At 31.1% G+C, this 144,179-nt stretch overlaps 2 protein-coding genes across 6 annotated transcripts in view; one reads left to right on the top strand and one right to left on the bottom strand.

Moving 5' to 3' along the window:
* The window catches only part of LOC136979901 (protein starmaker-like), a 58,867-nt gene extending 7,518 nt beyond the window's left edge, over window positions 1-51,349 (bottom strand). Inside the window, exons 1-6 of the mRNA XM_067275931.1 lie at window positions 51,216-51,349; window positions 41,686-41,788; window positions 20,928-23,351; window positions 18,829-18,999; window positions 6,960-7,145; window positions 6,470-6,550 (exon numbers count right to left, since the gene is read on the bottom strand). Of these exons, the coding sequence (XP_067132032.1) occupies window positions 6,470-6,550; window positions 6,960-7,145; window positions 18,829-18,999; window positions 20,928-23,351; window positions 41,686-41,739 (2,916 nt within the window). The 5' untranslated portion in view covers window positions 41,740-41,788; window positions 51,216-51,349. The remainder of the gene's footprint in view (window positions 1-6,469; window positions 6,551-6,959; window positions 7,146-18,828; window positions 19,000-20,927; window positions 23,352-41,685; window positions 41,789-51,215) is intronic.
* Window positions 51,350-65,889: 14,540 nt separating this feature from the next.
* On the top strand, window positions 65,890-143,913 carry LOC136979909 (sentrin-specific protease 6-like). 5 transcript variants are annotated; one of them, XM_067275946.1, is made up of 20 exons: window positions 65,890-66,099; window positions 85,941-86,092; window positions 87,712-87,793; window positions 91,243-91,312; window positions 97,939-98,082; window positions 98,721-98,808; window positions 99,970-100,342; window positions 108,033-108,175; window positions 111,715-111,925; window positions 116,175-116,351; window positions 118,078-118,226; window positions 124,353-124,406; window positions 128,325-128,359; window positions 132,252-132,368; window positions 133,011-133,139; window positions 135,060-135,397; window positions 135,472-135,628; window positions 137,549-137,617; window positions 142,353-142,503; window positions 142,714-143,913. In XM_067275946.1, the coding sequence occupies exons 2-20, from the start codon at window positions 86,039-86,041 to the stop codon at window positions 142,930-142,932; spliced, it is 2,760 nt and encodes a 919-aa protein (XP_067132047.1). In that variant the 5' UTR covers window positions 65,890-66,099; window positions 85,941-86,038; the 3' UTR covers window positions 142,933-143,913. The 5 variants fall into 5 exon arrangements, with proteins under 5 accessions (XP_067132047.1, XP_067132044.1, XP_067132045.1 ...); XM_067275943.1 differs by having other exon boundaries at window positions 124,347-124,406; XM_067275944.1 differs by having other exon boundaries at window positions 65,890-66,162; window positions 124,347-124,406.
* The last annotated feature ends 266 nt before the right edge of the window (window positions 143,914-144,179 follow it).

The raw sequence follows: 144,179 nt of genomic DNA, 5'->3' as shown, positions 1-144,179 counted from the left end.
TCTTATTTTAACTTTACTGTATTTTTTTAATATTTAACATTTTATATTAATATTTAATATTTTCTTAAGTATAATAAGAAAAATTAATAATTAATAATAAAACAATTTTATTATTTTTTCTCATAATACAATTTCTTTACATTCTGCAACTGTCATTGGACAATTGGAGTATTTAACAATTTGTTAATAGAAATCTGTTAAATACTCCTTCATAGATGCAGGAAAATCAGATTTAATGAACTAAAGTCCAGAAAACAAATGCTCAACACTAACTTGTGTTGTTGGTAATGCCTTGATGACCCAAGTTACATTCTGAATTATCTCTGAATACAGGGTTATAGCTTCTTTATAAAAATTCATTGAACATATATCTTAGATGTTCAATGAATTTTTCAACATTCATTAAGGTCTTACCCTAATCAAGATGACACATGGCCCGCTCTTTATTTCCTCTTTGACCTTTAAACATCAAAATTTACTAGCATTTTTGCACCTAAAATTTTGAAACTTGGCAGGGTCATTTCTATTAAATAACCCTACCAAGTTTCAAAAGTTTAAGTTCATCCAGTCCTGAGGTATAATGCAAAATAGATGCAAGCATGCACATGCACACACACACACAAATTTGTAAGGGTTTTTTAAAACATTTTTGGGCTCACAAAGTGTCGAGTGAAAAATGCAGGAAAAAAACCAGGAGGGTCAAAATTTGACTGATCACCATACTTCCCCTATGTTTTATTCTATAGCAGCTGGGAAAGTAAAAATAATTATAACAGAAACTTTCATGAAATTAATTCGTAAAGTTGTAATTATTTTAATCTTTTTTGAATAAAGTAAAAATTCGTAGCTACAATCTAATCATCATTAGACTACCAGCAGTGGTGGCCTTAGGAAGTAGCAAGCAGGGCAATTGCCCGGGGCCTCACTCTTGCAGGGGCCTCATGCAACAACCCAAGTAGAAAAAAGTTGATATTTAAAACTTTTATTTTATCCTTAGCTATTAGTTAGAACAATAAAATAATTTTGATTAATTCATAGTACAGTATATATTAATATTAATAAGTGCCTAAATAAAATTTCTCATTTAGGTTTATTCAATCTCACATTCGTATAAAAAGTAAGATTAGCGATATCAAAATTAATTAACTTATCAGTGAATAATAATATTTTTTGTAATTTGACTGTAAAACACATTTGAAAAATTCATTACTATTTGGATCCTACGCCTCGAGCATTAGAAAACCACTTAAATGTGCAATTTTGTTACTTTTGTGATTCATCATGTTTACAATTTACACTCGGGAAATCCCAGTGTTTCATTTCGTTTGTCAACTCTTGTCACCTGATGCTTATTTTGCTAGCAGCTGTATGCATTACATAATCGTTTATTTATCTACTGAAAGATATATACAAACATTAAATGATATTAAGTTTTAGTGAAACTTACATTATTAACCTGTCAGCTGCGCACTCGATAATCCGAAACAACACCGCTGTTGCGTACAGGTTTTATGGTTTTTAAAGTGGTTTTTCAATTTACGATATCTCGCTTAAAAATTGTAGTAGATATAATCTGTTTTCAGTTTTCTATAACGTACGTATTACACTTTACGATTGTTAACTTCAAAATATTATGTACGTTTAAAAAAATTAATAAAATTTAAGATTTTAAAATATTTAAAAAAATCGTTTTTTTTTTTTAAATTTTCCATTAATTTGTTACATACATTACTTAGACATGTATATTTTCTGTCAAATAAAAAAAACTGCAGCTTTCTAAATCAACGTAGAGAAATAATACGGCCTATAAATTATAACGCCGATCGGCGTGGGGGGGTGGTGGCCTTTCTAAATCTAGGTTAATACACTTTTATTACTGATGATGTGTATTTGATTCTATTTATACGTTATTTAATTTATTGTACTAATTGTAGACTATAATAAGCGATTATTACTTTATTATATTAACGACTATACATGTATATCTTATGTATTACGGAAGTACCACCATAACCGGAAGTACTTTGTTTTTTGAAAGATTTATGGCTGAATGGCTTTAAAAACAAGCTTATTTGTTAAATAGGATAAACATACATAAAAATTTATTAAATTTATGCTAAAAATAGATAAGAATAACGATTTATAATTGTTTGTTTACGTTTGTAGCTGACAATGTAGCTCGAAGTTGGTATAACTTTTTCCAAGAAAGTTCCCACCCCACAAACCCAAGTCAATGCTTATTGGTCAAAGGATAGTCATTTAGCTATAATATACCAATTAGAACTTGACGGGCATGCTAAGTAGGATTTTATTGTCAAATAGACAAAAGAAAGGTCTCCCATAAACTTAACATGAAATGGAGGAGTTTTGTGCCTAAATTTAAAAATACGGGGTGGTAACAAATATCTTATTCGTTGAAACAGACTTAGTCTATGTAAATAAAAGCCAATCAGTGCTTAAATCGCCACCAACTAGTTAATTACGAAAGAAAATTGACAGTTACTCCAACTGGAGTACTCCGCAACAGTTTAACGAAAACTGGTTACTCCAATAGCAGTACTCCGCAAACAACTGGTTAACAGTACTTATAGTAAACAGTGAATTGTTAAAAAACTGTGTAAAACTGCTTGTAAATTATTTCTGAATTAGTTTTATGTGCGAAACAAGATTTATGAAATGAGTTCGTGTGATCATGATGCTGGTAGAAAATTTGAGTCAGGTAGTTCAAAAAGAGAACTATCAAAAGAAAGCAGGTAAAAGAAAATCTATGTAGGTCTTTATATAAATATATAAAAAGTGATGGTCAAGTCACTTCTAAAAACCCTTCATTGACTAAAATTTGACACATTATTACACTGTAATCCTAACCCAGCTGAAATTATTCCTTCAACATCATTATGGGTGCCACTGCCACCTAGTAACAATAGCAAGGATAACGAGTCAACAACATTATTGTCTCTTACACCATTGCTGCTGTCAACACTATCCAGCCAAGAGTACGTTTCTGAGTCTACGTCTACATCCATGACTGGCAGAATTGAAAATCTGAATCCTCAAAATGACCCAGGTTTGTGGCCATTAACAATTACTGATGTAGACCGAGCTGAGATTGTATTAAAAAGTCCAATCCAGGTTAAAGTTGATTTTTTTCCCCATAAATGATAATGGATGGCGATTCAGCAAATATCATTTTAGTAAAATATTAGCTAATGGTGAAAAACTTGACAGGCGCTGGATGATTTATTCACAAACAAAGGATGCCATTTACTGTTTTCTATGTTGAATGTTCGAACTAGAAAATACAATTGGATCCAGTGAAGGAGTGTCTGATTGGAAACACGTGGGTGATTACTTAAAGTCTCATGAATCTAGCCGACAGCACAAAGATTGTATGTTGAAATGGTTAAATTAGAGAACAGGTTAAAAAGCTGTACCACTATTGACTCTTTAGACCAGACTCAAACTGAACAAGAAAGGCAGTGTTGAAGAGATATTTCAGAAAGACTACTTGCAATTGTAAATTTTTTAGCATCTCACAATTTGGCCTTTAGAGGTCATAAAGAGAAATTAATATCCGACTCAGATTCAAGTGAGACTAGTGGCAACTTTATAGATTTAGTAAAGTTAATAGCCCAATTTGATCCAATGTTGCAACTTTACCTAAAACAAGTAACAGACAAGACAACTAATGACCACTATCTAGAAAAAATATTCAAAATGAGCTTATACAATTAATGGCAAGTCACCTGAAGGTTCAAATTGTTGACAAAATAATAAAGAATAAAGATTACTCAATTATTCTTGATTGTACTCGTGACGTTTCTTGTGTTGAACAACTGTCAATTATTATAAGATTTTTTAATACAAATACAACTGACATTGAAGAACATTTTATTGGATTCTTAGCCGTTGAAAAAACCACAGCTGAGAGTTTGACTAATTATATAATCACAGCTAGATTGGGTATATCAACTGCAAAACTGCAGAGGCCAAGGATACAATAATGGAGCCAATATGTGTGGAGAAAAAAGTGGTGTCCAGAAACGTATACTTAAAATTAAGCCACTTGCTTATTTTTTACCTTGTGGGAGTCACAGCTGGAATCTCATCCTAGAAGACACAGCATCATCTTGTGTTCAAGCAAAATCTTTTTTTGGTTAGCTACAAAGGCTATACACTCTGCTGGCTCAAGTCAGAGGTGGGCTATTTTAAAAACATATGTAAAATCCTTATCGCTAAAACCATTTTCTGAAACTAGATGGGAACACAGGGTAGAATCAGTGAAGGCCATTAAATACCAACTAAGCGATATATGTGATGCTTTGAAGGATTTAGCAGAAAATACAACAGATTGTCAGTTGGTTAGTGAATGCCATTCTATAGAAAAGGAAATAACTACCTACAAATTTGTAGTTGCTCTCATCGTATGGTATGACATTCTTACAAAGATAAATGTTATAAGTAAAATGTGGCAGAGCAAAAAAATGCACCTAGATGCGGCTATACAACACCTAGATGCATTTACACATTGGCTTGATAATTATTGGGAAAATGGTTTTCAATCATCCTTGGTAACAGCGAGAGAAATGACTGAACTTTCTGTCAATATCATTTTCCTCAAAGTCATGAGGAGGAGACTTAAAAGAACAAATTTTGATTATGACAAGGGAAGATGAAGCTCTTGAATTGCCTGCGGAAGAGATTTTCAAAATAAAACTATTTTTATGTCTGTTGACAATGTGTGTGCAAGCTGCCAACCTAGATTTGAGGCACTTAAACATCATGAGAGCATATTTGGTTTCGTGTATAACATAAAAAGATTAAAGGAAATGAATGATTTTGAACATTTGAAGCAATGCAGCAACTTGCAAATATCTCTAACAGTAGGAGAAACATCTACCATATTTATAATTTAACTTTGTGACTCATTAATTAAATTAATTTGGCATAATTCTAAAATACAGAGTTTTTGCATAATTATATAAACAATAAACTGCTATTTTATAACCACTCATTTTATGTACGACTACTTTTACAACTAATATAAATTTTTTGGTTTGGTTTATAAAATATTAGGATTAATTTTTTTTAAAGAAATGTTGTATTTCTAGAAATACCTATTCCAAGTGTTTTATTTCTGAAATAGAACCTCAAGTTATGAGACAATATATAGGAGACCAGAATTTATTTTACAATGGTTCACTTAATAATGGTTTCCAAGAACCCAATCAAGTCGTAAATGTTAGGGACTATTCATATACTTGTAATCTAGAGAATAAAGTGTATGTGTATTGCTTTATTTTTTCTTACTGAATTATATAATTAACATTATTACAATCATATCAAACATAAAATTAAATTGAAAATTTTGATTTTGAATATTTATTTGAAAGCACTATATTTTCAAATAAATTTTATATCATCTTATAATAAAAACTGACTTTGAATGCATGCAAAATTTTGTATTTTAAATTGACTCCAAGTTCATGTTATAAAAAATTTTTAAAAGTAAACACACACATACTAAAACTGAGAAATTTGACAACTGTAAAACAGTGTGTGCAATAATTTTAATAAATCCTTTTTAATATGATATAAATAAGCAAAATATAACATGATTTTTATCTAACAAAATAGATCTGCACAGATTATAACCTAACAGGTGGCACCACAGAATATAATGAACTAGCTGTTACCCGCAACTTTGCTGTGCAGATTTTGCAAGCAAACACCATTTATATTCAGTATTTCAACAATGATAGTAATTGTTATATATCACCTACCACTGAGAATGATGAGAATTGCTGAAAATCAAAAGTTTTCAATTTCATCAATTTTCTGGAAAATTGATCTAATTGAAAACAATTCGTTTGATTTTCAGCAATTCAAACAAAAATCGCATCTAAAATAGTAGAGTAGAAGCCGTTCTTCCAGTTAAGCCTTAATGCTCTCCCCCATGGGGGAATTTCAAAAAATTTCTTCTTAGTGTGTTTCCATGACATAACCTAACTGTGTACCAAATTTCATCACTTTAGGTTCAGTGATTTGCTCTGGGCGATGATGAATCAATCAGTCAGGACAAGTAATTTTATATATATAGATAGACTCTGATATGCACAATAATCAACTATAATAAAAAATTTCTTAAATTCAAATCATATAACCAGCATCTCACACTAATGTATAAAAAAGATTTCCATCTCTAAAAACTTATGATTTATCTAAACAGTAATTTATTCTTAGCAAACGTGCCAGACTGACAAAAAAAAAAAAAAAAAAAAAAAAAATACAATTATCTAAATTAATTACTATAAAATAGCATATTATCAATTATTAAACAATAATATTAGTATCTATTTTCACAATTTCATGATATTCTTCATTATTCTAAAAAAATGATAAAATAATTTAGATAAAAAAATACTTTAAGTTTAAAGAAGTAATGATGAATAATATGAAAAATACTTACTAAAACTGTAGCATAACAACTGCGCAAGTTTGAGGACGGGTGTTGAAAAGCTTTCCAAAGTAAATTCACTAGTGTGTCATTCTGAAATTTAATGTATGTTTGAAAATGTATGTTTTCATGCATACTACTTCACAAAAAGATAATTTAAATATTAAATAAATCTAAAAAATGATAAATTAATAATGTCAATATCAAAATTGAAGGCCAGTAATTTCAATGATTTAAAACAATCAAATTACTAGCAATAATAATCTTGAATGTTACAATAAAGCATATTACAAAACTTTAACATTACTATTGTTAATAAAATATAAGAAAAAATTTCACTCATCAAGTTATTAAAAATCATCAGATTTATCAGATCATTAATTTATATCTACTCATAAGAATTTAAATTTCTTATTAAAAAATGAAATTAAAAATTCAATACAATTAAGCCATATTAAGCTTCTAGCAAATGTTTTAAGTAAATATGTTGAACTTAACTTACATCTTTTCCAGGTAAAGCAACATCTTTTCTCTTTTGCAACTCTTCAATCATTTCATTATTCAAGTAGCCTTCACGTAATAGCTGATAGGCCACACCACCTTCTTTCATATTAAATGAACCACACAGAATATGAGGTCTAGCAATGTCAGCAGCAAAATTCACTACTTCTCTTACTAAACTAGACATCTGAAATATTAAAGGAAATTTGAATAAATACACACATTAAAATTTTAGTAACTTTGTAGATAATACACACATTAAAAGTTTAGTAACTTTGTAAATAAATTAGAATCCATTTACTGTAATCATGCATATTGTTATCAATCATTAACATTATCAGAATTAGCATGTCACAAAACAAGTTAAAATATATTTATAAAACATCATTTAATGTGATCAGCATTTGTTATAATCATCATTATCTGCAGATAAATAGGCATGTTAAAATAATCTTTTCAAGCTATCAATTTCAATATTTGGCTGATAATGTGCAATTTTGATCAGTCTTAATCAGTGGTTTAAAAGTTTATAATTTAATTTCTACTAATTGTATGGGGCCATCAACATGGATGTTGTGTATACAATCTAGTATACACAAATATGAAATATTGCCTGATTAGGAAATCACCAGCATTTATTGGTTTATATTAACTGGGGAATGCATTTTGGATTTTATTGTCCCTCATCAGCTCCTATACAAGTTATACATTGCAAGTAACTGTGCATTTTTTTAGATACAATTTCTTATCTATGTATGTATATATTAGGGGTAGTCAAATGAAAACGAGACAGATGGGAAAAAAGTAAGTAAACTGTTTATTATTTCAAAAGTAATCACCATAACTGTTAATACATTTATCCCACTGTGAAAAAAGATGGTCAATGCCTTCATGAAATAATGTTTGCGGCTGCCTACAGAACCATGATTGTACCCAGACGTGCATCTCTTTGTCCGAACCAAATTGACAGACAGCCACAAATGTCTTCAGGGCTCTAAAAATATGGAAATCGATGGGGAGGATCAGGACTGTATGGAGGATATATAAGGGCTTCCCAGCAAAACTTCTGCAGCGTAGTCAAAACAACCTTGGCAACATGTGGGCGGGAATTATCCTGTAATGGAATGATGCTGTCCATTAACATTCCTGGGCTTTTGGACTTGATGGCATGATTCAAGTTTCACTGGAAAGCCTTTACACATCTTTCATACAGTCCCGATCTCTCCTCCATCGATTTCCATATTTTTGGAGCCCTGAAGAAAGACATTCGTGGCTGTCCATTGATTTGCTTCGGACGAAGAGATGCACGCCTGGGTACAATCATGGTTCCGTAGGCAACCGCAAACATTACTTCATGAAGGCATTGACCATCTTTTCTCACAGTGGGATAAATGTATTAACAGTTATGGTGATTACTTTTGAAATAATAAACAGTTTACTTACTTTTTTCCCATCTGTCTCATTTTCATTTGACTGCCCCTAATACATAGATAAGAAATTTTACACATTTTGATGATTTTCTATTTTGTGCATAATAAGTCTAGTATTTACAACAAATGTTGATGGCCATTAATAAAACTAAGAAACAACAACCAGACATGAAGCAAATTCAAGAAATAGCAATTGTATGGGGTTCCAATAAGGAGGGGCATGATGGTCAAGATGGATGAGGGGTCAAGAGTGCCATATGGGTGCAACTGGTACTGAGACAGATACAATGATTACAAGAAACTGTTTATTTGATTTATTTGACATGAAAGAAACTTATAAAGTTTCTGCAATCTTGGATATTCAAAATCAGCAATGGTCTCCAAGTTTTCCTCTCCTTTCCAAAATGGTCCCAGATGAAGGAGTGTCTCTGGTTCACGAGTGAGTGTTCCTTCAATGTCTCAACAGCTCTAAGATGATGTGGTTGACTTCTGGTGATGGGAAGATGTTGATCCAAGAAAAGGAAAGAAACAGAGATTGGCATGAGACACTCACAAAACAAATGGTCCAACACTTGGAATTTTCAGGCAAAATCATTGCATCCTTAAAATTAAGGATTAGAGAGGATTAGGAGGAGAAAAATTATTTTCTATCCTTGATCATCTATCCTGATTCATTGCTTTCCTCATTCTTGCTTTTTAAGTGGTTCACTCATTGCTAAATGTAACGAGATCTCAAGTTATGTCATGGGAGAAGTCAAAATCAATATTTTATTCGATCCCAACAAGGGATGATTGCTCTTAGTACAGTAGAATCTCATTTCTATGGATTGCGGAACAATGGATTTCTCAGAATAATGTATTTTTTCTCCGGGTTCCACCAAATCAATGTAATTTTATCTCCTTTTAGTAGATCCATAATGTGAAATAACAGATTTTTTTTCTGGCTCCATCTATTGCAAACTTTGTTTTTTCAACGTTTAGTTAACATTTGGGTCTTTCCAGAAATTTGTAGAGATCAATGATGCACTTTTTACATTTGGAATATGTATAGTACAATTGTAGAATTGTACAAAGGGAATCAACAAACTGATACATTTAAGAAGGAACTACCTGGATTCTGACACTGGTCCAAGTGTAGTGCTGAAATTTAGCAAGGCCATGGAGTCTTTCCAAGTTGTGAAGACCACCTGACGAGTAAGTTCTGGATTTTTCAGATTAATAAAAATGGAGTTTCAGATCTGAAATCTGATTGAAACGATCATGTTTTCTGATTTATTCTCGGAACAAAAACAATAATAAAATTAAAACAAAATTATCAAATTTTCTTCAGTTATCTGTTTATTAATTAATACAGTATACAATGTTATAAACTGTTAGAATATGATCATGCACGTATAAGAAATCTACTAACATTTTCTTCTGTCAGACTGTCGACAGTCAGTGAGAATGTTTTTATACAATGAAAAACTTCTCTCGGCCTTGAATGTAGTCACAGGATAGTATTTCTGCAAAGGTACATGACAAGCCCTACAACTTCAGGGATCTCCAACTAGACGGCTATTAACTTGGCAAAGCACAGAAAAACCACTGTTCTCCAAAAGTGCCACCACCAGCTTCATGCAAAATTTGTCTCCACATAACCAGGAAGGTTTTGTATTGTATCCTCTATGGTTTGAAAATTTTTTAAAGATTCTTCAAGTAAAAACCCTCTTGCTTCTAATGCTTCAATGATATCTGGAAAATTTAACAAATTGGTGCAGATGTAAACTAGAGAAGCAATTAAATGTGGACTCTCCAAAGCTTCCTTAACATCCATAATGAAAGCTTTCTGATTCATCCAGTTCATTGATAAAATTTTGAAAAGTCAAGTTAATGGTCTGCATAGAATACTGCCGCCTATATCCACATCATGACCATGGGAGAGGGTGGCAAAGGAGTAACTGGAAGAAGCTAACAATGCATAGCAGTTTGCATTGGTGTCTTTGCAAGTACTTTCTTGCCGGAACAAATGAAGATTTTTACATCTTTAAAATCAAAACAAACTTGTTCGGCTAGAAGATGTAAAGTGTGATTCAAGCAGGTTACATGAATAAGATTATATAAAAAGTTCTTGTCATGCTTACAGATGCACAGCCTTCAGTAAGCATGACATAACTTTAATTATACAACAGCATTAAACCTTCCTGAACAATTCTTGCTATCACCTCTGCATTCATCCTCTCCAGAAATTTACATAAAAGATAATAAATTTTAGTGCAATCTTTTCCATCAAGTTTTTGTACTACCATTAAATATTTATCTACAGCAAACCATATAGCATTGTCACTAATTTCTTTGCAATTTCTTCAAGCACTTCCTGATGAACACATGGAAGATGATTCTTCTGCAGTGTTGATTAATCAGGAAGATTCTGCTTCATGTATTTTTCTAAGTATTTCGGGCAAGGGATACTTCAGTTTATGCAATTCTATATTGCATCCTATAAAGGTCTTTGTTGTATTGAAGAAAAATATTTCTTTGATCTTGAGATTCCATTTCTGTGAGCAGTATCTGGGATATTCGATCCTGTCAATGTGCAAGCAGCATGTGTCTTGCAGAACGCACATGATCCTCAAAATGTGATTTCTTCATGCACACAAATGCATTTTGACATACCTTGCAGAACACTTTTGAGCCATCCACTGTGAAGTCTCTCTTGGCTAACTTCGCTTCCCTCACCCACTTCAGCAGAAGTTGAGAGACAGAACTTTTATGCTTACCCATTAAATTTCCTAGTCTGTAGTTGAATATAAAACTTCGAGGCTCACCACACTTCTGCACTTTACACTGTCACCAATAATTTATTAAAAAGTAACCAAAAAGATACCAAATAAAATTAAATTAGCTCAAAAGATAGCCAGGACATAAATAATTTTTATTTTCATCAATTAAAAAAAACCCTGAACCCTTAGGCCGCGACTCCACTAGCCGTAAAACAGCTGTAAAACCCTCACCGTAAAAGCTTTTAATCACGTGACCATGATATTTTACACCTGAGCAGGCGTAAAATATCATGGTCACGTGATTAAAAGCTTTTACGGTGAGGGGTTTTACGGCCCTTTTACGGCTAGTGGAGTCGCGGCCTTAAAGTAATTCAACCTGGTAACATTGTTTACAAAACAACGTCCAAAAGTCCATGCTTTTGCTCTGAAATCCGAAATGGCTTTTTTGGTACCTACAATAGCATCAACAGCTATATACATGACAGTATTTATACCAAAAGTTATGAATGTATTTTAAAAAATTGCAAGAAAATCCAATAAATCGAGCATTTTTGCTGATTTCAGTTTAAAAAATGTAAGAAGTTCATTTTCATCAATTAGAAGCAAAATGTGTTATTTTCAGAACTCTGCTTGGATTCTCGGATAAATCCAGAAAATCTGGGGACTGCTGATGAGTTTCAGCATAAACAAATAGGCTGCACTGTACACAACATAGCTAATATCAAGCAGTTGTTGAATTCAGTAGGCAGAAAAGTGGCATCAAAACAAACCAAGATGGATGAGTTTTTTAACAAATTGATGTCAAGTGAAATGCTAATAAGCATACCTTTTTTTATGCTCTAGGTATATACAGTTTCCATCAGCTTTGTCTTTTACATGTACAGCTTCATATATGATCTTGTAATATACCTGTTTTTATAGAACAGCAATCTCAAGAAACTGAATAATTTCAAATAAGGTATTTCTTATATGTAGGGGTTAAATAATAGATATTTTTCTGGGTTGGTGGGAAATCCATTGTTCATGATATAACAGATTCTCAAAACAACAGATGATTTTCAGCAGCCAGAGTGATCTATTAAAATGAGATTCTACTGTGCTTATATTCTTCTGTTGTTTACATTCACATTGTGCTTTTCATACAAAAAAAATTATTTCTGAATTTTTTTCTTTCAAAAAAATATTTTAATGAAAATTTTACTGAAGGTTTGAACCTGTCTATAGCCTCACAACTGAATCTTATTTATTTATTCAGTAGCAGTAACTTGCAATAAACATTGCAAACCTGTAGCATTCTCAAAGAAAAATAAAATCAAAATATCTCTATTTTTACTACTTAGTAATTAAATAAATTATTATATAGGATTAAAATTAATATTTGTATCAAAATCAGTGCTGATTAAAACAGTACACAAAATAAAAACGATTTTACTGGGGTGGTTGCGTACTGTGTGGCCTCCTGTGACAGCAATGTTAAACAGTGAGGTGCCACCTCCTACACCTCCCAGTCAGAGAACAGTCCTGCTTGTTCAGCCATTGCATCTCACGATTTGATGAAATGAAGTACAGTGCATGAGACACTCATTTTTGTAACTAACTTTTTTGTTTCAAATAAAATTCCATCACCATAGAAGTCACCATGTAAAATATGACATCATTCTGTTGATTAGTTCCAAAGTTATATATTTTTAAAATGTAAACTTCAGTTATGAACACACTGCATATATAAAATATTAAGTCGTATATCATTGGAAAAGCTTCATATCTAGATGATAATTTGTGTACATTTGACAGATGTAATGATCATTTTTGTAGACAGAAAAAAAAAATTGTGCGTAATCATAGATTTTTCAATATCGTCATTTATGTATGTAACTTATTAATTTCTTACATCATTGAAATAAAAGAAACAAAATGATCAATCAAAACACATTTTTAAAACATTAAATTTAGCATTTCTGACATATTAAAATATACATTACATTAATTGTACAATTTGGTCTTAAATAAAAACAAGCTATACAAAATATGGATTAAACAAAAAAAAAAAAAATTTGAATGAAACTGCAGATAACTGCTATCTGAAAGCTATGAATTTTTATTTAAATACTTTTTAATATATAAAATACATATTTGTATTTTATATATTAAAAACAAATGTGTTTGCAATATTGAAATCATCTAATCAGCATGTTGTAACAGCACTGAATTATTTAGTTTTTCCCCTTTCATTCTTTTTGTTTATATGAGTTTATTAACAATGTGATTTGGGAGAAATTGCACAGCAGATTTACAAAATATGCTAATAATAGTATCTCTCAATAAAGCTTGATTTTTAGATATGCTAAAAGCAATATCTTATAATTTACAAGATGAAATATAATTCTTAAAAGTTTTATTTTGTTATACTATTATCAAAATACTATCATCACAGAAAACTTCAAACTGATTGTGCTTGATCTTGGCCAGTATCTTTCATGAATTAGTTGTTACTTCTAGGAGTTCTAGCCATTACTGACCTGTGACATCATTTCCTACATATTACTTTCGTCCTGCTCTCTTTTCACTTGTGATATCATTTCCTATAATTCATTTCTCGATCCCCTGTAGAAAAACGTTTCCTTCTTCTGCTGTTTGACATTATATCCAGCAAGATGGCACTAAATGTATAAGTTGAATGTCAATTAGCAAATTTTAGTTCTGGCTAAAAGTTACTATTTATTGTTATATGAAATAAAAATCAATTTTATTCAACTATAAATAATGTAAAAACATTATTGAATATCAGATATGTATTATGCTTAATTATTAACTGTATTGTATTATTATTCAGAACAATTGTGCAAAAGATATCAATAAATTAATATCTAAATCCAGTTATATTTGCATTTTCAACATTATTATGTATTAATTTATCAAAAACAGGAGAAAATACTATGTTAAACAATCTAATGCTCTAACAAGAAGATCAAATAATTTCAACACTGCAAACACAATTATTTACACACTCCAAGTATTCCAAATTTAAGATTCATAGCTTTTACAAACAGTTTACACTATATCTCTGCAATCAATTTATATTTGAGTAACTTTTCTTTTCTGACTTAATATCAATCTGCTTAGTTCAACTGACTCATTTTCTTCAATATAACAATAAAAAAGCTATAAATAATGCTTTATCTCATACATTCATTTTAATTTTCATAAATAAATAATAATGGTGAGGACATCAATGTTAGCAAAGAAGATATTTTTGTCTCCATATTGATCATCTTATTTTTCAAACTATGAATTTGCAAAAAATAATACTCTTCCAGATTTCTTCTTACAATTTGATAAAACAATTATACAAATGTCTGATTCATCAATTAAAAAACATAGTGGTATTATGGAAGAGTGCATTCCTATGATAAACATAACATTCATATCAATTTCCAATATTACAGTAATATTTATTTATACTACTTTGCTTTCTGTCTTGTTTTCTTGTTCATTTTGATTTTTATCATAATTTGTTCTTTTTGTCCCAAAAAAACTCATATTAATCAATCAATCAGTCAATTATAACTTGTAATTTCATTTTATACATTTTGTTTTTTAATAACAATTTTATTTGAACTGCTTACACTTTACTTAATATTTAAAACAAGAAAAACAAAATTCAATTTGATATTTAAAGCATCCTGTCAAATGAAGTATGATACATCTGTCAATTAAATGCAAAATTATCATCAAAAAAGGTCATTTTCAAACTTTTCTGCTAGTCACTCAGTGTAGGAATGATAAATAAAAACATAAAAATATCTAAATTCAAATATACAAGATTTTTGAGGAAATGACAAAAGCACATTTGTTTTGATACTCCAAATCTACAACCTATTATTCATTAACCTTCTTATCAATTAAAAGACAACCAGATTCTGGCAGTCAAATTTCTATTCTCTTCAATCATCTCCAACCCTTCATCACATTTATCTCAGTTTCTAAAACTTCAAGAATTCATGAGAGATCACATCATCTTTTTTCTTCAGAAAATTTTAGTTATTATGCTTTATATATGATAGATACTCAAATTTAGTCATGATAAACTGATACAAAAACAGTTTGTTAACATTGAAATGTGACTTCAGGAATAATAATAAAATTAATTTTCTTATCAAATCTTATTTTTAATTTTGCTTGGGTCTGTCTTTGTTTTTATTATATTCTTTCAGTTAATCCTTACATTTAATTTTCCATATATTTATGTACAAAAAATAATTGTTATTTTGCCTGTTTCAATATTTTCTAAGTCTAGTTCTGACATACTTCTTGTTTTCTATATCAAAAAGTGTACTAGGCAGATCCCAGTAACATTTCTCTTATGATTTCTTTGGTGCCATCTTACCCTCATCTTTTAATTGAATGAAAAATTAGTAATAAAACAGGCCTAAATGTGCCAACATAGAGAAAAATAAAATAATGTATACATTTTTATTTGTTTAATCACTGATTTATGTTTATTGTTTGATCTTTGCTTTCATCAATAGCAAAATATTAAATAGAAAATTAAGCATTCATTATATGCATGAAGAAAAGAAGGATGCATTTAGTCTTTTTACATTAATGAGAAATATAATGTAAGAATATCATCAATATAATTTTCATATTAAAGTTAGTATTTTTCTTCTTTTCATATTGTCTATTGCAATGAATATTATGCATAAATATATATAAATACAACATTATTTATATCTAGTAAAACAGAAAATAGCATACATTTGAATTTAATTGTACTGTACATTTATCTATAGAATTCATTAATAATTTAATATCAATGAATTGTATGTACAGTCCCAATAAACTGTTTTATCCATTTAAGAATGATTTCTATTACATCATATTGTCATAAAATTAACCACTGCTACACAAAATAAATCATATTTGAATTCTCACTACCAATAAGATGTTCCATGCCTTGTCAATTCTCACAAGTCTTCGCAGCCATATGTTTGCAACAAGAATCTGATACCAATTATATTCTTCAATAAATTTAAGTACTGTTTTAATTTCATTAATTTAAGAGGTAATTCTCCAATAAATTTTTGATTATTAAATGACTAGGAAAAAAGTATATAGATAATGAATTTTATGTTTCAATGCTATTTAGGCTATGACTATAGTCCTGCTATTCTTTCAATATCTTTCAAATTAGAGGTATTGATCTAATTTTTTGTTTCAACAAGTATTTCATTATTTTATTACAAAGAACTTTTCTGTCAGTTGCATAGAGTAAACATCATATTTACATTTTAAGTTTTCTTTAGATAGAAATATTTTTGCATAATATAAACAAAAATATTTATTCTCTACCATAAGTAATACATTGCAAAATCACTTACTGGATATTAAAAATGAGAAAATTAAATCTCATATATTTTGTAGCATGTAAAAATTTCAGTAAAACTAAATTTTATAATAAATGCACAAAATGAAAGAATGTAATTAATGCACTGTAACTGTATAATTTAGTTACAATATCTTTATTAGTTGAAAAAAATTTCATGAAACAAATATTATGCTTTAAACCTATATTTGGATAATATCTGTTCAGCATCTTTAATCTGTACTGTTTATTTTCATGCATTAAGTACTCCAATTCATAATCCAAAAAATCCACAGGTTGCTTTATTTTCAAAAGAAGATTGCTTGTTTGTATAATTCTTGAAAACAGATAAATATTCCAAAAAATATATATTGTTACTCAAATGATAATGTATGAACAAAAACATAGCTTTTTTGTCAAACTGTTCAATCTATATTGACAAATTTGATATTGTTATGAAGTTTTTGTCCTCTTTTTTTTATTTTTCTCCTACCAAGAGATTTGCTGTTTTACAGTAATGTATCATGTTATGATAATGTTTATATGAAATTACACATGTTTTGATTCATCTATAATGTCATGTATGACAATCAATTATGACTTCTAATAATTACAGCATGTGATATTTTTATGCAAAATGATAAATCAATATTACATATAAAGTAAAAAGCCATTAATCCAAATATAAAAGAAAGAGGTCATCTACATTATAAGATAATTTAGATTTGCAAATTAAAATTGTCAATATTAAGTTCAAAATATTCTCCATGAAGAAATCACATAGCCTCAGTTGAGTATAAGCATTAAATTTGCACTGTTCAGATCTGATCTAAAATCCAAAATGAAATAAAGAAAATGTGTGAATGAAAACCAAATGAAATATTTAACAAATTTGTGTCAAATACTAATTACTACATGAATTGACTATAGAAACTAGAAATGATCTGAGTATTTGAATTATTATCAAACTATTTTTCAATTAATTTGATATTTTTTGATAAAACTGTTACTTAACATTCTAAATTTTTTTTACATATCCTAAATGTTTATATTTATAGGGGACAGCATGATAAAGTGGCCAGTGCGGGTAAAGTTGCCATCTGCTGTTATTTTCTGAAATATATGTTGCTGTCTAGCAGCAAGCATTTGCTTTGGCATGAAGCTGGAAGTGTTATAAAATCATCTGAGATAATTTTTTTTGTGTCAGTAAAGTTTTTGTGGTTTTCATCTTGTCTGATGTAAGGCAAGTGATAATACTTTTTATTTTATCTAAGATAGTAATAAGTTTATAATTATTTACTTTAAACTCATTGAAAGAGTATGCTTTTGGCTTTAAAACCTTATGCAGTAGAATGAAGTAGCTTGCTCAGTTTTTAGTCTAGACACGATTTTGTATAATGGCATACAAGAGGACAAAGTGGCCACCTTCCTGGCCAGTTTGCCAGAAAAACTATATTACATTATTTTATCAATAAAACTGTAATAAATCAATGTCATGTAGTAATTTAAAATATAATAAAGATTAAATCTAATTTAATCTAAAGCCTAAGAACTTAAGATTACTAATTACTACCTACAATAAATTAATTACATTTTACAGGTAGATGACACAATGCCATCCAATTACAGACGAAAAACAAACCAGCAGGGCTGGGATTCTCAGGTCATGCAAAGGCCATTAATGCTGTATGAAATGATGGAATTCCATATGCTACAGCAGTTCCTGGCCACTTTATCCAACTAGGTTGGGTAAAGTGGCCATTTTCATATGAAAATTTGTAAAAATTAAAAAAATATCCATGTTATGCTAATAAAAAATAAAACTTTTTCTTGCTTTTACACTATATGTAGTTTATATAGAATTATTTTAATCATTTTTCCAAATTAGAAAATATGAGTAAAAAATCATTTTAGCTTAGAGTGACCACTTTATCCTGCTCTCCCCTATTCAAAAACTTATTTCCTTGATCACCAAAAATTACTCAATTTACATTTTACATGTTGCTACATGTTCCACATAGAATAGCTATATATATCTGCAAATAATGGAAATATACAAAACTTATTCTACAAAATAATGCACTAATATGAGCCACAATTAGTTGTAGATGTGTTTTTTGTTCTTTTAAATTTATCCAGTTTTAATTCTAATAAAGCATTTTGTGGATATTTCCATTTTTTTAATATGGCAAGATATTTAAACATTTTACCATAATTATGTATGTATTGTGTCTGTGTGTGTTTGTTGTGTGTGTATTTATGTATATTATAATTTAAATAAATTAGTAATAAACATTTAAAAATATTTCTTACCTGTAGAGCATGTGTACTGATATCAGATGGTGGAAAGAATACATTGGCAATAGTTAATGTGTGATCATTTCCAACAGTACAGAACTGCATCATTAATACATAACCACATTTCTGAAGAAAAGTACGTATAGCTGTTTTATCTGCATTTTCTAACGATGAAGTTTCAAGATCCTTTATGAAAAAAAATATATATATATATATTCAAATAATTTATTATTATATTTACAATAATATTAAATTACATTATTGTATTGGATTATATAAGAAATCCTCATTAGTTTGAAATTTAAGAGACAAAATAATCACAACTTTGAATTATCTGAGATTTATAGTACATATTTCTAAACAATATGCCAAATGCTATTATGTAACTGATGTAATTTATTAAACAAACAGAATACAGTTACTTAAACAAAACACTAAATTAATTAATTAATAATTATTATTAATAATAATAAAAAAACTACATGTAAATAGCACATGTCCAATAAGAAGCTTACAGCTTGCCAGATACGTTTTATAAAAAGTAAAGCAGAATTCTCAAAATGTAGTCCAAATTATTTTTAGGTAGCCCAAAAAGTAGTAAGTTGTCCAAATCTAGTAAGCAGCATAACGCACTATAGATATCTCAATGTGCTACATATAGCCCAATCTTGCTCAAAGAGAAAAAGGATAGTCAATGGGTAAGATGACACCTAAAAATGCATTGCTGTAAAAGCAAAGCCATATAGACCAGATTAGAGTTTTTGTTGGGCTATTATTCTCTTATAGTATGAAAGAATGTGAACTTCAATCTAAACATATGAATTAACATATGCATAGCACAGTTTGGACAGAATTTTTACTTTGAATTTCAAAGTAACCAAATTCCATAACATATAAACTTCTATATCCCCAGACAGCACAAATAGTACAGTTACAAACTAATGGGATTTTAACTATCCAAGTTCAAATTATCAAAGATTTCCTGTAGCTACAAGAGTTTGGTTCTGATTGTCGAAAGTTAAGTCTACACAGCAACATTGAGTTGGCATTATGTCTAGAGTAATGTCTCTACTGTCTGTACATTGCAACTAACTAAAGAAACTTAAAAGAGTACGGATAATAAAATATAACAGACAATTATTGAAAGAACTGCATTTGTAGTTTCTCTTAGAGATAAAAGAATTAAGCTAAATTACATGTATAATCTATTCCAAGATTAACAGAATAAATATGATATTAATACTAAAAAATCTAAAGCATAATCATATTTATATAAATATAGAAAAGATTTTTTTGTTTTATTTACTTATTTTTATTAAAATCTTTAAAGTTTCTAACAACTAAAAGAATTAACAATTATTTAATTCTTTAATTATACAAATGAAAGTTAAAAATGAATTAGATAAAATTAACATTATGGTTATTATTAAAACAGTATTAATAAAATTTTTAAACAAAAAGATAAAAGTTCATGCTGATGCAAAAATCTCATTAATGTAGACATTTTGATAACTAAACATATTTAAAAAAAAATAATTTCATACATTATTAATAACAACAGAAACATATCATCATCCAGACTAACTTAAAGCATTCTCTTAAATCACATTTTATATTACACTAAAAATTATACTCAATTTTATGTTTAAAGTACCCTTCTATTCTCAAATTTTAAACTAATAAATTATTTTATAATATATATACAGGGTGTCCAAATTATAATCGGCCCAACTATGATGATGATGAAACATTAGTGATGTAAATTTTATAGGGACTATTTAAAAGAGAAAGTGTATGAAACCAAAACCAGAGTTACATACAAATTAAAGAAAAGCATTCTCGGAAACAGTGAAGCTATCAACATCAGAATTTTATAAGGTTAGTTTGAACATGATTACTTGTACATGAAGGTGGATAGATACACAAAGACACCACTTTCATCATCATCATTAAGTTTTTGTACATTTAAATAATGTTTTTTACAAGTGATCTTTGCTTAAATTCTCATTTCCAATGAGTGGACCAATTTTATGTGGGACACCATGTATATATATTATAAAATTATTATATAGATCTATGTATATACTTAGAAAAGAAGTAAATTAATATCTTACCTGATCAATAATTTTTTGTAAGGATACACCTGCTTGTCTTTTTAAATTAAATGAACTTGTTTTATAAAAAGTCCCTAGTCCCCTTGTTTTATTTTCTGGAATTGAAACTAACCCTTTATATCCAAGACTATTAAGGTCAGATTCAAGGATGTCATAGTATTTTTTTGGAATTTCCTGCAAACAAATGAAATCTGAATTTGTTCTTTTAAGTTCTGTAAGTAATTTTTCATTTTGAGGAAAAGATTCATTTGGTATGGCACTCAAGTTATATGAAATAAGGCTAAATGTTTTATCTTGAAGACCGGTTTTTGAATCTTCACTCAGACTAGAATTATAAACGTATTTGCGATTGGGCAAATCAAAACTATCACTGGATTGCATCAAATTGTTGGGAGCACCATTAGGTTTTATTAAACATTCAGTATTTGATGGTGCTTGAGAAAATGATTCTACTGCTACATTTTCAGTTTCTGAGGCACTATTATCACTTGTTTTTGACATATCAAGTATATCATCACTTTCATTATTATTTCTAGATTTTTCTGTAGAAATATTTGCACCATTAACAGGTAACATTTCTGTTAAACTATTTGTGGCATTTTTTTCTGGAAAAGAAATTTTACTCGGCTGCACAATACTGCAAGATGAACTATATTCTTTCTGATTTGATGTAGCATTGTTTTCAGTGTCTTTTAAATTGATTTCCAAAGGTTTAGATGGCCCTTCAATTTCTTTTGAAGAATCTTGGGTATCAGATTTTTCTAAAGGCAATGTATCTGATTTTGTAGTACATTCTGCTACAACAGAAAGTTTGTCTTGTAATTTCTCATTTTCAGGCTGTATCTTTTTAGTGTCATCAATACTAGTACTGACTAAATTTGTGCATTCTGTAGAAATTTTTGAATTTGACTGCAAATTATTTTCACATTCTTTGCTAACTTGAGTAATATTATTATGAGAATTACCTGTATCATGTGTTACTGAATTAGTTTCTTTTTCACTTGTTAATTTGGTTGTACAATAATCTCTCTCTTTTGAATCAATAGTTTTTTCTTTAATTACATCATCATTTTCAGAATTCTTACTTTCTTTGTAGGAAGTTTTAGTATCTATTGAAAGGTTTTCTGAACTTTTTTCTTCAATAGTTTGATTATCATTATCTACATCTACTTCCATTAAGTCATTAGTTTGTGAATCATCTTTACAAATCTTTTGTGATAAATCAATGGATGAATTTCCTTTTGATGCAGAAGAATTGGAAATTTCACTTTTCATACTTTCTGTATTATTTGTTTTATTGGGCAGTTCATCAGAACTTGTTTTATCAACTGATATTAAATTGTTTACTTGAGTTTTGCATGTTTCTGATAAAACTTCTTCAGGCTTTTCTCCCAATTCCATATCACTCTGTTGTGATTTTGCACTTTCTTGAAGAGATTCTGATTTTTCATGTTTTTCCTGATTTTCATCTTTTTCATTTTCTAAATTTGAATCATCTGTTTTAATACGTTTCTTAGCTTCTTTCTTAACATCCAATTTACGCTTTTTTTTATCTTCTGTACATGCTGTATCTTCTACATTGTCACTAGTTTTATTTTCCTTTTTCATATCTACATCTTCAAGTGGCACATTTGCAGTTTCAGAAGATATTTTTCTATGTCGAGTTTGTCTAGTTGATGAAGATAAATGTATTTTATCAGTTTCTGTAGATTCTTTTGGGGTCTTTCCACTTCTTGTTGATCTCACTGGTAATGAATCTGACTGAATTTTTCTTTTAGTTCCCCTTGTTTTCCGTGTACCCTCTGAATCATTTTCTGATTTATTTCTTCTTGTTGTAATTACCTCATCAATTGTATCAGATTCTTCCATAGCTTTTTCATCACTTTCTTCTTCTTCCTCTTCTTCATCATCATCGTCATCATCAAAATTATCTTCAGCTGAAGTAAATCTTGATTTTCCTTTAACTGCTTTGGGAGGTCGACCTCTTCCTCTACCTCTGACTTTAGGTGGCGACTTAGTAGTAGTTCTGCTCCTAGTTCTGCTTTTGTTTGATTCTTCAGAATCAGATTCTTCTAAATCATCTTCTACATGATATTCTTCTTCTTCATTTTTCTCTGTAGTTGAAGTCATATCTTCTTCTCCTTCACTCTCCTGGTAATTAACACGCCCAGTACTTCTTCGTGTTGTTTTTACACGTGATGCAGGAGATTCAAGAGTTACCTCTCGAGTTTGCCTTGTGCGAGTACTTTCAGGTGGAGAGGAACTTCTATTTCTATTACTAACATTTCTACTTCTTGTAACTCTTGACTCTGCTAGAGATGCTGCTGTCTGAGCTGTAGTTGAACTGCGTCGAGTGCGGCTAGTGATTGATCCTGAGGAATCATGACGTGAACTAGATCTTGTAGATCGACGTGATGTGTTTTCCTGTAAAAAAAAAAAACTTAACCATTCAAATCAAATCCTTGGTATCAGATTAAATTTTTTATTAACAAATATATTAACTGAAATTTTCAAAATTCAACATGACTACCTAAAGGAATCAAATGGTTTTTAATGTTGAATGTTTCTGTCGTCAATCAACAGTTAGAAAATAGCAATTTCCATTAGATTAGCTGTAAATAAAAAATAACACTATTGTGTTTTTTGTATTTATAATAATGTGAAAGTAAGGCTATAATTATAAAATGTATTCCTAAAGAAGAATATTTGTCTTGGAAGATTGTTCTATTCATGGAAAGCTAATAAAATAGGTTTATATTCAGAAAACTGGAGTAAAATTATTAAAGAAAATAAAATTTAAAAGTGTATATTGACAATAGCAGAAGCAAAAAATAATCTCTCTCCTCTAACATAAACTTCTGGACTGGCCATCAAAATAAAATATAACCACTCATTTCAAATCAAATTATAAAAATATAATAGTACTTGCCAAATAACTATTTGCCACAAACCAGATCATAAAAGTTTACTTGAGAAATATGGTCTTTTTCTCTTAAAAAGATTTTTAAAATAATAATAAAACAAAAACTTATCATTTTACAGTAAAACCCCACTTAACGCAGGGGATATGTTCCTAGACAACACAGCGCTAAACTAAACAGTGTTAAACGAGGTCATTTAACATAGAGTAAATAGGAATAGGGGAACATGCGACCAAAAGTAAACAAATTTTACTTTAATTTTAAGTTATTTTTATATTAATTTGTATAATAATATATGTTAAATAACACACAAACATGTGCACACAGAAATGTAAAGTTCATTTTTTTGTGATGAAGGTCCTGACTTTTCTGAAGTTCTTGTTTTTTGCAATAAAGTTGTGAAGTTTCATTTGTCGCTTTTTTCTTTCCTTAAGCAAATGTTGATAGCAGATTGCATCCAAAATGCTTTTGCACTCCTTTCAAAATCTGGATCATTTGCTACAATTTGATCAACAATTTCAGTTATCATTACCAAACTTTTACTAAGGAAATCTGTAGAGAAATTTTTTGAGTTCTTTGTTTTCAGAACCTCTATTTTCCAGTTCTACATGAATTCCTTATTCTGCCAGTTCTCGAAGGTCATCGTTGGTAAGATTCTCATCAGAAACCTGCGGTAACTCCTCAATATCCTGCTTGTCTACATCTCCTAGTCCTGCTGTATTGATTAGGTTGACTTTGGTCAACCTAATTGATTACTTGGTCAATACAGGTGGATTGCTGGTTGGCATCGTTTATGGTTAGAACTAGGTTGGTATCAGATCGCCTTTGAACCTCTAACTTTCGTTCTTGATTAATGAAAACATTCTTGGCAAATGCTTTCACAGTAGTTCATTTTGCGACGGTCCAAGAATTTCACCTCTAGCATCACAATATGAATGCCCCATCTGTCCCTCTTAATCATTTACTCGTTTTCTGAAAACCAACAAAATAGAGATGAGATCTTATTCCATTATTTCATGCACCATTATTCAGGCGGTATGCCTGCTTTGAGCACTCTAATTTTTTCAAAGTAAATGTGCCGGACACCCAAGACAATCGGCAAAGAGCATCAAAGGAATCTGGCCAAATGTCCAGTTCCTATAGTAACCACCAGGCGGTGGATCGCAACCTCATAAAGCGAACGCTTGCCCTGCTCCGCCAGATGGCACTACAGGGTTAGAAGAGACTATGCCTTAATCAAGGGTCTTGGTCTCTCACCTGAAGGTAGTCATTGACATCTTTTCTTTTTAGTTGGGCCACCGAGAACGTCTCCTGGGCTGCCATCTGTCCTCTTAGGCCCAACTCACTAACTTTGGCATAACTTTTGTTTGTTGTGCAGCCTGTTCTGCACTTTAGAATAGCTTTGTCCCTTTTAGCTCACATAAACTTTAACTTTTATCAGTAAGATAAACGGTCAGTGGGGTCCCCTCCCTTACAAGGAGGAGGACCCATTTAGTGCATCCACCAAGTCTGGGTCTAAAGATCAAAAAGATCTATGACCCTTCCCATCAATTCCTTTAGTTTCTTTAAGTTTCCTTCACTTGCTGCTAGCGTTTGAAGTACTTGTTCAGGCGGCTTGGTCCCGTCGACTTGGCCAGCCCCTCAAGTATGTAGTGTCTCACATCACTGTGAGAACACCCACAGGAGCAACAACCATCTCCTTGTCCAAACTTGGATTTGAAATGGGGAACCTCCCATGTCCGGTCAGTATTTGCATTGTAATCCTATAATAACTCACCGGGGTAAGGCCAACTTCAGGCACGAAGGCATAGGTTGACCTACCTACTGTACTATGAGTCCAGCACTCTTGCCAGTTTGTCATAGATCATTACAGTAGAGTACCTTTTATGTATGTAGCCGAGGGTTCTATTGTCCTCGTTACAAATGGGGCCCCTGGCCCCCACCTTGGCCAGTTGGTCGGCACATTCGTTGCCTGGGATCCCAATGTGGCCTTAGACCTCAAAGCAACATGCCATTCATGCCACACCCTCAGTACCTACCTCTGATCTCCTGTACCAGTTCATCTCTATGGTACCCATCACTCATGGCCTGAAGCAATGACTGGCTGTCAGAGTTAACCGTGACTGGCTCTGGACCCAGATGTAATAGGATCCACTGGGATGCCTCCTCCAAGGCCACCAGTTCTGCCTGGAACACGAACACCTCGTCATTCAAGCTGATTGACTGACAGTACACTTGTACTCTGTCAGAAAAGAGACAGTACGCGACACCTACTAAGCTACCATCTTTAGAGCCATCAGTGTATATTTCAACACTGATACCAGTTGGTTCACCAACATCCCACTCAAGTCCGATCCTATGGACTGGTTGGACCTTTAGAACGTCTGTCTGACATCCAACTACAAGCTTTTTAACCACAACAACTTTAATATATGCTATTGGAGCTGGAATTACCATGGCTGCTGGCACTAGACTTGCCCTCCAATGGATACTTGTTAAAGGGTTTAGATTGTACCCATTCCAATTACAGGGCATCAACAGAGTCCCGTATTGTTATTTTTTGTCACTACCTCCCCATGCCGGGAATGAGTAATTTGCGCACCTGCTGCCTTCCTTGGATGTGGTAGCTGTTTCTCAGGCTCCCTCTCTGGAATCAAACCCTGATTCCCCGTTACCCATAATGACCATGGTAAGCACATAACCTACCATCGAAAGTTGATAAGACACTTGAAAGATACATCGCTGGTGCTAGACCATGCGATCAGCTGAAAGTTATCCAGAGTCACCACCATTTGCGGGCCTAAGCCTGATTGGTCTTGGTCTAATAAATGCACTCGTCCCTGAAGGTCGGAGCTCTGATGCATGTATTAGCTCTAGAATTATCACAGTTATCCAAGTAGGAAAAATACAATAGGCTCTTCTCATTGAGAATTCTTGGATACCTTCAGCCATAACTTCTTCCAAACTTTGTTCATGCATTTATTAGTTAATTCTTGGCAAAGCTGATATTGCCTATTGCATCCATGATGTTATATATATTTTTCCAAAACTGTACCAAACAAACATAGATTTAAAGAAAGTGCACCTTTTTGCCACCTTTTTCCAATTAGTTCGTGTTTGTAAATAATCATATTATATGCGAATCAATGAAATGCCACAATAATTTAAATCAGCATAAATTTTGAGCTTTTTTTAAGGCTTCAGACCATGTTATATCAAATCAGCATTAAGCGAGGCAGCGTTAAGCGGGGTCTTACTGTATTTCCAAACATGTATTTGGGAAATAGTTTTGAATATTAGAAGTTTGTTAATCTAACATCTATGTGAATAGAGTGATGTCAATTACACTACTCTTGCTAATCTGGCCATTCCTTGAATAGAGGAATGCCGGAATGTGTATGAGGTCTACAGATTACCTCAAAGCAATAAATGATATTGTCGTGGCTATAATTTGGCTATAGGAGGGCGGCAGGCACATCTCTGCGCTGAGAGGGCGCTTTTGTACCTTTGAACCACGAGGTGTGCTTGTTACCTTTCATGTAGAGCTGGTGAAACCTTTATAGTTGACAATAAAGTTTTTATGTTGTTAAAGGATTTAATTAATTGAGAATATAGATATCCAAGCATGCGACATTAACGTAACAGATATGACTTTTCACTCTATGGTACTGATTCTTTTTGGAGTAATGCTGTCTATTATTGTGAAATTATGTACAATAATACAGTAATTGTAAGTTTAATTCTTTATTAAATTTAATATTACAAGTTTATTATGTGTAAGTTTATTTGCTTTTTATGCATATTTTAAAAAATATGCATAAGAAGCAAACATATTATAATGGAGGTATATTGGATAATTGAGTGGCTGGATAATTAAAGACCATTAGCAAGAGTGCATGGTATTGAAATTACTGGATTTTTTTTTCACAAAGTTTAAGAAGTTAAATGCAATTTAAGCATTGTAGACATTAATATAAATTTTATACCAGTATGCAGTGCCATAACTAAGCAGATGCAACAAGTGCAAGGAACATGGCATAGGACAATGGGGGCCTCAAAACTGAAAGAAAATATCAAATATTCTATAATATTTTTATTTATAAATATATGTGAATGATCTTGTACATTTCTTACAGAAGAATTATTTGTAAACAATTGTTATGAACATATTTATTTTATTATTGTTTCATCCTCCCCCAAAATTAAACCTTGCACAGAACAGATGTATAACTAGTTATAAAACTGCCTTCATGCACCACTGTATGCTTCCAAATTGTTTACATATGCTCTTTAATCAGTCTGAAGATGACAAAGTGCATGGCTGTTCTATGTTAAGATTAATTGAAAGACTTGCAAAAATGTTAATGAACATATTGCACAAAATTAACATTTCCATATGCATATAAAAATAAAAGAAATTGAACACATGTCCATTCACACTGAGTAAAGTGATGGAGTGAAGTCTTGTCTCATAGTGACAGGTTAGAATGTGCTCTATAACCATCTCTTTCTCTCTCCCCTCCAATTTTCAGTTCCCAAGCTATAGGGTCAGTCTCAGTTTTTTTTTTTTTTTTTTTTTTTGTTGAACTTTGTATATTCTACCATCATCCAGTAATAAACAGCTTTTACTGTCAAAGATCTTGGCTGACAAAAAATTAAATAGGTGGTATGATGAGGATTATTTACTATTAATAATTAGATATTAAGTAATTTGGTATTAAAAGGTAGCCATTAGGTGCCATCTCTTATTGAAATTAATAATTATAACCATCCACAGTTACTCACAGATATATCAAAAATTAAAATATGTCTGAAAGCAAAGAATCAAGAGATCTGGGTGGTATAACTGGCAACAAAACAATATGGTAAGCCAGAGTTTCAGGTTCAAATCTCACTCCTGGCCAATTCTTTTCTTCCAAACTATTCTATAATCGTCAATTTCGATAAGAGATGGTGCTTAACGTCTATCCTTATACCAGATTATTGAGTCAAAATGCATTTATCACAATAAAGACACTACAGAGAAGTAAATTAGTTTTGATTTGGTTATTCTTTTATATCTTTTTTAAAACAGTTTTATTTCAGATAAACAATCAGTAAATAAGTTTTGTAAAACATATTTTGGATTTAATAACTGACTACCTTTTGGATATTCACATTCTAATATATTTCACATTCACTATGTAGTAATATAATACAGTGGAACCTCGCTTAACAAGCATAATTTGTTCCAGAGTCTTACTCGTAATGCGAAACACTCATTAAGCAAAACAATTTTTCCCATAGAAATTAATGTAAAATACGATAACGCATTCCATGCCAAAAAAATGTTCAAATGTATTCAAAAAAAATTGTACAATATACACTGTTAAGGAGTGTGAATCATCATTATCTTTTCTTCTAGCGTGAAATGAACCATCCTGAAATGAGAATTCGATTTGCAGAAACAAAATAAATCACAGCTAATATGTTTGATAAACACTCCAAATGATATGCCAAATTCTTGGGTTATGTAAAGGCTATAATTAAATATTAGAAATTAATTAATTTGACTAGAGGTAGGCAGTTATGTTTCCATCTCGTATTAAATTTAATAATTATAAATAGTTCATTTTTAATTCGGACATTTCTAAAATTTAATGACCCAAGAATTTGTCATATCGTTTGGTGTGTTTATTATATAATGGGCTATGTGGTTGTTGATGTTTATAAGTAATATGTGTGAACACAAGTTTGGAAAAATACATGATCACAAGTGACAGTAAGATGTTAGCAGAACAAGTGCTAAACACAGACTGATGGAGCATGCCGTATGGGCATAATTCGGGACTTCCCCTCTCCTCATCACTCGTTATGTGAAACATCACTCGTTAAGCAAGGCAAACTTTTACAATTTGTTTTGCTCGTTATACAAAATACTCGTTGTGCGAGATGCTCGTTAAGCGAGGTTCCACCGTATTCAATTACAATAAAAATCTTATTGACAAAATATGCATTTCTATGACAACCATGTTCAAACTGAAACTTTCTTTAGAACAATCCATTAAATTTTAATAAATAATTAACAATTAAATTTATAATGAAGTATTTTTTCAATTCACTTACATTCAATAAATTACTTCTGATGCCATGATTGAGCCTAAAATTGATTATTGATTAATTTCATTTCTTCATCTCATTATTCAATGTAAAAACTTGTTAAGAAATTGTTTTTTACTTAAATGATTTTGAAATTAGTTTATTTTGTAGCTATTATCTGAGATAATAGCTTCAAAAAAAAAACTAATTAATTTGAGGCTCTACACAAACTCTTAAAATTTAACAAATTGTTCTAAGAAGAAATTGAATACAGTTGCAATAGAAATGCATGTTCCACCAATTTTAGTTTTTGTCATTGTTATTTAGCAAAATCAATAATTATTTTACAAAATCTTAATAGTGAGAAAAAATAATCATCATCATTTTGATAAATCCTAATAATGTATTGCATTTTGTAGTGCAGTTTAGCTAAATTTAATCCAAGCCTATTTCTGATAAGGCTCATCAGAAATAATTGATTTTCTTGAATGTAAATGAACCAAAACTCAAAAATTATTACAAAAATTTTATCTTAAATATGGCATTGACAAACTTCACTTGATAATGTTATCTCTGGCAGATGGTTTTTTTTCACATGTTAAATATACTAATTTTACTGTGCAGTGCATTCCCAAATTCAAAGAGAGAAAAATTGCACAAGTCAGAATGATATTTGGCAACAATGAAGACCAAAAGGTTTATACTTTGGGTTCAAGACAAGGACAAATTAAAAGATAGTAGCCTTTCTGAAAAGTATGGTGTAATAAAAGAAATATTTTTTTATTTCATAAAGCTTGCATAATTTTAACAAAAACTCAAACTTTTATTTTCTTATTTCATCATATTTTGATGGGATACAGCTAGTATTTTAATAATTTTTCTTTCTTTTAAGATAATTTCACTTAATAATGATTCATGTTATTTTTGTAATAAGAAACAGTTCTCAATGCACAATATATTTACAGAATATAGAATGTTAATGTTAAGTTAAACTAATAAATAAATGTCAAACAGATTTCTGTAACAATAAAAAATTTTATTTATTGTTCAATAATCATTTAAAATTGTCAATAATAAAAATAATCAATTTTATTAACTTTTAAAACTTGTATTTATATAACTATTAGTTGTAAACCTTTTGTTACTTTAATTTTTTTTTATATAAATCCCTAGTTATGGAAATCTACTTACGGACAGTTATCGATCCCTTCGATCAATTAAATGAAAAATTATTATTATTTAATTTTTGTGCAATCTTAATTGATATAATAATAATAATAACTCCCTTGCCAGTCACCACCTTACTGTGATGAAAGAGATCAATAATTCTGAGAGAGAAATAAAGCCAAGAGTGACAGAACCCACATCTGTGGAGATGTAACCATGATCCAAGTGTAATACTGGCTCAGGCTCAGACATCATCCAGATTAACAAGGTCACACTCATGAGTTAGATAGAGGCTCACATTCAAAAAATTGGCCACCAGTGGTAAAAGCAGCAGTTGTCCAAATATGGCTACTGCAATGCCCACACCAGTTGTGAAAAATCAGCCTACTTTTGATGTTTCTGAGGCAATCCAGCCACAGACCAATGGATGAAATGGACATCAGAAATGAACGAGTTTTTCATTCGTGCTTACTTCACTATCAGAAAACTCAAAACAGACATGACAGCATACAAACAACAGTTAATCACTTGTTTTCACAACATTATCCTTATCTCACAGTCACTGTACAAAGAGTTGTAGATCAAAAACAAACATTGTACATAACAATGTTATACCACAAACAAGATAAAACAACACTGGATCATGGAAACAGTGTTTCAAACCAGCACAAATCACTTCAAATGACTTCATCCAAACAAGATCATGCTCCAGACTGAAAAGGTGTTGTATTCCATGAGCTTCTTCTGAAGAACAAAACAATCAACTATGATTAGTTGGATAAATCAAAATACGGTTATCCAAAAGAAGTGTCCAGAACTAATAAACCATAAGGGTGTCGTCATCTATCATAACAATGGTCAGACGTCATTTATCCTTGCAAACATGACAAATTATTGGTCTGGGCTGAGATTAGGATTTCTCATTTCCCGGTCCTTTGCTTGTCCCAGGATTTTGAGAAAAAAGTGATCTGTTTCCCAGGATCCCAGGATATAATTAATTATTTTTAAGATATAATATAAATCTCAAAATAGAATTATATAATTATTTTTCATTTTTTAAGTAATTTAATATGTCCTGCAATCTCCAAAATAACAATAATAATAATGCTGTGTAAAATATGTATTAAAAATTATCTTTGAATTACATAGAAATTTTCACAAATAGAAAAAATTTATTAAAGTTTGTTGGAAACTGCTTACAACAAAACAGCCTTTAAATTGAGTTAAAAATTAACATAAAAAAATGAACTTAGATCAAACTTCTAACTTAAAAGATAATTTTCGTTTTTTAAATAGAATATAATACAAAATATTGTAAATTTTTATAATAAGATTTTAAAAAGCAAAGATGGTCAATACTCCGATCACTCTATCTGGTTCTTATTTTATTAATGAAAAGTCCTGCTACCAAGAATGCCCTTTCAGTTTCAATTGATGTGGGTGGAATCATCTTTAATGCCTTTAAGAGAAGACAGATGATGTTTTTTTCATCTGTAATGTCATTTTCAAGATGCATTGCTGTACTAATTTTGCTGTCTAGTATTCTTAATTTGTTACCTTGGCTACTTTAAAAGTGGAATCAAGTGTATAGCCCAATAATTTGGCAGTTTGTTTGACTTTAATAATCAGGTTTATGATACTTGCATACTTCGTACTCATTTGTATCCTTGCCCAATTTGCACAACATGGTGTAATGAGGTTATTGAAGCTACTGGGCGTGGTTAAAAATTAAGACAGCATCAGCACAATTATTCAAGATATTACAGGTTCTGACAAATAAACAATTTTCAGTGTCCTGCCACAAATAGGCTACATATTGATTATTAATAATCTGTGACATGTCATAACAAGAAAAAATTTAAAAAAACTAATAAGCAGGCTTAAAATTAATAAATACAAATGTATTCTGACAATTTATGAGTTAATTATACTTTCCATTTGCAAAATTTTGTCAACCTTAATACAAAATAAAAAAAGAAGTGAACTTTAAAAAAATTTGTGGGATTTCCTGGGATGAAAAGAATTTTCTAGGTTAAAAGCCAGGATCCTGTTAGAGAAACTCCAGCTTAAATCCTCCACACTCACCAAATATTGTCCCTTCTGATTACGACCTGTTTCATTCTCTTCAGAATTCCTTAAATGAACAGTGCTTTGTTTCCTCAAGAAAGGCATCAAACAACAGTTTTTTTTGCCATGAAAGACAAGTTCTTTAAGCAAGGAATTATGAAACTGCCCAACAGGTGGCAAAAGGTTGTAGATCAAAATAACCTATACATATTACCTATATATATATTTTTAAATAAAGTTATTGCATTCTCTAAAAAAATTGTCTTTCATTTATGCATTAAAAAAAACCACATGGACTTATTGGTCAGCCCTATACAATCTCCCATTTTATTAAAAATTGTTTTAATTGTTTCTATGTCAACAAAATGCCATATATTTTCCACTTATTAGAACTTTTCCACTAATTTTTGACAATATTTCTTTATATTGACAATAAACCAAATTGTTGAAACATTCAACATTGAGCAGTCTTTATGAATCAGTTTTGTCTGAGATTGAAGTTTAAAGCAACCACACAACCATAAACAAGTTTTTGCAGATACAGTAGACTCTGCATAAGTCGACACCCCAAGAGGAAGTGGAAATGTGTTGAGTTATCCAATGTGACAACTAAAGCAAAGTTGGAAATAAAACCACAAAACTACAATTAGGAAAATACAGTAGTTGCGTTATACAGTAGTTTAGGCTTACAATACATTGTGTCCTCCATTTACAATTATTCTGTAGATGAAAAACTGAAAAATTCATTTAGTGTTGTTTGTTTTGAGCACTTAACTGTCTCAACTTTCTTTTTCAACGATCACGAATGCCTTGAAAACATCATCTTCGCAATTGTCGGCAAGTAATGTCTAAGGATTCTTAATGCCTCTAGCGTGAGAAAATGCGAAATTGGATTCCGGTGTGACATTGATGTAGATTGTACATTTTCTTTTTGTTTATCTGTTATTATTTTATACATAAAAATACATAAAATGTTAAGGCATTTTTATTAATATGTATATATATTAATAATAGTAATGTATTATTATATTATTAAATATATTAATTATATATTAATAAATAAATCGACTCTTCCTCCTGAAAAAAAAAAATATGAGTTTGCACCACACATGCAGAGTGAATTCATTTTTTCAGGAGGGGTGATGACTTATCAGTGTGTGGGACAGCAAAAGTATGTCGACTTATCCAGTGGTGACAAGTTAAACAGTGTTGAGTAAATCGGAGTTTTTTAACATTAATGCCTATGTAAGTCAGCCGGGACCACAGAAACTGACTACTTATCCAATGGTGTCGAGTTATCTGGGTGACGACTTATGCGGACTCAACTCACTACAGGTCACTAATTATGATACATGACATTGAATCTAAGACCCATTCTATTTTCAAAGATAATAAAACCTGAAATAAGTGCATTCTACACTTGAGTAAATATCTAAATATGATATTTCTTCTATAAGTATTAGACGTTAATGGTGCGGTTTTTTGTATATATTGCTTAAGTATCAATTTCCCTTGAAAATTTTCTTTTTTTCAATAGATTAATTGATTTAACTTCACAGTTAGTTTAACCGTAGTTATTTCGTCTGTACCACATTTCATCAGCGACAAAGACTATTGGGTTTTATTCACATTATTCTTTATTTCACTATGCATTTCGGGTGCAATCTTTTCCGTTTATTTTGCACCCCTCATCAGGTGTTACATTTCTACAATTGGTAGAGAATACATTTGTTACATTAATTAATGTAGATGGGTTTCTTAATATATATAAGTTATAAAAGATTATTACAGTTTTTTTGGACTAGTCATAAAGAGTTATTACAATTATTATATTGATACATATACAATGATATTTCTTCCTTAATGTGTCTCACCTCCATCACTTTACACATATCTTCATATCTCATTTTTTATGATTTATGTTCTATGGCTATTCTTGGAAATTTGTATCCTTACATAACCACACCATATTAACTGGAGGGCAGTTAATTAGTTTTTTTATTTCATCAATAATCAATTTCTTAATGTTCATTACTTATTAAATTTTTCAGTTTTTTACTTTGTGTATGAATAATAATCTATATAATCTTGCCAGTGAATCCATTTCAACTGCACTAGCCAGCTTTTGTCATAAGTCAAATATTGGGTTGTTCGGAAAGTTCGTAGCGATTTTTAAGAGAAATAAAAGAAATTGTTTTAATACTAAAAATATACTTTTATTCCATTATGTATGTGCCATTGTTTTTAATGACGTGTTGCCATCTATGGGGCAGCTTCATGATACCCTCTTCGTAGAACTTTCCAGTTTTTTCCGCGAAAAACTGATCCACGTGGTTTTTGCAAGCTTCCAAAGTATCAAAGTTTTTATCATGAAGGGAATTTTGTAGAGAACGGAACAAATGGTAGTCTGATGGGGCAAGGTCGGGTGAGTAAGGAGGGTGGGGTAAAACATCCCAGCCTAGTTCCAATAATTTTTGGCGTGTTTGTAAAGACGTGTGATGTCTGGCATTATCTTGGTGAAACACAATGCCTTTTCTATTGGCCAGTTCTGGACGTTTTTCTTTAATTGCCATGTTCAGCTTATCCAATTGGGAACAATACTTATCAGAATCAATTGTTTGATTCTGTGGAAGCAGCTCATAGTACAGGATTCCTTTCCAATCCCACCAGACAGTGAGCATGACCTTCTTTGGATGAAGATCGGCCTTTGGAGTTTTTAATGGTAATTCATTTTTCTTACCCACGATCGTTTTCGGCTGACGTTGTTATAAATGATCCACTTTTCATCACCTGTCACTAAATGCTTCAGAAAAAAGTCATTTTTATTTCGTCTTTCAAGAGAATCACAAATGGAGATGCGATCCAGTAAGTTTTTTTCCGTTAAGTCGTGAGGTATCCAAATGTCATAACGATTCACGTATCCGAGCTTCTTTAGATGTTGAAATACAGTACTGTTTGATGACTTCACTATGTCTGCAATCTCTCGAGTTGTGTAATGAGGGTTTTCATCCAATAATGCTTTGATTTGGTCCTCTTCAATAACAGGAGGTCTTCCTGAGCGAGGAGCATCTTCAAGGCTGAAATTACCCGTTTTAAATTTTGCAAACCACTTTCGAACAGTTGATTCTGATACAGCACTCCCACCATAAACATCACATATCTTTTTTGCTGTTTGTACAGCATTTTTGCCTTTACGAAAAAAGAAAAGAAACAAGTGTCGATAATGCACGTTGTTCGCATCCATTTTTGCAATGAGCCAAATTAAACGCTATTTGAATAATCTTAACGGTTTTTTTGTAACGAACGCGTCTCAAGGTCAGTTATCGTAATATTCATTGGTTTGTACAATTCTGATCATTTTTGCGTCAATCGGTGTCTCAACTGTCGGCTATCAAAAATCGCTACGAACTTTCCGAACAACCCAATATAATAGTAGTACTGTTAATTGGTTCAAGTTCCATATGTTGTGCATAAGCTTTTATACTATAGTCAGTTTTTGTACAACATGCTTAATATAATACAACATTGGTGTTTAGATACATTGAACTTCAAACAAATGTTTAATGTTTTAATTAATTAGTATTTTTATTAACAAAGATTCATGGAAAAGCAGGTAGCCAACATCTTCTAACAAACCAAAAATAATACTGAAGCAATATTATAATCTTTGTATGAAGTTAATTTTATTTTTATTCTTAATTTCTATTTAGTTACTATAAATCTCCTTTAACCTTATTATAAAATTAGTTAATTATCCAGATTAAGTAGCACTGCACAAAGTTAGTTCCAGTTTCAGTTTTTCAAAGTGATGAGAATCTGAGCAATAGGAAAACATGAATGTACTAGTTATTTTTGTTATATACGTTTGTGCGTGCACGCACATGCGTGTATTTATTGTTCATTACAGTATTGCATTTAACATTTAATAATAGTATCAGGCAATTAGTAAATGCAATACATTGTTTGGACTCAAAAACTAATTTTTTTTACATTTATCTCTAAATGTAGAAACATTAATCCAATCAAATGCTTAATGTTCCTACATATAAAGATAAATGTTATTAACATAACATGTTTAATAACATGTTATGTTAATAACATGTTATTAACATAATGTTATGTTAATAACATGTTATTAAACATGTTATTAACATAACATGTTTAATAACATGTTATTAAAAAAAACAGTAAATTGAAGACACAGTCTGTAGAAAATGGAATCACTATTTATTCAGTTTCAATATTCTGAAATACAACAGATCTTTCATTTTAGGCTAGCAAAACTATTAAAAACTTTCCTTAAAAATAATGAAAAAATATCCAATTAAAAACCAAAAGGTTTAAAATTAGAACCAGTAATGCCACAGACCTCTTTCATTTTCCATTCTTACCACTTGGAGATGGTACAGCTTTAAATCCACTAGAAGCAAGTACTGGTAAATGTAGGTTTTCAAGTGCCCCCTAGTGCAAATCTTTGTAGAATAATTTCAATTCAATTTTTAAACTTAATTACATCCATCAATATTTTACAATTTCATCTTATACTTTATGCATGATGATTTATGATTCCAAACCATTTGTGCATCTTTTTGAAAGTTAAATACCAATGGATATCAAAAAGCTTTCTGTAGAAGCATGTTCCCATTTTCTTGTAAGCAATCAACATTTCGTTTTATTTTGTCTGCCATACTGATCTACAGACTCAAAACTGTCCTCATTTTCTATTGGATATTGACTCCCCTTTATTACAACAGAATTAAATTTGATTTTCTGTGCTTTTTTTTAGGATACAGAGATGGAAAGTATTACTGTTTTTGTTTCCACATTATTTTTTTTATTACAGGTAGGAATGGAATTATACAATCTATAAGAATCACTATTTTGGCATGCCAGTTCACCAGATTAGCCAAGAGGTTAGCCCTTCTACGATGACATGACAATATACTGTCAGTTAGGCTTCAGCTGAAACATTCAAAATGACAATACCCTGTATTTTGTCATCTTGAAAAATGTTTAATTTTAATCAAAAATTCTCTACATCATTTTACTTGCATTTGGTGATATTTTATTGCTGCTCATTGCCTGTAAGTTATATATATAACTATTTATTATTTTCCTTATTTTTGTTCTAGTTTTATTTTATTTACTTATTTTCTCAAACAAATAAAATGCATTCACTAATAGTTTTTTTTTGTCTGTAGTGTGCTGTATTGTTCTATAGTTTTGGTATTTTCTGCCTTCTGCCTAAAATGAAATATCCTACTAACCTAAAAGAGTTTATCAAGGAGAGACAGAAAACTAATATATATGGATTGTTTCATATAAAGTGATATTGCTCATGAAAAAATAGATAAATAAATATAAATATAATAAATATACATAAATTTTATATCATCATGTACAATACAATATTCTCTTTTGTGCTGGCTTCGTTCCAAAAGCAAATAATGAAATTGAATAATTTTATTTTCTATCAAAGTAAAGTAATTTATAACATCAAAAATTTAGGTCATAATTTAACATTTTTTTTTGTAAGTACAGTAGAGCATCAATTATCCGACCCCCGATTAACCGACCGCGTTCTAGTCGGCAAATTCAAATGTCTGCTAGTGATGTGGCGCTACAATATTTGGTTATGTCTTGGCTATTTTAATGTTATTTTTGTTAAATTTTTGCATGTTTTAGCTGGCAGCACTGGCTTGACCATGAAAGGGAGGCTAATATTTAAACCAGGCCTAATACACTATACTAATAATGTATTTTTTCATACTTTTCGGTTATCCGACTTTTCAGTTATCCGACCAACCCCAGTTCCCAATTGAGTCGGATAATCGATGCTCTACTGCAATTTTTACTCTGAATGATTATACACTATTGTGCCAAAAACTACATAAAGTAATAAATATATGTGATCTTTTTTTTGGTATCTCTACGATAAAAATCCAATTTTTGGTGAATTTTTAAAATAAAATATGTAGAAACTAAAATAACTGCAATTTGGATCAGTGTTTTAGAGGTAAAGTACAACTGACCACATCAGAGTAAAAGGCTATCTCTCTACAAGAACATTAAAGTAAAATAAAGAAGTTGCTCTCTCTCTCTTCCAGATTGGAATGCATACCAGCTCCCATTGCCCATGCAATTGTCTTTTTACAGTTAAATTTTACTGATGAAGTCACCATGGTCAATTTATCTCTCCTTTCCCTGAAGTGGAGAAGTCCATATGAAAAATCTTAAAATGGCTCATTACTTTTATTTCTTTTTATTCAAGATTTATGCAAGATTTATTCAAGATTTTATTCAAGACTTATTTAGATTCAATCATTTTCTTTCAGTAAATTAAATGAATATAGTCCAATAAAAAATCTGGCAGATCATTTGGTAAATTTTGTAATTTTAATACATTGGTATACATGTTATTATATATATATTTATCTTAGCATTTAAAAACATCTAGCAACGAGTTGTGTAACTTTCCTGGCTTTTATAAGATATTATTTTTAAAGTGACATTTATATTATTAATCAAAATAAATATCTAAAATTATATGTGGCACCATCTATTACAAGATTTTGTTATAAAAACTTTATATATTTTTAATTATTATAAAATAGCAGAAGACTTAATTTTGAGGGGAGAGATGAGTTTTATAAAAACACTAAATGCTAACAAGTAAAATCTTCATTAAGTCTGACCCCTCATAAGATATATCATGTGACCATCCTCAATCTTTCCATCCTCTTGCCTTTCATGACCAAAATTTAATAGCATCAATGCCTCTTATATACAAGCTATCGTGCCAAATTTGGTTTCTTTATCTTCACCCCCTCCTGAAATATTAAGCAAAATAGACACCAACATACACACACACATATAATTATAATTTTTTGCCATTTTTTTTTGACTTTTTTGGGTTCATGGGGTCTCACAAAACATGATTTGCAAAAACTCAGATGGTCAAATTTGACACAATTCCATTACTTTCCCTTGTTATATATACATAACAGCCAGGAAATTAAAAAAAAATGAATTTGTAAATGCCAAACATTTACAAAATTCATTTTTTTGCTTGTTTTATGATTTGGTTGGCTGTCTACCAATCTTTTTTTGTATACGAATCTTTTTTAATTCTATAAAATTTAGCTATCATTTGTGCAATAAATAAATGTGCAAATATTTATAAATGATTTCTATAAAGATGATATTATATTTATTAAAAAGTATTATAATTATTACATAATAAAAATAATACTATAAATATTTAAAACAAATTTAGTCATCCTGTTAAAATTTGCTATATATTTAACTAAAGATTAGAAAATAATTTCCAATCAGAGAATAAAATATTTAGATCCAAAACTAATCTTCAATTTATTGGTTTGATAGTTAACTATTTTAAAGTATCACTGCATATAACACATGCAAATATTGTAAAGTTTTTTAACTTAAAATACTGTAATTTTGTGCAGATAGCTCACAAAGGCATATATCTTGCAGAAAATCACAAGAGCAAAAATAAAACCTTTGTACAAGCTGTCCCACTATATACCCCATGTCCGATTGAAAACAAGATAATTATTAGTTTGTAATTTAGTGAACTCAAGCATCGAAATATTGCTTTTTCTGTTTAATTTCTAATAACAAATCATTGTAAATATACATAAACAACCAAGTCCAAATATTCTATAATCATCGTATTAATTTCTGGATTATTCACACTATAGTTTGGCTAGCTATTACTAATTAACATAAAATATTTTCTTCAAAAGGTAGGCAGTTAGACTATCATCATATATTAACATTAAATAATAATTAAAATAATTTTTAAATTAAATTTAATTTAAAATAATAACTAACAAAATTGAACCTAATAATGACATTACCTTTTTGTTTAATTTTTAAACTATGTTTTGTAGAAATCTGTTTTACATTAATAACATTTGTATAAAGTTCAAAATATTAAATAATTCTCAATATGACCACTCCAATGGCCACCCGCATAATTCAATTGCAGGTGTTTATGAACTGTCTTAATTATGTAAATTACATGTAAAAATAAATATGATTTATCATTTTTACTTTATGATTAATTTTCTTTATCCAGTAGTAGTAATAAAATTAACTAAGAAAAAATTAAATATTAAAATTATTTTCTGTTTAATTTTGTTCAAAACATTGTAACCTTTAAACATGATTTTATCATGAGTTTCACTTGTTTAAATACTGTAATTTTGTAATGCACCTTCAATTATTTTTAGAATTTTGTAGCAAGTCAATGATTTCAATACTTGTTCAAGCCATTAATGTTTTTTTGACTCATGTTTGGAATTTAAAATCAGCTTATAACATCATATAAGTGGCACTTCCTTTCAAATTATTTTTCAAGCACAGCTAGCCTACAGTTTATCTGCACAAAATTATGGTAATAATCAACTTGTATATGAAGATTCTTAGAAAATTCTAATAGTATTATAATTAACAAAACAAAATTTATAAATTGAAGAAATTAATTTATTCAAACTTACAATATCAGTCGTTCCCCCTCTCTGAACTGCTGAACTTGCAGATTTTCGGGGCATTGCTAAAAGTTTGTAATGAAGATTCCTGGAGATGTCATAAAAAGTTTATCTAGAGGAAAAAATTAAACATTATTAACAGATTACATCTATCAAATCAAATGATAAAAATTTTTCAATACCACAAATTAAATTTTAAAATATTTATAAATATATATCTTAAATTTTTATTGACCATATTAATATCATTGCATTAATAAAATAAATATAGATGACATCAGTAACATTTTCTTTGTTTGTTAAGCAATTTTTAGAAATTTTAAATTTATGATTCACATGTAAAGAGGAAAACAATTTTGCACAAGCTATATGCACCATTGCTTGTGCAATATTTTGTATAAATGTAATATACATTTATGCAAAATATTAGCATTGTAGAAAATTTAACCATCAAAAATCTGATACTCAAGATTTATAAATTTCCGTTATGAATAGGTAAGAATGACAGGCAATTTATGTATATAAAGCTTATATGCAATGTGTGTGTATGTGTGTGTATACAGTATAACCTCTAAATAGTAGATGCAATCAGAATGAAGAAGTTTGTCCACTATTTAGAGGCATATGTCAGCAGCCATATTGTATTTAAACCTAGTAACTATAAAGTGAAGAATATGATAGATTATGAAAACTTGATTAGTAATTTTGAAACCATGTCATTATTTGTTCCATCTTCTAAAACTATGTAGTGTAACTACTTGACCACTTGGCATTTTTCATCTTTAATTTTTTTATTCAGTTTAGTTGAACTGAATAAAAAATTAAAGATGAAAAATGCCAAGTGGCCAAAAATGTCAAGTAGTTACACTACATAATATTAGAAGACAATTATGAAAACATCAAATTTCTGTTAGGAATGTGACAATACCAAAAAGTATACATAGCATGTATAATTAAAATATATATACAGCATATTATTTATGTCTTCAGCTGTAAAAATCACATTTTAATTGAAATCTAAATAGCAAACTGATTATACGGGATACTTTAATTAAATAGAATATAAAAATTACAACAAAATATAAACATTGATTAATTATTAATTCATCAAAAATGACCTGAGCGGAAGTAACAAAAAACAAAAATGAAACTGTTATCATGAACAAAAGAATGGATGAAGGTCGGTTTAGGTGATGAGAGTGTGAATGTCAAGTTATGAAGGTGATTTGCTAGCCACTTCAAGGGATAAGAAATGTATTCAGTATTCTTGCATTTAGAACATTGTTTACGATCTAAGCACATAATAAAAATTAACATAGCAATTTGTCTACTTTGTAGTTATTGAGACAAAATTTTATAATTTTTCACACATTTTTGCTTTTTACAATAAATCATTTATTAAAAATTATACTTAAGCCACCACAAAACTGTTAAGATAAAAAATGGCATCATAAACGCAAGAACATCGAATATCTTCTTACACTTAAAAGTGAGGAAGACATTCGATTTTGCACAATAAATCTGGATAAAACAAAGTTGTCAATTGAGTAGTATTTTTGGACTCTGTGGATGTGATAATTCCTGGAAAATAACAGTGTTTAATTAAACCGATTACATATTGAGATTTAAAAAATATGAAATAGAAGCAAAACAGATAAATCATAATATTTTTTTATGAAGTTAATAAATTTATGAACTTATAACTTTACATATATTAGGATGACCGGAAAGTAATGTAGTTTTTTTTTAGATTAAAATCAAACAAATAAATTTTTAATTTGTTTTTATTTTTAATCAATGATGTAATCACCCTTGTTATCAACAACCATTTGCCAATTAGTGCACAAATTTTCAATGCCAGATTGATAAAAATCAATTGGTTTTTGAGGAAAATATCTGGAGATGGCATTTCGAATATCATTCAAATTTTCAATTTTTTTCACATAGAAAATGTTGTAGCAATCAGAATAAATAGAAATCCAATGGTGCAATGTCAGGTGAGTATGGTGAGTGAGGCAATAGCTCCCACTCCAATTCATTAATTTTTTCCAAGTTTATCTTGCACAGTGTGGTCTTGCATTATCACGTTGCAGAATAACGCCTTTTCTGTTGACAATCGCTGGACATTTTTCAATTAAACATTGATATACTCGATCCAATTGTTCACAGTAAAGGTCTGCACTCACAGTTTTTCCAGGTTTCAGCACTTCAAAATGAACAATTCCGCAAATACTCCACCAAACACACAAAAGCACCTTTTTGGGATGTAAACCTGACTTAGCAGTACTTTGTGGCAATTCATTCGGAGAGAGCCAATGTCTTTTGCGTTTTGGATTATCATAGAGGACCCATTTTTCATCTCCAGTGATCAAAAAACACTTCTGTATTGTGCCATTGAAGCAATAAGTTGCATATGGTGGATCGGTTAGCTTTGTTTTCTTTGGACAGATTATGCAGGACCCAAACACCTGCTCTGCATACTTTACCAATGTGCTGCAAATGTTCTTGGATGGTCGAGCAAAGTTTGTTAAGAGTTTTTGACAGTTCTTTGATTGTCTGATACGAATTTGCTTCCACTTCCGCCCTTAACATGTCATTGTCTAAAATTGTTGGCCTTCCTGATCGAAATGAGTTGGAAAGATTAAAATTACCGGATCTGAACTTAGAAAACCACCTTTGGCATTTACGAACGTCTAATGCACTTGGATAAACGTGTTACTACCATTGTGAAACTCAAAAAGCATACAATGCCATATATGTACCTCTTCTGGTATTTGGCTGGCCATTTCACCCAAAATTGCAAAAAAAATTTAAGATTTAATTATTTACAAGTAAACAAGTCACTTTAACCTTAAAATGTCTTTCGCACGGCCTTGAATACACAATGAGCTGATAAATGATAAACAAGGTAATGTCGTTTCTGCACAGTATTGACATGTGCAGAAACAACATTACTTTCTGGTTTACCTAATACTACAAAGTTATCAACTTTAGTATATTATATATTGTATAACTATGAGATCACTTTCCTAAGGCACTGCTCCATAATTCTTACCTTAAGTTCCTACAGTTCTCTAAAACATAACCCTAGCAAATCAAGTTTGAATATACTTATTTTCCAAACATTCCTCCAAATATTCTCTTGCTTATTGCTCTAATAATAATCATCATCATCCTGATCATCCTAAACTTACTAAATAGCACTGCCATTCTTTATTAAACATATAATGCCCATGTCACATTATTCACTTAAAAAATCCAGCAATGAGTTGCTTAACTTTTCCGGTAACATTTGGTGGTGCCATCTGTCATATTTTATTTAAAAACTTTTTATATTTTTAACTATTATAAAATGGCAAAAAAACTTAATTTTGAGGGTAGAGATGATTTTTATAAAAAATTGTGAATGCTAACAACAGGTAAAATCACCATTAAGTCTGACCCCACTGGAGATACATACACACAACCTCCTTTATCTCCTTACCTCCTTGACCTTTAATCTCCAAAATTTAATAGCATTGAAAAGTTTAAAAAATAAACCAGGTTATAAGAATTTAACAAGATCTATAAAAAGTGTGTGTAGAAAGGCTAAAGAAGAATGGCTTAACAAAAAATGTGAAGAAATTGAAGTTTGGACAAAGAAAATAAAATAAAAGAACTCCATGAAAAAATCAGAGAAGTAACTTTTAAAAAACGGAATTTTCAAACACAAGGTATAAGAAATTTAAATGGGAGAATAGTCCTGGAAACAGAGGAAATAATGAAAGGGTGGTATGAATATGGAAAGGAATTATTCCAAGGTGACAGGGAGGAGATCGAGCCTCCCAGGGAGTTAGAAGGCCCACCAATACTCAAATGGAAAGTTGTGAAAGCCATTGATAAACTCAAACCCAGTAAGGCTGCTGGCCCAGACAATATAGAGCCAGAATGGATTAAAGCTCTAGATGATGGAGGCATCAAAGCCCTGGGTAAGTTATGTAACGAATCTATGAACTGGGATACCTTCCTGAAGACTTCAAACAATCTATATTTGTTCCAATTCCCAAATAACCAAAAGTAAATAAATGTGAGGATTTTAGAACCATAAGCCTAATTAGTCATGTGGCCAAGGTTCTAACTTATATCTTCTTAAATAGAAACAAAGGAAGATGGACTGAAGGCATTAGTGAAACACAAAGTGGTTTCCAAGAGAATAAAGGAACAAGAGAAGGTTTTTTTTTCAATCTGAAAACTATTATTGAAAGATATAAAGAAAAACAGAAGAATATTTTTCTTTGTTTTATAGACTATGCAAAGGCATTTGATAATGTGAAACATGATTACCTTATTAAATGTCTATTAGAAAACGGTATGGATGGAAAGGATGTCAGATTACTTACCAATTTATACTGGGGACAGAGAGCTGTAATAAGGATTGGCAAAGAATTTTCACAAAGCTTCCCAATTCAAAAAGGAGTAAGGCAGGGTTGTGTGCTGTCTCCAATTTTGTTCAATCTTTATGCAGAAAGAATTTTCAGTCAGGTGAAAGATCTAAAAGGAGTAAACATAGGGGGCAGAAATTTCAATAATCTTAGGTATGCTGATGACACTGTGCTATTAGCAGAAAATGAAGGGGATCTAAGGATGCTGATAGAGGAAATTTCAAAATTGAGCAATCAATTTGGGCTAACACTGAACTGCAAAAAGACCAAAACTAGGACCATTTCCAATGAGAAAGAAACTCCGAAAGTTAATATTAAAATTGGAGACAGTGAACTGGAGCAGATCAAAAGTTATGTCTATCTGGGACATATCATTACAGATGATGGAAGGAATGATAAGGAAATTGGAAGAAGGAGTGGAATTGCAAGAACTGCATATACAAATATGAAACAAGTGTTGACTTCAAAGGAGATTAGTATACAAACAAGAGTTAAGTTGGTAAAATGTTATGTTTGGTCAACCCTGCTTTATGGAGCAGAGAGTTGGACAATGAATGCAAATAATGAAAAGAAATTAAGGGCATTTGAAATGTGGATGATTTGAAGAATGCTGAGGGTTTCTTGGAAGGAAAGAAGAACAAATGAAGATATCCTAGCAATTGCAAATCAGAAAAGAACCTTACTAGAAGTAGTAAGGAAAAGAAAAGTGAGGTATCTGGAGCATGTACTGCGACACCAAAGCCTGCAAAAACTATTACTAGAGGAAATGATTGAAGGGCAAAGAGGTAGGGGTAGGCCAAGAATGAACTGGTTCAACATCATCAGGAAGTGGACATACTTAACGTATGAAGAGTGTCAAGAGAAGCACAAGATAGATCATGGTGGTATGAAATGGTTGTCAACCCCCTCACATGAGAAGACACTTAAAGAAGAAGATCCCTCTAATAAACAAACCTCTTTGCAAACGTTCAGAAATTTTCTACAAAAAGCACAGGAGTTATTTAGCTTCAAAGAGGGTAAACAAAATTGTGCCAACTACACACATCCATACATACAGGAAAAAAACCTCCCAAATTTTTTTGCATTTCTCAACATTTCAGTCCCCTACATCCAAAAATGTAAAAATCAGGGGGAGTCAATTTTTGACTGATTGCCATACTTTCCCTCTGTTATATGTAACAGCTGAGAAAGTAAAACCTGCTTCTTCAGAGTTTACACCTTATTATCCTAGTGCTTTCAAGTTCTTCAGGGATAGACAATATAAATATATAAAAACAGTCCATTTGCCAAATTTTGCAGGCAATGTATAGCATTATTATTGCTATAGCTTTTGATTTAATAGGATTTGAGAGGTAAACAAATTTATTATAACATTATATCAAATGGAAATATAAAATGAAACTCTCTTTTTATACCTGTACATTTTACATATAATACCACAATCCAATGTTAACAGAATGATCTGTTACCAATGATTCATTGTTTTGGCACTCATCCAAACATCCTCAATACAATTAATGCTGAGATAAAGAATCACATTAACTACATATCACAATATGACCCATATTTTAGATATAGATACAAAAACTTGCATAATGGTCATTTGGATTTAATTTTCTCTCTATGAAATATGTGATATACAGTCAAACCTGTTTTTATGCGGTCTTTTTTTGTGCGATTTTTTATTTGTGCGTTTTTTTTGTGCGATTTTTTATTTGCGCGGTATAGTTGGCGACTAGTCTCGTGCGATTTGTCATGTCTCACGTTGACTTATTATAGCTAAATAAACTTATTACAGCATAAATGAACTTATTATAGTAATATTATTGCATGAATATGCAAAAAATGAAATAATTTATTTTTTAAGTCAACAAAACACCACCTAGACAACTAGAAACTACAAGAAAGTAAACGTTTTCATCTGTGTTTAACAGACATCATCAGGCTCTCTTTCATCATCATTCTAAATCATTTTTTCTGTAGGGCCACCCAGAGGGTGGCGTGAATGGTGGCTCAACTCTTGCAAAATTTAAAAATTGATCATTTCATTATTCACTACTTAAACTATTTTTTGCTAATCTATTTAACAGATGATATGTTTTCCATTAAAATATTATTTTGTTAAAAAATAGCTTTTTTTATTATTAAAGCCCCCATATGACAACTTTGCAGCAGACCCTGTTCATCTGTGTTTAATAGGCATCGCCAGGCTAACTCTAGTTTGATAATGTCCATTACACACAGGTGAAAACATTTGCTTTCTTGTAGTTTCTCCTTGTTGAATATTGATTATAAGCACAGAGCTTAATAATATACTGTAATACAGTAGAGAGTCATTTATCCGAATCAATTGGAAACTGGGTTGTTCGGATAACTGATTTTTCGGATAACCGATTATGTACGAAAAAATATATTAACCTCACCGATGTTGAATTTTTCTTTGTTGCATCATTTCGTGTTGAATTTTCGTCGATTTTAAGCCTAACGAAAATTTTTATAATAATAATTGAGGCTATTGTATCGTTAAAAATTATTTCTTTATTTTGTACAAACAAAATAAATATATTGAAAAATATAAAAACATAAAAATTATACTTTAGAAGTAAATCTAGTATCAAAAAAGTTTGATTCAGCACGACACAGTCCGACTGGAAAGCATTTGGATAACCAGTGTTTGGATAAACGACTCTCTACCGTACTATTATATGAATTTTTATATATATTTGCACAGTATAAGTAGTCTAAATATATGCATTACATGCACATTCTACAAAACTTCATTCTAACCGAAATAATTGAGATCATGAGATCATAAAAAAAGTGAAATATAAATTAAAAGATTTCTACCTCAATCATCAAAACTCTGAATGAATAAATATCCAAAATATTTATCATCATCATTTTATTAAAAACCTGCTAAATATTGCAGTCAAATTTATTATAAATAATGTGTAGCGTATATAAATATATTTACGTATAAATACAATTTATGTTTTTTTTATAAAACTGTTTATATATAAATTATTTGTTTACAATACATTTTTAAATTATAAACAATTTAAAAATATACAATCAGACCTCGTTTTCAAACATAATTCATTCCTAAAAGTTGTTCTAAAACCAAAACAAATTTTCCCATAAGAAACAATACAAAGTGGATTAATCTGTTCCTGACCATCAAAATAAAGCCTTATTTTACTTTTTTAGCTGTATTTCATGCTAAAAATGACAACAAATGCAATGTAATATTGTATGTAATATATCAATGATGCCCAAACTGTGGCTTGTGAGCCACCTGCGGCTCTTCAAGATCTTAATTATGGCTCAACTAATAAATAAAAAATATTTGTTATTTTTTAAAATTTCATTACAAACATTACAAATTCATAAACCTTCTGCTTTTGCTAGTTGTCTCAAAGAGTAAATAAAAAAATGCAATAAATACATAAAAATTGTCAAAATAAATATATTATGATTCTGAATTTTTTTTATTTATTTTTATACCAAGAACATTAGGTGCGGCTCCTAATATTTTTAGGTAGGTAACTAGCTCTTACCTCAAAAAGTCTGGACCCCCCTGTAATATATACTGCACTATATATAATAAATTTTTATTAACTTATTTGACTTAAGCACCTTTAAACACAAACTTTTGGATGCCATTTATATTATGTGAATGTCGATTAATGCAAATTTTTATTAATTAATTTGACTTGAAGTCAACTGCAGAAATACCTAAAAACAGAAGTAGCATCTTTCCCACATGCACATAGATATCTATTTTAAATAGCAACATCATCGATGACGTGTGTCATGACATCTGATTACACAAGATGGTCTTTGGTGGCACTAACTTCTGAATTGGTAGTCTTGTCACTAATTGGTCAGGCCATATACTTTCTTTAACATAGGAAGTATAGGAAGCTGACCATCTGTCTTTTTCTAATCTGTATTTGGATCTTGCCAAGTAGCTTGTTAGGCAATTGGGGCAAATATAAGTTTGAAATTCTGTTCACAAACCAATTTGTTCAAAAACTGAAGTTTGACTGTATAGTATATTTTTAAATCATCATACATTTTAAAATTATGATTAAAATTAATTTAAAATTATTAAAATCATATTTATAATAAAATATCACAAAGAATCTAAGAAAATAAATAAATGAAATATATTAGAGATAGGAATTACAAAAATAATCTAATATTAAATTTTAAATTTTTAACACCACTTATATAATTCCTGCTTTAAAAAGCTGGAACTGTAGCCTATACAAAAATTATTATAAATATAGTACATTTCATCTACTATATTTAAATTATATTGCAAAGGGCGCATTTTTTTTATGCAGCGAAAGTGTAGCGAAATGACGTCATGAGCAGCGTTGGCCATTTAGAAATGGGTTTCAGAGGATTAGCTGTAAAGCGCTTCTCGAGCGCTGCATAAAAAAACGCGCCCAAATACAACACGGTGATCAAAAAGCCACTGTGCACCCGTATCACAAACATGGAAACTCTTTGAATATCTTGTATTAATCTCTCTCAATTTTATTTCTAAAAAAAATTAGTCATTTCACATTTGCCCTAAATAAAAAAGAACGTTAAAAAATATTAAGGAATTATAATCAACTTTCATATTTAGTTTAATAAAGTCAAATTTCAATCTGTTTATTTTAAAACATTCTTTTTAATTGTTTTGTTGAAAGATCATTTATATATAATTGATTTATTTTTGTAAGTCCTAAATTTAAATAAAAAATATATTTTCATGTAATTATTTTATTTTTCTCATTTAATATGAACTACTTTCTTTTCACAGTAATGAAAATTTATATTACTTTCTCCATAAAATTTTAAGATAATTTTAGAAAACTGTATTTTACTTCAATCATAAACAATTGGCATTTTACTGACAAGATACAATCATTATTGCTTTTTTTGTTTTTTGTTGTATCTAATTATTAAATTACATAATTATGGAGAAATGATGGATTTAACATAATGTAAATCAGCTGTTGTTGCTATAGTAACCATTAAGCCTAATGTTAGGCTTAATATGCCTAGAAGAAAAACTTATAAATTATTAATTGTCAACACGTGTATTATTTATATACTACTCACATATGTCGTAAAGAAGATTATCTAGATTTGTTTGTAAATTATAAATCACTATTTTGTAAAAATTAACCAATGAATATGATAATTTGAACACTTTTGTCTAACATTCACAACTTTTTGAATCCAACGCCATTCGACGATTAATACGCCAGTTGTGGTCAATTTTATTAATAAATTATTTTAAAACATAAAAGTCTTTATATTTCAGATATTTTTTTAAATTATTAATTTCAATAATTATATAAATTTTTTAAATGTTTTAATTAAAAATTTTAACAACACGGTTAATGCGGTTGGTTAATGCATTATTAACCAATGTCACAATATTAGCAAGCCGGATGGCCGAGCGGTTAAGGTGGCAGCCTACAGCTCTGGAGAGCCCGGAATCGACTCCGGACGGGTCGAAAAATCCCCAGGAATTTTTCGGGATGGACCTTCCGGATATATTGGACTCCGTCCTTCCGGCTTTTCCCATTTTGAGACTGGCTAAATCTATGACAGGCGTAAAAATGATACTCCTAATGTCCAAAGGACGGAAAGAGCCAAAAATGAAATATATATATAATGTATATACAGTATTAATATGACATGAAATAGCATAATTATATTTTTCCGAATTGTTTATTGCTTCGATTCTTTAACATATAAGTTAAAAATATACATCAAACGAAACCCGATATTATAAGCAAATACACCAGCAACTGCCGTAAATGATCGGGCTGAATTTTGGATATATGATTATACAGTACATTACAAATAAATTTGGCCTAGAGCTAGGCGTTATCTCTTATTAAAATCAATAATTATAATATTTAATTAATTTAGATTAAACTGAAAGGAAAGAATCGGCCCGAAGGGGGACTCGAACCCGCAACTGCAGTTTACCGTGCGGAAGCGTTGCCAATTACGCTACTTGGACCTATCGGTCCGATCTCCTCTTCCAGAATATATAAGCCTAAGACATAACCATCCACGGTTATTACGGTGCCGACTGGGGACACATTCGCGCCCACGGCCAGAAACATCCACTCAAGCCACTCAGTCGGTCATTGCAACTCTGGCAAGGTATATACACACCTTGCCCTTGCCGGGGATGCGCTGGCGGACTGAGTGGCGTAGCTAGAGGGAGGCGGCGGGGGCGGCCCGCACAGGGTGTCACCCGTTTAGGGGCGACATCGACACCCGACCGTGAAAAAATAAAAACTTAAACAAACTATCCCAATGTTTTTCAACGATAAATCACTTAGGCTTATATATACTGGAAGAGCAGATCGGACCGATAGGTCCGGGTAGAATAACTGGCAACGCGTCCGCACGGTAAACGAGAGTCGCGGGTTCGAGTTCCGTTTCGGGCCGATTATTTCCTTCCAGTTTAATCTAGATTAATTAATTTTAATAAGAGATGGCGCCTAACGCCTAACTCTAGTGCCAAATTTATTTCTAATGTATAATCATATATCCAAAATTTAGCCCGATCATTTACGGCAGTTGTCGGTGTATTATATAAGTTAAAATTATAAATATATTAATTTATTCAAAAGAAGTTTCAACTGGTTTCGAAGAAGTTCGAATGATTGGGGAAACAAACATGTTCCGGCTGATGGGAAAGTTCGGATAAGAATCCCAACCCTTTCACCGGTTTCTCAAGAATTACGCTTCGGCTACACATACTGCTACGATATGAAAGCTACGCTGACTGCATGTACTAGGGATGTTAGAGCCGCCGCAAACTACAGGAAGCAAGAGCTAGCGTACTCTCGGTCGCGCTCCTAAGCCCCGCCTTTTTTCCCATGATGCTATGGGCCATTTTTGCTAGGTAAGCTACTCGAGCACGAAGCAGCCGCAAACTACACAACGTTTGCTCGCGTAACTAGTCCACGTGACATGGAATCCAGATGTGGATTGGCTATAGAACAAAGATTTTATTATAACCTATACTTGTCAGTTTTCGTTCCGTCAGTTATTATAACGGAATCTATCTGTCAGTTTTCGTTCCGAACTTTGAAATAGAATGGGAAAAATATGCCTATTAGTTAAGCCTAACTAGGCTTAAGCCTATTTATAAATAACTATTTTAATATACAACGTTTATACCATTTTCTTTTCAATACTGAATGTATTAATCATGTAATTTACGTACATCGATAAAATTCTATTATTTCTTTTTCGACGTGTGGCATGTTTATGTAGTCATCCATTTTCCGCTGCTCTCTCTTGCTAGCGTAATGCTCTCGTTGTTGAATTCTGTGAACAGCGAGAGTACTCTAGTATCGCTGCTCTAGCAAAGGAAAAATCACGTGAGCAAGAAGAGAGGGGCAGAGCCTTTGACGTCATCGGTTGTGCTAGGGCACGTTTGCTAGCATTTTGCTCTCGCAAAGTGCTAGTTTGCGGCGGCTCTTACAATGGGTAGCCACATAGATGACACTTTTACTAAGGTACTGGTCGCTTATCAGATTCTTTCCTTTGTTTCGAACCTTTAAATTAAACCAAAATTGAATTATTTTAGTCTTAAAACAGATAATATATTCTTTAATAAGAAGACAGAGCAGTGGCGTAGCGTGGGTGTCAGCCGCCCGGGGCGGAGGAAAATTTCGCCGCTCCCTTACTTAGGTATTATTATTATTTATTGTGAAATTTTGCGGCCCCCTTAAAGTGCCGCCTGGGGCGGGCCGCCCCTGCCGCCCCCACCACGCTACGCCACTGAGACAAAGTTAGACAGCCAATGAATAGGGATGGCCGGATGGCCGAGTGAATAAGATGGCAACCTACTACTCTGGGAATCTGGGATCAATCCGGACGGGTTTTTCAACCCGTCCAGATTTTGGAACCCTAGGAATTTGTCGGGAGTGATCCGTCCAGATATGTTGAGCCCCCATCCCTCACCATCCGGTCGCACCCATTGCGTATCACGATGGGTATGGAACAAAGTTTATCTAATTGCCCACAGTGTGAAGAGTCGATTTTAAAAAGTAACCTGTAGGTACTATTTCGTTAACTGTACACCAGTTGACGGCCGGATGGCCGAGCGGTCAAAGTGGCAGCCTACCGCTCTGTGGTACCCGGGATCGACTCCGGAAGGGTCGAAAAATCCCCAGGAATTTTTCGGGTCCGTCCGCATATGTCGGGCTTCGTCCCTCACCATCCGGCCGCTCCATTGTGGGTCTGGCTGAACCCATAATGGGCTTGCTTAAAGAGGCCCTCCTAGCAGGGGCGAATCCTGATTAAAATTTTTGGGCATGCTGTAAGTTATAATAAGAATAGTCGGCCTATCTCTAGCACTAAACAATAGGCAGAAACGTTATTTGGTGTGAATAAAAAGGTATGGACTATTATAAAGCCCATTATATCTACACATGAGATATATGAAATAAATTTTTAATAGTTTTTCATTATATGATAATAATTCAAATTTTGTGGGCCCTTGACACTAGGGACCCAGAGCCTAATAAGCCCTATTAATTTCTTTCTATGTAGATCCGTTCCTGTACACAATACATGTATGCTGACTGGGTACCGCAAACTTTCGATACAATCTAACCGTGTTAAATGCTTTCAATGTCGTCATGCACGCGCACTTGTTTGCCGCGGCAAACCTCCACACCCGCAAGCGATCGAGTTCCCACAAGCATCGCACTGACTTAAAACGGCTAACCGTTAGCTGTAAATGTAAAAGCAAACACAAATGTTAAAAGAGTTTACACGTTAGAATAAATTATTATTGGCATATTTGTTTTCATATAAAAAAAAAATATGTTGACAGTCGAAACTTTCTCTTAAGCATGCGGCGCATGCTAAGCAAGCTCAGATAATTCGCCCCTGCCTCTTAGTGACCACAGGACAAAGAATTAAAAAAAAACACACACACACTGGACGCCAGTCATTTTTACTACTATTTTTAGCGAAATCGTTGATTCAAACATGTTTAAATTTAGAATGAAACTAAGAACAATTAAAAATAATTGTAAATTTATTCCTTTGTTCCTATGTTTTGAGTATGACATCAAGTTTCAGGGTCTACAAAGTTTATATTTGTAGTTTACTCGCAAACGTTCGTATCCGTCTTCTAACTCGACAGTTTTTACAATTTCTAACAGTTTGAAAATATTATACCACCTTCATTCACGATATTTCGTATTGCATCAATCGATGTTTTAGCTGAACAGTCTAGCATGTTGACTGAAAAATACTCGACTCACGGCAAATTCCACCGAATTCTCACTGCTGCGGAAGAACACGTCGGACATTGTTTTCTACGTGTAAATCGACGTCCCAGAGCCTAAGCCCTATTAATGCGGGAACGAAGACTGCTCGGCCAATTACAGAATCGATGATGTACTGTACATTACTTTTATCAAGAAACGTAATTTACATAACCGCATGATATTGAATGACTCAACTATGAGATCACGGAACTCAAAAATTTTCATAATTCCTCTTACCTCAACGACTCTTGTTTGCACCACCTAATTTTACAATGATTAGAGATATTAAAGTATTGGTACAAACATAACGCATACAATTATTTCTATCAACAAACGTGCTTGGATTATTTCCATCAACAAACGTGCTTGGATTATTTCCGTATTCACCATGTAAGATTACAATTTCTAAAAAAAAACGAAACGCAATCTCTTCATCAGTTGACAAATGCCATATTCTAAAATCTATTTTGTATCGAAGAATAACGAACTAATCAAAAGGAATAATTGGGCGCATTTTTTTTATGCAGCGCTCGAGAAGCGCTTTACAGCTAATCCTCTGAAACCCGTTTCTAAATGGCCAACGCCGCTTGAGACGTCATTTCGCTACATAAAAAAACGCGCCCATTACGACAAACTTTGAAAAAAACATTTCAGAATCTTTCTTTCTTGGTTGTGGTTCATATGGAGTTTTGTAGCTATTCGCTTTTTACTCCGAGAGACTTGAGAGTGATCGCTAGGCGACCGAAGAGCCGGTCTTATAGAATGGCCTAATCGGAGAAATAATGCCTCCCAGGAGAACTTTTTACCAGAAACTGGCCCCTATTCAGGCGTCATCAACACGGAGAAAACCCGGAAAACTCCATGCTGCCAGTCCGTCCGAGCGAGGCGCGAACCCCCGACCGCACTTTCGGTGTTCAGGGTCTAGTCCACTGAAGTGCGGGGACGAAGACTGCTCGGCCAATTACAGAATCGATGATGTACTGTACATTACTTTTATCAAGAAACGTAATTTACATAACCGCATGATATTAAATGACGCAACTATGAGATCACGGAACTCAAAAATTTTCATAATTCCTCTTACTTTTCGAAGGAGGAATTTGATCAGCGCTACCTACATCGGATTTCTATGCGCGCCGGCCTCGAGATTCCGGAAGTGCGGCCATTGGGACTACCTATGTAAACTTTAACCGAAAGGATTATTTCATTTTTTGGTCTGTGTGAATAAATTCCCAACTCGAAATTTATTCGTTTAGATTTACTGTTTTTATATAAATTTTTGTTGAATTCAGTTAATTTGATTGATTTATAAATAGCTTTTATTTCGTTCAAACTACATAATCGGTTAATGTTACCTATGGTTCCAAAATGGCGGCTCGTCTCTGATTCCAGCAAATAGAAGAAAGGAAACAGTGGGGACGCACGTTCTATCCTAACCTAACCTATTCTTATAAATAACCATAATTATTACCAACAAAATTATTAGAATAGGTTAGGTTAGGTTAGAACGTGCGTCCCCACTGTTTCCTTTCTTGTATTTGCTGGAATCAGAGACGAGCCGCCATTTTGGAACCATAGGTAACATTAACCCGTAATCTTTGTGTACTGTACCTTCAAATTATTAAACCGCTCTGGGGGACCCGGGATCGAATCCGAACGGGTCGAAAATCCCCAGGAATTTTTCGGGGGGTGGTCCGTTCGGATATGTCGGGCCCCGTCCCTCACCACCCGGTCGCCCCATTGTGGGCCTGGCCGAACCCATAATGGGCCTTCTAAAAGAGACCCTCTTAGTGCCCACAGGGCGGAAAGAGTTAAAAAAAAAAAAAAAAAAAAAAAAAATTGTTAGTAATTAATTTAAAAAATCAGAAATAATTTTCTAATATTTTACGCTAAAATATTTAAGGTATTAGCAGAAGGCAATTTAATTGAAAAATCAGAGGTCGTCGAAAGATTCAAAGTATGATCAAGGGACCACTTAAGTATTACATCAATAGTTTATGGAGAGGAGAATCCGTTTGTATCTGACGATGGGAAGGGAGGGTGAGTCTTTAATGACGTAACATTACTCCAGTAGTTTATTTTTCACCCCAGTCATCACAAAAGTTGTTGAGGATGACTACAATAATATTAGCATTCTTTTTATATTAAACTAGTAGCCCGGGAGGCTGCTGCTAGAACGCCCACTAAAAGCGTTCTAGCAGCAGCGGTGTCATAATGTGGCAGTGGCGTGCCGTCATTGGAAGCGGTGAAAGCGCCGCTTCCTTTGTATTTTCTAAAATATAAATTTTCATATTTTAACGTAGTTTGAATTAATTAAAATTAATATTTTATTATAATTGCATTAGGTATCTTATTACAAATTTCTACACTATATATGTAATAAACGATAAGATTGCTATTGTATATTCGAATATCAGTGGCGGAATGGAAGCGCTGTATTGTCGAAACCGGGTCAGCTTCCAAGCAGCCAGATTATAGGCATTGGCGCATGCGCATTACAGAGCACCAACCTCACACGGTTTAGCTGGTGGAAGCTACACACGTATAACGCTTCCAATGATTCTATCCCGGACGGTTCTGGGCTGTTAGCCGCCCTCGCCCGATTATGTGAATCATAAGTACATTTATAACTTAACTCAATCGATAGGAATTTACTGGTATGTTTTTATGATAGTTCTGTATAGTTGACAAAAGTTTTAAAAAAATCCATTAAAATATTTGATGTTTTTATTCTGCTCTCCTATCTTATATTACTTAGGGATTGTAAGGTATGGAATCGCCAAGACGCGCGATTCCCACCTGTTTGTTATAACGAACTGTCATAACGGAAAAGTCGTTAGGATCGGCCGTTGGAAACGACCGTTAGGAACTTCCGTGGGAAGAACCGTTAAGTTTCGAATCGTCAACCATCGGACGATTGGCCGGCGGGAAGTGACCGTTGGCGGCCGTTGCGGGAACATTCAAATTTGATTGGAGCAGGGTTCGAACGCCGTCGACTATTTAAGTTCGTATCGCGATCGGTGGTGATCGTATCGGAGGTGATCGGATCGGATCGGATCAAGGGAGATCGTCGTTATCGAGGTGCTAACTAACTCTCTCGTGGGAAGTTACGTGTTTGTGTACGAACTTGTTCCTGACTCGGAGGTTTTGTTAATTACAAGTCTGTTTGTTCGTAAGGAGTTCTTTCGACGAATTTGTACGGGAATAGTCGGTTGTTGTTGGAATTAGTGGTTGTGCATATTTAATTGTAACTCTAAAGTGGATTATTTTGTACATTACTGTAAATATAAAATTTGTGTTTTCGTCAAACCGACTGAGTGGTTATTTTGAACATTACTGGCGCAGTCTCGACAGGATATTTTGGATACTTTGGATTACGTTGGATTATCCTGGATTATACTCCAAAGAATCGGAAGAACTGAGCTACGACAGAGAAGCAGACGTACAGAGCATCACCAGCAATTAGACCCAGGTAAATTTTTTGTTTCTCGCTAGCACACAGAGATGCCTAGACGCGCGAAATCGCGGCAGCTAGATGCTAGGGACTGGGAGGATGACGAGCCGAGTTCATCGCGCAGGACAAGCGGGTCGGGAGACGACCTCGAAGCGCTTAAGATACAGCTCGAGATCGAGAGAATCAGGTCCGAGGCAGAGACAAAAAGAGCGGAAATCGAGGCGGCAAGCAAAGAGAGAATCGCGGAAACCGAGGCAGAGACAAAAAGAGCGGAAATCGAGGCAACAAGCAAAGAGAGAATCGCAGAAATACAGTTAGAACGGGATAGGTTAGCACACGGGTCCCGGAATAGTGAGGACGGTCTCGGCAAAGCGAGTTTTGACGATTACGCCCGTAGAGTAAGGGGGGCTCTACCGAAGATGCCGGAGGAAGAAGAGGCAGTGCCTTCGTGGTTCCGCTTGGTAGAGGTAATCTTAGAGACCTACGAGGTTCCGGCAGAAGTACAGGGGCAGATAGTGTTGGGCGCATTGTCTGAGAAATGTAGAGCGTCGCTGGCTAGATTAGCAGCGGAGAAAATTAAACATTACCCTTCCCTGAAGGAGTTCGTCCTTGAGGAGCTGAGGCTCTCCCCCGCGGAATACTTAAAGGGGTTTAGGCGGGCAGCGCGCTTCCCAGAAGAAACGTGGCCGCAGTTTGCGTCGCGCCTGAAGGATTTATACGGTTACTACGTAGACAGTAGGGAGGTGCGGACGGTAGAGGACCTGGTAGAATTGACTGTGGCGGACCACCTAAAGACGCTATTGCCCCCCGAGGCGAGGAAATACGTCATACTGCAAGAAGGGAACGGGTGGAGCAAACCCGCGGTTCTAGCTAAGCATATAGAGAAATTTGCAGAAGCGACGGGCGGCGAACTAACGTTAGACAGGGAATCTGGACGGCAGCGGGAACAACAGGGGAAACCGTCAAGGGAATCGAAGCCCGTGACACGGGGCGCGCCCGAGCAACACACGAGGAATAGTTGTCACGTTTGCGGTAAAATGGGGCACTGGAGGAGGGACTGCCCCAAGCGGAAGCGGTCCAGCGAGCCGGACCGGGCGAGGTTAGCACCTGCAAACGAGCCATCCCGACCGAACGAACGTTTAGTGGCAAGAGTGACAACGTACGACCAACCGGAAGCCGACGATTCGCTACGCAGAGTTAAGTTGGCCTGTGGCGGAAGTTGTTTGTCAGCTATAGTCGACTCGGGAGCCGAAATTTCAGTTTTGAGGAAGTCAAGGGTACCAGCGGTGACAGAAACGAGGGGGAAGACACGGTTAGTGGGAGCCTTCGGTCACCAGGTAGAGGCAGGTTTAGCGTCAGTACCGCTTGGATTGTGGGAGGAAGGACGCGAAGAAACGCCAGGATCGGCACGGGTGACGTGTGCGATCACCAATAGGTTAGGGAAAGCGACAGACGCTCTCTTAACGGAAAGGGACTTCCGAGCGCTGGTAGAAGCGAGAGAGAAAGCGGATTCCGAGGCAAGAAAAAGGGAATTAGCTGAGGAGCAGAGTATATTAAGTGCGGTAGCGGGGATGTTCGTGGAAGCGAGCGAGGCGGTTAAACGAGAGCCGCCCGACGACAAAAACCGGGGGATGGTCATAGGACCGCTTGACCAGACACAAGAGCGGCAGCGCACGGCCCAGTGTGAGCGGAGGGCGCAGTCTGAGCAAAATAAAGCAGGGGACGCGATTCCTATTGCGAGGAGATATTCCGGTAGCGAATCGGATAGCCGAAGCGAACGACCCGCCGCGAACAGGAAACTGGAGGGCGAGGACGCTGATGAAGGGAGGCCGGGAGTCAGAGCAGTAAAGAATGGGGTAGCTGGGACGCCTCAGGGTCAAAATTGTGGCGTCGGGGAAATAATCGACTTGGGAGATATCGGCCGGGAACCCGCGACGCAGTTGGCACAACACGCCGATGACCAAAGACGAGCGATCGGGGAAACTAGCGAACCGCTGCTAGGGTTACCGAATACGACACGGGATGAGCCTCTGGATGCTACGAAGGAGTGTCATTCCGTGGACGACTTGGCCGGATTGATTGGGCAACAGGCGAACGTGATCTTGGCGACCGTCACTCGGGTTCAAAGAAAACACAGCGGTGAAGAGACCCGGAGGTCTCGGGCCACGGCGGGTGCGGCCAGTGGCCAATCGGAACCACCCACACACGTGCTAAGTCCGGAGGGAGGCATATCGCCGGTCCGGAAAACGACGGACAACGGTCACAACCGAGCTCGCGGTAAGAAACCCAAATTCCGTGAGAAGGGCCGAGCGACATCTGGTGACCAACAAAACCGGATGACGCGCCGAAGGCGACGGGGACGACCTCCTCGTAGGGGGACCCGCGCGGATAGGTCTCGGGGATCCAAGGGGTCCTACACTATCGCGAGGCATCTCTGTGCGCGGGTTATAGCGAGTTTGCCCGGTTGTACCGGAGGTAAGGGTCAGTCCGCACGAACGGACATTTGTAAAATTGCTGAGTGTTGTTGGATCAAACAGGCTTGGGCTAAGCTCAGTTTGATCCTTGGCCGCGGAGGTGTAAGGTATGGAATCGCCAAGACGCGCGATTCCCACCTGTTTGTTATAACGAACTGTCATAACGGAAAAGTCGTTAGGATCGGCCGTTGGAAACGACCGTTAGGAACTTCCGTGGGAAGAACCGTTAAGTTTCGAATCGTCAACCATCGGACGATTGGCCGGCGGGAAGTGACCGTTGGCGGCCGTTGCGGGAACATTCAAATTTGATTGGAGCAGGGTTCGAACGCCGTCGACTATTTAAGTTCGTATCGCGATCGGCTGGATGGTGTGATCGTATCGGAGGTGATCGGATCGGATCGGATCAAGGGAGATCGTCGTTATCGAGGTGCTAACTAACTCTCTCGTGGGAAGTTACGTGTTTGTGTACGAACTTGTTCCTGACTCGGAGGTTTTGTTAATTACAAGTCTGTTTGTTCGTAAGGAGTTCTTTCGACGAATTTGTACGGGAATAGTCGGTTGTTGTTGGAATTAGTGGTTGTGCATATTTAATTGTAACTCTAAAGTGGATTATTTTGTACATTACTGTAAATATAAAATTTGTGTTTTCGTCAAACCGACTGAGTGGTTATTTTGAACATTACTGGGATTTTAATGTTAAACCAATGATATTACGATTTCGTATGTCCCATCTTTAAAGAGCATGTAGAAAAAAACGTATACAATTCTTGTACAATGTTAAAAATTTACCTGTTACTTTGGCAGCATCATTTACAACCAAATTTAATGAATGAGACGCACAAGGTACAAAAAAGCTCCAGAATTTATTTTCCTTAAATTTACGATTTATATATCCGTTGTCATAAATATTTGTCTTTCCACTTTTTTCCAAGATTACAAATATTTGGGTACAAAGTAACTGGTTTCAACTTATTTCTACTTAAGAAGTAATTAAATAATTAAGAGATTAGGGAATTGGGGACATAAAACCCTGCTGAAAGAGCCGGAATTTTACTTAAAAGCTTAACCTAACCAATCTCTAGCCGAGTACAGTGCGGACTGATTTCTTCGTAATATTAGATAATAAAGACAGAAATTTTTCCAGTTCAATGAGAGTGACTAAAATGTTGTAAATTTTGGAAATTTTCGTGGACACTGGTCCTAAAACGAATTAGTTAGAAAACAAATCACGGACAATCTACTTAGTATTAAGTTTAACATATTTAGATTTTTACAGCTATGGTGAGAAACGTTTAAAATTTACAACAACCTGTCGCGTTCTTTGAGGTACACTAGTGTTGCGACAAGAGGCATTTGACATTGACCGGTACCGGCACCCTCGGGATCTGTCATGCACGCACTCCACACCTACCTGGACCGTGTCTGGTTTCATTAGCCACTCGTATCGAGCTATTTGACTAAGTGGATTGTTTTAAAATTTAAAAAGTAAAGAATATTTTATGTTAATTTTATGTACGTTTCTTTACAAAGCTACATTTAATTAGAATTTTCTTTAAAAGTATATTAATACATTTGAACAATATATTGTACCAAGTATGTACTGTACATCCACTGCACATTTTATTTCACCAAGTAAGTTTTTATAATTTATTTTTAATTTTAGCCCTTATATCGTGGCTAGCGATTCAGAATGTAATTGTGATATTAAAAATGCATTTAGAGAAGTCTACAGTTTTTACTGGCTTATAGAACAAATGAATACGAATGGACCCTAGACCAGGGATGGGCAACCTTTTTCTATGTAAGGGCCGCATTTTAAGACTTTTGAACTGTAATCAGGAATATTTATTCATATATAATTATAAATTAGCATAGGTATACTTAATTTAGCTTCTGAAACCGATGTAAACGTAATATATTGGAAATATTTGGTTAAATATTCGTCCCTGCTAGTTTTAAATTAGTTTCGATGTGTCTGTTAGCCCGTTTCTTGTTTTAATTTTTACTAAATTCATTGCGGAAAAAACTATTCACATACATAAGTTGTAAAAATAACGTTTGAATTTTTGCTGCATACTTCCTTAAGCTGGGAAATTGATATATTTATTCACATTTTATGCGTCGCGGGCAGCAGGTTGCCCATCCCTGCCCTAGACCATCATGACGCGCAATTAACTGATTGCCCCTGGAAATCGGCTTCTTACTGAAACACAGCTTCCTTGTCATCAAATGTCACGCCACGCCACTGTAATGTGGTATAAATAGCGAGGTTGAGGCCGAAGTTTTAAACATGAAAACGTGTACGTCGGACGTTGAGCGCCGCTTTCCCGTAAGCCTAGGAGTTTGACAATGGTGTTTGGAAAGTCAGTGGAATCATGCTTGACATTTTATCATTTTTCGCACATTTCAACAGTACTACACCATTCTGTACCTATTGAAAAAATTATACACAACTGCTTTTACAATTAACGCTTATAAGCAATTTTGCTTTGATGACTTCAACAAAATGCAATGGCGGATACGGCACTTTTCGCCATGGCCAAAAATGGAAGTTTGTAGTAAAATGAAACTTTTCATTGTAGGAGGAAAATATTGTCAATGAAGATTTTTATTTTGTTCAAAAAACACTATGTGAGTTCAGAAATTAATTGAATGTTCTTTGCGTTTCTTTTTAATTTTTTAAAATGACTTAATTTTAAACATAAAGATTTTTTTTTTTTTTTTGTTTTTACAAATGTAAAGTAAGACAATTAAGCTTTCATGTAGGGAGTAGGTCATCTATTGTAATTATAGGACTGTTTTACTTTCGGTAAAACAGTCCTATAATTACAACAGTAGTGTGGCAACTCTAATTTTACTACATTATAAAATGTATCGAAATGTGATGTCATGGCTAGAGCCTTATAGGTAGGTTGCCATAATTGCAAAGCATTGATACGGGACATTTAAGTGCTAAATAAATAAAACATGAAAAAGGTGGGTAGGTTTACTCTGATAAAAAATCAATAAAGTTTAAGCACTCTAATAAAATGAACACGTAGAATAATAAAAAAGACGCAAGGCTAATCGTTTTTAGCCCAGTCACATTTTAAAGCTGATTTTACTTTCTTAATTATAACATTTTCTTCTTTCACATAATTGTAAAATTGGGCGCAACTCATTTTAAAATTATAATGACAAATAAAAATTGCTTCAATTGTCTCCACTGACAACCTGTTTCTTTTGTCCGACGATTGAGTTGACATTAGGGAAAATATTCTCTCACATTTGCATTGTGGGCTGGAATAGCAAATACGTATTCCATAGCTATATTATTCAGTGGCGTAGCGAATTTAACTGGCGCCCGGGGCATGACACTTTACTGGCGCCCTCTCCCCCTCCAGAAACACATAGTTTGTCTTGGAGACCATTTGGGCGCCCCTCTGCGAGTGGCGCCCGGTGCCCTTGCACCCCGTCGCTACGCCACTGGCTTTATTAGACATGACTTCTGATCAAATGTTTTGTATCTGCAAAAAACATTAGCCATTTCTCTTCCATACTCAATTTCATAGTTGCTTCACAGTTTTGGTTGGTATTATTTTTCTCTAAATAATCTTTCAGATATACAAACTACTTGAATAGAATTTCAGTGTTGCCCATGGGCGTAGCCAGGAAGGGGCATGGGTGGGCACGCCCCCCAGTTAACCTGGTGCCCCTCCCCAGAAAATTACAGCCCGGCCCCCACGCAGTTAACCTGGTGCCCCTCCCAGGAAATTACAGCCTCTATTAGGTCCCTCCCATAACAAAATCCTGGCTACGCCAATGATGTTGCCAATATCCATGTTTTTTACTTGTAAATGTGCAATAGTACATTCTATTTCTTCTCATTCAGGAACTTGGTTGAGAAAACGATACAAATAGTAAATTCTGTACAGCACTAAATAGTGAAATACGGTGGCAGTCTCGTATATACGGGACGTATGGCAACTCTACCTACAGCGCTCTAGTTATGGTTCGCAGCGCCAATTGGTAATAGTGGTGTGTGCAGCAATTAAAAACTTTATGATTATAGATGCGCTTGAATTGAATAGGAGGCCAGATCCCCATAAAAGTCCTCCCGGAAGGCACGGTTTCCCGCGCGTACGTTTAGGACGTTTAGGCCGTGAGATAAACGGCCGGTTCTTCGGTCGCGAAGCGATCAATAACTGCTCTTCGGAGGAAAGGCGTATTAAGGCTATAACCTCCGTATGAACCTGAGAGGAGAAGAATGAGAATGCGCTTGAATTTTATATTGATGTTATTTCGTATTAAAATATATAAATTTATAATAAATCATTACGAGAAATATGTATAATTCCTATGTTATTCATTTCAATCATTTCATATTACGTTGATCCATTCTCATTAGCAAAAAGGAAGAATTACAGAATTTATATATGTATAAGATATATTGTAAATATTTTAGATAAATTTATAGCAAGTAAATAAAAATCGTACACTAATAACAACAATAATTAATAGTTACGAAATTGGATCTCAAAATGACTAAGTATAGGTTCTATTAGAGTACAAAGATGGCGATATGGCGTTAATCTCAATTTCAAGGTGTTTCTTGGTTACTTTGAGTGTTCTGTGTAAGAATAAAAAAATTTAACATCGTTTTACTTTTTATCATTAAACAAAGTTGAAAAATAAAATAGTTTTAAGCTTAAAAGTGATAATGATATGTAAAATCGAAAGATTGGTGTCGAGATTGCGACGAATATAGATGAAAAGTTGTAAGTTGACGAAGATGGTTGTTTTTCATTTGTTTTAGTGAATTTATATTCATTTATTTTATGGTAACTGATTTTTTTATATACATTACCCTTGTATGTAATGAAGGGATATCATTCATCCAATCAAATTATCATATAACGTTATAAACCTTAAACGTGGAAGTACAATTACTTGTAATAATGGACAAAGCTGATTTGATTAGTTTTCAGTTTCTCATATAATACAAATGTTTTCAAATATAATAACCCAATTTAAATATCTTCGTCACTTATTTTAATTTCATAAATCAAGGTTTATTGTAAAAATGAGATCTTAATTATCATTATTTTTCTTTTAATATTTCAAATCCACTTTTCATCTGTAACTTCACACTTATTGGTAGAGATGGGCGAATATAAGTAATAAATAAATTGGAATACTAAGAATACCTCCAATACCGCGTCTCTCCTATACCATACGTACCTCTTCGGCACACTGTGTTTAATTTGCCATGAGGAAAGACTCAGACTACATCCTGAATGTGTTTAATTCTTGTTTTCTTAAATAAAAATCAGCATTAGGTGAAAATGAAAATAATTATTGGTTAAACTATTGTAGTTGAGGTAAGAGTACCTAAAAAAGGTCTACTTGTAAAAATCAAAATAAATAGTTTCATTTCTTTGAATAATACCTGAAGTAATTTGATTTTGTTTTTCTGTTTATTTAATATTTTGAAAGAAATAAATACAAAATGAAATTATTAATTAAATAAATTATACAAGATTATCGAAGTGTTTGAATATTCGAGATGGTCGATATTCGAATTTGGGAGAAGTTTTATTCGCCCGTCTTTACTTATTGGTAAGAAGTTTAAAATTGAAATTCCTATATGAGAAATAATGTTTTTAGCAGTGATGTTTGTTGCTTGATATGTTAAGAGTTTTTAGTGAAACAAAAGGTGTTTTTATCTTGTTGCTAAGTTGTAAGAAAGCTTTGGTCTTATTTCGATGTCAGTTATATAAATTTCTTGTAGACATAATTTTGCATACAGAGTATTTATATTAAAAATTTCATCCAAATTTTACTAATTGAAATAATAATATACACATGATAATTTGAAGACTAATAGAGTAATCTTAAAAATTTGTTGTCATTCTTAAACATGAGTGATTATTTCTGTGTAGAAATATTTCAAATAATATATGAGAATATATTATTTGAAATATTTGTTTCAAATCATATGAGAATATATTTGTTTTAAATATTAAATATCTTATTTTTAGGTGAAAAATTTAAATTGAATGTATTTTTTTGTGATTATTTAAATTAAATAATTGCAGAAAAACACATAAATGGATTTATTATTATTATTATTATTATTATTAAATTTAGAGATGGTGAACAAGTTATGATTGATTGTGTGTATTATAAAAAACATATTACTTCCTTATTGTGTATAATGTAAGACAATTCTTAATTTTATGTAAATGCTTTTATTTAACTCATTTTGCATCATATCCATCTTGTGACTCAAATTTCATCCACTTCTAAGTAAGATAGAAGGATGAAACATTTAGAGCATACCTGAGTCTGATGACAATGCATTTTAATTATGTGTTAAATGGCATCATTCCCACCATTCTTCCCATCCCAAAACTGATAAACATAATCAAATGTATAGTGTGTATAAAAGCCTCACACTCAAAAAACATGATCAATAAAAGCATTTGTTTTTTCTAAGAATATTAAAATTATTCTATAGCAAATTTGTAATAGTTACTGTTCTATTTAAGATTTTCTCATACAATAGGATTTTTTTTAACTACTTTAGTCAGGCATATTTATTTTAACTATTTATTAAAAAGTGAATTATTTTTAATCAAGTAAACTGCAATCAAATTTTTCATTTTGAATTAATACATTGGAGAAATTTTACATTTGTGAAATTTTGCCAGTGGATGTTAGATCTTATGCAGAAGCTTTTTCCATTATTTGCTTTTTTTTTTTTTTTGTTTTTTATTTTGGTTCTCTCTGTCTCTGTCCACTAAGAAGACCTTTTACTCATATCCATCATGGGTTTGGGACCATCTTCACAATGAATGGTGAACGTAGAGCCAAATATATTCAGAATAGACTACTCCCATAAAATTCCTGGAATTTTTCAGTTCTCTGGATTTGATGCTGCATCCCCAAAGCAATAGGATGAAGCATTAACTTCCTTGGGCATCCTTCCATCTCATTATGTCATTAATAATTATGTCAGAAGACAAAATGTTTTTAACACTCATATTATTAAATAAAATCATTACTCTTATAAATGTTTATAGATTGATTTTAAATTATAGTTTTAATATTATTTGAAAACGCATTAAATAATAATAATAATAAATGTAAAAAAACTAATGTACTTAACTTCATGTTGATAGTTACACATAAATATGCAAATAATTGCTATTGTAGATTTATGCTACATATTTGCTAATGTCGATGCTGATGTTCTTTAAATATTAAAAGAATACTAAAAAAATCTAAGATGCACTTGACAGTAGTCTCAAAATAAATTAAATTCAACAACTGTCTGTCAGCATTAAATAACTTTATTTACATAAATTATGTAAGTAATTTCAACAGTATGTAACTATTATCTTCAGGCAAAAATTTGAAAAAAGGAACATATTTTTAAATTATGAAAACATTTTGTTCTAATTTTGAATTTTGCTTGGAGATAATACTTGTACACTGTTGAAAGTATAGTAAATATCAACATATATAAGAAAAACTGGATGAAAGTATTATAATGAACAAAAATATTGCTAGGAATTCAGCAAAGAAACAGATTTTAATAAATAAACAAACATTTTCCATCATTTTTAATGCTCACCTTAGGTTATACATTTGAAGATTGAACAAAGAACAGAATACATATTTTAAAATTAATGGAACGTAATATAGCCATGTGACAGTTTGAAGTGTTAAAATGGTTATTTTTTTCTCCTATGCCTGTATCTAGCTCCACACGCATAGCAATATTATGTTCCATCGATTTTAAAATATATATTATGTTTTGTTCAATCTTCTAATGTATAACATGAAGATGACCATTAAAAATGATGGAAAACATTATTTAATTAAAATATTTATTAAATATTTTTCTTTGCTGCATTTCTGGTGATATTTTTGTTCATTATAGTACTGTTGAAAGTATTTGCATAATATGTGTAAATAAAGTTATTTAATGCCAATAGTCAGTGGTTGGTTTATTTTATTTTATAGTACTAAAAAAAAAAATACTGGTGAAATTGATTTGAAAAAGATATTCAGTTTTGATAACAGCATATATTGAAGAATATAATTGAAATGTTGATATGCATGGAATTACGTTGTATATTGATTTGAAAAGACTAATTTTTTTAGTCTTAAAATTAATAGCTTAAAATAATCAACATGAATGACACAACTTTTTAATATCTAATACACACTACTTGCTAAACTAACTTGCTAAATTAGTTAACATTTTTGAGCTAATTTATAGCTCTTCCTCAGATTTAAACTAGGGCTGTAGAATCTGAGTCAGAAGTAAATTCATTGCTAGAGAAGATGGAGTTGGTCCATTTTTACCTACTCCAACTTTTGATTTTTTTTATTATGTACTTTGTATTAAGTTTCTAATAGGAGCATTAACCTTCTGTCTTGCATTATAGGAGCCTCCTATAATGTAAGATCTTATTTTATGATTTCCCACTTCATGATCTTTCTTTGCTTATAATTAATTACTGTTGATTTTCTTTTGTTAAAACAAGACTCTCAGTGTTCTGCCATGAGAGTCCTTAATTTAACACCCCCTTCTTGAAAATTCCTTTAAGAAGGGGTGTTAGCATTAGTAGTATAACAAAGTAAGGAAAAACAATCCACCAGCCGTGAAAAGACTAAAGCCAGGACAATCAAGTATTGAACACTACTCAGGAGAGAAGAAATGTATAACATCAGGGAAAACAAACTTATGTTGTGAAAAATAAGCTAGCAAGACATCAAGGCATCAATGTTTCTATTCAGAAAATCTGAAATGTACAGTACATTGTGGATTATAAGCATATGAAACATTTATTGACTACAAGGCACTAGAAATTAAGGATGAACTCTGCAGAAAAATACAAAAACTGGACTGTAGATGACTAGCATTTTGTTATTTTCCCAATGAGAGTAAAATTAATTGATTTGGAAGTGGTGGGTATAAATGCTGTTATAAACCACCTGCAGCAAAATTGAACTTCAATTATATAATACCATCAATATGGGGGTGACAGACATTCTTATAGGATGGGGCTGTACTACAGCCCCATCCTATAAGAATGTCTGTCACCCCCATATTGATCTTGTTCATATTGATAGTATTATGAATACAGAAATGTATTGCAATATTTTCAAACTAATTTTTTCGAGTGTTTTTGCAACACTATCACCTGAACAAACAAAAAAAATTATGGGGAATCAGCATGATAAGAATCCCAAACACGCTGCTAAATATACACAAAAATAATTGGATGAGTCAATGATTGAGTTCTTGCAGTAGCCATCACAAAGTCTAGACTGCAGTCCTAATGAAAATGTAAGGAATTTATATAAGCAAAAACTGAAATGATTTTTCTAGCTCCATCATTCATGAGTTGGCATTGTATAATTGGGGTTAAGTTTAAGACAGTATGTACTTATGTTTGAATGATAACATGCCGGAATGTGTTTCTGCAATTTTGAAGGAAAAAGAAGCCACACCAAATATTAATTGCTTAACAAAATAAATTTTCACATATGAACACAAAAATTGTTCATATGATAAGATACCCAATAGTAATGATTTTTCTAGATCTAGACAGAAGTTCTACCAGTTCTGTATATCAATTAAATGTTGCTTATTTAACATTGAAGGCTTCCACCAACCAAAGCCGAATATAATCGGGCAAGAAATGGCTATAATATTAATAATTAATAGACAATTTAGCATTAGAGGTAGACATTAGGCGCCATCTTATTTCTCACCTGATTACATTCGGCTTCGGTTGGTGGATAGCTTTACATGTATCGGGTGTAATAAAGATGTTTGATTATTGAAGGCTTCTTTTTAGATTTTTTTTAGGACATATCATTTACTTCAGATTGTCCAAACATGTAAACATTTTTTTGGATCATGTATCTTCATAGATAACATCAAAAGACTAAAACATTAATAAAAATTTAAGCAGTTACACAACTGTCATATTAATAATAAAATGGCCTTTTTTGAATGTTTAATTGATTTTGGTCTTTAATAAAGTAAATATTTTTTTAAATAATCAAATGATAATACCAGATTCATTATCAAGTATAACCTGATTGATTAAATACATAAATATTATGTAATGTAAATTAAAGGTAGGTGATGGAGTTATTAAATTTATTAATTAGAATTAATTTAAATTAATCTAGAATATTCTAGAAGAAAAGATTGATCCAGAGACTTTTGATCCATGACTCAAACCTGCAACTTTTGCTCACCAATGTAGCTGCCAATTATTTCATTCAGACTGCCATTTGATCTTTGTTTCTAGACCAATTAGTTTAGAAGATTATAAAGATACAGGTCACATTGACTGGGGATCACATTCATGGTCTTCCTTATCACTAAGCTGACTTAAAGTTCTTACCCTGACATGGCATATACTGTAAATAATCATGTAGCATTGTTATTATTATTAATAAATAGTTTGGGCTTCTACTCACAATTTTTCCAGACTGGAGTGACAGTATTAATAATTCTTCAAAGTACCTTCTAAAATAAAACTCTAGTACTTGCCTGCTCATTTATAGACTACTACCTTTGATCCTTCCCTTTGGATCTTTGTCATGTCTACAATTCTTTAAAAGCATTCCAATTCTAAAAAGCCGTAGACCTGATGAAGATCCAGAAAGAAGGTTCATAAATGTTAATATGTATATGAGTAAATAAGTACTAGAGTTTTATCTTAGAAGGTACTTTGAAGAATTATTAAAAGTTTTGTTTTGATAAAAATTAAAAACAAAACCTTAATATTTCCAGCAATAAATTATTTAATAATAACGTTTTCAACTGTTTTAATTAACATTTTCGACGTTCATTGGAACAAACAAATGCTGAAACATCTAGAAAAGCTAGAAATCTACAAAGACCACGTTAACACGGGTTGTATTAACCATAGGGACGCAGATGGTTTATCCACTGCATGGAAATCGTTTTACCGAAGTGCATAACATTTTTTCTTGTAATAGACATGTTTTTGCGGCAATATTTTGTTATTTTATTTTTATTTTTATTCTTACTATGATATTCAGCGCATGCGCAATTTGTTAGTTTCTAATACACGATGGCATTTTTACTTTGGAATTAATTTGAATTTTAAATATTTGTATTGCTTGGTTCTATTATTCTGCATTCTTTTGTTTTTTGAGTTCATTTTAAGTGATGAAGGCTGTTTAAAACAGTCGAAAACGTTATTATTAAATAATTTATTGCTGGAAATATTAAGGTTTTGTTTTTAATAGTTTATTTTTCCAGTAGCTAGTTTGCTTATTGCAAGTTTGGTTTTGGTTTACTATACATGATTAAGTATTTTTTATTTTGTTATTTTACAGTCTATTTGTGATTATAATTTGTGTGCATTTCCTGTGTGGTTTACATCTTGACTGCTAATTACAAAATGGTATTAGAAATATAGTAAACCCTTGATCTAACAGACAAAAAAATTTAAAACCTGTTTTGTGTGCGAATGGAGCATGCTAAGAGGTTGGAACAATGAGTAGGGTAGATGTACCAGTTTTGGCCAGTGTAGTACCAGTTCTGGCCAGAAAACAAATTTAACTTAAAAATATAATCACAAATGAAACAAACTTTTATTGTTAACTGTGTGAATAGTTAACAATAAAAGTTTGTTTTGTTGGACAGATTTGAATATGTGGTGATTATATTTTTAAGTTAAATTCGTTTTCTGGCCAGAACTGGTACACTGGCCAAAACTGGTACATCTACCCTATAAATTATCTAATATACTGTACATCAGCGATTCTCAACCTTAGCTCCACAACCCCCCCCCCAAATAGTAAATATACGAGGTGTGTTTTTAAAGTAAGTACCGTTTTAATATTACGCCGCTGGAGCGCTGCAGTCGGCACTTAGTGTGTGCGCGCTATGTACCTACATCTGTTGGGAAGCCACAAACGCCGTTACGGAGCCAGTTGACTGTGTTTACTGTTGTTTGTGTGTTATTGAAATGCCGCCACTCATTGAGAATCCCGCCGACTGCGAAGTGCGTGCCGTTATTCGTTTTCTCAGTGCTAAAGGCTCGAAAGCGGCTGAAATTTATCGCCAAATCAGTGAAGTTTATTGTGAAAGTGTTATGAGTGATGGAATGGTACGAAAATGGGTTAGGGCCTTTAGTAATGGCAGCACAAACATTCACGATGAGGAATGAAGTGGGCGACCTTCAGTCATTATCGACGATTTGATTGGAAAAGTGGACTGTAGAGTGAAAGAGAACAGACGATTCACGATTTCATCTTTATCTAAAGAGTTTCCTGCAGTTTCAAGAAGTGTTCTCTATGAAATTGTGACCGGACGATTAAATTATCGGAAGTTGTGTTCCCGTTGGGTGCCGAAAATGTTGACGGAGGAGCACAAAACCAAACGTTTGGCCAGTGCATTGACTTTTCTTGAGCGCTACAGTGACGAGGGAGATGATTTTTTAAGCCGTATTGTTACAGGCGATGAAACGTGGGTAGCCTACGTTACACTGGAATTGAAGCAACAATCCATGGAATGGCGACATTCATCATCTCCAAGGAAAGTCAAGTTCAAGCAAACAATTTCTGCTCAGAAAATCATGTGCACGGTGTTTTGGGACAGATACAGAGTGTTGCTTGTTGATTTTTTGCCTCATGGTGAAACGATCAATTCAGCTGCATACTGTGAGACTTTAAAAAACTGCGCCGTGCAGTACAAAACAAAAAGTGGGGCTTACTGAGCAAGGGTGTCGTTTTTCTCCACGATAATGCTCGTCCACATACAGCAAATCAAACTCAAGACCTAATCACATCATTTGGCTGGGAACAATTAGACCACCCTCCATACAGTCCCGACCTAGCACCGAATGACTATCATTTGTTTCTGCATTTGAAGAAGCATCTGGCAGGGCAGCGCCATAACAATCACAACAAAGTCAAACAACCGTTCTACAGTAGTTGTCTCATCAGGCGGCAACATTCTTTGAGGATGGAATACAAAAGCTGGTCCCACGATACGATAAGTGTCTCAATATTAAAGGGAATTATGTAGAAAAGTATTGTAAAATATGGGCTTTCACATAAATAAAAGTTTTGTTAAAAATGTTAAAAATGTTAAAAGTTAAAAATGTTTGCTTGTTTTTTTTATATTTCAAAATGGTACTTACTTTAAAAACATGCCTCGTAAATAAAATTAATATTTCCGAACCCCCCACCCAAAGGAATGATAACAGTAAGCCTTACTATTACTAATTGAATTTTGACTGTAATTATAAATGTAAATTTTTTGAAATATTATATAATCACATTGCACTAATTTTATACATTAAGAAAATACCGACAGTATAAAAAATGTAAAACTATTCCTATTATTTTATATTCCTGCATTTATAGTGATGGGTATGAAGATGCATATATGACGTGTACATACATGAGCAATTTACAAGTTCCAACTTGATGTGTATGTGCTCTTTGTAATTTGATCTCCTTCTATAATACTCGCTGTGAGAGCATGTTTGAACAAGTTGTGCTGTCACTAGTATAAAAGAGGCACTGGCAATTGTACCACTTCAGTTAAGTTTCGAATGCAAAGCATGTGTCTGGTGCTTTTATTTTAGTGTGTGGTCAACCATGAAACTGAATTTTTTTCTTTTAAATTCCTAATGCAAAATGGATAAATTTGTGAAAAATGAAGTGAGCCATCTACATCCAGTGAATTGGTTGGTAAAAAGACAAGGTTGTACAATGACAGTTATTTAAATTATGGTTTCACCTCATTGGATGGAAAGCCACATTGCTCTCAAGTTCTCTCTGATGAAACCATGAAGCCATCAAAATTAGTTTGACACTTGGAAACTAAACATCTGGCTCATAAAAACAAACGCTTGGAATTTTTCGAAAGAAAATTACATACCTTGAGAAATCAACAAACTTTTATTTGTAAGTTAAGCCATACTGATAAAAGTGTACTCGAAGCTTCTTATCTCATAGCATTAAGAGTAGCTAAGATGTCCAAACCTCATATTTCCTGCTGCAATTGATATGGTCAGTGTTTTAATAGGTGTGGAAGAAGGAAAAAAATTGAAAAACATTCCGCTTTCTAACGACACAATATCAAGGTGAATCAATGACATGGCTGCCGATGTTCACGATCAGATAATTCAGCAAGTGATTCAAGTGAATTTTTTAGTATTCAATTTGATGAATCAACAGATGTAGCAAACATGTCTCAGTTCTTATGTTTTGTGAGGTCTGAATGCGATAGGGACAAATCAATCAAAGAAAATATGTTGTTTTGCAAAACAGTACTGGGTCATGCAACAGGACAATGTCTTTTTGATGTTTTTTTTATGAAGCTATGAGAAACTATACTAACATAGATTAGACAAAATGTATTGCAGTATGTAGTGATGGTGCAAAGGTGATAACAGGAAAGAACAATGGATTAATGAAAATATTAAGAGATTGTCTTATTGTAAGGGTGGAATGGACACACTGCTTCCTTCACAGACATGCTCTTGTCACAAAAAATATGCCGGAAAATCTCAATCAAATTCTTTGTGAAGCTGTAAAGTTGGTTAATTTTATTAAAAGCCGACTGTTACAGAACAGGCAGTTTGCTAAACTATGCAATGAAATGGGCAAAAATAAAAAATCTCTTCTTTTCCATACAGAAGTTAGATGATTATTGCGAGAGAAAGTGTTAACCTGGGAATTGGAATTGCGAGATGAATTAATTTTATTTTTCCAGAATAAACAAATGCTATTCTCATTGTTTTTACAAAATAATGATTGTATGTTGTTGTTGTTGGCTTACTTAGCTGATGTATTTTCACATTTAAATGATTTGAATGTGAATTTACAAGGACGTGATAAAAATATTTTATTAATGACAGACAAAGTTCATGTGTTCATTAAGAAACTTGATATCTGGATTATTTGCCTTCAAAGCAAAAATTTGGATATGTCCCACTCACTTCAGATTATATTGAGAAAAATTTGAATGAACAAGACACTATTATTCACCACAGTTTGGATTGCACAAAGATGCATTTGTGTGAGCTAAAAACTCAGTTGACAGAGTATTTCCTGGAAGATAAAAATGATTTCTCGAAGAGATGGGTACTGAATCCGTTTAGTGAAAGTGTTGTTGCCACTGCTAAGTTACCAGTTGAGATTCACAACCAGTTCATCAAAATGTTACAACTGCAAATTACATCTGAAGATTTAAATACGTTTTGGCTTGCTCGTCGACATGAATATGGAAATTTAGTCACAGAAGCATTGAAAATATTAATCCCTTTCGCCACGTCTTATCTCTATGAAAAGGGTTTTTCATCTATGTTGCGCTAAAAACTAAATATAGGAATCATCTTTTATCACTCAAAAACAATTTGCTTGTATGTTTTTCTAACATAGATCCACATATGAAGAAAATTTTAAATGGAAAACACATGCAACCATCACATTAATTTCTTTTCTTTACATGTGTACTTTATTGTAAGTAAAATGTTTATAAGTTTATAATAAATGATTTTTTCTCTTAAAATGATTTCATTATTGTTTTGCGACCCCCCCCCTTAACATCACCGTGACCCCCAGGTTGAGAAACACTGCTGTACATTATCAGCATTTCTCATTTGGACACAGAACATTTCAAGGGAACCACAAGCCAAAACATATTTATTAAACATATTCCAGTATCATTTTGATTTTGTCAAGTAATTTTAAGAGATTATTTGGCCTTGCACCACACTGCTTCTTGAGTCATCTGAAAACATTGAACTTTTTCCATAAATAATGTGTTCAAGGGTTGAGGAAATGCTTTCTCAAGACAAATCATTCATAAAACATAATCATTAAGGATGATGAAACATGGATCTATGCTTTTGACACCAAAACAGCTCAACAATCAAGTGAATGGTGCTTGAAAGGTGAAGTGAAACTGAAAAGACCACATCAAAGTCAGGCAAAAATCAAGATCATGTTGACTGTTTTATTCAATTGTTTTGGTGTTGTGCATCATAAGTTCCTTCCAAATGGCAAAACTGTCAACAAAGAACATTTTTGATTGTTTTGTATTGTTTGCATGAAGCAGTTCATAGAAAATTACCTTATTTGGTGAGAAAACTCATGAATTTTGCACTACAATAATGCATCTGTTCACAATTCCTTGTTCCACAAACTTTGTATTTACCTGATATGACACAATATGACTTTGCTGTTTCCTTAACTATAATTTCTGCTTTGTGGTCATTGTTTTGGGTCAATTGATGCTGGCCATAAAACAGAATTTTTTGAGTCCTGAAGGGGTTTCACAAAAATATATATTTGAATTTAAAATATATTTTGATGATTGGAAAAAACATTGACATAAGTGCATTGCAATGAGAGGGGATTACTCAGTGGCGTAGCGTAGTGGGGGCGGCAGGGGCAGCCCGCCCCGGGTAGCACTTTAAGGGGGCAGCAAAATTTCACAATAAATAATAATAATTACCTAAATAAGGGGGCGGCAACATTTTTCTCCACCCCGGGCAGCTGACACTCACGCTACGCCACTGGGATTACTTTGAAGGAAACAAAATAAATTTTGATGAATAAATTCAATTCTTGCATTTTATTGAACCATTCCTGATACTTTTTGATCACAGGGGATATGTTTAAATAAAATAGAAAAGTAAATTTGATAAGAAAATTTTAGATATAAGATGTTTTGTTACCAGACAATAAACTTATATTTGTTTCTTGTAAACAAAGACATGTTGAAACTTGCATTTCATACATTGTGCAGTGCATGTTATTTTCGTAGTTTTTTCAAAGGATGTTTACTATTAAAATATAGGTCAATTTCATGTATTGTGAAACTTCAATTTAGTACCACCACCTCTTGTTTGCATCTGAAATTGACATGAAATTGAGTATGGAGCTAAACATAAGTACAGGTACTCCTCACTTTACAACCAAGTTCCATTCCAATGACTACGTCGGTAAGCGAATTGGTCGATAAGCGAGGAGCTTGCATTGGGAATATAGGATCGTTGTAAAATTTTAAAATTATAAAAGTTATGCAACAAACTTCAAATTCATTCATAAAAAGATATACATATGTACTGTACATATTATCATTTGTTTATTTGGTTATCTGGAGCTGTAGAGGGTCCAGGTAAGGGAAATGACGACAATGTAATAGAAGTTGTAACTTCAAGGGCAGAGGTCCTGGATATAACAGTTGAAAGGAAACTTGTAAGTGTGGTTTGCTTTGTAATCGTATTTTTTTCTTGATAAATTTCTCTATAGCACTTCAAAACTTCACTCATCCCACGTTCAACTTTTAATTTATTAAAACGTTCAGTATTTGGATCCATGGCTTCAGGTTCCAACATAGCTGCATTAATAGCAAGGTTGAAGCCGAAGTTTTAAACATGAAAATGTGTATGTCAGACGTTCAGCGCCACTTTCCTGTAAGCCTAGAAGTTTGACAATGGCATTTGGAATGTCAAGCATGATTCCACTGACTTTCCAAACACCATTGTCAAACTTCTAGGCTTACAGGAAAGTGGCGCTGAACATCCGACATACACGTTTTCGTGTTTAAAACTTTGGCCTCAACCTCACTAATTTTGGAGAACACACCAGCTAACCCATATACCGTGAATTTCTTTTTTACTTCTTCAGTTCTTTCCACTTCTTCCTCTTCCAAATGCTGCATTGCTTCTAACTCTATTAAATCCTCATTTGTTAGCTCTCCATCGGCATAATTCACTAATTCAGCAATGTCTTCCACTTCAATATCTAAATTGAGCACATTGGCAAGGGCCACAATTTTTTGAATTACATCAATTTGTTCAAGATTAGTAGGAAGTAGAGTTCACTGTGTATGGCATTATTAATAGCTTTTCTTTTTGAGCTCTCTACTCACAGTGAACTCTACTTCCTACTACTATTACTTGGTATGAGTATTATACTATATTATCTTTGTTCAAGATTGTCAAATGATTTGATATTGTTCGCAAAACTTTTTATGCATTTTTTCCATGTCTTTCATACACTTATCTGTCACTTCGTTCCAAGCTGATTTGATGTTTTTAATGCAATTTAAAATACTGTACGATTTCCAAAAATCACAAAGGGTTACTACAGCATTTTCAGTTGCTGCTACAGCTTAGGAAAAAGTCGTGCGCAAATAAAACGCTTTGAATGTAGCCATAGCGCCCTGATCCATTCATTGGCTGTAGGATAGCAGTTGTTTTTTAGGAAGATACACTACCTTTATGTCAGGATATAGATTATCAAGATGCTGGGGGGTGGCCTGGAGCATTATTAAGCAGGAGAATAATTTTAAAAAGAACTCACATTTTCAAACAATAATGCTGGACTGAGGGTATATAGCAGACATGGGCAAATGTGGCTCTTTTTGAGTTGTATGCGGCTCTTGCTGAAAGTGTTAATTTCTGTTTTTTATTATTATTTTTACAATTTTATTTTTATAATTTTGTGAAAATATGTTTATTAAAAAAATTCAATATTTGTTTTATATTATATTTATATTATATAATAAAATCGCACACCTTACCATACTATCCGCCACAACAGTACAGAACTGCAGCTCCCATGCATTTTGCAAAAACCTACATTTTGGCTCTCACTGAACTCTTGCTTGCTCACCCCTGGTATATAGCAAGTTCAAAAATCAATGTTCAAATAAAGTTTGCACCATCCATGCCTTTTTATTTGCATAATAGTAAACGGGCAGACTGTTTTTACTAACGTTCTTTAATGCACATGGGTTTTCAGAGCGATAGATCAAAAAAGGCTTTAACTTGAACCCAGCGACATTCCCTCCCAACAACAATGTGATCGATTCTGTCTTTTTAAACACAGGATTACATTATTGTTGAAGCCTTGAAACCAGGCATTTCCTTAGCTTCTTTGTGCAAATAGGACCTTTCTGGCATTTTTTTCCCACCAAAGTCCAGTTTCATCCACATTGAATATCTGTTCTGGGCAGTAGTTGCCTTTTTTAATTATTCCATCCAATTCGTCAACAAATTTTTCTACGGCTTCTATATTCGCACTTCCCACCTCACTGCTGATTCTCCAATCAATGCAGGTTGAATCTCTGCCTAAACCATTGAAACCATCTATGGCTGGCTGTAAATGATTCTGTTGATTTTTCATCTTCACGTGCCTTCAAAGTCTCAAAGATACTGCATGCCTTAGCTTGAATTATTAAAAGGCTTATTGGCCTATTATTTTGCATCTGGTTGTCAAACCAGATCGCCAATAATTTCTCCATCTCAGGAATAAGACCTGGGGACCTGTGTGAAATGGTTGTGCTGCAGTTGTAGAGCAAGGTGCTCCCTCAATTCCTCCTCAACATCTAATTATATAGGAGGTATATTGATGATATCATCATCTTTTGGAAAACAACACCAGATGTAACAACCTTGGTCAATTCTTTTAACAATAACCCATATGGATTTACACTGGAAATAGAGCAATCTAACCTGGCCGAAGTGCACTTTCTGGATATAAGCATTAAAGTTGAAAGCTTGGGCATCCACACTTTGGTGTATCATAAACCTGGATCTACATCCATCGTACATTCCTGCTGGGTCCTGTGATCCAGTTACATACAAGACTGCAGCCTTTATGCATTCGTCTAACATCCAGGCTCGGGATACCGAACTAGCATATATAATCCACTTAGCAGCTGAACACAGATATCACAAGGATGTACATAGGCTAATACAACACCAGTACTGTATATATTCAGAAAATGCACAGAAATTGGACCAGCTCGAGGACAGCCAACCTGAATCTCCATCACATAGAACCCATACTTAAGATCTCTATATGCCAAGGTTGCCAGCAAACGCCAGCTATGTCTCACTTTTAGGAAGTGTCCCACTATTTTCAACATCCTACGTAATGGGAAGGACCGCCTAACCCCAGCAGACGCCCCGGAATCTATAGTGTCTTTTTAAGGGATAACAGGTGTGATAGGGACCTGATATATATAGGCTCCACTAAATGATCGTTGGGTGTCAGGATACAAGAAAATCTGGTGCATATTAGTCACGAGAGAACTTCCATGGCCCTCACTACCTATGTAACCGATCCGGATATAGTAGTGGACTTCACTCAAGCACATCACCTCCATGATTCGCCTCCCATTGAACATCTGAAATGGTTGGAGGCTATGCAATGTTTAAATCCTTCAACACCCAGCACCAGCACATGCATAAATTTTAAAGAGGAGATGGTTTTGTCATTGGCCTGGCAAGAGTTAATTTACAACACGCCATAGTCACCTGTTATACATGGATGGGCTGATGTGTCGCGCATGTGCGATGTGGGATTTTTGTAAATCTGTTTGAACCTATGATCGAACTGAAAATTTAAATGGCGTGCGTAACAAACTGATATTTAATGGATATCGAACGTCCATATAGAAACTGATTGGAACCCAAAGCAGAGCCCAGAAGGGGTTCGAAAACATTTGTCTCTCGATATTTATACGTGATCATACCTTAAAAGGTTCTGGGTACATAATTTTTGAAGTAATTCTGGTGTGATAAGTAGTGAGTTATTTAGATAATTTTTCAAACATGGAACACCAATTGGTTTAAGTTACAATTAAAATAATAGAATAAAATAAAATTACAAATAAATATGTTGATAAATAAATAATAAATAAACAACAATAATAAAAATACAATATAAGCTCAAAAAATCTGTAAATAAGACAAATATATATAGAAAAATATGTAAATATTATAGTGAGTATCCCGAAGACATGAATTCTGGTTATGTCATATCCAACTCAAAACAAGCTTTCCATGCCACAGAGAGGGCATTGATATCCTTATAATTGATAGAATCTATCCATTCATAAATATATGTAACAGGGTCATTCTTTCAGTTATAAGGATATCCACACCTCTCTGGTTAAAATACAATCGCTTTGTACTCTGTAGTGCCATTTGGTGGAGCAGGGTCAAAATACAGTTGTGATAACGTAAGATTATATCTAAATTTATATACATCTGGCAGTGAAGACTTGATGAGAGTCCGGGTGGCACAACCGGCAAGCACACCACACAGCAAACGGAGGTTGCAGGTTTAAGCCCCACCTCAGGCCAGCTCTCTTCTTTCAGGTGACTCTAAATTATATAAATTATTATTATTAATTTAGATAAGAGATGACACCTAACATCTACCTCTAGTAGCAAATTACTTAGTATTAATTATTAAAAATAGTGGATTTATAGCTCAAGTATTTAAGGTAATCAATTTCAAGTTGAGATCATGAGCAGTTGCACAATAACCTTTATCAATATGTCTCCTTCATCTGCAGTTTCTTCATTACCAAAGGAAGGACGCAGTTTCCTCCATGTTGCTCTGAGACATTTAATTGTTACTTTTTGCCAAGCCTTTATAATTAACCTAATTGCAATGACAATGTTGAATTCTTCCTTCCAAAATTTTTTAGGGTCATATTGGTAGTCTCACACATTTTAAGACACCCGGTAAAAAGGGTACTTGTGTAAAGTTTTTCAAAATTTGCAATTATTAGCTGATCCGTAGGCTGGATCAGAGATGAGGTATTGGAAGGAAGAAAACATCACCTTGATAAACTCGAATTGCTCGGGTAGCTCTTCTTCTATACCCATTGGAGGGACAGGTGAATTATCCAAGGTTAAAATGGCTTTTAGAGGCAGATTGTTTTGCTCAAGATAGGCTTTGACAGTTGGTCCAAACACTTTGCAAATACAGTCTCTAAATTCTATTCTTGTGACCCAGGCTTTGCTGTTGAACTTCCACAAAACACCAAGATAGGATTTAGACATATTGAACTTCTTGAATGCTTGGAAATTCTGAGTGATAGACCAAAATTTGTTTCACCTTGCAGTTTTCACTTGCAATGCTATGGTTTCCAAACTTATGCCCATGGACCCCTTCTCATAGCAGAAACCTGACGACAAATCCCCAAGTGAAATGACTACACAACCTTGTAAACAGGTTATCTTCACTACTCTATAGGTACTGGTATATTATATACTAGACTCTTAACAACTTTTATGTCACCAGTAAAATATTTAATTATAAACAAACGTTTTTTACCGTAAAACTTCCGGTCTTCATCAGGTTAAAAGTTCTGAGATTCGAATAACGTTGTGTTAAAGTTTACACAATGGTTATTCGAATCTCAGAACTTTTAACCTGATGAAGACCGGAAGTTTTACAGTCGAAAACGTTTGTTTATAATTAAATATTATACTGGTGACATAAAGGTTGTTAAGAGTCTAGTAACTACACAACTATATAATAGCAAAATTACATATTTAACTTTGATGTCTTGAATGGTGATGTAAAAATAAAATATAAATAAAACATTCTGATATTTAAAGTAATATTTATTGAAATTAATAGCTAAAGCTTGCCAGTTTTTGAAAAACAGGTATAATTGAGTGAAAACAAAAAAATATATAATTTATTTTTAATTGGGTTATAAATTACATTACAAAAATATAAAATTAATAAGTTTTTTTATTTTGTCTATTGAATTTTCATTGAAAAACATTTTTGATCAAAATAAATAAATTGTTTATATATTTTCAGTCATTAAATAGTTTTTATAATTATGAAAAACAACCAATAATTATCATTGTTTTGGAAAGAAAAATTAAATAAATGTATAAATTTCTTACATCCTTTTTGTCAACATTTTCAAAACCTAATAATTGAGCCATCTGGATAACTTCATTTCTAATCTCTTGAATACTATTTTCTTCTAGTAGAACTTTTGGCCATAATTTGCACCAAACTCCCTTTAAGAGTTTCTGAGTGACTTCTTTCCAAGAACTATTAATGTTTTTAATTGATATTTGCTCTTTATCTTATAGTCCAATTAAATTGCTTAATGTACAAGTAGATTTAAATGTTCCTATTACTATCTGATCCACCAGTCAAATCAGGGAAATTGTGTTTACTGGAAGAAAGACAACTTTGATAGGATTACATGTGTCTAATGTATTTAGATCAGTAGAATTCCTGGGTTTTATCTAACAAAAGAGCTGCTTCAAAATTATTTCTTTGGCGATAAAATTTCACTTCTGGAAAAAATGGTTAAAACAATCAGTAAGTAATTCTTTGGTAATCCATGCTTTTCTGTTACCTTTTCATATTGCTGGTAAATTTGTTTTTTGTATCCTTTTAATGCCCTGGAATTTTCCAACTGGTAAAATGTAACAGTTTTAATTTAAAATTGCCAGAGGCATTTGATCCAAAAAGTAATGTTAAATGGTCTTTGGCTGCTTTGAATCCAACTGCTAATTTTTTTTTTCAATATAAATGATAGCTGTTTCCAGAACAAATTGCTTTTGTCAACATTGAACATTACATTTGGTGAAAAATTTAAAAATTTTCATGTTCAATTATTTTCTTTAGTTTTTCTGGAAACTTCTTTGCAGCTTCTCCTGATAATTTTACACTATGAATTTTGGCTAGTTTTTAAATTCCTCAAACCAACCATGAGAAACCAAAAAATTTTCCATAATTTTTCAGTTTGTTTAGACTTTAAATGATTAAACAAAAATAATGCTTTTTCTTGAATTGCCATTGAATTAAAGTCATATGACATTGTGACATATCATCCATTCACAAATTTAACATTTCTTCCATTTTTACCTAAAATTGGATTCCTTAAGCAAGATAATTTTGCTGCTGTAACATCTGTGCAATTCTGAGCAGACTGTTTTCTTATTGACTAAGTATTGTTGACTGCACTAATCCTAAAAAAGTGCCTTGTTGGATTTTCTTTCACCCCTTTAAACACATTGTATATGATATTTAATTTAGTATCTAAAGAAATTGCTTTTCTTTATTCAATTAATGAATAGCATTATTGTAGATTTTGTAAATATTATCAGAGAACATACCTCATTTATTGCAGTGCACCACACTGAAGTGTAAGCAACGACTAAATTATGCCAATTATGCATGAAACTCTTAAAACACACACATCTAAAGCTTAGAAGTATATGACATGCCATCATTGTTAGAGAATCAGATGACTTTCAGGCAGACCTTAAAATTTTAATATTTTTATGTTAAATGGGACTTGAAATTATGGACTACATTATATTGAGGTTCCATTTCAGAGGTAACATTAACCAAGGTATGCCTGTATGTTAGGTATTGCTCATCTCCATTAGTTTTGTTTACTTGTTCATTTCATGCTGATTCATCAGTTTCCAGCACTGCCTTTTTTATTTTTTTTTCTTAAGGGGAAAAAGTGTTGCAATGATTTTAAGCTAAGTATTATATATATATATACACATACAGAAGATTGTACATTTTAATGATAAAAAGTATCTCAAAAAGTACTTATTAAAATTGTTGTTGTATTGTTAAACATGGAAGAAAACTTAATGTTTATTATTATTTATTTATAAAAAAAAGAAGCAGTATGAAATAATTATTTCTTTATTTAATATATTATTAGTGTTATTAAGCAAATAACATAATTTTAAATGGAAATCTTTTAAATAAATATAATTTTTTTTCATAGGGAGATAGTACTGATTGAAACAGTGAATGCCTCTTAAGGAGAGGCCAGTGGCCTTACACTTTCAGTGATAAAAAGAAAAACCAGAAAGAAAGAAAATTATGACAGATAGCTGGAAAGAAACTAAATTGCAAATTTGTACTCCCTCAGTAAATGTATGTTTGTTTTTTCAAAATTAGAATTATTTGAAATATTTATTTATATCATTTTTAGTACTATAATAGAATCCACTAATTGTAATCATTAATATTATCATAATTCATGTAATGTTATCAGAATTAGAATCTTCTAAAATGTGTAACTAAAAATACACTTATTAAACTTTACATAACTATAACCAAAAACTTTAATTAGTGTAACATTATCTTCAGATAAATAGGCATTTTTAAGTTGTCTTTTTTGCTCCATTAATTTTAACATGTAATTGATAAGGTTGAATTGTTATCAACCTTACAGATGATATTGTAGGACAGGCAAATAACACTAGATAAATAACTATTAATTAAATAATAATTACTACTAATAAATTTTAAAGTTATACATAGTTTAATTGTTTTAACTTTTCTTTTATATGTCACAGTCAATAAAATCAGAATGTCCAAAAGCAATTACAATAATTGGCTTCTACTGTAATTTGAAATTGTTAGAATTATGTGGGATTTGTAAAAATAATTTGAACCTAAATTTCATGTAAAGATTTCTATAATAGTACATAAATTAATTTTAATGATTTATTTTTTAATTCATAAATTATAAAATACAGAGTTATTTATAATTCTGGATCTAATTTTTATTTTTAAAGTACATCATGCATTATACTGCTGTAACTGATGTAAGCACATAAATCAGTTTGTATTTATGTTCAATATTTTAACCATTCATTTTATTTTATTTAACTTTTTGAATATTTGTATGTTTTTGATGTTTGAAAGTTTTGAATACATGCTTGTGGTATTCAGTTTTAGAATGCTGACACAAACATATTTTCAATTTAGAAAAATCATTGTATAAGACCCGAAGCTGAGACAGTATCAAAAAACATTTCATCTCTATTAAATATTGACTACTTAAATGTTTTAACATTCATATTGGTGTGACTTGGAGGTACACAATCAGGACTTCCAGCGTTTTTTCAACAACTTGTATGATCGATGTAAACATTGTGTGGAGGTGCAAGGGGATTATTTTGAATCCATGTAACTGCGAAATTGAAATAAAGTTCTTAGTTTGGATGTAATGCTAGTTGTCTCATTACTTATTTGGCCCACTGTGTATGAGTGCCTAAGTTGTTTGGCTTTACATTTTGAATCCAAAGAAGTTCATAGTAGAAACAACTTTCATTTTAGTGACTGTTGCCATAATGGAAAAGTAAAGTTGTATTCTGCCAAAAATACAACAGTTTAAACTTTGAGGATGGTCTGTCAAATAGACTGAAAATGTTTGATTTCTAGTAAGATTTTCTAGTAATGTTAGATTTCTATCACTTGTTTTGGTGCTGTATTTTAAACTTGTGATATTTAACAATCAGAAAAAAATATTCTAATGTTGTAAGGTAAATAAAAGATTTTAACATATACAATATTAAAATAACTAATAATTTCAAATCTTACATTTTTAATATAGAGGATTTAAAAACTCAGTGTGATTATATTTTAAATTAATAAAAATCATTTATGTTGTTGGTTTTCAAATAAAGTTTCCAATAATTTATATGCAATATTAATTTTCAGAACAAGATAAATTACATATTTTAAAACTGAAACATTTCTTTCAGAAATCACAGTCTTCCACTAGTTTTTCAAAGTTATGTTCTCATCCAAAGTTAAAAGTTGAGCAGACTTTATCTGTTGTAACAGGTATATGCAATTTAATATATATATATAATCTTGTATCTTATTATATAATATCTAATCTCTAAGAATCCTTTTATTATAATTTCTAGTTGTAGCTTATACTTAAGAAGTCATAATTAATTCTTTTTAGAAAAATTTTGCTGTGATTTTATATAATCACAGCAAAATAAAAAGCATAATATTTATTTTGTATTAGTTTATAGTGTGTTTATTATTATAGACTTTCAATAACAGAAAATGATTTTACTTTATTAAAAATTTTAAAATAATGTATATTAATTTTGTTAAGAGTAAAAACATTTGATGATTTCTCCTTTATGGATTTCTTGATTTTTCTATATCTTAATTATTCTTATGCTCAGGATTAGTTAAAAGTTTCTGAAGATAAAGTTAAGGCTTTCAAAAAGGTTGTATTGTATATATAAATATACATATAACAGTTTTCTTTTTTGGTTCTTTTAAAGCTTTGTTTCAGTTTCGTTTTGATATTTTTTGTAAAACTTGAAACTGGTTCAGTAATGGAGACTGACTTGGCTTTTCTACAAGTGCATAACTATTTAAGTAGGTATTAATGTAACAAGTAACTGAACTGATCAGAAACAAAGTAAACAATGTTTCAATTTCACTTTAAAACACGTGGTTTTCCTGTGTTTTGAAGAACTTTTCCAATTAATGTCTATAGGCTTAGCCAAAATGCTAATCCAATATCTGCAAAATCATTGTAATGATTTTACATCTATTGCCATAGTTTTAATTTTCTGCTGCAAATTTTCCCAGAACAACTTTAATTTTCCCCAAACCTCATTTATGCAATCAGACATATTCTGCATCTCTGTACCATTTTAGCTTACAATAAAAGGATAGCAATTCTCAACAAAGTGTAAACCATTTGATGATGTCAAAGCAAGAATAGTTATGTATTTGAGATTGGAGATTATGCTAGCAATTAACTTCAATAGAGACAGAAAAGTTAAGAATTTGAGATATACAGATAACTTCTTTATTAGCAAAGAGCAGAAATTAACAAAACCAAAAAGTTACTAAAATGGAAGTTAAAAGCTGAATTATGAAAGATGAAATGTGTTTCAATACCAAAATGTCTCATTGCCAGATTGATGATCTGTTAAAAATAAAGAGCATAAACTGAAATGAGTAAGGAACTGTTTTAAAAAACAAACAAAATATTTTAAAACAAAAAACTAAAAACAAAAATGGAAATTAGGAATAGAAGTAAAAATAGGCATTTTTTATTTTTTAATTTTGTTTGTTTTAATTTATGTTTGTTATTTTTGGAATGCTTATCTGGTCTTATTTTGCAATTTTGGTCTTAAAAATTTGACTTTGACATTCTGCTTAAGCGTCTTTTTTTATTTTGTTGACAATTATCATTGTGGAATCAGTACCTGATAAGAGCAGAAATGACTTAGAAAAACATATTTGGGAATTTAAAATAGTAGTTTTAAATCTGTTTGTTAATGTTAAAGGGATGATATTTATGAAAAACTTCATTTCACAGACTGTGATTGTAAGGGAAAAAAAATTTATTATAGAGAGTTTCCCTCTTTTGGATTACAAAGCAGCTGATGATAGATATTATATAGAAAAATAGAGAAAATTAAATCAAAAAAGAATGATTATAAATAGTTAAAAGAATAAGGATATTTCATTGACAACAAAGATTAGGCTGTTTTTATCAATAGTAATGTTTTGAATAAAAATTGGGTACCAAAGTAAATTGAGAGAAAAAATTGATACTTTTTTAAAAAATTATGAACTAAAAGAAAAAATTTAATCCATTGATTCTGATCCAGATAAATTGATTAGTTCTGGACCAAAAACTTAATCACTTACTTGAAACTGTGTTTTTGATATATTAATTTTGAATTAAAAACAAAATTTTTGCATTTTGTGCATATGTTGCATAGATTGCTAAGAATAAACATTTTGGAGAAAATGTTTATTCTTAGCAAAGCATTGGAAACATTGATAGAAATGAACAAAATAAATAGGTGAATTTTGAAAATAAAATGATTGACTCCTGATATCTTCTGATTTATTTTTGATTCTCTATATATTAAGACTTATGCCAGTAGTACCAAAACTATGACCCTAGGCCAAATCTGACCTGCAAATGTATTTGATTACTTATAAATTATAGCCAAACGATTACATCAAGCTATATTGATGTTACTATTAATAATAATTGTATTAATAGTAGCATTAATTTAGCCCAACGTAATCCTGCAATTATTTAGATTAAGTGGATGTTTACATTCACTTATAAATATTAGAAATAGGACTTCTTGTTGTAGATATAGAATATACAAGATATTTGTGGTCTCCATGCACTTATAATTTATAGGCAGTTTGATCAGTCAGCTGAAAAGTTTGGACACTACTGACTTACATAATACAGGAGCTTTCCTACTTATGAACATTCAACTTACAAACTTTCAGACTCATGAACAATTTGGCTGTACATCTAAAATTTAAATTTTGTATTGATTCTTAATTCTCTTGCCATTTGTAGGGTGGTGTTGAAGTTTAATCTTTGCCCAGTAATAAATAATTAATGTGGCCTTATTTCTATTGCTTATCATCATTTTCATTTTTGCACAAATTCTGACATTCCATTGCTGCTAGTGAGGTGGCATTGAATTTGGTAATATTAGAGTAATGACATTTTTTGCTATCGTCTGCAATTTTTATAAACTTTACAATTAGTACTTCAAAAAATGCATCAAAACTATAATAGTAAATTTAGTAATGCAGATAAATGCAAGAAGTAACGTTCTATTACCATGGAAACTAAACTGGGCATTATCAGATTTTGACTTGCAAACATTTTTACTTAACCTTGAGAACCTAACCTGTTTGTATGTAGGGAAGTAAGTACCTCTAGTTGGAATTAGAGATATTGTAGAATGGCTTTGGAAAGCCAGATATCTTATTACAGAGAGAACAAATAGACTTTATTCAAAGTTATAAAGAGATGTTTATAGTGCAATGAGATTTAGTAATAAGAAAACAAAAATTTTATTATGTTAATTTTTAATAACAAAATCAGAATTTTTAAAAACGGATTAAACTTGTTTGCCTTTTATAATAATATTTTGCATGTTACAATCATGATCATACAAAAGATCTTCAGAATTGTTATGAATGTTCAGAATTGGTATGAAACTTATTAAATTAGATCAATTTTTTTTATAAATTTTAACTAATTTGAACAAATTATAACAAAGAATGAAATTTAATTAAATAATCAGATATTGAATATTTTAGTATGCAATATTTTAATCAATTTCTTAATAATCTTTATACGTAAGTTATGTGTGATTAAAGAATTAATTGTAAGAATTAAAATTTATATTTATTCCACAAATATATGATTAGATCATTATTAAATTTTAATAAATAATAAATTGAAATAAAATGATGTTTCTTTTTAGAATCTAATGGTTTGAATTCAAAAACTGATAAAGTATCTCACGTATCTATTGCATCAGATAATGAACAAAAGTAAGTAGTTATTGTTGTTTTAAAATGTAAATAATTATAAATATTTAGTAATTTATTAATGTTTATTAATATGGAAGCTGTTTAGTAATGCTTGTATATATGGTGAATTGTATCTTTTGAAGATTAAAAAAGCATATGGAAGTACAAAAAAAAACTGTATAACACGCAGTAATTATGTATTATTCTTTAAGCTCAATTTTTACTGAAGTGTTTTAAGACTTATCATACATCATCAATGAGGTTTTTAAATTATAGTGTTAATAATTATTAACAGTATAACTTAAAAGCCTCACCATTGGATTAAGGAGCATATATATGCTCCTTAATTCTTTTGCTGAGGTTTCTGGTGGTGACATCTACATACTCTTTGTTTAAACCTAATTGATCATTTTTATATGGTATCTTATCGACCAAGATTGTTCTTCCTTTTTGATCATATCTTTGTCATTCCTAAGCAAGTTATAAACTATGTGAGTCCTTTTGTACAGTGATCTTGTGTTCTTATACTTTGCAATTTCTTTCATAATATTGGACTTGCAACCTATCATACACATTGGAGCAATAATGGAATTTCTTTCTAATTAAAAGTTCTAAATGCTGAAGGCTTATAAGTATACAGATCATTGGAGGAGGAAGGAATGTATAATGTTGTCATGAGTGGGCTTGATGTATGTTTTCATGAGTAAGGAACTGTTATTGAGTGAAATATCAATATCTAAAAAATACACTTCTGTTGCACTAAGTTGCTCCAATTTAAGTTTTAAACCATCCTTGTTGGAATTTATCTCATTCAGAAAATGTATTCTTCTATCATTCTCTATAAAATGAATACGTCATCCACATATCTTTTGTATAAAATTATGTTATACTGCTTTAAACAAATATTTAAAGCAGTAAAGTTTGTTCTCAGCAATATAAGATGTATGTATCATAATATTTATATATTAAATTTATTATTTTTTATTTATAATTGTAATTACATTTTCTTTTGTCAATGGTATGGCAAAAGAAAATGTAATTTAAAATAATTTAGAGCAAATTAATAATAATAAACATTTTTAAAACTTGTGCAAATGATTAAGTTAATCAGCCATTTTGATGAGGCATTGAGAATTACAACTTCAGCATGTCATAGCTTATAAAATATATGATGAATTGAGATTTTGTATTTTCTGACAGTATACTTAGTTTTGTTTTGACTGTGCAAGTTTTGATTTTATAACTGGTTTTCAAACTTCTTTTGGTTATGAGTCCCTTGGACATGAAATACAAATCCTCAAGTATCTTTGTGTAAACTGTAGCCTTTTCTACATCTTGGATCATCACTGAAGAGCAATGACAATCTGATGTGCTTGTGTAGAAATGCCTTAAGCAAATAAAATTAATTTATGTAATTTATTGTCATACACATACTCAAGTACAATACTTATTACAAAAAAGTTATCTTCACAAAGCCATCTATTAACTAATTTGTATTTTTTTGCAGAGGTATAGTGTCAAAAGATCTCCTTTGTATGTGAAGGTTGTTTGGTTTGTCACTGGGGATTGTGAAATGATGGATTTGTGAAGACAAATTATTTTTGTATTCTGTAAAATATTTTTAACATGTAAATTACTGTCAGCTATTTTTAATTGAAATCAAATACAACTTTAAGCTTATGTCTGTAGTTGGATTTAAGAGTTGTCAATGCCTGACTTGCAAAGGTAGAAGTTACAAAAGACATTAGAACTTTCACAACAGTCCTAGCCAATTAACGATATACTTTTAGCAACTCTGCTCAAAATTACAACAAACTTGTCTCAGTGAAATTACTTTTTAGATTACTGTCTGATGAAATATCAAGCACTGTTCCTGCTGGATAACCAACAGTCCTGAAACAGGCATATCAGAATGAAGTGGATTCCATATCCATGGGTGTGGATCACAGGCTAATTCAGGGAAACAAATATTCATGCAATTGCTGGCAAGCATTCTCAAACACTATTATATTAGTCTTCACATTTGAGTTAATAACTATGTCTGTGCTGGACAGACATAGTTATTAACTCAATTGGGAAGCACAAAATTTCACTTGTGACACACAACTTGCCCAGAAATTAAACTTTTTTTGTTTTTATTGTATCTTCAATCTAGTCACATGCATTAAATACTGTGGCAGAATTACCCTGAAGGCTTAAATTTAATTCATTAGTAGTTCCTAGTAATAGTTCCTTCAATGTTAAGTAGCATACCGCGCAGTAATTATCTTCTGTCAATTTCAATCATGGATGAGGGAGTTCAGCTTCCTCCCACGTCATATTGAGCATCTTCAGATCTTGGAGAAAAGTTCTACACCAAGTATTCCTGGGGTGTCCTCATCGTTGTTTGGCACCAGGAGGAACCCATTTTATGGCTGTCTTAGGGATCCTTTTGTTCTCCATATGAAAAATGTGGTCGGCTAATTGAACTCTTCTACAGGCAACAATGTTATGAAGTTTGCACATCCCATTCCTTCAAAGAATCTTTTCATTGGTGATATGATCTTTAAGATTTGTCATAAACATCTCTGTTGGAAGACATCGAGCCTTTTATTGATGTTTTCTGATGTCTTCCAGGATTCGCTAATGTGAGATCCATAATTTTTAGGGATATTAAAATCCATTTTTAAAGAAATGTTTAAATAATATCTGTCATGATCATTAGAAAAAACATTACATCAGATACAGATGGAATGATGTTCTCTGTAAACAAATGGATGAGAATTTTAACACTTAGTTGCCAAATGATAACATCTGATTGTAAAAGGAGAGGAAAGTAAGGGACACTGTTGCGTGGCTTCGGTAACCCTTCACTTTGCACTCGCAGATTCATCATTCCAACTGCTGATCACATGATCACTTTCCGAGGCTAAATGCATAAAAGGACAAGACATCAACAGTTCTGGGCATTTTGTCATAATGAGGTTTTAAATGAAATAGAAGAGCTAGAAGGAGCTCTATGTGCCTCTACCTCCATAAAACAGACCTGACCCCCGTCCACGGAGAAGACACTCTCCATTCCCTTGATGGTGAATCCTTCTCAAGACGATAGAACAATATCTTATCAATGATCAACAATAATTGAGGTATTTTGTTAAGAAGTTGTAAACTCATTCTCTCGGGAAATTAGGCCCGCTTCACGCGGCATAGGGAATAGAATAGTCGCGGAACAGAATAGTTGCACCGCAATTGTACGATATAATATCTGTATATAATTGCTACAGTTTAGTCATATCCTTTGTAACCATATGTAACCTAGCTTTAGATCTATATTAAACTTATATTTTTGTTACTTGTTCCTGTCTACCTGTCTTAATTGAAAATGGGTTATCTTATCGTCTTACCCACTATGCTCCCCACTTGATCATTTAACAAGTTGTCCTACTCATAAATTGTGTTAAGAATCATTAGTTAGGACACGATTTAAATTATCCTAAACTCATCTTAACTAGTGTCAGCCTGACACTAAGATCTTTGGCCTTTACTTTATTATCAGCCATCCAAAGACAATGTGAGCAGGTCTTATCGACTTGTTGCCATGTAACTAGCATTTAGGGAACAGCCCCTGTGCCCCCAGCTTCTCACACTAGTGTAAACAGCTATAAGAATCACAATGGAAGTGAACAGATGGAATTTGGTTCTCAACGAGATGGATGGTGAGGACCAGATTTTGTTCATCTGTCAGAAAACAGTCACCGTCTTTCCAACACGGCACTTCTGCATCACCATTTTGGAAAATAACACTATCCAAGTAGATAAAACTCTCCACTTCCTCCAATTGTTGTGCTCCAACAATTACTCCCCGCATTTGTGTGGTGTTACTTGCATGCATAATTTTTGACTTTATGCTGTTTATCCTGAGGCCAATTTTGTGTGCCTCCCAACCCAATGTGGTTGTGGCATGCTGTAGCATTGTCCCACTCTCCTCTAATAGGGCGATATCATCAGCAAAAACCAAATCTCCAAGACAATCCTAGTCAGACCAGTGGATGCCAGCCCCAATGCATGCATCAGTCTCTTCTGCCCATCACATGACATAATCAAGGGCAATGAGGAAGAGAAAAGGGGACAGAACAAACCCTGCCTGACTCCTGTCATAATTTGAAAGAAGTCTGTATGACCATCTTCAGTCTTGATGCAACAACTTAAATGCGGGTATAAGGCCTTGAAAATGGTGACAAAGTTTGTCGGTACACCATATAATCGCAGGATCCGCCAGAGGGACTTGCAGTGAACACTGTCAAAAACCTTCTTGAAATCAATAAAATTAATGGCCAATGGATGTCAATACTCAATGCATTGTTCAATGATATTTCAAAAGGAGAAGACTGCTTGCTGCATGATCTTTTGCAACAAAACCCTGCTTGCTCCTCCTGCAAGTGCTTATTGAGGACAATCTGCAGGTGTTGAAGGAGGACCACACAAAATATCTTTCCAGGCACAGAAAAGAGAGTGATATCTTGCCAGTTAGTACATTTGGAGATATCTCTCTTCTTAGGAATTCTGACTATAGCACCCCTTCTCCAATCCTCTGGGATTTCCCCACACTGCCTTCATCTGTTAAACAATAACATTAACTTTTCCAACATGGGTTACCCTCCATGCTTCAAAATCTCAATTGTAATTTCATCCAGACCGGCTGCCTTATTATTCTTTAGGCTTTTAATTGCAAGCTCCACTTCCTCAAGGGTAATATCGCCAGTGTCCACCTGAAGTTCATTCTGTGTATCTTCAATATCAAAATTGTATGTGATGGTTGGTTCTGCTTGATTAAATGTTTCCTGAAAGTGTTCCATTCATGTCTTGTTCTGTTCATCTTGAGCAATCAGAAGCTTCCCATTTTTGTCTTTTATTGAAACTCTGGAATTACTCCTTGTCCCAGGGTCTTGACGTCATTCTGGTCAGAAGCCTCCTGTGCTTCAGCACCCTTTTGTTCTAACCATTCCTTTCTGTCTTTCTGACAACTTTTTTTTACATCAACTTGATGTATCTTTGGTTACCTTCCTCCATCTCAGCCTTTATTTTAGCCTGGTTCCTTTAAGTTTTGTGGCTTTCCTCTCATCAGTCAACTTCCATAAGCAATCTCGGATCCACTGATCTTTCTATCTTCCTCGATGTCTTACAATGATGTTTTGGGTGCACTCTGTGGTAATGTGTATGAGGTTCCCCAGAGATCTTCTATATCTGTCTTCTCTCCAAGAAGGGTTTTAATTCATTAAGGCAAGAAAAAGTATTTTCCAAATATGCAATCCTTTAGATCCAAATTGAGCCTAGAAACACAATTGCCCAACTCAAAAGGATGCTCCAAAAAGAAAAACTTAAGTTCATCATGCAGTTCCATTATGTGTGTCAATGTTTTATTTCAAGAGACAGTTGTATGTGCCCAGTATCCATTTCATTGCAGATAGAAGTAAATATTCTTGCATTCATGGTCCTAGCCTTTACAAAGTTCTCAATTTTGACCATTTCATTGAGGACAGTTTGCAAATTCACATGTATTTTCTTGGTGGCCAGTGCTTCTAGATGAATAGTATAGTGTATCCAATTTGCTTTGGGGGTTCCTTTTAAATACGACTTGTCAATGACATCCTGTCAGGATCCTTGCATTGTCTGTGCAAATGCCTGTATATTTAGACCATTCAATGCCATTTTTGGCCATGAAATTATTATTGAAGGGGAAAAATCTTTTTTCCTCTTGATGTACTGTACTTTCTGACAGTTGACAAAAAAGAAGATATTTCTGAATGGAATCATTTGATATGTACAAATAAAAAACAAACAAAAGAACTCGATGAATAAGTAAGAAATCACCATAACCCAAAAATCCAGCGTAAAAAGGAAAGAACACTTTAATAAAACTAATGTTTACAACCGACTTTATTGGTTGTCATCAGGCTCATAACAAAAAATACCATTGAATATAAAATAAATATATAAATTTGATTAAAAAGAATATTTTCATTATAAACCTGATGACAGCTGATAAAGGCAGTTGAAAACATTTTTTATTACAGTGTTTTTTTTTTTTTCTTGTGCTAGATTTTTGGTGGTAGTGGTGTGATTTATTTGATATGTACTTAACAATAATTAGAACATCAGTACCAATCCAGCTACATCAGTACTTTATTTGCAATGCATAGTAAAACTACTCTTAACATGACCCATGAGTTGGCACTCAATGCTATCTGTGATGATGTGAATATAATGTGAAATAGAATCATTCAAGACAGGGTATGAGGTATGATTTTTTCCATATTTTGTCACCCAGCATGCATTCTACAATGTCTTTTGTAGCAGACATAATAATCTGCTAATGTGTGTGGCATTGCTGATTTAATCAAATAGTAGGATGTCTTTAGTGTTGCTTTGTTTGACTCTTATGATGTTGACTGATGACTCTTATGATGTTACCCAACTCAAAAGGATGCTCCAAAAAGAAAAACTTAAGTTTATCATGCAGTTCCATTATGTGTGTCAATCCAGAACAGAAAACAAATTCAGCCAATAAACTTTTAGTTGTTATTGTTAGAAATACCATAAATTAAGTATTATATCTTAAATATTTCTTCATTAATTCTCCAATTGTAAATATTCCTATTTATTTTAAGTTTACAGGAAAATCAGAATATATCATCTCTTAACTATAAAGTTATTCCTATTGAATGTACAGATAAAAAATTGAAAAACAAGCCAAAACAATTATCTGAAATTAAAAATGGTCGAAAGTGGAAATATGCAAATGTTGAACGAAGGTAATTATTGATGCTATTCTGATTATTTAAATATAAGAAATTTAAAAATTTGACAGGAACATTAACAGAACTATGTTTGAAGCATTGTAGAATGCTTCAAACATAGCTTCAAGCATGCTCAATATTAATAGTTGCACAGCTTGACTATGAGATAAAAAATCTTCCAAAGACTAACAATTTGATATCTAATTTGTGTAAAGAAAACCTTAGTTTTAAAATAAAATTAATTTTTTTAATATCACAGTGCTCTAAACATTGTCCTACTACTATACCTGTATATTTATTACTTTGGTAAATTTCATTATTAGAATTTTATAACTATATCTATATATTTGTCATTTCCTAAGATTATGTATTGTTTCAAATGAAAAATGATATCTTTTTTTATAATTTCAAATTATTTTATTAATACAAATATAAATAATACAAAATCATTTACCAAATGCTTTAACCAAATATCACTGAATCTTGAATTGTAATGATACTAATATATAAAATGTTAGTATTTTATTAGTAGTTGTTAGATACTAATATTTTATATATTATTATTAAAAATCATTATTAATGTTGAAAATTATAAATAACATCTCTTATATAGTATTAATAATAATTCATATTTTTTATTTGAAATTTTTTAGAAGGCCTCTTCATCCTGAATTTTTAGACTCATCTTTAAATGAAAGTGAAACAGAAATATCAAATAGTAATTTAGAACAGTCTCAAGAGGTATAAAAAAGTTCTGTTGTTTTTAACTTAAATTAAATGGTTTACAAAAAATTCATATATGTATGCATATGTAATAAATTGAGTTTAGTGGATACTTTTGGGACTGGGTATCTGCTTAAGACAGACATCAATTAAAAAATTGTCATATATTTTATAACACTTGATGAGTTTTTAAATAATTGATACATGTTTTTATTTTATAAAATAATGTGTGTTAAGAACAATTTATAAATAGCCAAAGTATTGCCAAAATTTTAATACAAATTAACATAATATGACACTGGAACTGTTAAATACCATTTTGTACTATATTTAATAACTAGAAATTAACAATTAATTAATTTGGATAAATCTACGAGAAGAGATTTTGAATGGCATCAAAATCACATCTACTGTAAGCTAGACAATCACTATTACTGAGTGTGCTATTTAAGCTTTTCAAGCATGATTTTGGCTAGTTTTCCCAATACATAACTCAAGTGAGTCATATTGCTTCTGTTAATCTTTTCTTCAAAATTAAAAATACCTCCCTTCTATTGTGTAAAGAAGAAATTCTAGCAATCTCTCAATGTTTGATGTGAAGAGTGTCAGAATACTATTAAAAATGGATTTGTGGAAACGTGTCTGACGAGTTTAAGCACACAAAAACTTCTATGAAATGGTGGAAATTGAAAATAGGCATAATTTTCTTTTAAATTATATTCACGAGAAACATTGTCTGCAGAAGGCAATGTCACTTAATTGAGGTAAAAATACATTTGTAATCCTATTACTAACACAGGACTAGGGTTTTATCCACTAAGTGTAAGTGTCTACTAAATCCAGGTTTCCACCATATATATTTTGTGTGTTTGCATAAAATTTGGAAATTGAGTTCTAGGAGTGCATTGTTAAAAGACCTTCAGTAGCAAAAGCCTCAATGCTGTGGAGCAGGGCTGAATTTAACAATAAGCCATTAGTTAATAGCATTTAATCTGAATAAGAGTCATTAAAATGAATTTTCTGATTTTTAAATTTATTTTTTCATTATTTGATCTAAAAAATATTAGTTTTATTTTTATTAATTTATTAATCATATTAGATGATAATTCAATTTAATTTCAATTATTTAACTGTTTTAAAATAGTATTTAATATATTGACATCACTTTTTTTTAATTAGAATACAGAAGAGGTAGAAAAATTTTCTGATTGTGAAAAAAGTGGACAATTTAATACAGATTTCCAAAACTGTGATTCTTTTAATGTCACATCTTCATCTAATATTAAAACATGTAGTCAACCACTATTTAAAGAAACTATTGTGTGTAAAAGAAAAATTCTATCAGAATCACCACTTTCATGTATTCATCAAAAACCATCAGCAGAAATTAGCATATCCAAACAGGAATTTTATGGTAAAAAATTTAGTGAACAATTTCAAGTTTATGCTAATGGAAATTTTAACAAGGCTCCAAGTGGTTGTAAAGTGTTTGTAATGGCTAATAATGCTTCTCGGAAAATTCGATCATCAAAAGTGAAACATCAAGAACCAGGTAAAAAACATTAGATTTTATAGTTTATTGAAATTCAGAATTTAAGTTTTAATATTGACTGTTTGCAAATTTTATATTTTCTTAAATGTAATTTAATATTTTGTATATATCTGGTGTGTCTGAATTTACACTAGATATATAAGTTACTAAATTTAAGATTGATAATATTATAATATCCTTTCATTCTGGAATGAATGGTTGTATTGTGAGGTTCTGTATTGAGTTGAAATTTGCCTGTTGATTATATCAGAATGACTAATCAATTTTTTATGAAGTGCTGAAAAACCTAATTCATGTAAGTGACAATAACATCTTTTTTACATGGATAAGAATATGATCATGAAGGGAGGAGACAGGCAATCCAACTTTCCTGTCTTTTCAGAGTTCTTTTTAATTCAACTGATTATATTGTTTACACTAAGAATTTTTCTGAATGACATTATTTTTATGCAACCATAATTAGATAGTACATTTGGAGACAAAGATTTTCAGAGTTCAAAGGATTGAAGGGTCTACTAAGATCATAAATATTCTAGAATACTGGATGATCTGCAACAAGTTATATTCAAAGATGTAAGTTTGCAATGATCTATTTGGATGGACTAACTTTTCTTATCTATTCAATGAGTTTATTGTCATTTTATCTTCTTTTCTCTATTGTCATTTTCTTTTCTCTTCTGTCTTTCACCCTTTTCATTAAAGGGGCATCTCTTAGACACTTTCCACAAACCTTTTCAGTGACAGTTAATTCACTTCATTAAAATGGATCTTTGAAATTTCATCAAAAATTTGAAAGTTATCTGAGATTAATCTTGTGGAAGTGGACAGTAAGAAGGATTAATTTTATTCTTTGTCATTTGTATTTACAGTTTATATTTAATTCAATTTTGACTAGGCAAGTCAGAATTGTCTTGCTTTCAATAGCTGCTGCAGAGGCACAGAGTATATAGTGGGACAGGTTATGTGAAGATTTGATTTTCATTTTAGCAATATTTTTTGTTTTCTATCCTGTATTATGCAACACTGTAGGTTATCTACACTAAATTACAATATTTTTCAGTTCATTTAATCAAAATTCTAATATAATTTATCTGATTTATCCATAAGAAATTGTTTTTATTTTTTAGAATTGAAAATTGTTTATAAAAAAATTAGACAAATTGCCTAGAAAACAAGCCCTAAATAATTAATTAGCAAAGTTTTAGCTCAATAGTTAATCAGGCTTTATCATTTGATTATTAGATTACTTACATTTCAGTAAGATCACAGTAAGTTAATGAAATCATTAAATTTTTTCCATTAAAATTGTTTAAAATTTTTTTTCTACTTTATGTCTTCAATGTAAAATCAAACAGAAGTAAATGATAGCTAATGGTCTAAATAGAAATACTGTAGTATCTGCTTATTGCAATTACAGTGCACTCTTGCTAATTCAAACCTCTGCTAATATAAATGCTGCTTAATCTGAACCAATTTTGTTTGTTTTTTCTACAAAGTGTTACAGTGAAAAAGAAAAAAATTAAATCATACATTACTTTTTCAAAATAAAACAAATTTGTAAAATTAATATGTACTGCATGTTTTAATATAAAAGATATGCACCAAAAATGATATAAAAATTTTAAATATATGCATATTCATTCATACACAGTTCCAGGGGTGATAATTGGGCCTACACCTTAGATTTTTTTTTATTGCAAGCATGAACTTTACAAATATATTATAAATTATGAATTTATTTTCTTTGTAAAATGAATGTAATTTTCAAAAACAGATGATAGAAACTTGCTTTCTGGATTGGCTTAAAGAAATGAAACATTATAATGGTAAAGCTTTAATTATAAAGTATAACTATAATCTATTCCAAGTACACTGCTGGCCATTAAAATTGCTACACCATGAAGGTGGCATGCAACAAATGTGAAATTTGCATGAAAGGTACAACATGCTGAGATATTCAAATGATTAGTATTTCAACTCATGCTCACAAAGCAGGTGGAGTAAAGATACCTACAGTCTGTATAAAAGGAAGATTGTAAAGCTGGTTTCTCATATGGAAATTGCATTCACACATTGGTTGCTTGTGTGAAGGTTTTGTTATGCTTCATGTAAGGAAGAGGAATGTCTACCAGTACTGTCAGAGTTTGATTGTGGTAGAAGCATATTCTATGAGGACTGCAGTTTATTGTTCCACACTATTGCTGCTTGCATTGATTATGATCCCATAACTATCACAAGAATATGGAATTGATGGGTCCAGGAGGGTCATACAGAATGCAGTGATGGATCTCAGTGGCCCCTGATCAGTAACCTCTGAGAGGACAGACTTCTTTTCCATTGGGCCTTATGGGATTGTACAACCACATCACTTACCCTGAGTCAGGAACTTGGGTCATTTTCAGAACAAGTGTCCGCATAGATAGTGCAACGATGTCTGCAGCATTATAGATAATCAGAACAGCAACCATTGCTGTGACTTCCCTTGATTCTGCAACAGAGACAGGCATGTCTACAATGGTGCATTCAACAATGAATATGATTGTAGGAATGGCGTTACTTTGTCTTTTCAGATGAAGCCTGGTTCTGCATACACTATCATGATGGCCATATCTGTATGTGGAGGCATCAAGGGGAAATGGTAGTTGCCAGTTTGCATTCATCATCGTCTTGTGAGTCCAGCATCTGGAGTGATGATATGGAATGCCATTGTGTACACATTCTGGTTAACTCTTGTTTACATAGCCGGTAATTTAGACAACCACCATTACATTTCTGATGTGTTAAGGCCCATCACTGTGCACTATCTTTGAGGCTTTCATCATGCTACCTTTCAATAGGACAATGTATGACCACATGTTGCCCATGCTGTCTTGACCTTTCTGAATATAGTGTTCAACTTGCCCTGGCCAACAAGTTCTCCAGATCTGACACCAATTGAGAACATCTGGTCAGTGGTCTCCAAGAAACTGACACACCATCACTCACTCTAATACAATAGGTGTACTGTATTCTGGCATAGAGTTGTAACCAATGGGCTGCTGTACCTGTACCTGTCATCCAAACTTTCTTTGACTCAATGCCCAGCTGGATTACAGCTGTTACTGCTGCCAGAGGTGACTGCTCTGGGTACTGATTTCTGTATGCTCTGTACCTCAAAATTACCTGTCAATTTAATCATGTCTTCCTCCCATTATACTGTACATGACAATAAATATGATTCTGATATTTGCATTCCTTCTTGGTGTAGCATTTTTAATGGCCAGCAGTGTAAATCGACGTCTAATGTAAACAAGCCAGCTTATCGGATGGCTGAGGCAGTGAAGGCATCAATCAGCCTGCTTCTCTGGGACTCAGAATCAAACCTGGACAGAGAATTTTATTTCATTTAAAAATTTTTTAATGAAATAAAATTATATTTAAACAATCCTCATTATTTAAATATTTCTGAAATTCCAAATTTGGAATTTTATAGTTTGAAACCTGAGGCAGGTTTATAAAATAAACCAAAAACATTTTTTCGTAAACTCTTTTTGCTGGAAGTGTGTATGGTTTTCATTTTATTTCTAAAATTAATATACTTATTGGAATGGTTTCTTTCTATATTAAATTTTGTGTCATTTTAAAAAAAATAAAAACACTATATTGGTAATAACATGTAATTTTATGTTATACCTACTATAACTGTTTTTTTTTTTTAATCAAAGACCATAAAATCAAATATTTTATAAACTTAATTTAAAGCCTGAAGAGGGATGTATAGCATTTGAAATGCATAGTATTAACAGTTTATAAAATAGTTGATTTTATGGTCTTTGATAAAAAAAAAAAAAAAAAAAAAAAAACAGTTATAGTAGGTATAACATAAAATTACGTGTTATTACCAATATAGTGTTGGTAATTTTTTAAAAAAAGACACAAATTTTTATTTTATTACAGGCCTATGCAAACCAGACTATTATAATTGACTAGGTTTGATCAGAAAGATGCTTGTAAATTAAGTTGCAAACTTTTATTTCCCTACATTTGAATTTAAATTTTTAATGAAAGCTAAACAATTGCAGAATTAAGTTATAATGTATTACCACTACTATTAATAATTAAATACCGAGTAATTTGGCTTAGAGATAGGTATTAGGTACCATCACTTATTAAATTTAATCATTATAATTAAATTAATATTTATTAAATAATTTAGAAAATTCTGGAAGAAAATAATTGGCCTAGAGTTTAAGTTGAACCCACAATGCCTGCCTATCAGTGGCGTAGTGTAGTGGGGGCGGCAGGGGCAGCCTGCCCGGGCAGCACGTATAGGGGTCGGCAAAATTTCACAATAAATAATAATATCTTGTAAAAATACCTAAATAAGGGGGCGGCGAAATTTTCCTCCGTCCCGGGCGGCTGACACCCACGCTACGCCACTGCTGCCTATCATGCAGATGTTGCTCAGAATAGTACTCAGACTTCTATCTGATCCTTTGCTTCCAGACATATTTAATTTAGATATATCCATACTAGTTGCATGAAGCATTGACTGGGGATGACTCGGTTGCCACGGCCTATAATCACCTACTAAGGCATTCAGCTGGCTATCACTTTATCCTGGCATGGTTTATATATATGTATATAAACATTTCTAAGTTTGGCATTTATTTGACTTTAATGTAACTGTTGGGCTTAGAGATGTTTGTATATTTAAATGGTTAATGAACAAAGTGAATATTCTTTAAACCAATAAAATTTAGGCTTTCATTTATTACCAACACCAGTCAAGTATGGATAGAAGCAAGTATCGGATTGAATCATATCAACAGTATTCAATCCTATCCTATTGTATCATCTCTAATAAGAATTTTTGTTTGCTTGCTGAATTTTGCAATACTGTTTTTGATAGTGGTGAGTGTGTAATTGAAGAAATAAATACTAGCAATTTAAACTACTACACTATGAGCAAATACTGACTAAAACTGTTAATGTTTAAAGCACTGATTAAGGTTGGTAATGATAACTCATTTACACTATCAGACACGTTTGACACTGTGAAAAGACTGCTTAAAAATGCATTTTGAAAACAATGCTAACTATAGCCAAACTCTGATTACAGTAAATGTGTTTTAATTTATTTGTTTTAGAGCATGCTGATTCTGATGACAATATATATGATTAGAATAGAGGGGATTCACGTAACATCACACGACTACGCTCACATATACAGAGACTGCGCAAAGAAGCATTTCGTATTGGTTGCTTATCAGTTTGGTTGTCACTCTCAATTTCTCCATTTAACTCACATTTTTTCAAGTTTAATTTCAATTTATTATGGTTCATTGCAGAGTTTTGGTTGCAATTCCAACTACAGAAAGCATAAAGATTGGTTGTTTTTCCAAATTCTGGCAGTAATTCATCATCGAGATAAAAAACTGAAAATCTTTCACAGCAAAGGCAAACAGAATGGCTTGCCAGAATTAGCAGGCAAAACTTTACCAATTTAACTTTTAATCTAAAGGTTACAAATAAAACAGGATTTTACTTAATATTTAAACAAACTGAAGTAAAAGGGGCAATCAAAAAATAAACTTCTTACCTTAATATCTCTTTCATATCCAGACTTAGTGCCAAATTACAGAGGGAAAAATATTAGTTAAATAGAAGAATAAAGTAATGTTTATGAAAAAAATAATATATATTTACATTTTCTCAGACTTTATCATATGAAAGAAGATATCAGAATGAATTACAAGGGCTATTGATGGAAATCCTGCCTTGTAAAGTTGCTTTCCTGTTATAAATTTTGTTGTCTCACTGCTCCCCATTTTTCTTTACTGGAAACACAAAAGTAAATGTGTAAGTGAGCAAAACTTATTGTGAAGCTATTTTTTATTTAAAGGAAAACCAGCAAAGCTGTATGATTTAGAATATCCAGATTGGCTCTAATAATAAACATGGGAGAAAGTAGCAGATCAATGGGAGCAAGAGCAAGACAAGAATGATATGAATGTGCTATGAAAAGAAGAAAAAGAAGACAGTGCAAAAAAAGTGCATCAGCTAAGGTTTTTTCCAATGAAGAAGTTTGTGAGGTTCTTTCCATGGAAGAAACTTCACAAACTTTCAAAAAGTGTTTTAAATTTAAAAACAGCTTCAGATCTGTGCAACAGAGGAAGAAGTACTGTTTACGTGCAGATTGAGAACAAAAAAGGAGTTGCATCTATGTCACAAACAGAACTTACAGTAGACCCCCCTATAACACGGGTTTGTATAACACGGCGAAAAAATTGTGATCGTGTTCATATAACATGGTAAAACGTCATTGCTGACTCATGTCACGACAGGATTGGTCAAATCTGGACCAATAGCGGACATTGCACAAACCATTGAGTTTAAACGAGCAGCAGACCTACTAAAAACCATTTATTATTTAACGGCCATAAAAATTATATTTATATTAAAGATGTCTCCAAAGTTCAGCGAATTTTCGCAGAAAAATAACTTATCAGGAAACTTGTGCCCACCATTTGACAAGCCGCTCCATGACGAAAACAAGCTTAAGCAATGGTGTTGTCGAATGGTGCACACTCGGGAAGTAATTCTACAATTTTTTGTTTATAGCATAGTTTATATGGATTATTCCCAAAAAATTATACGTGATTTGGAAATGTTGAGTCAAATTAGTCTAGAATCGATTAATTTTATGGAAGAAAACCTTTCAAACAGTCGTAGCCCCTAAACTGCACACATGCTGGGCTATGATTGGCTCACGTATTTAAGTGACTCGTACAACACGGAATTCATATAACACGGAACGTATCTACTGTGTTATAGGGGGGGGCTACTGTACTTGCATTATGATACATAACTTGGATTAGGAATGTGAATGTGATGCATTTTGGAAAGAACTGGCAACATTAAAAGCAACAGTCATCATAAAGGATTTTTATTCTCTTGGGTCATTTCAAGGAAATGATGAAAAAACAAGACTTTTTACAGTAGTAGTAAACTTCAATAGTCTTCTGACTATATTTGACTTATGTTCTGCTGTGGTTCACTATTCAGAACAAAGCAAATTAACACAGTTTCAGGAATTTTTTGTGTTTGATGAGATTAAGAATGAACTTATGTCATAAGGATCTTGCTTACAGGTTCCATGTTTCACAATCAGCAGTTTCAAGAATTCTGGAAAAATGGACAAATATTTTGTTTGTTTGTTTGTCTGATTTAATTCACTAGCTAGATTGGAACATTTTAAAGCAAATAATGCCTAGTGTATTTAAAAACTGTTTTGGAGAAAGCTTTGCCCTAATAATAGACTGTTTTGAAATTTTTAGTCATAGACCTTCATCATTAATCTTGAGAGAGAAATTCATTGGTTTCATTTCATATGGGTCTTATCCAACAAATGAAATTTTCTCTCTATATTTTATCAAATCATTACCTTTCAAATAAGCTGCATAGCCAAGTAAGATTCCTTTCTTCCATGTTAACATAATAGAGTGAACAAGCAAGGTAATGTGAAATGAGCAATCTATATGGCAGACATTTATTTTGTTGGGCAAAGCAATGACATTATGTCACAACTGCAGCCCCTTTATAAGCAGATTCTTCTGCTTTATAAAACATATTTGAATGTTACACTTACTTATAATTTCATTTATTATTAATATTTTAAATAATTTTTTTTTTTCAATTTATAATGTAGAATGTTTAACAATATCCTCTGATGAAGAAGAAGAAAATTCTTCAGGAATGGAAGCTACTACAAACACAATATCCATATCAGGAGTTAACAAATTAGAACAGAAAGATATATGTTTGCCTGATTCAACAACAGGTGTGGAAAATGTAAGAATATTTAAATGTTCTTATTTTCAGATTATATATTTTAAAGAAATTATTTATATTTTCATAAAGTTTAAATATTAAAATTTAAAATATGATGGCAATGTTATTAAACTTAAAATAATCATAACATTGAAAGTGCTCAATTATTTTTGTGTTATATAAAGCTTTTGTGTCATCAAAACATTTTCTAATCTTATCTAATGAGCAAGATTATTATAATTTTATATATATATATATAACTTATTTAAGCAAACTTATTTAAGCAAATAATCAAAACTGAAAAGGGTTTAATGACTTGTGAGCACTAAGATTGGCCTTACTTTACCGCTAGACTTATTACACCATCACAGGACATCAAATTAGACAACACTATTTTAAAAACACTGTTTTATTTTCAGAATGCATTTTGGACCTGGAGTCCCCTCATCAGCATTTTTGCTACAAAATTAAAAGGAGGTTAACAATTTTAAAGTACCATAATTCACACAAATGAAAAAAGGCTGTAGAGTTACATTTAACACGTCGATTCATTGTTTAGAACATTAAAAGATTAAATATTTATGGTCTTTCATATTGATATTTTTTATATTGTTTAAATGTAGAAATAGTTACTCCCCTATGATAAAATTTGAGAAATTTAATTTAAACTATAATCTATATATATATATATATTATTCTGTTAAAAATATTTTACATTGGCAAACAGTAATTTTAAGCAGTTGTGCAGCAACATTTTGTACCATTTTTGGTTTTGATAATACTAAAATAATTTGTGAAAATTAATTTTTATTGTCTGCTTTCTGTTTAATTTATGGTTTTAACATTTTAAATACCATTTTATGTACTTAAACATTCACTGTAAAAAACTAAAACCTGTCTCCTTAATAAGGACCAAAACTTTTTCCTTTTGGAACAAAACTTCTTTTATAACGTGCAGCTCTACTGTTCAACTTTTTACACATTTTTAGCAACACAATAATCTGGAAGTTGAAGACTGCTTTTAGTGTTGTGTGTTGAGTTTTAATTTTCTTTTTATTCTGCCATCTAATTGTTATATATAATACAGGGTAAGTGTACTGGTAATTGACATTATAAGTCTGTTTTAGGTTCACTATGTTTAGAAACATATAAATACAGTAACCCCTTGTTATATTGTGCTTGTTGGGGAAACAAATCAAGAGAGTTATATAGTCAGCAGTGCAATATACTGTATTTTTGTGGATTGACTGGCATGCCGGTTAAACTGTGACTAAAAAATGAAATAATCAGATCTAACAAAACTAGTTAAATAAATGTTAAAGAAAACATTCTTCAGAATACAATAAAATAATAACATTGTAATTTGACCTACTTACAATCACCAAGAGTTTTTCTTTATGGGGCAATAAAACAATTAATGGCTTATTGACATTAGTTGTAATAGTAGTTAGTCAGTGTAGGCTGCACTGACAATCTACCCTGACCTTAAAAATAACACCTTCCTGTCAAATTTCACACAAAGTGGAAGTTAATCTGTGTAATTTACAGTGAGTTTCTGAAATTTGATATATGTACTCTTGTGTATTTGGATCAAATTACAAAAAAATAAACATAAAAAAAAGCATATTTGGCATTCCACAAGTATTTTACATTGTTAGAAAGAAGACAAAATACAGAAATTAAACATATAATTGTATATGTAGCTTTAGAAGTCTTACATAAAAGAAAAATATAATTTTTTTTTGAGTATTTTTTTTTATATTCTTTTCACAGTCCAACTCAGAAGTAACAGCAAATTGGCTGTAAGATATAACTAAATCTTCATTAAAACAAAAATTATAGATTATTAAAAAATTTAAGTTAAAAGTGATCAAAATGCCAATCTTTTATTTTAGGATTTGGCACTTTCACAATAAAACAATGATAAAGAATTTTTCACAATATCTACAGCACTGGTTCCCAACCGGTGTTCCACGGAACACTGGTGTTCCGTAAGCATCTTCCAAGTGTTCCGCAGATTTAGTCGCAAATCGAAAAGTGTACAATCGTATTCGAGCCGCCGAATATCAAAAAATTAAAATCATAAAATTTTCATAAACTTAAATATATATGTACGACTCATTCTTATGGAGTGTACTACTGTTTCGAATAAGATAAAGGCAATGATAAAAACTGAATGAAATATGTAAAAAAACATCAGGCACAAGTTTCCCATTAAAGTTATTTAGGTATATTTTTTTTTGTCTTAGAATTGGCATTTATAGTATGAGTAGAGATTTTGAATTATAACTGCTCAATTCTAACAAAATAACTGATGACAAGCTTATGTATTTCATATTAACTTAAGTAAGTGTTCTGCTAATGAAAATTGCTCACAAAAGTGGTCTGCATCCTAGAAAAGGTTGGGAACCACTGATCTACAGTGTCTTGTAGCTGTAGCATTTTAACTGCTTTGAACCTTTCAAATGCATATAATTATAGTTTTTGAAGTAATGCTGACAATGTCACAGTTTTAGAATAAAAAGTCATTCATTTTTTTCAGACAACCTCTAGAGAGGGATATATAATCTCACTTAAATTGGCACACTGGGTTTACCATACAAAAATATCTGATTTCACAGTTTTCCCCAGATAGACTGACATTCTGGACAATCCACAAAAATACAGTAACTGTTGTATCCATCTATCTGTTTTTTCTAATTTCAATCTCCACACTAACTTGCTTTTTATGGATTATATTTCATACAATGATAGTTTCAATGTCAATGATTGAATGCCATAGAAATTCAGTGGCAACTGATTTTTTAAAAATTATTGGCTAAAACATTTTTATATTTGAAAGACAAAAAAGAATAATATATCTGAATGAGCAATGTAATAAGGAGCTACTGTATATAAACTTTTACTTTATTGATAGATAGATTAGAATTATTAGAAAACAAATATATTTCTGAAATAAATATTTTTTTTTGTTTGTTGGTTCATTGTATACAATATTCCAGTAACTGTCATCTACAATTAAAATATAATCTATAGTTTAAGTGAAATGTAAATGTAATTAAAAACTAATTTGTAAATGTTTTATCTTATCAACATGCACAGTTGATCAACTTATTCTCGTCTTTAATACTTTGCCAGCTGACTGATATGTCAAAATCTGATTAAAAGATAAAAGTTCCAATGGATACTCTTTTGAATAATTCTTATACTGTGTTTTTAATTTAATTTTCTAACAGTACAACTGAACAGTTTTCATGTTTAACAGGCTTATTTTAAAAATTTTAATTTCTAAATGGCAATAATTGGCACAATGTTATTTACCAGTACAGTTACCTTAGACATACAATAAGTTTTTACCAAGTGATAAACAAACTCTGATTTTATTGTTATTTTTTATGCTATTGAAAAATTAAAAAATTTAGTGTAGAGAGAGACTATGTTTTTATTGATAACTTTGCACTTTTGATTATATTAAATATCATTTGTGGAATTGTATAAACAGTTGCATAAACTTTGTTAAATTTTTATGTGTTTCATTTAATCTTATAATATTTTATTAGGAAAATCTTGTAAAAGAAAAATTGCTACCTTTTGAGAGTATGGAAGAAGATTCAAATAAAGAAGAACAGAAGTCACTTGAAAAAATTAGTTTAAAATGTCGAAGTGTCAGAATCGGTTCATTCAAAGTACAACCTATGTCTAGCATTACTTCAATGGAAGTATGTGTTAATTCTCAAGATTTAGAATTTCATGTTCCGACTGTAATAAATTGTAAGTCCTGTTATGTTTTAGCATTAAATTTTAGATGATTTATGTTTATTTTAATTTAATATTAGTAGATGTTAAAATGTATTACATTAAATAAATACAGTATATTTAGTTTTTCAATTTCTGATATTTTTAATATAAAGAAGATTGTCTAAAACGATAAGTTTCTAACTTCAGAAACGGTTGTTGAATCTGATTAATTTGAATTGTTGTGTGTTGAACTTACTATTATTCTTTTTGAAATTCTGTATTTTAATCAGTGTTAGAAAATACAGTTAATTCAAATATTTTTTAGTAAGTAAGTAAATAAATAACATTTATTCATAATAGGTTTACACCTGTTACAAAGGGGTGATACAGATGAAAACCAACCACGGTTGGCTTTGCCTTATTTAAAATTTATTCCAATATGGTTGACATCATGTCTATTCTCATTAACTTAAATATACAGTTTTAATATTATAAACTTAATTATTTAAAACCATGTGGCATCTTACACCATTACAAACAAACACTTGTCTTCAAATCTTCAACACAAACCTAATAACCGGTGCAAGTCTAAATGTAGAAAATTAATTAATTAATTTTCAGTTAATAAATTAATTAACCATACGTAATTACGGTTAATAAATTAATTAACCATAGAAAATTAATTAGACTTGCACTGGTTATTAGGTTTGTGTTGAAGATTTGTTTACAACCCGGTGTTTTTAGTTTATTAACACTTGTCTTGTTATCCATTACCATGTACTATATGGAAAAAATAAGTAGATGATATTTTGATTGACAAACTTAACCAGTGTACGGAGGTTGTATCTATCTCCTAACTCTAGATGCCTCCTTACAAAATTTACACCGTGTGAATTTTTGACAAAAAGAAAAAAACAAACCCTTAGACCAAGACATCAACAATTAGTAACCACCAATATAAGAGTATTCTGAAATTAGGTTATACCACACATAATTTTTAAATATAACAATCAGTGATATCTTGAGACAGGTAAATAACAAGAACGATCTCTAGCAGTAATTAACTTTCAATATAATCATCTTAATAGTATTGTCGATGTTTTTTTCACAGTTTCCTGTCATAAAACACTATTGATAAGTATCACCGTCAGAATAAACAAGTATATCTGTTTCTAAATTTTCTATTTTCCTAGTTTTAACCTTTCAAATATGTATTGTTTCTAACAATCCATTGGCATTAATTCGAAATGTTAATTAGTTTCTTCTCACAATACCACTCAGTTGAACCACTTTGTTCAGATTAACATCATATGTGTATTTTTGATTATCCTTTATATAATAGTCATCTCTTATAATTATTGTACAGTAGAGCATCGATTATCCAACCTCCGATCAACCGTCAAATCAGTTAATCGACTGCGTTCTAGTCGGCAAATTCAAGTATCCGCTAGTGATGTGGCTCTACAGTATTTGGCTACGTCTTGGCTACTTTAATATTATTTTTGTTAAATGTTTGCATGTTTTAGCTGGCAACATTGGCTCGACCATGAAAGGGAGGCCAGTATTTAAACCAGGCTTAATTTTCAATTTTTTTCATTATTTTTGTATTTATTTTGTGCAAAATAAAGAAATAATTTTTAATGATACAATAGCAATGATTATTATTTTAAAAAAAATTTTGTTAGGCTTAACATCGATGAAAATTCAACGCGAAGTAGGTTAATAGCGATATACTAATTACATGGGATATACTAATAATGTATTTTTTCATACTTTTTGGTTATTCGTTTTTTTCAGTTATCTGACCAACCCCAGTCTCCAATTGAGTCGGATAATCGATGTTCTACTGTATTCCCATTGAGTTTTTCTTGTTTAATTATTGTATATAATTTTTTTCCTTTTCCATCTTGATCTCTTGCATAAATCTGCAGTTAAAATTATTTTATTCCTCTCCTCATTAATAAAATTACCTTTCTTTTTCCAAAATGCTTTAAGAATCAAATTTCTATCATGTAGGGACTCTAATGAAATTTTCATTATTGGTTTTATTTCACCATTAGTTAGTCTGACCAAACTTTCAATACAGCTGTTAGTTATACCCAATTCCTTATTTACAAACTATTTAATTTCCTTTGCATAATCAGGTGAGTTAAATGGGAAATTTATAACTAAATTTTTTTTATTCCTCTCGTTAACCAGATTGTCTATTTCGAACTCCAACATACCTTTTATTTGGTCGTTGTTCTTGGATGTTTCTTCCATCTCTTCTATTCTTTGGGACAGTTTTGTCAACTCCCCATGAAAATATTTATTTTCCTGTTTCAATGAATTGACCTCAGTTTTAATTCCTTGTATTTCGATATAGAGCTGTGTAAATTTGTCCTGTATCAGATTGTATATCAATTTTATTGTGTATTGAGTCCCCTTCAGTACTTTTGGTTCTGAATCTCGTAATGTATCGAAATAATCATAAATTCTCGTTGTTCTCGATGTCTTAGGACTATTCCTATTGTCCTCTTCCTCTATTTGATAATAATCTTCACTAATTAAGTCCTTTAGTTGTTTTTCTTTTCTTTTTTCTTTAGCATTATCCTTGTATGGTCTACCCCATCCCCTTCTTTGCATATCCATTTGGCTCATATGTTGCAGAGATTGAGGTAAAGGTCCTGGATTTGATTCAATCCCAGCAATTATTAATAAACACCTTTATTAAATTCAAGGATAATCTATTTACAAATATCCACGGCATTAAATCTACCATGTTTCAGCTATTTAAAGTTTTCCAATTCACTGATATGCAATTTAACAAGCTCTGCTAAAAAGTTCACCAGTACCTCTGGTGACCAGCATACCCTCCCCCAATATTTTTTAGTATAAATTTTGATAATTCATAGTAAAACTAAAAAAGAAAAATTAGCAAGTAGTCAACTGATTTATAAAAATATGTACATTTTGTGGTTTCTTGAAATGTACATTTTATAAACCTCAAAAGTATGGACAAAATTGTTATGTTTTAGATTTAGTCGCATTTGAAACTAGATGATAGACTAGTTTACCTATATTTTTATGATATCTAAAAAAAACTAAGTGATTAAAAAATAGAGAAGAAAGAAAAAGTGATATTGCCAAGATATGTAGTTTACTGCCAAACTTTTAGAAAACTAATTATTTTACCCACCTCATTGTATACTTTATGCCTAGGATGTAGCCATTGCTTTACAGGCATGAGTTTATAACTGCAATTTAAAACTGACATATTATTTACTCTATTACATAATCCCAATCTCTTTAACACGTTCACAGCATTACGAGGCACATGTGACTCATATGGACATGTCTAGTTCGGGCTACAGACATAATTGCTTCTTTTTCCGTGGGCAGCGCATATGTTTTGATAACATAATTCTTCAAACATCATACTTGATATATTGATATTATTTTATTAGGTGCAATAAAATATATTAATTTAATAGTACGAAACAGCACTGGTGTCTCGTGCCGCCCGATATTAAAATAGACTACGAGTCACCTGTGACTCGTAACGTCCAGCAGCTGCCTAAACGTTTATCTACTGACGCCATGAATGTGTTAAGGTGTCTTTTTCAGAGATGTCAAAGAATAGACTACTACAATTATTCTAAGCATATATTCCTGGTTTAAAGCAGAGCAAGATATTTCTGCCTCTTGGCAAACTAAAGATTTCTTATCTTTCCTCAGTAATCATGTTTTCTTTTTGGTCAGAGTTGAGTGGTTTTGATCACTTTCATAAATATCTATGCCAAATGAAACTTTGCTTTTCAGCTTTTTGCCACTTTTATGATTCTGCTAAGGAAACTCCTCTGCATCTCACTTGTGAGTGTGCAGATTTTTGCTCAGGAAATTCCTCGTTTTTGAAATTTGGTGATTTTCCTCAGCTTTCCTTCAGAGGTCTTCTGTCTTTTTTTAAAGAGATTATACTTGTCAAGTAATCTCTTTTAAGATGCACAATGGCCTTGTAAGTTAAAGTGTGTTTGACCTTCCAGCTTCCACCTGTACAATAAATATAAATTGTAATAGGGAAGAAATTTCCAATAGACAATAAATGATGATGATGATGATAAATATAAATTCATAAATAAGTGTTAGTGCTTATGAGTTATAAATGTATTTTTACTAAAGTTAATGCATGTTAGAGTATAAAAGGGGTTAAATTAGAAAGTAATTAAGAAAATAATATGAATATTTAAAATTTTCTTTAAAATTTCATCATAATTTATTATATATTTTTATAATTGATTTTTAGCTAATGAATTAGTGAAAGTGATTCTCTCAACTGAAGACATTATTAAAGTTCTTGGTCATTTTGGTCAGTCTCTACCTGTATTATATATTTATACTACACCTTCTTGTGGTTCTGTTATTAGAAGTGATCTGAAGATGAATGTACAGACAGGTCCATTTTATGATCCTGGTGGTGAAGGTTTGTAAATATTTTTAACTTTATATTTTTCTATACTTTCTGTAGAAATTGGGGAGAATAAAAAGTATATATATACTTTTAATAGTTGTAAAGTACTATTTTTAGTATCTTAGGAAACCGACACTAACTGCGACCGGTAAAACTTCCGTTAACCTAACGGGTACTTTACGCGGATTCGAGATTAGTTTGCCGGGCCTGGACTTTTATGTGTGCACCGAAAATATTAGTAAGAATAACGACAAATATCAAGTCAAAGCAAAAGTTTCAAATATATTTAATTAGTAAATAGAATTTACTATGTACAATTGTCTATAATCCAAAACAAAATTTATTAATGAAAATCAACAAGTCAACCCGACAATAAAACTCAACTACTTAGCTTAACTTCATATTAATTTCCCTTTGAAAATTCGACAAATCAAATACTTAAGAACTATGAACAGACTCTCTTACGAACTAAACGTCTATCCGTCACCACACTATCCTAGGAACCTATTTCCTCAATCCTTTCGTTATCGTCAAATCGAATTCCTCTTTAACACCTTGGATCGCCTAATTCTCAATCTGGACTTCGACCAGGAATCACCTCGCTCTGGAAATCACCTCGTTCTTCTTCGGTTAGCATGCTGGTTTTATGCTGTGAGGTGACGTCACAATTCAGCTGGGTTACTCCCCTTATTTACATACTTAGTTTTCTAACATTAAGTTTCTTTCTGGCAGCATTAATTTTTACAACAAAATCTTACAAACCGTTTACAAAGTATTTAGCACAATTTTCTGGGATGTTATGACGGTTTAGTAAGTATTTCTTTGCTAGCGAGTGTGGGGATTCCCCCCTCCATTTTTTTTCTGCGGATGGTTTATTTCTGCTGGGCAGCGCAAGTGTGTGAGATTTTTCCTACGGCGCTCGTTTTTTTTTTCATGAGTTGGTTTATTATCTTCTTTTTTGGTTACTAATAAGAGAGTGGTAGGGAACCTTCGTTCTAACTAAACATAAGCTCCAAACAAAATATAATAAAACGAAAAATAATAATAAAATAATGCTCGGACTCAGTTCCTTACAATATATACTTTTTATTCTCACTTATATATATATATATTTTTTTTTTATTTTTTTTTAACTAAAAGTTTAGTTAACATAAAAATCCTTAAAAAGATTTGTTTTCAATAAAAAACTGATAAATTTTCTTTGTGAATTCCCTCTAATAATTTTTCTTTGATTTCTCAACAATCTCTTTCATAGTTTTTTGAGAAAATAATTTATATAATTTGCATACTTTATGTAAATTTCCCCCCATTTATGCCCAACGACATATTATTTACCCTATTACATAATCCTCACTCTCTTTAAGTTGTCTTTTTCATAGATATCAAATGCTAGACTTATCTGTTAATAATTAATAATAACTTTACTTAAATAGCTATTATTTTCATGTTTAGTGACACACAGTATTATGTAACTTGTAATAGAGAATAGTAAACAACAATCTGTACAGTAATAGGGGACAAACTGCTTAAGAAAATATAAACTTTCAGCTATAAATGAAAATTTCTTTATTTTTTTTATCTTTTGTTTTAAAAAAATAATAAATTTCTTTTCTTTTTTGAAATTAATCAAGATTAGTTTCAAAAAAATCAAAATATAGTATATTAATTAATATTTGATCAATTGTTAGAATAGAATTAATAATTAATCAAATATTCTATTGAAACAAAATTATTACAGATGAAACCCAGAAAAGAATAACTATTCTACCTGAATTTATCACTAGTTATCAAAAGGTATTCTTTCGTCAAGTGTTTCCAGGAAGGCTTTTGCAAGAAATTGATCAAAAAAATGCTAATGAGATTCTTGTTAGATCAACTCCACACAATGTAAGTCATGTTCTGTATATTTAATTCTTAAAATTATATTTTTTTTAATAAGTTTTTTTAAGAAATATGAAAAATATAAGTTAATTTTCTTTGTAAAAAAAATAATTTTTTAAGAAGAAAATTTACAAGAGATAACTTTCAAGTGATTTAATTCTTTCAGATTACATTATCTTTGCTAGGGATAATATATAATTTGCTATTTATCAGGATTCAAGTTTCTGATATTTTCATTTAAAATGCTATAAAAACTACAGTATATCCTAGCAATTGCATTTTTCTGTATTACGAATGCTTACGAACCCTGTTTATATGTTTCTCAGTTGTATGTTTTTCACAAAATATTTAAATATTTTCTGTGTGGTATATACTCTATTATAAAACACTTCAGCTGTACAGTACATTCTTCATTTATACAATTTTATACTTATATATGGTGTTTTTTGGTACCCTCCAGCTTTTATTTTCTTACTTATGCATTATTTACTTTGAAATGGTAACATTTTAAGTGAAAAAGAAAATTATGTATTCATTTCAGGTTAGCCACAATGATAGTGAATCACCAGGAAATGCAAAAAACAGAGTGACTAATAAGTAACATGATGCCATTTATGACAGATTTTTTTATTCAGCAAAGTCCAGCACATTGAAAATTTTTATTTTCTGCATTTTATAGTGTGAACTACTTTTGATAAGTGAATAAAAATCACTCTGGTTCTTAATTCATTTTCACTATTTTCTGTCAGAATGACTCTTCACTCTTTTATGTGGCTGGAGTTTTGGTAGGAGGATACAACTGTGTGACAAGTCCTTCAATAAAAAAACAAGAAACTAGCAAAATTTGATCAATATTTTAAAAGTACATGACTTCATTTACTGTTTTATTTTTGTTTTTTATATGTTCAAATATATTATACATGTAGTAAATTGAAACTTTTTTGTTAAGACTTACACATACAGATTTGTTGTACAACATTAATTTGTGCCATGCAGTACTTTTGTGATGACTATATTCATTCTAAAAGCAATTAAAAGATAGTTTCACTTGTATGTTTCTCAGTTTCCTTGAAAAACATACAAACAAGATTTGACTGTAAATAAGATATTAGTGTTATTTTGGATGAAAATAATTTAATATAAAATGGTCAAGTATTTAAGTCACTCTGATTTAAGGAATTTTCATTTTCAGATGAAAATACACTTATTTTTTAATGGGATTTTTTTTCCTTGAAATATTAATACCTGTATTTTCTTGATTTAAAATGCACTGTGATTTCAAGTCAAATTTCAAGAATTTTTGTAGTGAAAGAATTTTTAAATAATTAATTTTATTAAGTTTTCTGAAACAAGTTAGATAAACAATACAGTTGCTGTGCAATTGATAGCATTTGGCAGTTTTATTTCCAAGTTTTTCTGCATATACCATGAAACCTCAATCTATTGTTTTTGGAGGCAAAAACAACTGATGCAGGAAAACAATTGGCATGGAAAATTTATCATGTTGATGTTTTTATTGTTTATCTCATATGAAACATGTATTTTCCAGTGATATGCCTATATGATGACTTTCTGTAATACAGGCCTCTGAATGGATTACTATTCTCACTATTTCTCACTATTCTTAAATTAGTCACTTTTTCTCAACTATTTTGGCAATATATCACTTTTTCTGCTGTTATTGGCAACGACATTTTTATGATGCCAAGCTATCACATGTTACTTCACTAATTAATGTTTAAATACTTAAATTGTGACACCCATAATGTCTTTCCCTTGTAGCATGTTGAAAACTTTGTATTATTATATGACTTTTTAGGTCTTTAAAATATTAGTTATGCAATATCATAAATTTGAGAGTGCACAGTCTAACATTGACATTTTTTGTCAAGATTATGTCTTGTTTATAAAATCATACTGTTGGCTGGGTAATCAGCTTAGAGTATGAAGGAGTACATGTCAGCAGTTGCAATTTGGCACAGAGTATTAAGTGCCCAAATCATGTGCACATAAAAAAAAAATCAGACTTGTAGGTACTCAGGGTACTGAGAATGGAGTCAAAATAAAATACAAAATGGTGACACTGTCTACAAACAAGCAGTAGTGAAAGATTTGTGCATGCATTGCTTATTGAAAAGTTGGAAATGAGAATGTTGCTAAATTGAATTTTGACAAACGAATCTTTGAAAAAACCCATTTACCTGTCCTGTGTTATTCCTGACATGTCTCTGGGCGCCACGTGCTGACCTTGACCGATTGACCCGAGATATCTCGTTTCAGCATTAGAATGTTTTTGAAAGTAGATGGCGCTAGTCGTTACACTTTTATATTAAAACTAACTTCCAAAATATAATTTGCTTTCTTTTTACATTTATTGATAGATATATTTTGTTTGTGCAAAATAAAAAAATAATTTCAGACGATACAATAGCCAGGATTACTTTTTTAAAAATGGGGATTCTGCTTAGTAGTAAGCCTCCAAGACATAGTTTTGTCCCAAATATGGCTTTGCCATTTTACTTGTTTGTTTTTTTCTTAAGTACAGTATTTTAATTTCCTTAGAGCCCCTCACAATTAATCTTCACACCTTCAATTTGAGGGCAGGTGTTAATAAACCTGTCTAAAAATGAAAACCAAGTTGAAAAAATGATAAACATAATTTAAAAAGACACTATTTATTATTTTTCAATTTTTGTTTTAATAATTTTGATAGTGTAACAAAATTATCAATTAAATTTTTTTTTAATTTGTTAATATTTTATAAAATTTGGAAAGTTTATTAAGGGACAATTTAATAAATTTATAACTTTGTAACAGATTACAGGATTTATTGATGAAAATAAATAAAAACAGTGTTTTACTTTCCCAGCTTGTTATGTATACAAAATGAGAAAATATTGGAATCATGTCCGATTTGATCCTCCAAGTGTTTTGCAAATCTCTGCATTTTGAGACCTGAATTCAAAAATGGCAAAAAGGAAATGCCTGTGTTGGTGCTTACTTTGTTTAATATCTCAGGATGGGGTAATCATTAAGAAACAAAATTTAGCACGGTAGCTTGTGTATAAAGGACATTGATGCTATTAAGTTTTGTTGGTTATAGATTGAGGAGTGGGAAGATAGATAGGGATCATGTGTACAGATCATAACTCGAGTGGAGTCTGACTTCATGAAGATTTTACTCATTATTGGCATTTATAATTTTATATAAAACTTGTTCTCTACCCTCAAAATTAAATTATTTGCAGTTTTGTAATTATTAATAATATAAAATTTGTGTTTTAACAAAATCTCTTAACTGATGGAACCACAAACTAATTTTAAACTTTTTCTATTACATCATCATGTTTTCACCAGAAAAGTTCTGCATTTTTTATTTAATGAAATGTCTTGTTTTAAAAATATACACATCAAACAAAACCTGATATCATAAGCAAATACACCTACAACTACAAATGATTGGGCTAAATTTTGGATATATGATTATAGAATAGAAATGAATTTGGCACTAGAGTTGGGTGTTAGGTGCCATCTCTTATTAAAATTAATAATTATAATATTTAATTAATTAATTTAGATTAAACCGGAAGAAAAGAATTGGCCCAAAGCTGGACTCAAACCTGCAACTCCTGCTTACCGTGCGGATGCGTTGCCAGTTACGCTACCTGGACCTATATAATCATATATCCAAAATTTAGCCCGATCATTTACGGCAGTTGTAGGTGTATTTGTCTTGTTTTAAGTTTTAATAATTCTGCTCTTAATAAAATTTTAATTTGCAAAATTTAAGAAGAAAACTCATTAGAAAGAATGATAAATATACAAGCAATATTTCTCAATTTTTTAAAAGAGAGATCTGCCATATATCTTCTAATAGATGCCTCCTGCATTTAATTTCTGAACTGGCTGACTGACTAACCAGGTGCTTATTAGTTTACAATTATATTCTTCAAAAAATAAAGAAACCAAGTAAAGGACAGATCAAAAGATACAGATATAGCAAAGGATAATTAATTACCCCCTTTGCTAATTTAGGTCAACTGATTAGGATACAATGCACTCTAAAACAAAACTGAAAATTCCCAACTTTTGATTTTGCCAGAAACTGGTGTCTATTTGAGTCTTTGTTGTAAGGCTGCATTTATTCTAACATGAGAAGAGAGAAAAAACACACTAAAATGAATTTTTCAAACCAGAATTTACAATCACAACACCATTTATGAAGAAACAAGAAATACACACAAATGTCTAGACCCTGTGTGAGCATTAGTTCTAAATTATGCCGCTGCAGCAGACAGCGCCAATAGCCAGATGCTCAATTTGTGGTATTTTCTGGTCATAATTACAAATTATGATTGCTTTATTTGTAATTACTATTAGTTAATAATGAAAATAACTTATTGTCCTTTAAACAAAAGAAAACATTCTCAAACTAAATTACAATGTCAAATGAAACAAAATCCATAAACATAAATAACATTTGGATGCAACTCCTTACAAATAATGAATATCATGGCCAACTAATTTTATTTTGGTCACTGTTTAGTCATTTTTTCCTTGCTGAGAGTTACTATTTTTGCTTATTTTGAAGTCATTCTCTGTTCTGAGGCCTGTTAATTTATATATATTATATTCGTATATATTAATATAATGTATTGTATGTTAATACACAATAAATTACAAAATTTATTCATAATAAATTTTGTAATTTATTCATATTAGGTACAAATACAAAAATAACTATTTTTTATACATTATGATTTTCTTGAGATTATTTTTGTGTGCTTATTCAAGTGGGTGCATTATGTAACATTAAATCTGGTGCTGCTCAAGTTATTTTGGTGTGTACACATTTTTGCTGATATCATCCTGTAAGTTATCTTGGGTCTACACGTTATGAGGTTAAATGTCGTCAATAATAAAATGAAATTTAAGCCAAATGATCATTGTAATTAATTGGGTTAATTAAGTACTATTATTAATGATTAACTATTAAATAATTTGGTATTATGGGTAAGCGTTAGGCATCATCTCTTATTAAATTTAATAATTATAATAAAGTTTATTATAAATACATTAGCTTTGTGATGTTTATATATGAAATTTAGGCTTCAAATAATGATGAAACTTTAAATAAATGTAATTTATACTTTCAAATAAACATGTATTTTTTTTACTTTTTTTATATTATTCTAATAGTCTATCTCTGAGTAATTTTTTGAAATCATAAAACAAAAATAATTTGAAGTACAAAATAAAATTAAAAAAATATTTTTAACACACAACTTTAACATATGTTTTTTTTTTTCTTTTAAAAATATACACTTTACTTATGATGTTTAAACTATTTTATGTATTTGAATGTTATGTTTAGGTTGTTTAAATTTATTAGGTACATAGAACAATACAAGTCCAACTTAAGTTGATAAATTACTGAAAAATTTAGTTGTTTGGAGAGATTGTTGTGCTCGTAGAAGTTTAATGACTATAACTAGACAAATAATTCAAAAGAAATAAATATCCAACTTTAGTGAAATTAAACAGAGAAATTTAATGCAATTTAAACTAAATATCAAATTTTTATTAAGCTAATATTATAAACTAATTTGTATAGCAACAAATTATTTGGTATGTGATGTGAAATATTCTTTTTACATAATCCTGTTGGAGTCAGATAACTGCTTCATCTTATTTGACTTGTCTTTATAAGCTTTAAAAATGATTTTTTTTTTTTTCTTCGTTTTGAAAACTAAGTGTCTTGATAATGTATATTATGAAGCTTGCAGTTTAATAATTTCTTTGTATATGAACAATATATTCAATATTTTATTCTATTTGAATTTTTTCCCCAAGAGACAGAGGAGATATTTTTTTATTGTGAAATATAAGGTAATAGAAACAAACATATCAGATCTAAAATAAAATTTCAAGAATATAAAGAGAAATAATATTCATGATAAATATAATAATAATATATCATTAAAATGAAAGTAGGTGTGCAAAGGGTCAATATGAATATATTAGGTAATCTTGTTTAAGTAAAATTTATGACTTATTTTATTTAAAATATTAACTGCTTATTTAAATTTAATTACATAAAAGAGTAACATGAATTATTTTTGTCAGCAACAGATGAAATCCAGTATGATCACTTCTATAATCACTCGTTCACAAGCATCTATACAAGTATGTCATATTTATATGTTTCTTAATCTATAATAATTGTAGACGTAAGTTCTGTTAATGACTTCTGTTCAAACCAGCTGATAAAACAAACAAATAAATTCAGGTCATTTTTCTTACTTTTGTTGATTTCTGCATTCATTTCATTACTTGACATGTAGCATTTAATGTAGCTATAATGCAGCTTTTCTTGATCTGTTTCCAAAAGAATTATTCAAGTTAGAGAAAGTTAAAAGTTAATAAAGAAAGAAATGATTTTTCTGTTTATAAGGAGGATCCAGTCTGATGCATCTGTTGAGCTATAGATGACAGTAATAACAAAGTATAATAAGTAATGTTGTGTTTCAGAGCACATAATCTCAAGAATGTTGACTATGTTATATGAGTAGAATTGAAATAATGAAAAAGAATCAGTTGTAATTTACATACACTGTGCAATAGGATTGAATATCTGAAGTGCAAAAACTATAAAAACAAATTTGGAAAGAGCAGAATCTAAAAATCAACAATGCTGAAAATAGGTTAAATAAGGTGGTAACATTTTATAGAAACATAACTCCTAATGCTTCAATTGTGTTTACTTAATTTTTTCCCCTCTTTTATTAAAAAATAGTTGTATTCCACCTCAATAGTCTTCATCTCTGCTTGTAACCATTTCACAAACAGAACCAAACATTTACCAGCTTATTCCAATATTATCAGCCATGTTGAAAATTTTTGAATTATGCCTGTTTAACTGCATATAGAGAAACTCATTATAACTAGACTTTTTCCAATGCAACATTATGGTCTCACCAAGCATTTTCACTACCATCAGTTTAACCTGCCCTGTGTTAGGCCATGACCCCACTAGTGCAAAAATGGTCGTAAAAGCTTTTAATCACATGACCTATTTGCGTTTGTGCCTGGATTGCGGGGGAGGTCTGGCTAGCGAAGCTTTTTATGGTGATGGTACTATTACGGTTATATACGTGATATATCAATATAAAGACAATGATTATATTCTAAGAGTTTTTTCTGTACTATAATTACAAATGTAGTAAAAATAATATCTTTACTTTCATAGTAATACAATAATAAATGTTGATTTAAGATAATATACAGCACTTATAAGCTTAGCTTTCTTATTATATACTCCTCGAAATTGAAGGAATTTCCTTTGGCTGTTCATATCTCGTGTTTTAGGCATCCATTATTATAATTGGGATACCTCTTGTTATAGATATATGAATACTCTCCGATGTTTTCGATAAATCTTACTGGATCTATTCTAGTTCTTTTCCAAGTAGCCATGAGAGAACGTACACAAAAGCTTGTTTTCTGCCATTTTCGCACGTGTCACAATGACCTAGATTTCACTGAATTCTGATTGGTGGATGGTATAGTTTTACGGCTGTATTCGTGTCGAAAGTTGAACACTGCTCAACTTGCTGTTATGCTGGTTTTACAACCTGCGCAGGCATAAAATATCTTGGTCACGTGATTAAAAGCTTTTACGGTGAGGGGGTTTTATGGTCGTTTTTGCGCTAGTGGAGTTGCAGCCTTATTGACGAATATTTTCGTGTTGACCTCATTTGACTTGTCCAGTTGACCTCGAACATATTCGTTTCTACATTGGAATGTTTTTGATACTAGATGTCGCTGTGTCATAATTTTTATATTAAAACGAACTTTGGAAATATAATTTTTGTTTTTATATTTATTAATATATCTATTTTGTTTATGAAAAATAAAAACATAATTTTTAATGCCACGATTATTATTTTTCAGAAAAAAATTTCGTTAGGCTTAACATTTACAAAAATTCAACATGGCAGCCACACGCAACAGAGAAAAATTTCAACATGGGATAGGTTAATAGCAATACAATCTATCATTTTGAAACTTTTAGAAAAAGTTAATTTGTGCGTGGTACGATCCAAAAGTTTGGGGACTGCAGTAATCTATGACAACAAAAGCATGTATTTGAAGTTACAGCATATGAAATGGATTCTACCAAACCACCTCTACGTGTTCAGGTTAATTTCACCCATGTCATGTGATTAAACCGCGAGCGCTGCTGTTTTTTTCGGAGATAGTTACCTTTGTTCTGCGACGTAATAAAAGTGGAGTTTCAAGAACAACCTCCAACATTTCGACTTTGCCATGGTACACCTTTCTTAGCAATTTTAAAGTATCTGTAGGTGTTTTACCTAAACGCTGACAGAATTTAATGTTGGAGGTTGTTCTTGAAACTCCACTTTGATTATGTGCAGAATAAAGGTAACTATCTCCGGAAAAAAAACAGCAGCGCTCGCGGTTTAATCACATGACATGAGTGAAATTAACCTGAACATGTAGAGGTGGTTTGGTAGAATCCATTTCATATGCTGTAACTTCAAATACATGCTTTTGTTGTCGTAGATTACTGCAGTCCCTGAACTTTTGGATTGTACCACGTATGTACTATATACTTAAAGCCTTTGATTCAATCATATAGCTCATTTACTCAACATACTAAACAATGATTTCCAAATGGATGTCTTTTGTCTACTGACTTAATAAATATTTTTCAATTAGATCTTTTAAAATTAGTGATTATTATAATATAACTTTTTAATTTAAAAAACAATAATCTGCTGGAATACAAATTGTACAATTGTTTTAAATAATTTACTTATTCATTACCTACATTAAATTTACCTGCACTCCAAAGTTCTTGCATATGTTATTGATAGATTGACTGATAATGACCCACAATTGCTACAATTCGATTTAACTATTCTGTATAACAGATTCGGCCATGAATATTAATAAAAGCATTGACATGTGCTTTTTTATATTGATATTTCCTAATTATCTGTGTTTAAGAGTGATATTTGATGATAAACTTTAATAAAGTTCTGAGACAGGAGAATATGATATTCTTTACTGGTAATTTTTAAATATCATAAGGAAAAGTTAGTTAAACATTTTACTATTTGACAGAGAGTATTGTGGCAACACTATTTAAATGGTATTGTCTCATCTGATGATAATGTTCTTTGTGTATAATTCCATCAAATTCAAAATATGTCTTGATTATATGAATTGCCATATCACCTCAGCATTTTCTCTCACTTATTTTATTTTGTGTTATTGAAAATGTACAAAATTATTGACATTTAGAATTTCATAAATATAAGGAAATCTACATAAAAACTGTTACATCATTGGCTGCAATTTGAAAAAATTGTAGACCTGTAAATTCCCACTGTTGTCTGTTCAACTGTCTGTCTTTTCTTAATCTCAAAATCAGAGTTAGATAGATGAAAGACAAGACCAGATATGGAAACCTTGGGCAGGAGGCCTTAGTTAACTATATATGAACTTCTGATGTAAACTGGAAAAGTCATGTTATTTCAGTTCAAAAATTTTCCCCTGAAAGGTGTTAGATACATGACAGATATAACTCTATCGTTAAAGGAAAAGTATGATGTACAGGGGCAAGATACTACTAATTTGAGATGAAGAACGAATAGTTCTTTTTATATAATTTTATCATACTTTTTATTCGTTATATTTTATTCTTTTATTTCTTCTTGATTAACATTATAAATGGGAGGTTTCCTTGCCTCATGGCATTATGTCTATTGTATAAATGAATGAATGAAAAACATTACTGCTATTAGAGCAGATAGGGAAAAAACTTTAATGTTTTTAAAAATAAGCAGATTTTAAATTATTTGATTTTATTAAAAATGTCTATAATAACAGTTTTAAAGACAAAAATTAATAAAATTACTATACTATTTATGATTTATCTAACAGCAAATTACCTTTATAATCATTTCAAAATATACTTAAATTAAGAAAGAAACTACATTACTGTAAAAACCATTTATGTGAAAATTATTTTGTTTATTTATTTATTAATGTTATATATTTTAATTTTTCTTACAGATATCAGCATATTCACCAAAGAAACCTGTTATAAAGTAAGTAATATTCACAACTAAGTAAGATAAGTGTTTTTAAGAAAGTAAGAAAACAAAAATCACTGAAATATATAAATGTAGAAAAAGTACACATTATTTATTTATCTTAAATATTTATTACAATAATATATTTTAATAATTTGAATATTCATTTTTATTACATTTCTATCTTTTGTTCTTTTTTATTACATTTCTATCTTTTGTTCTCTTTTAATTTTTTATTGCAACATTCTTTTTCTTTTTGAAGTCTGAGTCAGGCCTGTTAATCAGTATTTAATCACACACTAACCAAATAAGATTATATGCTTAGAATGTTTAATGTATTTTATCATTTAAGAAACAAAATTTTTAAATGCAATATTTAAATCTTTATAGAAAATAGGAAAACTTTATAATTTGTTCACTTTTCTACTTTAAATGCCAGATCAAATTTTAAAAAAATTTTTTTTAATGTTGTTGTAAGCAAAAGTTTTGATAAAACATTCTTTATGCTCATTTAAATACTGTCAAAGTACCAACTGACATTTGAAAGTTCAATAGAAGTGATATAAGTAATAAGATGCATAAATTTCATAACTAATATATCATATATTTCTGCAGATAAGACAATAGTTGAATCATAAAAAAAGGCCCCCAAAATCCAGGGTTGTCTTATGGGACAGATGCAAAAAAATTAGATTGAAATTTATATAAATTAAAACCATTATAAAATAAAACAAATCACGCACCAATGTATTTAAAATCCTGCAAGATCCTCACATTCATCATCTAAGGCAAATAGCTCCACAGGTACATCTTCACTTTCGTTGTTGAGAAGCTCATCATATGGGTCCCATTCTGTACCTAGTGAGTCAATTTCTGCTTTGTCATCAGTATCCCATAACAAATCGTTTTCAGTGACATCCATAGCATTAGAAGTCCCACACTTTTTGAAGGATTTGATCACTGTTTCCACTTTTACTTTTTCTCATGATTTGATCACAAAATCACACAGCACATCAAGTGACACAGCCCACAAAGCTACACATTTCGTATACGACTTTTCACCACTCATCATTCAGTTATTCCATTGTTCATGCATGTGATCTTTGAATGGTGTAATCAGATAGGCATTGAAGTTAAACCACCCGGTTATATAACAGCAATCTTAGTATTCTTCCATGCTAAGCGATTTTCGGTGTTCTCAGTTACATGACTGTGAAACATATTCCACACCAACAAACTGTGTTGATTTCGTAGAGAACCTGGTCACCTCTGCCATACATTTTCCAATCACAATTTTACACCATTCTCGTCTATCAGCCCCTTTTTATGAAAATACACGAAAATGCCTGGTGGGAATTTTATTTTATGAGTAGTTTTCCTCTTGAAAATGACCATGGGTTTTAACTTTGTTCCATCTGCCATGCATGTTAATACTACTGTAAACCTGGTCTTTTCGTGGCCTGTGCTTCTGACTTGAACAGTTTTTTGCCTTTTGTTTCCACAATTCTATTTTTTATCATGTCAAAGTTCATCTGTGTTTCATCCATATTTCCAATATTAGATAATGGAAAGTTGTATTTTTGCCTCATACCATTAACAAACTTGTGAAAACTCGTGACTTTATGGTCAAGATCTTGTGGTAATTTCTGCGCAATTTTTGTTTTCTGTTGTATTACCAGATATTTTTCTGTTCGTGAAATGATTGCACCAACCTACTGTTGCTTTAAATTCTTTGCCTTGTTCTGGGTTGGCTCGTGCCCACTTCAATGCATAAGCCCTAATCATCTTTCTTGTAACAACATAACAATTCTGCCTCTGTTCTTGTACCCATTCTGCAATGTTATTTTCTAAATCTGGCCAGCAAGCTATTCCTCTCCTCATAGAACATATTTTCATCGGCATTATTTTAATAGCATCTTTAGTCTTTCTCCAATCTCTTACCATCTTCTCTGTTATATCGAAAGCACTTGCTGCAGCACAGTTGTTCGATTCTTTAGCCTGTTTTATGACTTTTAACTTGAAGCTTGCTTCATATTTCCTTCTTTTCCTTGGTTCCATGATTAGGCCCACATTTTACAAATTTTATGCTGATTACACTTATAGTACAAATTGTTTGGCAAATTCTATAAGCAAAAATGTAACAATGATAAAGGAGGCTTTTTCTGTATGCGTGCAACCACCGACTGTGACTGATCTTGAAAATTACTACAACTTATCAAAAAAATCTATCATATGAGTTAGGTAACAATAAAAACAAAACTAGAACAAAATAAATATTAAAAATTATGTTTATTGAGACACTGAGAAAAAAACAGACAAACTAATTATTTACTAGTAGAGAGTAGGGTATATCCAAATAGAATAGCCTATATGACGTTTTTGTGAATAGTCAAGGTCATTACATGAATGTCTGAATCAGTGTGAATGTTTGCAACAATCACAAGGCAGTGCTGCCAGATGCAAGAAAATAAAATTTGTTCATTCAAAAAATTATGAATAGGACATAATTCTGTATATGCTATACAGTATTATTATCCAGATGATGATCGCTGACCTAAACTAAATTCATAGGTTGATAGTTTGGGGGTCGTCTTATAGGACAGATATATGCTGAAACTATAAAACTTTGACGAAAATTTATACCTCGTCTTATCTGAAGGTCATCTTATCTTCGGAAATATACAGTATTTAAGTTAGTGTTAATTAAAAACATTATATTACAATTAAAACAAAAATTAGATATATTTGTTTGCATATTACTGACATTTATTATTCATTATTTTTGAATTAATACTTTATGTATTTTAATAGAAAAAAGTTTTTGTTACTTATATCAGTTTTTTATAATTCCTTCATATATAGCTGATGATATTTATCAAAAAAACTTTGATTTCTAATTATTATAGGTCGTATAGAAATTATCGATATTTATTATATTAATTATGAAATGCTTTTTAAAATTCAAGGTAATTTATGGTAATTTAATGTCTTTGAATGATATTAATAATTTGCTATTATTTGATAAGTTAATAATTTAATAGATTGGTAAATATATTAAAAATTTCTTTTATGAAAACAATAAAAATAATTTAAAAATTAAGTATTTATATTGTATTTAAAAGTTTTAAAAAAAATTTAAAATTAATTATTTAATGTTTCTTTTAATATACATTTTTTGTTTTGTGGAAAAATCAATCAATCAATATTTTATTGACTCATGATATAAATTCTTTCTCTAGGATACAAAAAAAAAAAAAAAAAGATGAAACAAAATAAGTTTTTCAATACTAACTGAACTCTAATTTGAACTCTCCGTGAGAATGCATTCCAAATAGCTTCTAAACAAGCTTCGTATTTTAAAAATCAAAAATTATTTGATTTGATTATGAAGAATATTGACAATTGATAACGTTTAGATGATCTTAATAATAAAATAATTGTTTATACTTCTAAACTTGAAAGTTCTCTCATTAAATCTTAAATTTATGAACATGAATCATAGATTAGTTTATTAAATATACATTAACATTAACATTAGAGATTGTGTATTTTGAAAATCTCAGTGTTTCAGTATTTGAAAGTCATAATTAAAATGCCAAACTATTCAAAAAACAAAACAAAAAAAGACTTCAGTTTTTTGTAATTGCAGAATATATCAATGAAAATAAATTAAATATGTAAGTGTATGCTTACAAATGAAAGATTTTGACAACTGTTCCATATACATATATTAAAAATATTAATTATACAATATCTACAATTATTTTTTGAATTTTTTTTCCATATTGTTGATTATATTGGGATTTTGATTGCGAGTTTATTGTATTTGTAATGTAAATAGAGATTATATTGGTATATTGTATAATGCTTAAGTACTTACTGACATTATTTAATAACTTATCTGTAGGCTCCTCACCTATCCTCCTCCACCACAAACTGGAGGTATTACAATTACATCAGAAGATTTAGAGTGCTTAAATACTGGAGAATTTCTCAATGATGTTATAATTGATTTTTACTTGAAGTAAGTTTTCAGTTTATTAATGTAATGATAATTAAATTTTTTTCATTAATACTTTTTACTCTGTGAACTGTAGAGAGGGCAGTATCTAAAAATTTTCATGGTCACTATTTTCTTTAAATTATATTTTTTATGCTATTTTATCAAATCAGTTTTTATGTTACATAATATATATATCATTAAGATTTAAAATTGATTTGTTTACTAGAAGACATATTGCTATTCTTCATGATATTCAACTCCATAATTTAAACAATATAGCATTTATGCAAAAAGACAAATTTTGAAGTAGTCCAACAGAATGTTTTTATTTACAAATTAAACATTTTTCAAGATAGCTCCCATTATCAGATGTTATCATTATACAGATTAGAACAGTGGGATTTTTTTAAATTATGGAGAAATATATAAATAAAATCATAAATAAGAATGATCTGTTGGATTCTTTAAGAATTTTTTTTCTCTATGTAATATATACTATATGGTGCATGGATTATGTCTTGTAATAAGTAAAATTTTTAATGATGGATACTAGATGCTTGCAACGTTTGTAAGAAAAAAATTGTTTTGCATTAAATATTTTTTTTATTGTATATATTTTGGATTTTATTATATTTATATAAAATCTATATTTTATTTTGACAGATATCTTATAATGGAAAAACTTTCTGAGTCCGATAAAAACAGAACTCACATTTTCAGTTCTTTCTTTTATCCTCGACTTACACAAAAAGTAAATACCAGAAATAATTCAGAAGACGATATATCAATGACGTAAGTATATTTTTATATATTTGGATCATAACATACATATTTAAAATATTCATGTATAATAGCAATAATATAACTTGATTTATAAACAAACTTGTTAACTCTGAAAAAAGTTGTTTGATTAATTACTATACCATTAGAATCTAGCAGTTCTGAGGCAGATAATGGGTGATCTTTTCTTTTCTTTTTCTCATATTTTTATCCCTTGATTACTTCCACTATGAATTCTTTTATTTCTTTAAAAGAACCAACTGACACCTGAATCCTGTTAAAATGAATTAGTTTATTATAAAAACAAACATTTTCAACTGTTTTTACCAGACATTTTTAATTTATTATAAATTTTTATAACAAATTGGTTCATTTTAACTGGATTACAAGTGTTAGTTGATCCTTTTAATATAATTTTATCCATTTTTGTTTTTTTTTTTTTTTTTTAATTTTATATTATTTTATTTTTCTTTGGATAATTCTTCAGAATTTTGAGACTGTTGGATTCTTAATTGTGAACTATTTTCAAATTTAATCATAATTAATTATTAATGGACTTTGTGTTATAGACTGTTGTCATCTCTTGATAATTTTATAATTCAAATAATAGTTTAGAAATTATTTGAATCTGCTTGCTTCATATTTATATTTTATTTTACTCTACGTACAGTTACTTTAGCCAATTTTGAAACTCCTATTTATAAATATAAGATTTAAGACTGGTTATGTAGCCATTTGGGGTTAAGTGTTGTTGTTTTGATTAGTGACAATTATTGTTCAAGATCATTTTCTATATTCATCTGATTATAACTTAATCTAACATTGAGACAGACAGGATAACTAGAAGTCCATTTATCAATTTACAGAAATTGTAGGTTAAAGTTATTCTGAACATTTTTTTTTTTATAGTTTCTAAAATTATTTATTAAATTAATCTTTTTATTAAAATTAACAAGAGAAAGATAACCCAATAGAAAGTGACTAAATTAGTTATCATTAGCGTTAATTTGAATTTAGAGATGAATTCACTTCGGGAAGTCAGTTCAAATTCATAATTTTAAGATTTTAAGAAATGAAAAGTTATTTTGGTCTTTAAAATTTCTCATTATGCTATAATAAAAACTAATCATTAATCTTTGTATTATTTTATAGACTTTTGTTATGATTACATAATGAAAGTGAATGCTTGTGAGGACACTTTCACAACTTTAGCTTTGTTTAAAATGTCTTGATCATGAGACTAAAGCAGTGAGAAAAATGATAATAAATTATTAAATATGTACATTTTTTTGTATTTTTGTTGTTACAAAAAATTATGTAATTTAATGTAATATGTTAAGCAGAAAGATTCTTGATTCACAGATATTCAAAAAAAAACAGGATCAACAAAGACCTTCTTTCTTGACTAGATGAATTTTTTTTAGGTATATTGCCATGAAATGTAACTAAATTATTTAATATAAATATTTCTTTCAAGAGTAAATTACTTTTCAGGAATCACAAATTATACTAGGAAAATAAAACAGAAATTGCATAATTATTTTTCATAAAATATAAAATATCACAATCAGTCTTTTGATAAAAACATCAGTCATAATAAATAAAATAATTAAGTCTGTTTACAGAAATTGTGAACAAAATTAGATAGAATTCAACTGAATTTAAAATTTTGTTAACTAAAATTTAAATATAGATTGCAAAAATTTTACATATTGATTGGATAATAGAAGAAATAAATGCATATTACAGTTTTATCTACCTTATTCTAAACAGTTATGCTTACATTTTACTTTTTACAAATTTGTAATTTCCTAATGGTTAAAATACTTGGTTTTGAAGTAGATAGGTAAATTATTAAATTTTAATTTAAAAAATTTAAAGCGTCCAGTTAAAATAAATAAATAAATTAATTAACAAATTTTTTTTAAATAGGATTCAAGCAAAACGTCACAGTCAAGTTAAAACGTGGACTCGACATGTGGATATATTTGAAAAAGACTTTATCATAATTCCTATTAACCAAAATTCTCATTGGTTCTTAGCCATCATTTGTTTTCCAGGTCTTGTACCTGAGAAAACTATTACTGTAATAAATTCAAGTGAATCACCAGCAGGAGAAATGGAACCAAGTCCATCACCTAGTCCGTCCCCAAGTCCAGCACCTAGTCCATCACAGAAATTTAGCCATGTTTCAAGTCCAGCTTCTAAAAATCAACAAAACATTGGCTATGTTGATGATGAATATCAGATAAATCCAAGAACTAATGAAGGTAAAAATTACTAATTTTAATAAATGATGAATAAGTTTAAGTTCTGTAAATAATAGTAATTATTTTTATTTTAGATCAAGAAAATGAAATATCAATGGATTCAGAATCACCAATACCTCCAAAATGTAAAAATATAGAAACTCAAGAATATCCAGAAGAACCTTTGTCTACCAGCATGGATTTTGAAGAAACAGGAATAGAGAAAAAAGAATGCAGTGAAATTGAGAAACAGTATGTTAAATAGAAAACTATTACAAAAAGATAGATTAATATATTACAGTTTATATGAAAATAATGGGAGAATTATGAAAAATAGCATACAAACTATAAATAAAGTTTTGTATTCAAACCACAAAATGATATGTAGATAGAAGAAATGAAATATTTTCATGTTTAATTAATATTGAGATGATAATTTTTAAATGGAATGTTTTGAAATACTGTAGACTTCACTTTGATTATAATATCCACAATTACATTGTCATTTAATGTTACTAAAATTAGCTGGTTCCAAAATATATAATTTAAAATACACTTATGAAACTTTACTTATTCTAATCTTAGTTTTATTATAGTTATCATTTTCATTCAGTAAATAGACATTTTTTAAGCTTGATTTTGCACATTCAGTCTCAACATGTGACTGATAATACACAATCCTAACAGTTATGTTATCAATCTTATCCAGTGTTTCACACATTAAAAGTTAAATTTAATCATTTTTTAATCTTAATTTGTTCTCAATACAATAGTTTAAATTGCTGGAATTTTTTGTTTTAATTATATTCTGCTAGTTGTTGTTAAAGGTGGTAATAGGCAAACATTATTGGATAAACTGCATATTAATTAATTAATTGTAGTTTATAAATCTTCAAGTTACACAATTTTTAATTGTTTTATACAAGATGCATCCACTAAGTTTGGAGACTGAATTCATTTTTAAAAAGTTTTCGATAGAAGTGATTTAATTTAACATCAGTTTTTAAAATACATTCATCTGATCTGTATAAACTTTTACATGCTCTAATAATTTATATATGCCTTTACAAAAGCATCTTTTTGGAATGCTGTTTAGTTTCCTCCATACATCCTCTTCAGTTTTGAAATTGATCGAAATTATATCACTTTCAAAGCAAATTAATATGGGAAAGTGAAGGAAGTGATCAGTTTGAGTTTGCCAGACAGTTGGGAATACATCTTGCATATGCTTTTAATGGCAGAGTGAATGAAACTAGAATTTTTGCTAACAGTAGTCTTATTTACTTATCCTATTAAGTATTAAGTAGGATAAGTAAATAAGACTACTAAGTATTAAGACTTTTTCTTTTGTTAATGTAGAGTAGAAGCATTTTGTCCTGAAACATTTTACTGTGATACCTTTTATTTATGAAAACATGGAATTGTATCAAATTAATTTTATTTTTAATAGTTTTTTTTTTATTCATTTTTAGCATGTACTTTTTTCTCAAAAATAGTGCATATTTTAGTATTTTAACTCATTTCCTAGAAGTGACAAATATTTAATTCTTCTAGGAAGTGAGAAGAAATGAACAGCATTATATTGTCATAGTTACATTCCATACAGTAAAGGTACAGTTTTATTAACAAAGAAAAAAAGGATAGACTAACCCTTGTCAGCTGAACTGTATCTAACTGTTAAGCTCAAACTATGGATTGGTTATTCAAATTATTGGTATTCAAAAAAAAAAAAAAACTATTTTTGATTTAGGCAGATTTCTGGTTTATCATAGTATTCTATATATTAAATTATTCTGCTTCAGATTTACTATTCATTTTAGACAGATTTTATTGCAATAAATTAGTTAAAATGCATGTATTTTTGTTATATATTTATAAAGTCATTAGAAAAGAACACATTAAAAAAATTCAAGAACCATGAAGAAAACTTAGAAAAAATAACATTTTAAAAACAAATAATTTACATTAAATTTTAATTTTTGTATATTTTTTTTAAATGCTGTATTTTTCTCATTTTTTTTATTTATTTATTTAAAATTTAACGCATTCTTTCCTATTGATTTGTTAATAAATTGAATATTATTGAAAAAGTATTTTATTGCTATATATTTGTGTGAGAATATTTTTGAATTTATTATATTTAATATGAGGAAAAATTTTTTTATCTTCTAGACCATGTATTCTGATGTTTGATTCATTAGCTGGACCTAGTCGGTGGAGGATAGTTAGTACTTTGAGAGAGTAAGTAATCTATGAGTTTATTACATAAATTATTATTCTTAAAATATTTGTTAAAAAGCTTAAATAGTAACTTAAAAGTTATGTTCCTAATTTCACTATAATGCAACAATGATTTATGAGGATTATTCAAAAAGATTTAAAAAATATATTTTTATTAACAGATGTTTTATCTGTTAATAAAAATATATTTTTTAAATCTTTTTGAATAATCAATACATTATTTATTTTTTTATTTTTTACCTTTTATAAGAAATCACATTTATGAATGTAATCAGGAGAAATACATTTGCAATCTTTCAAGTAAAAATTATGCCACTATGTGAAACTGCTTGGATTGCGGAAGTATAAGATTATTAGTGAAATGTCTCAGAATTTTGTTTTAATTCTGTTTAAGAATTAAAACACAACTTATATTAGAGGGTATAAACTTAGACTTCCTCCTACATGTTAAAATTATTTGAAATTTGAATATACAGAAGGAATATTCTTTTAGGATAAAATATATCTGTTTATAAATGGTAAACTTCAAAACTTTAGAAGATATGTCATTAATACATCATGAAAATTGCAATCTTTTAGGGTTTTGATTTTAAATTAAAATATTACAAATATAATTATTTTTATAATACATTTGAGTAGTGGTAAAATTCATCTGTTATATAAATTTACAACATAATGATAATTTTAAATATAGTTCACCTTAGTGAAGTATAGGGTTAGAATTAAAATGGTAGTACTCAGATATGCACGGAGTCAGCTATACTGAACCAAATTGAATGAAACTTGGTACACGTGCAATGCAAATCATCGAGAAGAGATTTATGAGGGAATTAGTTGAAATTTTCACCACCAGAAGAAAATATGGCACTGTGAGGATACAATGGACAAAATTTTATTAGAAAAATTAAATCACATTTTACATATTTATAGTAGGTGCTCAATGTAGGATCCACATATTGCAGTTGTAAAACTGCATTATCAACAGCCTATAACATTTTAGGAGGAGTCTGGGAGACATGTCACACAGTTCTGGTCTTCAGTGTCAACATGAATTGCACATGCTCCTGATAAACACAAACTTTCAAATAACCCCAGAGCTAGAAATCACAAAGGTTGAGGTCCAGTGATTGGGTGGCCATGCATTTGGGAAGCTCTGAGAGATGACATGTTTATCAGTGAAGTTGGCATAAATAATTCTCTTGAAATGAAACACCATATGAACAGTTTCTCCATCTTGCATTATGACAGTTGTGTTTGAACAATCACATTTTTTTAACACTGGCACAATATGCTGTTCCAGAGTTTAACATAATGTTCGCTCTTAACAATACACCTCACAAGACCTTGAGGTGCCAACTCTAAGAAAAAGGCATCAAGAATGAAATTAGCAGTGAATCCACACCATACTGTTAGTTATGCTGAATGTAATGGTTGTTGAATCTGAGCATGAGGTTGCACTGAATCTCATGTGCAGCAGTTCTGGATAGTGACTGTTTTTCCTAAGTGGAAATGTGCATTGTCTGTCCATGGGATCTGTGATGGCCACTGCTCATTCACTTCTATTTCAGCATACAATGCAAATCAAGGCATTTAGGTGATTCTTGCCATTTTAATTCTTGCATAAGTTGAATCTTGTATGAATGGAACTTAAAATTGACCTCAAAATCATATGCATTGTTGATCAAGGAAAAACAAATCCCAAACTTTTGAAAGCTTTTGCAGCTGTGTCAACTACTGCAACAGCAACTTCATTAACCACTTCCAATGCATTCAGATTCCATCCTCTTCCTGGTAACATGCCAAGATCACCAGTTGCTTCAAGTTTTTTAATCATGTTTTCATCACATTTATTGACATGGGTCCTGTCCTTAAATCTTTTGTATGGCGACTGAAGCATTGGTGGCATTCTGGTAAAACAGTTTTACTAAAAGAGTGCATTCCTCCTTGTCTATAAGCATGATGAACCAGGCAAATGATTTCCCATAACAGCCATAATCATGTTTTTAAGAAAAAACAAAGCATGGTTCTTCCAGTTTTGCATACAGTTTTGACTGAACAGCACCACCTTTTCCCATGATGGTAAAAATTTCAACTAATTTTTTCCTCTGTAAATTATTCCCCATGATTTACATTGCATGTGTACCAAGTTTCATTCAATTTGGTTTAGTAGAGTACCATCAGTTTAATTCTAACCACTGTGCACTAGTACATATTAGTTCAGTTATTAAAAGTTTTTACGAAACAGACTTCAAATAGGAAAATAAATAAGTATGGGGCTTGTATCAACACACTATTACTCTATTTTTCAGATTGCTCACTATTCACTACTATTTTTAAAAAACCTCACTCCTCACTAATTTTGAGATCTGAGTATACATTACCATATTTGCCACATTTTGGATACAATATATGTCATATTTGCTATATGACATGTTTACAATGTTTGTGACAAAATGGATTGGGTAATCATTAATGATGTATCCACCTTGCAAGAGTTCATTTTGGCACCACCTATTGGCTAGACAAAGTATGTGGTGATGTGAGCAAAAGAAGGACTAGAAAGACTAGTGATTTCCCACAAAGTCCTCTTTGAGAGCCAGCAGTGACTTTATGTAATAAATTTGGAAATGAGTCAAGAACTTTGTCAAACTTGCATTATTTTTATGTCTTTGTTAAAATTTCAAAATATGAAAATAATGGCAAGCTAATTCAATAGGTAACATGTTTTGAATCAAGTAAATCTAAAACAACATAATTAATTAATTAATTATAGATATTAATCTGAATAAATTTACATCAAAATGCAACACCAGCAGTTGATGTTTCAATTTGGGGAAAAATTGATGTGGCCTTTAATGCTTCTTTGAAGAGAATTTTCTACTACATAGTTAGTCATGTCCACTGTTGTTGTTGGTTGTCACATTGAGTTTCACCCAGTAGTGGCAGTGCAGCATTTATGCCAAAGTCTATTGGCTCTGGTGTGAGTCAGTAAAACATTTTCAGTAGTGGATGCATTTTAATTCACATATTCTGTATTTGCTGAATGTTGAGCAAACATTTGGCTAATGTCAAGTAGTGTGGATGTTTTGAATTGAATTGGAAAATAACGAATGCCAAACATTTGTCATTTTCCAATTCTTGTCAGTAAATTGTGCCAAATCAGAGGAGATGAATAGTTGTTTCCATGTATCATATTGTCTATCCATATGTCAGCATTCGGCAAATAGCAAATTTCTAGATTTGGTCGCCGGTGTTTTCATTTTGGTCTTTTTAAAAGTAGATCTTATCTTTTATTTTTGAATTTAGTTTATTTTTTGATATGGTTTATAGTTTAAATATTTGTTTTACTTTCTAGGTAGTTTTTTCTGATCTTTTTTTCTTGCAATACAGTTTTATTGTGTTATCTTTTTTTAAATTCCTTTCTTTTTCATATTCATATTTTTCTGCTTTGCCAAATTATACCATCCACCATATTCTTTTAGACTTTTTCCATTAACAAATATAAATTACTCATAACTATAAAAGCAGCAGTACAAATTGTTGTCTGAGAATTGCCATTTTTGAGATCTTGGATGAACATTTGTCATTCCCGCAATGAATCAATGCTCATCAAACATCAAATAATCAAATGCGTGTACATATACTCGATGAGTGACAAATGGTTCGGAAAAAGGCAAATGTTCGGAATTTGGGGAATAGCAAATGTGTGGATGTGCTCTAATGGTAGTCAGCAAATTGAGTGAATAGTGACAATCTACATCTGAAAATATTGTAACTAAATGGTTTATTGGCCAATACAATTGCCAGATTGGGTGGCTTCTGACTGACTCACCTACTGAATTTTTATTTTAAGCTATTTGCTACTTTTTGAGTTACAAACACTATACATCTGATATGGTTAAATATTTTTCCAAAATATTCTAAAAATATGTCTTACAGATAGTGAAAGCAGCATGGATGCAGGAGTCATGCTGCATAGTGCCAAAATAGCCAAGACTTAGGGAAGAAATATCAGGAGACCAGAAAACATGAAAATGAAAAGAACTTGGCAAGGGAAAAATTAATAAGTGAAGCCAGTGCTAGATTGAAACAAGCATTACAAAGAAAGGACAAAAATGAAATTGAAATTGCTCACAGCATCCTAGGAGCTCAAATTCCTAGACAGGAAGCAAAAGAAAGAGAAGACCAAGCAAGTAAAATTCAGAAAAGGCTGGAGAAGAGGCAAGGAGTATTCATCACATCTTATTTTGAAAAAAGAAATAAAACTGATAATTAAAAAACATTGAAAACTGATATATGTAAATGAAGATTAGACTAGTGGAAACAAACATTTTTTAATGTGTACAAATAATGCAGATACTAATTTTTTATTTTTACTGTAATTTCTTATAATTGATCTGTTGTAGTTGTATATACATTAATTCCTGTCTATTTTCTTGAAAAGTTTCACACTTTTTGGTCACATTTCCTCACTATTTCTATCCAAAAAACTTGCTTTTCTCACTAGTTTTGAGTTACATATGTGCTATGAGTCCTGAAAATAGAAAAATAAATCATGTATGTAACATTTAAAAAAAAAAATGAAACACAAAAGTGCTAAAAGTGATGGTTTATTTTATCAAAATATATAGTTTTTTTAAATGTATATTTTTAATGCAAAGGAAAATTTTAAGCTGTAATAATTAAAAAGTTTTTATCTAGAAATTATTATTGATCCAATTTATTTTTCTTTTAGATATTTAGCAGTTGAATGGTATACGAAAAAAGGAAAACAACGTATTTTTGATCGTGATACAATGAGAGGTTTCACTCCTAGAGTACCGCAACAAACAAATTACAGTGATTGTGGAATTTATGTACTTCAGTATGTGGAATCCTTTTTCAAGGTAATAATTCATGTAAAATATTTAAATATTTTTTATCTAAACAATTATTTTTAAGCTTATGTATTTTCACATCATTATTCAAATTAAATGATCTGAAAGAATATAATGATAATTCTGTTTACAACAATATAATTAAATTAATTTTTGTAATTTTTGAAAACCATTATTTAATTATAATTTAAGAGTATTATATGTATTTCTTTATTTCAGAAACCTCTCCAGAAATTTAGTAGTCCTTTACCAAGTTTGGAGGATTGGTTTACTGAAGAAAGTATAATGCAAAAACGTGATGAATTACGGACACTTATTCTTCAGCTTCAAAAGGAACAGATCAGTGGAAATAATGAAATTTCTACGGATTGTTTGGCTTCGACAACAGCTCCTACATCAAATATTTGTTTACAGGGTGAAGAAAGTGAACAAAGATGAAAATATTGTATTATATTAAAATGGAATTATATCATGCAGTCCCTGCTGCCACTACATCCAAGTGAGAATTGTATGTTCAAGAACAGCAGTATAGCACCCTACACTTTTGTGAACTGTGACTGTTCCACTAATATTGTCTAGGACTCTGCAGCAAGACAGTATTTCTTCGGTGTGTGCCATACGTGAGAATTCAAATTTGTTTATTCTGTAGACTAATGTTGCAAATTCTTATCTGTCCATATACGAGCAGTATTGAAGTAATTTTCTTTAAATGCAAAAGACAAAAATAAGAAAATATATGCAAGTGTAAATTCTGTTGTTTATTTCTTTTGTATATAGACAAATTACTCAAAAATAACAGTTCAGAATCTCTCCCACCCAGCCTATTCTAGTCTTGGCTTTGTCCAGTCTAGTTAACTGTTTAGCTTGTTTTCCACATTTCTTACAAAATTGGACCTGTCATTTTAATTAGAATTTATATTATGAAATTTTAGTTTATGAAGTGTTTTTCATATATATATATAAATATATAAATACATACATTTTTGTGTAAAAAAAAATTTACCTCAAACATTCCTGAATGACATTAGTAAATCTATTTGATATGTTTTCATATGGGAAATGTCATCAATATGAATTCTGTAATATAGATTTGCTGCTTTATAAAAACAAAAATAACTATATTGTGTGTCTTTTAGATTGATATTTAGGAAAAAATCAACAGTAACTTGTTATCAAAGTACTTTTATTTGAAAAACTGTATAATTCTTTCAGAATTATGCAGTTTTTTTTTTTAATATATATGTGTGTGTATTTAAATGCAACTTTTTTATTCAGTAAAAAGATTTTCAAATCAGTGCGTAATTTATTAACATTTATGTTGTTATTAATAAATACAGCAATTTTAAAAGAAATTTTTAAAGTAATTATGAAAATCTTAAACTTGATTTAAGTTTAATAAAATTATTCAGTTTGAAATCAGTATCATTTGTTAATATTTTGCATAACCCTAATTTCTAGATTGTGTTTAAAAAGTAGAAATATTTGTTTTATGAATATTTAAAAATATAATATTTTCACTTTGGTTAAATAATAAATAAATTAGAATTGTATAATTTTGTAGTTAAGTTTTTTTTATATTTATTTCATTTAGCATTAGTTCCTAACAAGTATGTATGTATGAAAAATTGTAAATTTATGTATCATATTTTTATTTGAACTATTTTGCTATAATACAGCATTAAATA

Source organism: Centruroides vittatus, unplaced genomic scaffold, assembly GCF_030686945.1.
Source record: "Centruroides vittatus isolate TY-2023 unplaced genomic scaffold, ASM3068694v2 contig_651, whole genome shotgun sequence".
NCBI lineage: Eukaryota > Metazoa > Arthropoda > Arachnida > Scorpiones > Buthidae > Centruroides > Centruroides vittatus.
The sequence above is the reverse complement of the archived record's forward strand: the minus strand, read 5'-3'. Positions and strand labels throughout refer to the sequence as shown.

Coding starts and splice junctions, on each gene's coding strand:
- LOC136979909 (XM_067275943.1), top strand. CDS start 86,039: ATGACAGATAGCTGGAAAGAAACTAAATTGCAAATTTGTACTCCCTCA. Junction 128,360..132,251: donor CCAAAGAAACCTGTTATAAA/GTAAGTAATATT, acceptor ACTTATCTGTAG/GCTCCTCACCTATCCTCCTC. Junction 133,140..135,059: donor GAAGACGATATATCAATGAC/GTAAGTATATTT, acceptor TTTTTTAAATAG/GATTCAAGCAAAACGTCACA.